General features: G+C 55.7%; 1 protein-coding gene across 2 annotated transcripts; it reads left to right on the top strand.

Moving 5' to 3' along the window:
- The first annotated feature begins 6537 nt into the window (after positions 1–6537).
- Positions 6538–112960, top strand: GRM4 (glutamate metabotropic receptor 4). 2 transcript variants are annotated; one of them, XM_047735023.1, is made up of 10 exons: positions 6538–7427; positions 49282–49498; positions 76338–76473; positions 79263–79417; positions 81533–81673; positions 94731–94931; positions 95140–95276; positions 98294–99229; positions 105764–105899; positions 111983–112960. In XM_047735023.1, exons 1-10 carry the CDS (start codon positions 6909–6911, stop codon positions 112030–112032), a joined length of 2628 nt encoding a protein of 875 aa, XP_047590979.1. In that variant the 5' UTR covers positions 6538–6908; the 3' UTR covers positions 112033–112960. The 2 variants fall into 2 exon arrangements, with proteins under 2 accessions (XP_047590979.1, XP_047590978.1); XM_047735022.1 differs by having other exon boundaries at positions 105653–105899.
- The last annotated feature ends 12129 nt before the right edge of the window (positions 112961–125089 follow it).

Below are 125089 nucleotides of genomic sequence, written 5' to 3'. Positions count from 1 at the left end.
TGGAAACAAGACTGGGGACTTGACCTGGATTCTTAGGTTTTGAGTGAGTGATTACTTCTCAGGTGTCACCGTGCCTTCTCCCTGCCTGGCTTCAGTGTGGCCTAGGGATGGGAGTGTCACCCACAGCCACAGTCATGTTTGTGGCTGTGCCAGACAGTGGAGTCTGGGCTTTGACATGCTGAGCTGGTCTGGGCCCTAGCCTTCCAAGGCAGTGCCGGATTTGGGGAAGCTCTGATTTAAGGAAGGGGGGACAGGAAGAAGGAGGAGAGAGGAAGAAACCACATTAGCCAGGAAGCCCACGATAGCACCAGCTGCAAACAAAGATACTTGGCCACTTGGATTGTGCCAGAACACTGGGGAGGGTGGTGGTAGGTGGGGGTGGGGCGAGTTGGGGCAGGAAGGAGAGGCCTGGGGGTCTGCATGGGAGTGGGGGCTGGTAGGTGGAGGAGATTTGGGCTCTGGCTCTTGGGGAGGGGGAGGATCAGTGTTGGGCCTTTTGTGGGCTGAACTGGCGGGGGTGGGGAGTGCCCAGAGCTGATGAGATGGGCTTGCTTTGCCTTCCAGTGTCTGTGAGCTGCTGTGGCTTTAGCAGGTGGCGGCTCTTGGAGTTTGTCATGAATCCTTGCCTGTCACTGTACTCCAAGCCCCCCAGTGGGCCCCCATTTCTCCAGCCACAGAGGTCTTGTTAGATCTTGTACTCGATGCCCTCTCTGACCTCTCCTCTCTCTCACCCTTTGCACTGCCCTCCAGATGCCCTGGCTTCCTTGCTGGTCCTAGAACAATGAATGCCTAGCACAGTTAGGGACTTTGCACTTGTTTGCCTCTCCCTGGGACACTTCTCCCCAGAAAAGGCTCACACCTTCCCTGTGTTTTGTTGTTCCTTTTATGCCACCTCCTCAGAGAAGCCATCCCTATCTTTTTCTGAAAAAGTACCAGGGTCTTGACCTCTCTCCTTCCCTGCCTTAGGTTTCTTCCTAACCCCTTGATTCCCCAAAGCGCCGCACATCTTTGTGTGGTCTGTTTATCGCCTGTCCTGTGCCACCTCCCAGATTGACCCCACAGGGCAGGAGCTGGTGTCCATTGCTCCTAACTTCTAGTTTCCCAGTGCCCAGAGCACAGCCGGCACACAGCAGGTGCTCACCACACATTCCAATGACACAGGTCAACAACCAGATTGCCGTGGCAGACGAGATTGTATTCTATGCCTGACCACACAGGGGGGTTGTAAGAATTTGGTGCGGGGTCCGAGACCTACTCTGCGGATGGGGAATGCTGCTGCAGACCCTGCCCTGGGATCCCCCGTGGCTGCCGGCTGGCTCTGGGCACGGACCTGCCTGTGTCTTGTTGTTTATTGAGAATTTTCTGTGTTCTGAGCCTTGGGCTAGGCACAGGGGATACAGAGATGAGAGTGGTCCACGCAGGCCCTTAAAATCTTCCAGGCTCATCCTTGCCAAATAACAACAGAGAGAGAGAGAGACGTGCAAGTGTGAGAGGAAACAGGAACTGGGATAATCCAGGCAGGCTTCTTGGAGAAGGAAGAGTCTCAGTGGCTACCTGAAGGGTGAGAGTCACAGGGAGGAGGCTGTAGGGAATCATAGAATGGGGAAAGCACAAGCGATGGATCTGAAGTTTTCTTTTTAGTTTCTATGGGCATTAAGCTGAGGAATGATATCCTCATCTCTCCTCTGGCCATTTTCCTTCTGTCCACGTACATGGCAGTGTCCACCTCATGCCCAGCACAGAACCAGTCACTTCGGAATCGGGCCCTTGCTGTTCCGGGGAATGGGGAAGTGATGACTTGAGAACGAGATCTTCTCAAGAGATCTGGGATTTCTGCCCTTGGGAGGGTTCCTGATGCAGACTGGAGAGCTGGAGCTGTTTGGAGCTGGGAAGAGAAGGGGATACAGAGCCCAGACCCCCACTGAGGCTTCTTCCTGCTTTTCAGGCCTGGCCTGGCTAGCCTGGGGAGTGCCTCAGGCCTGGAACTGGGGTGCTGTTCCTGTTACATTAATGCCCTGAGAGAGGGTGGGAAGAGCTCAGAATCTTTCATAACATCACATCATTCATTCATGTCCACAGTCCCTGGCACTGTGCCAGGCTAGGAAGCAGACAGCAAGTGGAGTACGACATGATCCCCCAACTTGGGCTGCTGGGGTTTGTGGGAGCTAATTGGCCACCCCCGCATGGACTTGGAGTCACACTGGTGGAGATCAAACTATGGGCCTTGTTGCTGGTGGAGCAAGGTAGGGTGCTGCTCCCTGGGTCTACCCCTGTCCATCTGGGAGGAGACTATCCAGCAGAGCACACCAGTGTGGGGTCCCACGGTGGGTAGGAGAGCAGGGGCCGCAGAGGTGGCATACAGGCCCCCGTGTCTCAGGTCCCCATGGGCTCCTGTGGACACAGGAGACCTCCAGTTCTCTCTCGATATTCCCATTGGGGAGTGAAGCTGCCAGCCCCGCTTGGGGAAGTGTGAGATGTGGGCGATGAGGCATCTAAACAGCTCGGGAGATTCCAAACAGACTCCACTCATCCATCCGTGATGCCCAGCTTTTCTGAGCACCAGGGCTGGGCCACATGAGAGGCAAAGGTGAAGAGGGAGGATTCAAGTGGAAAAGTTGAGGGGAGGGAGGAGGCCTGGCTCAAGGGAGGCAGTGGCTGGGGTCGGGGGGAGTGCTGGGGGGTGGGGCAGGGCGGGTGGAATTGCCCAGAACTTGAGAGGCTGAGAGCAGGAGCCAGCAGCTCTGCCAGCAGCCCCCAGCCCCAGCCCCCATCCCAGGGAGTGGAGAGCAGGGTCATTCCCTCTCTCTCTGGTCTTGACTTTGGGCTTGGGGAGAATTCTCATTCCTTAGCTTTGGGAGAATCAAAAGCAGCTTAGTGGAAAGTAAGTCAGACCTTAGGAAATCACAGTGGCTCTCTGTGGATCGGGTTGTTGTTCTGTGGTTTGTGGTTCCTCCTGGCTCAGGCCCTGGTTGTGGAGGAAAGGGTTTAGGTTAGATGTGAGGAAGTGCAGGATCCAGCTCGTTAGGGCTTGGAAGGGGTCACTGAGACAGGTTGGGGGAGTTCCTCCCTGCGGGCCTGCAGATATCAGGGATGCCCTCAGATAGTGCGGTGCCTGGGCTGTGGGGGGAGGGTAGATGGCAGCCATCGCCTTCTCACATCCCCTTTCACTGAAGAGGATGTTCTGAGAAATGCTGTTGTATGTGGAGATGACCATGTGCTCCTCCCTCTTCTCCTCGTCCTGCCCTGCTTGTCTGGAGCCGAAGATCTGGCCCGGGGTAGAGGGAAGGGGAATATAGGGGTTGGGAGAGGTGGGGATGGAGAGGGAAAGGACAGAATGAGAGGCCCCTGGAGGTGGGTGGTGAGCACCCGTTTAGACCCCCTACCTTCCCGGTGACTTCATCTGGGGAGGGATATGTCCCCCTCCACCAACCCCCCCGAGCGTCTGAGGTGTCTGAGGTTGGAGGGCTGTCTGAGAACTCCGTCCCCCTTCCCTAAGATGGAGACAGCCCTGTGGCATCTGGAAGCATGGCCTCGGCTCCCCCTGCCCCACCCCCAGCCTCTGCTCTTGGTGGCTCATTTCAGTCCGAGTATTTTTACTTTTCCCTTGTTCCTGCTACAGGATCAAAGGAAGGAGGGGAGGCTAAAAGAGGCGGTGGTTTGCCCAAGCTCTTTGGAGATGGTCAGAAAAGGCAGGCCTGGCAGGACTGAGGGATGGAGTGGGGCCCAGGGCTGCTGGGGGGAAGCCTGTGAGTGGGCTGTGCAGCCTGGCGCCGGGCCTGGGGCCTTGAGGTCTTGATTCTAATCCTGCAAGTGTTTGCTTTTCTTCTTACTGAGGCCTCCTTACTCTGTGTAGCCTCTGCCTCTCTCCATTGTGTGTGTGTGTGTGTGTGTGTGGTGCATGTATCTTGTATAGTAGGTGTGGGATATGTGTGTGCATATGGTGTGTGTGGTGTGTATATGTTTCTGTATGGTGTGTGGTGTGTGTGTGTGGTATGTGTGTATGGGCGTGTGTGTGTGTGTGTGTGTGTGTGTGTGGTGTGTGTACTTGTGCCTCCGTGCGCACGTTGCTTGGCCTGGGGGGGGGGGGCTCAAGCTTCTAGGAGAAGCCGGTTTCGAGCCCTCACGAAGCGTCTGGAAGCCCGACGAGAACAGACTGTCAGAAGCGGCTGTCTGTCAGTCTCCCAGCCTGCCTCTGCCCTGCTGTGGCCTCAGCACACGGCCTGTCATGATGCCGACCATCCCAGCAGTTTTAATCCAGGCCACCCAAGCCTGGACCTGCAGGGGACTCGAGGAGGCCTCTGGGCTGGCATGGTGGGGCGTGGGGGCTGCGGGGGGTCTGCGCGGTGCGTATGCCTGGGGCGGAGGTCACTGTGTGAGCGTGGGCTCATCTGTGCGGGAGGGATGACAACGCCAGCCAGCTCCTAACAACATAAACCAAGCACTTAGTCTGGGGCCCAGCACAGCACACGACCTTGTCATTGCTCCACAGGCCCTCCAGCCTTTGGACAGGACAGCACTGCATTGTGCAGGCTGACCCACCCATGGTACTCCTTCCCTCCCCTGTGACAGCTGAGAATGCACCCCTGCAGGGGCAGTATGCCCCCCCAGACCGCCTCCTCCAGCCCTTCCGTCTCAGAGATTTGGGACCCAAAGCCTCTCCAGGGGACGGCAGAGCGGGCACAGGACTGGGGGAGTTGTCCAAGGCTCCTCCTATCTGAATTACGGGGCCCTGGCATCATTGGCGAGTCCCTCAGAGCCCCTCACTCCCTACAGCCCCTGGGGGAAGCGATCTGATAAACTCATGCACAGGGAGGTGGGGTTGGAGATGACTGTTCCATCCAGGGGTCTCGCCCCCTCCCAACATCTTAAGGGCTCTTCCTCTCAGCCTTCTCCCTAGCACTTCCCCCAGTGCTGGGTCATTGGTTCCCGGTTTCATGAGCTAACGTGGTATTAGGAAGCTTTCCTGCAGGCTGCCCCAGGTCTCTCCCGAAGTCTTGCCCCATCTTGACTTGCTCTGTGCCTTTGGGAGGGATATGGGAGGGCTCTGGACTTCTGGTTCCCCTGCAAAATGGGCTGCAGGGGAATTAGTAGCTGTGTTCTTGGCCTCTGAGGAGCTAACAGGTGAGGGGAGCATTTTGATAAGGGGTCAGAGACGAGGTAAGGTTTGAGAAGGTGTTTGCCAGAGAAGCCCGGGAGTTGAGGCCTCTCCTTTCCCCAGAACTGCAGTAGTCAGGGCCTCTGGGGGGTGGATTACAAGTTGGGGACCAGTGGCTCTGAGACCCCTGCTTGGCTGGATGCAGGGACCACATCTCTAGGAACCCCATCCCCCAATCCAAATGCAAACCTTTCTTCTAAATAGTTCGGGAAACTGAGGAATAGAATGTGCACATGACTTGCTGGTCTTCCTTTGACAAGCCCATTGGGAGGGGAGCCTGGGAGTCAGCACCCCAGCAAGTCCCTGACTCAGCTTCTAGCTTTTCTCCTTGTGGCCTCCTAAGTTGAGGGGAGGGAGGTTGCTGGCTTTGAGCGAGAGGCTGGGGCAAGGGAAGGAACCCCGGGGGAAATTAGCCCAAATTAGCAGTGAGAATGAGGAAGAGCTGGTGTTCTCTCCTCTCTACCCTTGCAGATAAATATTTAATCATAACAACAATAATAATGACAATGATCCTAATAATGTACAGTAGCTTGGGCTGTAACCTGAGCCCCACTCTCAGAGGGAGGAAGTAGGGGAGAGAGGAGGAGCAGTGGAGAAATTGAGAGATAAATACTTTGAGAAAGATGGTGGGGAGGGAGGCCAAGCAAATGAAAAGGAGGCTTGTCTTCTTGGGCTTGGAGCCCCCTGGGGTTACCCTCCTCGCCCTGGGGTGGCTGGGCAGCTGGGGTGGAAATGTGAAATTTGCATTGCCGGATTGAGGAGGAGGATTCTGAACCCGGACAGCCCCAGCTAGTACCTGGCCTTCCGAGTGAGCAGCTGCCAGCCTGGTTTCTTATGTGCAGGCTTTGTTTATCCCTGAGTCCCCAAGGAACCTAAGAATCTCTGGTCCCAGAGCTGGCAGCTGGGGAACTGGGTTCTGCATGATGTTTTGCTTCTCACTACCTGTGTGACTCGGGCAAAATGCTCCCCTGCTCTGGGCCTCAGTTTCCTCATCTCTAAAATGGGGTCTGATACTGTGGAACTGGTTTCTTGCTCCTCCATCATGTAGCGAGAAGTGTTGAGGAAGGTGAGGAAGACCCTTCTTCCTCCCAAGTCAGTTCCAGGCTGTTCCCGGGGTGTGTGCTCTCTGATGGCCGTGGGTACAGACCTTGTGAAATCTTCAAACATGACCTAATTTCTGCCTCAGGCTCTCCCACTTGAACCAAAGTTGAGCAGCAGCTGGGAGAAAACCAAGTTCAGATTTGTGGAGCCTGTAGCCATAACCTCCGGCATCTCCTTCTCTCAGGCTCCTGAGGAGAGATCAGAATAGCTAATGTCTTCTTTGGGCTTCTGTTTGATTCTCTCTCTCTCTCTTTCTCTCTCTCTCTCCCTTCTAAGGTTGGTAGGAGGAGAGCATTGGAGCTGTTTTCTTCTTGATGCCAAGATACGTCAAGCTAGGAGCACTCTCTTTTCACACTCATCCGTCAAGAACAGGCCTGCAGGACGTGGGGACCAAGACTAGAGCTTTGCTGCTCCCTGGCCACTCCTGGCTGCCTGGGGGCATGGCCTCTGTCGGCAACTGAGCACTGCCTGAGTGGCAAGGAGCACCAGCATGGGTTACCTGGTTGGCCGCCCTCAGCACCCCCGCTGCTGAAGCTGCCCCGGAGAGACTTGTGGGGGCTGCCCCACCCATGCTGACCCAGGCTGTGGGGCCAGGGGCCTGCCAAGGCTAGGAGTGGGGCCTGCCGTTCATGGGTCTCTAGGGATTTCCGAGATGCCTGGGAAGACAGGCTGGGGCTGGTGGTGGGCCCGGCTGCCTCTTTGCCTGCTCCTTAGCCTTTATGGCCCCTGGGTGCCTTCCTCCCTGGGGAAGCCCAAGGGCCACCCCCACATGAATTCCATCCGCATAGATGGGGACATCACACTGGGAGGCCTGTTCCCGGTACACGGCCGGGGCTCGGAGGGCAAGGCCTGCGGGGAACTTAAGAAGGAGAAAGGCATCCACCGACTGGAGGCCATGCTCTTTGCCCTGGATCGCATCAACAATGACCCGGACCTGCTGCCCAACATCACGCTGGGCGCCCGCATTCTGGACACCTGCTCGAGGGACACCCATGCCCTCGAGCAGTCACTGACCTTTGTGCAGGCGCTCATCGAGAAGGATGGCACAGAGGTCCGCTGTGGCAGTGGTGGCCCACCCATCATCACCAAACCTGAACGTGTGGTGGGCGTCATCGGTGCTTCTGGGAGCTCAGTCTCCATCATGGTGGCCAACATCCTTCGCCTCTTCAAGGTTAGTGCCTGGCTGGTTGGCCCCAGAGCTGGTCTTCCACTGACAGCGCAAGTCCTCCTCACCCAGGGTGTGGGGCCTGGCTGATTTCTTTCTCCTCTTTCCTCCTGGACTCTGAGGAAAAGAGTTACTGATTTTTTCCTCCCTTGGGAGCGGTATCTGAGAATCTGTGGCCAGAGCTTGAAGGTGTCGGGGAGGGACTCAGCTCTATGGTGCTGACCGTGGTGCTGAAACGCTGCCTGGACCTCCTTGATCAACTCAGCTCCTCTATGGGGAATTCTGAACCAAGAGAGGAAAAGGAAGTGCTGGTGAACAACAGAAGGGAGGAGGAGATAGGTGGACAGACAAATAAAAAGAGACAGACAGATGGATACGTAGAAAGACGGGTAGACAGAAAGGGAAACAGGGTCAAAGAGATAAATAGGCTGAAACGAAATACGAATGTTGGAGATTGCCAGAAATATAAGGCAAGACTTTTGTTTTGATGTTGTTTTCAAATAATTGCGATTCCCAAGAAAGATATGTTTTTCTTCTAGTAGTTGAGAAAGCCCAGTGTGGCCCTCCCACTCCATCCCAAGATTATGGTTATAAAATGTGTCTTGATTTTTTGGAGGGAGCATTGGGCTATGGCACCTGCAGAGGATGGACGAGGACAGGGAAAGGGCCTGGCAGGGGCAGGCAGTCTCTGGTTCTCTTCTTGCTCCCCGCACGGAGCCAAGCTTCCCTTGCTCATTTCCTTCCTTCTGCCCTTCTTTATTGCACACCTTTCTCCCTTTCCTTCTGGAATCCTTCCCTGCCCCCTTCCTGCTACCTCCCTTCCTCTCTTCCTGGGGCAAGAGCTGCTGATTTGCAATTCAATTGGAGCCAAGTGCTTCGCTAAGCTGCTAAAACAACCGAAAGCTACCGGGTAGAGAGAAAAACATTACAAGCATTTTACCAATAATTATGAGCCGCTCTTCTCTTGGAGCCTGCCTTGTTTGCTCTGTGTGTTTGTGTGTGCATGTGCTCGTGTGCGTGTGTGTGTTTAAGGGGTGGGGGAGAGAGAGAGAGAGAGAGAGGAGGAGAATATGTTGGAGGAGGAGGAAGGAATGCACTGAGGGAGCCACTGCGTCCCTCCTTCTCCCTGGTGTCTGGTTCTCAACCTCTGGAGATGTCCCCTTCCCTCCTCAAAGTCTCCCGAGTTAGGCTCAGGGGGCTGAGAGAGGCTGTCTGGGCCCATGCTGAGTGGGAAGTATTACGGCTGGGACTCTCCCACCTGCAGCCTTTCTGGAGGCTGTTTGTCCAGTCCCATGATATGTAGTATTTGGCGGGCCTTTCTAGGGGCCTCGGTAGAAGCGGGGATGCATGGTGTAGAAGGCCGCCATGTTGTGCAGGGGGTAGAAGTGGATGGGAAAGAAAGGGGGCTAGAGTTGTCCTATCACCGTGTGGGGTGGGGGGCTGGGACTTTGCGGGGGGTCATGTGCCCTGTGGTCCTCACTTATGTGCCTTCTTCCTGGAGTGTAGGTTTTAGATGGAAACATTATTTTAATTTTCAGGCAAATGGATGCATTATGAAGAATGCCAAATTAAGACAAAACAGAAAGCTTGAAGGAAACCTTGCCCTTGCCACAGACAATTGGAACATCCCCTAGGGGGCTGGGCTGCCAGAGGTCATTCCTCCTAGCTTGTTTGGGAATAGGTAGCCTGGTCCGGTTCTCCCACCTGCCCTGATTTGGACCAAGGAGTAGAGACCCAGAGGGGAGGAGGAAGCAGGGCTCAGCTGCCCTGGCCAGGGCCTGGCGGTGGCTTGGGCTAGCTGAGTCATACATTGCTCCAGCCCGTCTGTCCCAGGCCTGAGAGGAGAGGCCACCTGGGGCCATCAGCATGAGCCCCAGACTCCTTGTCAGGCTGTTTAGGTGGGGCCTAGACCCCAGCCTTGGAGAAGGCCAAGACTCCAGGTAGGGCTGCTGTAGTTTCCTTAGTGGAGCTTTTTATGAAACCCTTTTGGTGACTCTGGGTGTTTCAGAAGACAGCCTGATGGGGTTCTCGTGGCTGTGACCTCAGTGAGTGCTCCCCTGCCATCATCTCCCAGGGGAGAGGCAGTGCCCACTTCATAGGGAGGTGGGGAGGCTCAGAGGAGTGGAGAGGTGTTACGACACAGGGTAGAGGCTCCAAGCAGGGTATCTATGAGTGTTAGGGCATGAAGCATGTTCTTGGAAACATGGATATTTTGGGGTGAGTGACCCCACATGGGAGTGCAGTGTGATTTCTGAGCTAGTACCTCTCTGGCTGGGGAAAGGTCTATGGGGGTGAGGGTGTCTCACCAGCCTAGGGGTCCCCAGACGTTCCTTTTTCTCTGCGCATCTGGTCACCTAGGAACATGGCCGAGGCCTCGGTTTCATCTGTGCCTCTTTGGACTGCAGAGAATTGAGTGGGTTAGGGCCGAGGGTCAAGAGTCTCCACACAGAAAGCCAGATGGGCCTGGGACGCTGAGGCCTGGGGAGGAGAGAAGGGATGGGGGGCAGGGGGGACATGTTGGAGAGGGAGGGGCCGGGCAGGGGAGTTGTGGAGAGAGAGCCAGAGGGAGACAGTCATCTGTGGTCTGTATTCCCTGGGTTCCTTTTAACAGCATTTATGTTCCAGGCTGGCGACAAGACGGCTTCTTAATCATTAAACTGATAGAAATGAGAGGCTGGGTGAGAAACTTGAAAGCCATTTATAGAGGCAAAAATGTTGAACTTTGGTGGTAGGGGTTGGGAGCTGGGGCCCCTGGCTGGAGAGTGTGAACGAGGGAGGGGTGCCACAGCTGGGGTAGCTGCTGGGTCAGGTGTCTCCTTCAAAGGGGACCTCTGCAGCCCCAGCCCGGCTCTGCCATGGCCAGTGAGTGGGGCCTGCTGACAACTTCCACCAGAGGCTCTGATTATAGCTCCCCTTCCTCCAAGAGGTCAACTTCCTGGGCGCGGCTCCGAGAGGAGCTCTGGGCTTGGGGCCACTAGACGAGATTTCCTCCAGGGCGAAAGCTAACAGGGTGCTGTTGGGGTCAGGGTATGAGCAAGACACAAAACTAGCAGCGCTGGGAGGGGCCAGCTCCCCACCGTGCCAATGTGGGATCTGAGCCCTGATTAAGTGACAGGGCAGGGCTGGAAGTCTGGTCCCCAGCTCCCAGGTCTGACTCCTTCTGGAAGGCCTGTCCAATAAGCTGGGTTGGAAGTGAGACCCAGGCCTTCATGGGGACCAGAAGCCCTGACTCTGGGAAGTTGTGAGTCTGACTTGACAGCTTCTATCCCTTACTTCCTATTCCTGTTCTCTTCCTTCATCCTCATTTTGGCTCTCTCTTCCCAGGATGGGGAATATTCATGGGTGGAAAGAATACCTTTTGGAAGAGATCCTAAAGCCAAGGCTGTGATGGGCGCAATGCTATGTTGGGACAGCCCAGGTTCGGTCTGGGTTTAAATCTTCTTTCCACCAGAGTTCCCTCACTTCTGTTCACCCTATAGGTCATGTACACCATAGTGTGAATGAGCCAATAAGATCTTTTCCTGAGAGCAGCCTTTGTTGGGGAGAGAAAGAATATATCAAGTGCCTTGGAAGGAAGCAGTTTTCAAATCCCAGACTTGTAAGAGCTAGGACAATCCAGAAATCACTGCATTGAGTCCCTCATTCCCTTGCAACAGACAGAAAAGCTGCGACTTGAAGAAGGGGGGTGTCTCTCCAGCATGGTGGTTAAGAATCTGGATGCTGGGACCAGATAGTCTTTGCCACCTCGGCTTATGGTTTCTCCTGATTGTGCCTCTGTTTCCTCATGTGTAAAATAGGGATGGGAATGGTCTCATAGGCCAGGGGAGAGAATTAAGAGTTAATGTCCACAGCGGGAACTAGCACGGTGCCTGGCACACAGTCAGCCCGCAGGAAATGTTACTGCACAGCTTGTCGCCAGGCCTGAGATCAGCATGAGACACTCCACTGATGTGGAAGAGGCTGGAGCTGGTGGGCAGTGACAGACGGTGACCTTTGAGACTGATCCTGGAGCGGCCCCACCATCTGCTGGGCCTCTCGTGTCCTCCTGCAGACCGAGCAGCCAACCTAACTTTTAGATACGGAGCTATGTCTTGCTGTCACACAGTGGGGCATGGGAGGAAGGGCAGTGGAGGGAGGGCAGGAGTGGGCAGGCAGGAGAAGGGGGCGGAGGGGACACCAGTGAGCGGGGGGAAGGGGGAGGGTGGAGATGAGCAGGTGCCCCAGTTTCCTAGAGGAGAGGCTGGGCCAGGGGTGCTGGTGAGCCATGTTACCCCTTCCGTGCACCCCGCCCCCACCAGCCTGGTGATGCTCTTGACCCATGCGGAGCTGTGAGAGCTATAAAGGTTTGTGGCTTGCTTTTGGAAAAAGCAGCCTGTCTGGTGCTTGGCTCGTTCTGCTCCTCAGTGCCGGGCCCAGGACTCCGGGGGAAACTTTGTGGCTTAGATAACACGAGATATTCTGTTGAGGATGTGGCTTTGGGTCTTGGAAGTGTTTTCACTGCACAACCAGGAGGAACTTTCGAGAGAGTCTCTCCCGCAGCTAGCCCCTCCCACAGCTAGCCCCTCTCCCTTGAAGACCCCTTCCTCCTTCCAGCGCCCAGGCCAACAAACTTGGTGACAGTTTTGACCACCCTTTTTCTACTGTAAGCAAACCTTACAGGCTTTTTTTCTCAGAATGTGTCCTGGATGTGGCACCCCTCACCCTTTCCACCCCTGGGGCCTCTCCCCCAGACCATTGCAGAAAACTTCTCTTCTTCTCCCTGCTTCCAAATGGGCCTTATCACAGCCAAACCTTTGCTCAGAGGTCACAGCAATCTTTCTAAAAGCTGGATTAATTGTACTCACCCTTATTTAAACCTTTCATTGTTTTTAGCTTAAAATGCAAAATTCCACACCCCTGCCTGTCTCAGAGGCTCTGTGCTACCTGGCACCCCAACCACATCTTTTGTCTCTCCTAGATGTACTCTACACACTCATACGGTTTTCCTTATCCTCCTTGATGACACTGTTTACCCCACCACAGGGCGTTTATACCTGCTGTTCCGTCTATATGGAATCTCCCTTGACTTTATGAGGCTAGATCCTTTTCATCCAACCTTAAGCTTAAATGGACTCCCTTCAGAGAAGCCCCCACCTCTTCCAATTATTCTATCTTGTTTGCCCATTTCCCCCTTTATGGCACTCATCACAGTTTGTACTTCTGTCTGTATTTCCTTGTTTTCCTCTTTGCTGTTGGCTTCCCCCCCTTGCTAACTAGGAGTTAGCAAACTACAGCTCAAGAGCCAAATCTGGCCCACCACCCGTTTTTGTGTGACCCATGAGCTAAGAATAGCCTTGGTATTTGAAGTAGTTGAAGAAAAAAAATCAAAAGAATCATATGTCACGACACAGGAATATCACGTGGAATTCAAATTTCAATGCCCATAAATAAAGTTTTGTGGGTATACACCAGGCCCACGTTTAGGTATTATCTAGGGCTACTCTTTTTTTTTTCTTTAAAGATTTTATTTATTTTTAAAAATATTTTATTTATTTATTTGACAGACAGAAATCACAAGTAGACAGAGAAATAGGCAGAGAGAGAAGGGGAAGCAGGCTCCCCGATGAGCAGAGAGCCTGATGTGGGGCTTGATCCCAGGACCTTGGGATCATGACCTGAGCCAAAGGCAGAGGCTTTAATGCACTGAGCCATCCAGGAGCCCCTATTTATTTTATTTTTTAAAGATTTTATTTATTTATTTGACAGAGAGAGACACAGTGAGAGTGAGTGCACAAGCAGGGGGAGTGGGAGAGGGAGAAGCAGGCTCCTCGCTGAGCAGGGAGCCTGATGCGGGGATTGACCCCAGGAACCTGGGATCATGACCTGAGCTGAAGGCAGGCGCCCCAGAGATTTTACTTTTTAAGTGAACTCTACTTTTAAGTAATTTTAATGTGGGGCTGGAACTCACAGCCCCGAGATGGAGAGTCATGTGTTCGACCAATGGAGCCAGCCTGGTGTCAGGCTGTGGAGCTGACACCTGGGAACTGAGTCGGTGAGGCCAAGGACAGCAGCCGACCCTGCTAGGCTTTCAGCAGCACCCACAGCACCCCTGGTTGGTGCCAAGCCCATAGCGGACTCTCAGGAATCTCAGCCAAATGAAGTCATGGAGAGTGAGGCATCTCCTGTCCCCATGTCCCCTCCAAACTCTGGGACATCAGCAGGGTCGCCATGGTCCGCAGAGTCCTGTGTAAGTCCCTGGTTGTGGGGATGTGTGCAGCCTGGCCGGTCTTACCATTGGGTCAAGCCAGTGCCCACTAGTGCCCACCCGCGCCCCCAACTTTGGTGACCCCAAGGCCCCTTGGGTGTATTTCCACCCCCCTAACAGCTCCAGCTCCTCCCCCACCTACAGAATTCCTAAAGCTTTGTTCCCTGCTGGAGGGTATGTAACCCTGTGCCACTTGAGGCTGTTGTTAGAGATTTGTCCCAACAGAGCTTCCTCAATAAATATTTGGGGGTGAAGGAGCGACCCTCCCAAGGAGGGGTGTGAGTTGGAGTCATCACAACTTTTCCATAACCCATATCCTGTGCCAGGGCTCATCTTGATCCTCATAGTAACCCCGAGGTACAGCTGTTATCCCCGTTGTTCAGATGGAGAACTGAGGCTCAGAGAAGCTAAGCAACTTGCCCCAGCTCACACAGCTGGAATACTTACCCAGGCTGTGTGGCCCTGAATCGAGCCATGTTGCCAGCTTGCACTCCTATCTCTTGGCATTCTGATAGACTTGGGTTTGAGACCTGGCCTGATACTCACTGTGTGGCCTTTCTGAGCCTCTATTTACTCACGCCACGCTGGGATCCACTTGGCAGAGGTGCTGATGTGTACAAAGACCGGAGTAGGGGCTTAGGGGACACTGGTGTTCTGACGGATGTTTGTGCCTGTCGGGTGCTGGGCCCCTGGAGGGCTGGGGAAGGAGTGGAGAGGTGTGGGCAGGGGTCTTGCTGAGTGTGACAGAGCCTGTTGTCCTCCGGTGAGGAGCACATAGCCCTTGCTTTTACAGCCTCCCTCTTGCCCCCAAGCACTGGGTGTCCCTCTGTGGGGAGAGGCCGGGAAGGGAGACCTCAAGACGTAAGGATCAGGCTGGAGTCTGCACAGAGAACAGAGACCGGTGCAGGGGGGGACACGTGGCACCGGGAAGAAGCTGCAGCCCCCCCACATCCCCCCAACCCCCAACTACTCCTCTGCCTGTTCTCTCTGTGCCCTCAGAGCTCTGTCCAAGCCACCTGGACATTGCCGTGGTGGAGGGGTAGCCCCGGCATACAGTCAGATACCGGAGAGACAGAGGTGGCCGAGGGCCGGTGGGTAGGGCTGCTGGGGGAGAGGCTGTGTGGCTTTAGTGGTTCTCAAGCCCCGCTGCTCATCACAGTTACCCGGGCAATTTATGAGCAAATCTGATTCCTCAGCCCCCAGGGGGTTGATGAGACCTGAAGGCCCGTCCTGTGTATGTGCACCTGCCTGGGGCTCCGCTGGCCATCAGATCAGGTGCTCTGAGCTGGCCGAGTATTCCCCCACCCACCTGGCTTCCCCAGGGGGCACCCCACCCACCCTGCAGTCCTCTCCAGCCTGCTGCTTCCCAGGTGTCCCCCACCCCCACTCTGGGGCTTGCAGACTGGCTCTGAATACGGGAGATTTGGGGGTGGAAGGCGAGATTCGGCTCTGGCAACTGGACTGGCAAAGAGGCATCTTATTGTGAAACTAGAAGAAGGGAGTGGGGCCTCTGGGGTGACTTCCTAGAAATGCTCGAGGAAGGGAGGCTTGGTGGGCTCCTGGAGTCAAGGAGGAGCTGACGGGGCCCCTGGGTGAGGTATGGGGCTTTGCAGAGGGGCTGAGGTGGGACTGAACTTGGGGAGACTCAAGTTCACGACTGCTATCATCTGGCTCTTTCTCCTGCCTGGACCTTGGCTTTTCCACCTGTAAAAATTAATTCACTCACTCTCATTCACTCCCTGACTCCGTATTGGACAGTTCCTCTGTGCCCAGCACCGTCAGAACAGTTTTCTCCATCTGGCCAGACATTAGAATCACCTGGGGAGTTTTAAAAAAACCCTAGGACCTGCGCCCCACCCCTGGAATTCAGATAATTGGTCTGAGATGGGGCTTGGGGTCCCCAGGTGATACCCACGCAGCCCAGGTGAAGAACTACCACTCCAAGCATCTTTATAAAGCTGGACACAAAATAGTGGGCTTCTGTGTTTGAGGGGGGAAGGCAGGCAGTGAACAGGTAAATCATATAAATATCTCCTGGGGAGAGGCAGTTCCTTACAGAACGAAGCAGAGAAGTCACTAGAGAGGTGAGGGAGAGGGGGGCCAATTTAGATGGGATGGTTGAGGGTGGCTTTCCTGAAGAGGGGACATTTGTGCATAAGCTCGAATAGAGTAAGGGGGAATTGCTCTGTGGATATTTGGAGGAAGAGTGTTCTAGGTAGAAGGAACAGCAAGTACAAAGGCCCTGGGGCAGGACTTTCCCTCGTTATTGATCTAGGAACTCAAGACAGAGGACCAAGACAGCCCTGGGAACAGGGAGAGGGGGACCAAGGGGATTACAAAACCCACATCCTGATCCTTATTACTGCAAAAGATGTTGTGGGAGGGGGGTCAGCAGGAATCTGATGACCTTGGGCATCACTGGGCCTCTTAGGACCTCAGTTTCCCTACCTGTAAAATAGGCAAGTGGTCGCTGCACGGTACTGTAGAGCCACAGAATCGATGGGGGAGGACCTATCAGGGTGGAGCCTGCTGGCTTCCTCCCACCCATGCCCTCACTGTCCCTTTTCCATCCCACCCCCTACCCAGGCCTGAGGAAGGAGAGCTGGAGACAGGAGCAAGGCAGGGCCAGCCAGACAGGGAGCCCCAGGAGGCAGTAGGGTGTAGTGGTGAAGACATGGGCTCCGGGGCCAGATGGTCTGGTTTCAAACCCCTGCTCTGCCATTTATCACCTGGGGGCACCACTCTGTGCCTCAGTTTCCTTGTCTGCGAAGTGCCAGAAACCCACATCACAGGGCACTGGGAAGATGGCATGAATGCATGGCAAGTGCTTGGGGTGGCACAGAGTAGGTAGGCTATAGGTGGCAGCTGCATGCCTGGGTGTGGCTGGCAGCCTGGAGCACTCCCTGGCCTTGGAGGCAGCCACACCATAGGTAGGTCAGATCTTGGCCCCAGGTCACTCCACCTCTCTGGACCTGACTCATCTCATCTGTGAGATGGGCAGAATCGCATGTACCTTCAGGGTCAGGATGTGGGATAATGCAGTGAGGAGCTGGTGCTGTGGTGGGGGCTCAGTAGGGCTCAGGAGTGTTCGTCCTCATCTGCTGACAGCTTCCAAGAGGGGTTGGGGGCGGGGCATGGTCTGAGCCATGTCAACTGGGGAGCTGGGCAATGCCGAGGGGTGGATCGCTGGCTTCTGGCAGGGGGGTGACTGGTGAGTGTACCTGAGTGTTCCCAGTGAGATGGTCCTGGGGCTCTCCTGATCCTCACTGTGAGGTGGGGGGGTGCTGGGGTGATCTCTGGCTTCCCACTCTGGGGAGGGCTGTGGGTCCTCTTACCACTGAGGCCTCCCATTGGCCAGGGACATGCGTTCTGGGTCTGGTTCTGCTGCCACCTCACTGTGTGACCTTGGGTGGAATGAGGGCATTGAATCCGCGGGATGACCCCACTCCTCAACCCCCCGGGGCCTCTCCTGCAGAAGGAGCGCTGAGCTTACTCCACTGTGGTTGGGTCGCCACCAGATTGTCGTGGCCCCCATGGCCTTTCTGGTTGTCTCTCCAGGGTACACCCTCGACCCTGCATGTTCTCTGAGCCTGTGCTGTGCTTTCCAAAACCTGCCTCGGGGATTTTCCTGGGCGTGAGCTCCTCCTGGAATCCCCTTTCCATGTTTGATGGGCAGAGTCAGACTCCTTCAAACTCTGACTCAAATCCAAGACTTTCCTGAGCCTTCAGGGGTGGAGGTGATCCTGGGGCATGTGGGGTCCTTTGTGTGGCTCTTGTGGGTCTCCCTGAAGTCTGTGGGTTTGTCAAGGGCAGGATCGGGCTGGACCCTTCATGGTCTTCCTCTTCCCCCCCAGTGCCAGGCTCTGTGTGTCAGCCTTGGGACCAGGTGTGGAACCGGTGAGGGAGCTGCACCTGCAGCAAGGGTGGGGCCCATGCTGTCTGAGGGGTTGTCTGAGGGGTTACACTCTTCGTACCTCCCCCTGCCGAACCCTGAATGAGCTGTGTGCTTTTTTGGTTTCCTCCCAATTTATTAAACTAGCATTTTTATGACCCAGACATGCTGGAAATGAGAAGAAAGCAAATTCTACTTCATATTCCAGTTGACCTTTACGCTTGCCACTTAGCTCAGGGGCCCCTGGCTGGGGTGAGGTGATGAGATGCAGGCTCCAGCCTCCGGGCTCTGGGGCTGCGGGGGAGAGTTGTCCCCTGGAGCTGTGCTGGGAGCAGGGAAGCAGGACCATCCCAGGTCCCCAGCCCCTGCCTCATTCTGTGGGACTCTGTGGCTTTCTCTGCTTCCCTCTCCTACTCTCCCCACATCACTCTCCTTCTTGGCCCCTATGCCTTCTCTGGCTCTGCCTGGGCCTCTCTCTGTATCATTTGGGGGCTTCATCCATGGTTAAGGCCAAGAGGTTGGAGTGGCCCCCAAGCTCACCTGGCCCTGGACAGTGTGCCCCAGCCTCACGGCCATTCTGGCCGTCTGCCTGCCTCACCCCTTGATTATGGCCATTAGGGTCTCAGGACTGAGCACACCCTGGTGGGCACCCAACCCCTCCAGGCCCCCCTTCCTGACTCAGATTGTCCCCCCACCTCAACATAGCTCCAGAAATTTGCCCTTGATTGAAAATGGGGCCTGGCTGTGGGCAGCTGCTGCTCTGGGCTCTGCTCTCCTTGTCTGTAAGGTGACTGTGGGCTGGCTCTGTACAGGGCCCGGGGTGGTGGGAAGGTCGAGTAGTTGCAGGGATGTGATGCTGTTTCAAAAAGGGCAAATTGTGGGACACTGGGTGGCTCAGTTGGTTAAGCGTCTGCCTTCAGCTCAGGTCCTGGGATCGAACCCTGCATCAGGCTCCCTGCTCTGTGGGGAGTCTGCTTCTCCCTCTCCCTCTCTCTCTCTGCCCCTCATCCCTGTTCATTCTCTCTCTCTCTCTCTCTCAAATAAATAAAATCTTAAAAAAAAAAAAAAAAGAAAAACCAAAGAACAAAAGAGGCAAATCCTGGCTTTGCCACTCCTGGCTTGTGACCTTGGGCAGGTCCCGTAACCTTTCTGAGCCCATTTCCAGATCTTTATTTTTATTTTTATTTTATTTTTATTTTTTTTAAGATTTTTATTTATTTATTTGACAGAGAGAGAGATCCCAAGTAGACAGAGAGGCAGGCAGAGAGAGAGAGAGGGAAGCAGGTTCCCTGCTGAGCAGAGAGCCCAACACGGGACTCGATCCCAGGATCCTGAGATCATGACCTGAGCCGAAGGCAGCGGCTTAACCCACTGAGCCACCCAGGCGCCCCCATTTCCAGATCTTTAAAATGAGGAGGACAGTTGTGAGCTTGAAATGAGAAAAGGCAAAGTGACTAGCACAGTGTCTAGTGTGCAGTAGGCGCTCAGGAAACTGACTGTGGGGAAGTGTGCTCATGCGTGAGAGGGAGGCTGGATTCTTCTCCCTGTCCCCCATCTTTCATTCCCTCCGCTGCCACCTCCCCCCACCGTGTTCTCCCCAGGCTTTAGTTTTTCCTGGGGTCCACTGAGAGGTGTCCCTGGATGACGCAGGAGGTGTCCCCAGGAGGATGTGAAGGTGCGGTGAAGATGGGACCAGGCCTGCTCTCTAGCCATCCCTAGGGGCCTAGGAGGAATTTAAAACTCCTTATGACTGAAATACGCTGGAGGAGCCCGCTGAGCCCCACCCCCACGCTGGGCAGGAGCACCAAGGGGCCCTAATGGTCCTCTGGTGTCTCTGGCCAGGGCTGCGGGGTAGAGAGACAGCACTTACCTCATTCTCCAATCTCCGCCCCCCCCCCCCCCGGGGGGGGGGTGTGTGTGGCTGTGGTTTCTGGGAGAGGCCCTGCAGCATTAACCTCTGTCAGGGTCTGAATGGTGGGTGTTTGTGTTCAATGTAGCTGCCTCCTGCCCTCTGAATTCAGGTCCTGAGAACTGTCAGGAGATCCGCTTGGGGCAACACCGCCGCGCAATCTCCCCCCCCCCCCCCCCCCCCCCCCCCCCCCCCCCCCCCGTGCCAGAGCAGCAGGGAGAGGGCAAGGCTGGACCTTTAGGAAGGAATTTGGGTGGAAGGCACCCCTCCCCCCATTCAGGCGAGACATTTGAGGGTTAGGACTGGCCCCCCACCACCCCGCCGTGGGTGTGAGGGGCGTGGCTTCCAAGATCAGGTCTGTTCTGAGAGGAGGTGGGGGAAGTGGGGTGCACGTGGGTTTCACAAAGGAGCCTTTTATCTCCCATGAGTGGCATCTCCCACGTGGGCCTGATAGGAAAGAGGTTGCCTCTCTCAAGGCTTCATGAATTGTGTTACCCCCAAATTTCAAGCATATGGAGAATTATAGAGCCTAATAAATTGCCCTGTGTCTACCACCTGGCTTGGGCAAATGATGTTTTGCCCTAATAGCATCAACACTGCCCTGTCCTGCATGGATTATTTCTCATTTATTTATTTATTATTTTTTAAGATTTTATTTATTTGTCAGAGAGCACAAGGAGGAGGAGCGGCCTGCAGAGGGAGAAGTAGGCTCCCCTCTGAGCAAGGAGCCTGATGCTGGGGCTCTGTCCCAGGACCCTAGGATCATGACCTGAGCCCAAGGTGGGCAGACGCTTAACCTACTGAACACCTCACGTGTCCCCTGTGTGGATTGTTTCTAAGTCTTTTAATGACCGTGCACTTAAAGTAGTTTTGTTTTGCATATTTTACGCCTGCTGAAAATGGGATCGTCTTGTATGTCCTGTGGCTTGCTGTGTTTGCATGGTATCACGTTGCTCCTTAGTGGCCTGGTTCCTTCTCTTGGCCATGTAGTTCCATGCTGGAACAGTGCCCCGTGCATTTACTTGTTCATCTGCTGTGGGCACGTGGTAAGTTCCCTGATGATCTTCCTGGTTTCAGCAATGGTGCTGCACCACCGTCCTTGCCAGTGTGACTTTGTGTTCTTGGGAGAGTTTCTTGTGGGTCTCACCCAGGAGCGGAATTGCAGACTCACGGGGGAATGCGCCTCCTGAACTTTCCCAGCGGCTGCCGGGCAGGCCGCTGTCTACATTGTATGCAAGGGTGCTGGTTTCCAAATCTGCCTCTCCATTGGAACCTCCTGGGGCTTGTTAAAACACAAGTTTTCACTAGATGCCTGGGTCTACATTGCCTTGCTAAGGGGACTCTCAGGGTGGGAAGTCCTATTTCACCAAGCTCCTGGGGGCTTGGTGGACCTGCATTTGGAGGTGTCTTGCTTGGGTCTCCCACTCACTCGCTGTGCAACTTTGGGTGAGTTGCTGGAACTCTCTGAGCCTGGGTGTTCTCCTTTATAGAATGGAGATAATGATAAATGGTGGGGACTCAGTCAGGGTTTGCCCTTGTCTCCCTTGGGGTCAGCTTGATGCTTTTGAGGACTGTAATGTGCCCAGGGTTGCCATGGCCTGACTAGGCTCTCGTGTCCTCCAGGGAAGGGTCATACCTTCTTGATTCCGTCTGTGAAGTCAGGCTTGGATTCACTGTTTCAGTCAACAAACATGCAGAGCAGGCATATGGGTCAAGGCCCCTGACTTCAGGAGTCAGGTGATCAGTGATTTAATGACAGTGAGATGAGGGCTTTCATGGAGGTAAATGAGGTGCCCTTCACCAGCCTGGTAGGACATGTCAGGAAAGGCTTCCTGGAGGAGGGCAGGATGGCCAGGATACAGTGAGCTGGGTGGGGGGTGTGCTGGCCAGCAGGGGAGGGTCTTCCAGGAGGAGGGACCCAGGATCCCGAAGGCCTGGTGGTGAGAGGGAGAGCCTGGTGCTTGTGTGGGGGTTGGCTGCCTCACTTTGGGCACCACCGAGTCTTGGGGTGACACTGTAGGGCCCTGGGCCTGACACAGGTGCCGACATCCTGGCAGTGGTCGCTCCTGACTGAGGCCTCGGGCTGCAGCTGGAAGGGGGTTTATGGGAAGCCTGAAGTGTGAGGAAATGTTAAGTGCCTTCTAAGTACTTTGATTATTTTAAATTGCTTAAGTGGTTTCTAAGATGGTCCTAAGTATCCTGGGGACACAGACACAAAATCAATTAGGAAAGTACAACAAGCCTCAGTAAAGGGAGAATAGCCCCCTCTCCTGCCTGCCCTCCCCCATGCCACCTAGGCCTGACTCCGGCCCTGGCCAGTCAGCCTGGACCAGGACCCCTCCTCTCACCTCCAGCATCAGGCCAGGGAGCCCCCAGCCTCTGTGCTCAGCTCTCCTGGCCTTGAGTCCTGGCTTCTCAAGCATTTTGAGAGGTGGGGAGGGGCGGGAGGGGGAGGAAGGGGTGTGTGGAGGGGAAGGGGTAGGGAGCAGACAGAGGGTTTGTATGTGGAGGGGGTCTCCTTTAAAGATGCTTCTCTCTCTCCTGAATGTGCCTTTTACCCAGGGGCTCTGGAGCCTATAATATTAGAGTAATATTATTATTATTATTATTTTTAAAGATTTTATTTATTTATTTGACAGAGACACAGCAAGAGAGGGAACACAAGCAGGTGAGCAGCAGAGGAAGAGGGAGAAGCAGGCTTCCTGCCAAGCAGGGAGCCAGATGCGGGGTTTGAGCCCAGGACCCTGGGATCATGACCTGAGCCGAAGGCAGATGCTGGCCACCCAGCGACCCTAGAGTATTATTTTTGAAGCACATGATACATTCCCATGGGCATTTGAAGGTACCAAAGGACGTAACCCAGCCCCACCACGGAGGCAGCCACTGCTTCCTTCCAAAGAGGGCTTGGGTCTGGACTCAGGGCTGTTGTGTTGCACAGTTGGGGGACACCATTCATGAGTGTATCAGGGGAATGCGTGTGCACCTGTGTTCTCCCCCATTTTCACATGACTGCAGCACCTGCTTGGTGAACTTGGGGATTGTTTAGCGGCAAGTAAGGAGCTTGTCCTCTGCATGGCCACACAGTCCTCCCTACTTCTGCTCTCGTGAGGGACACGAGGTAGTTCCCAGCCTTGCTTGTTTGGGAACAGAGCGGACACCGCCGCCTTTGGGTGCATCAATCCCTTTGCACGTCTGTGTAGGGTGAATTCCTACAGAGCGCCGGGTCCAAGGGCCAGTGTAGTTGTAATCTCTTGGCCTCCTGCCAGCCAGGGAAGAGGCCTGGACTCCCTTGTCTGGGCTGGGTCAGAGGATCGCCAGGAGGAGGCCCTGAGGCTGATGCTAAACTTGGCCTCTGTAAGGCCTTGTGTAACAGTTCATGGGGAGCAGGGACCCCAGTCCTTAGCTCAGGAGCTGTCCAGAGGAGTGAGTGGGTTCCCCTTAACAGTGAGTGTGTGTGTGCTTAGGGGGTGGGGACAGGGGCTGCTCCAGGCCTCTGTGCAGGTCTGGCAGGAGCAGGAGGCCCTGGGCCCCTGGCCTCCATCCCACACATGCTCTGGGAAGGTGCTGAGAACTGGTTGGGGGTGGGGGTGACCATCTCTGGACTGGCTCCACTGTCTGCCTACCCATCGCCCTACCCCCCCCATCATTCAGGTGCGATGACTCCTAGCAAAACCGCTTTCATGCCCATACTCTGCTGCATTTGGACTCCACGGCTGCCGTATGTATCCCTGTAACAGGTGCAGCTTGGAGGGGTGGTGACTCCTTGGGTCCCGCAGTAGCTCAGGGCTAGAGATCGGCTGGTCCTTTGCTTCGCTGGTTCCTCAAGGACAGCTCCTAGCCCAGGCCCGCTGTTCTTCTCATCTCTCCACCTGCACCTTGGTTTAGACACTTCTCTCTGCTGCGAGGGCCCGCCTTCTGTTCTAACCAGCCTTGGGCCCTTGACAAAATCACTCAGACTCTCCGGGCTCCCATCTGCACAGTGCATCCAGACCCAGTTTCACTGAAGAACTTCCTGAGGGTGGCAAGGCAGGAGCTTTCCCCCTTCTTCCCGGAGGGCCTCAAAACGCTCCTTTCCAGGGGGCTTGAAACAGTTCTTGTTTTCTATGCAAATTTTCCAGGTAATACTTCCTCTGAAGCGTCAAGGAATCTGCTCTCTTCTTTCTGCCACCCCAAGGTACACAGTGAGATTCAAGGAAAGCCTTGTCACCTGGAGCACATTGTACATATTTATTATATTAATTTTGCATAATTCACCAAACTCTCTTTGAAAGAGATGTGGCTTCCCTTACTGAAAGCCCTCTTTATTCTTCCCCATTCTTCACATCTAGCTTCAAACCTCCTCCTCCCCTAGGACCCTTCCCGCCCACACCGGTCCTCACCTGGATGGGCTCCAACTCCCCTTAGTCCCTGCTGGCCCCTGGGGTTTCCTTCCCTGTAGGCTCCCTGCTGAGAGAGACCCTGAGGTTAGGGACTGTGTCACCAAATCCTTTTGTGGGTCCTCACAGAAGCTAGAGGGATGAGTCGAAAAATCTATTTTTTAAAGATTTTATCTTATGTATTATATCTTATGTATTTGACAGAGAGAGAGAAAGAGTGAGTGCACAAGCGGGGGGAGTGGCAGGCAGAGAGAGAAGCAGACTCCCCGTGGAGCAGAAAGCCCAATATGGGACTCCATCCCAGGACTCTGGGATTATGACCTGAGCCCAAGGCAATTGCTTAATGGACCAAGCCACCCAGGTGTCCCGAGTTGAAAAATATTTATTTTTAAAAGATTTTATTTATTTATTTGATAGAGAGCACAAGCAGGCAGAGAGGCAGGCAGAGTGGGAGGGAGAGGCAGGCTCCCCGCCAAGCAGAGAGCCTGATGTGGGGCTCCATCCCAGGGCCCTGAGATCATGACCTGAGCCGAAGGAAGGGGCTTAACCCACTGAGCCATTCAGGTGCCCCTTGAGTTGAAAAATATTTTTAACAGAATGATGTCAATGTGAAAAAAGAAAATTTCTGTTCCTAAAAGAAATCAGACACAGAGCTGGCCGGAACTGAGACAGGTCCTTGCTTTGACAATGAACTTTTCCCTATTTCCTGAGCGATCAGACGAGCGGGTTTTGCTCCAGTTTGTACAGTGGTCTTTGGCAATGTTGAAGGATGAAGTGGCTTCTTCCTTAGCTTTTGTTGGGTTTCCAGTTTAATGAAAAATACATACGTCTTCTGGGCCACTTGAGATTCAGCACACGACTATGACCCATGATTTTGGGAACTTTCAGTCACCTACTGTTGGCAGCTTCCGAGCATTTCTCAGAAACTGTGTGTAGGACCTTGGGGCCCGGAGAAAAATGGGAACTGGGGAGACAGGAGTCACTCGCGACCACTGACAGTTGCGATCTTTCACACTTACTTCTGGGTCATTCCACATGACCGACGGTCCTACAAAGTGGTCAGGACAGATGTCCTACCTAACACGAAGAAACTGAGGCCCCTAGAAGTTAATGTGTTGGGGGGGGGCCCTAGCTAGTCAGAATCAGAGCTGGCCTTAGGACCGTGGTCCTGCATTCCCAGCCCCACGCTTGCCCCCTGCACACTCCTGAATGTCATGGGCAGGTCCTGAGGCCACCCGCTCTTAGTGCAGGAGCTGCACTGAGGCAGCTGGTGCCGAAAGGGGTTTGTGGGTTGACATTGTGTCAGTCTTCCCTCGTCCCCGTGGAGCACAGGACAGCCAGCCCCGGGTCCCTCTGTGTGATTGTGACCCAATGGCCCCTGAGTCCTTCCTGTTGGTGCTGTTCTAAAAGCCAACACGTCCATTGCAGATTTGGAAGAAAACAGCAGAGCATAAAGAAGCAAATGAAAATTGCCCACTCATCCCCCCATCCAGAGTGACAAACTTGAAACGTTTGTGTATTTCCTTCTAGCCTTTCTTGTGTATAATTTATGAAGTCACGACCATAACATCTCTGTGGTTCTGTTGTCGGCTCTTGTCCACCTGACTACAGTTGGGAGCATTTTCCACTATCCTTAAGTAGTCTTTGAAACATGGTGTGTAATGGCTACGTAATGCCCCATCGGGGGATCCTATCGTGTTTTATGTGCCACGTCTCACTGGTGGCTGGCGGGGCGTGGGTTCCAGGCTGCTCCCTGGGCCGTGTCTGTGCTTTTCCAGTGGGCTCTCTCTCCATGGGGTGATGGGACGGTGAAGGCTTGGGTGCTGGGTGGTGGGAAGCAGGAGGTGGGAGGGTCCTACCTAATTGGACCAGTTATCCTGGGAGAGACAGGTGCTCAAGGTGAGCTCCCTGAGAGGGCGGGTGGAGCGTGGGAGGAGAGCCAGGTGTCCTCAGTGTTGCCGTGGGCGTGGGACAGGGAGGCCTGGAGAGACCTGCTCAGCTCAACTACAGGCATGGGGCTGAGAGGTTGTGGCTCCCGCTTTATTTCCGCTCAGGATGAAAGCTCCCCGAAGCCCCAGAAATGAAGGTCAGGGCTTCCAATCCAGAGTGGTGGTTGAGGGAGTGGGCGGGCAGGGGCCAGGCTGGCAGGGAGGGAAAATGACCTCACGGTTTTCGTGGACAGGTGGGACGCGTGACAGGTGATGCTTGGAGAAGGACGTAGAGGCCTCTGGGGGCCCAGGTTGGCTTTGCCTCCGTGGCCCATCTGGCCGCCCTCCACCCCAGTCCTTCCTCTGGTCCCTGGGAATTCTGCTCCGGTTCCCCCGCATCGCTCCCTAAACCTCCCAAGGTCCGATCTGCTGGCTCTGCTTCTGCTGTTCCCTCAGTCCCTAAGAATGCTCTGGCCACTTTGTCTTTCTTCTAAATTAAAAAAAATTGAAGTCTAACTTACATGTAAGAAAGTACCACCTGATGGGCTTTTATAAATGCATATACCTGCATGAACATCAAGACAGAGAACATCTTCAGATGTTCCTAGAACGTTCCCTCGAGCCTCTCCTAGTCAATAGCCTTCCTTCCCCAAGGCTAATCACTAGCCTGACTTCTAACAGCATAAATTATTTGCATCTGGCTTTGAGCTTCATAGAAACAGAATCACACAGTAAGTCTTTACTCATATTGTCTGGGAAATTCTTCTGTGTGGTTGGTGTTATTCTCCTTCCTTGCTCCGTACTATCCCATCGTGTGAATGTTTGCCTCGTTTTTAATTTTTTTACCCATTCTGCTTCTGCTGGACGTCTGGGCTGAATCCAGTGATTGGCTATTACGAATAAAGCTACTCTGCTATTTGTATGCATGTGTTTTAGTGGACATAAGCACTCATTTCCCACACATGTATGAACGTGCACACACACAGAATTGCTACATGAATGATGAGCTTAAGAAGGCACTGCCCAGAGGCCCCTGGGTGGCTCAGTCAGTTACGCATCTGCCCTCAACTCAGGTTATGATCCCAGAGTCCTGGGATCGAGTCCTGCATTGGGCTTCCTGCTTAGTGGGGAGCCTGCTTCTCCCTCTCCCTTTCCCTTGCTCATGCTCTCTCTCTCTCACTCTTTCTCAAATAAATAAAATCTTAAAAAAAAAAAAAAAAAGAAGGCACCGCCATACATTTCCCTGAAAGGATTATACCTTCTTGCCACTTTTTTTTTTTTTTTTTTTTTTTGCTTTGGAAATTCCACCTGTACTTCAAGGCCTATCTGAAACGCTGTAACCTTGATCTCCCATCACCTTGATGGATGGCAAAACTAGTCATTTGGATGTCAGCTCTACAAGTCAGGGCCGTCTCTGTCTTCCTCAGCACTCTCCCTCCTGGTCGGGAACGTAGTAGGTGCTTACTAACACCAGCGGTTGAATTTATGTACCTGGCCCCGAGTCAGAGATTCACAAAGGTTGCCGAATGTAAGTGACCAGCTGGGAGCTCCTACAGGTGAGGACGGGCTTGTCCAGGAAGCGGCGGAGGCCTGCAACAGCGCTTGTCCCCGAAGCCTGCGCTCATTCCACTGTTCTTGGCGGCATGTGTTTGCAATTTCTTGCTCTTTTTCAGCTCGCCCACTTTGATTTCACTCGGCCTCATATTCCAGTCCGGGGGTTGTTGAATTAAATCTCGTGGGTGACCTAGTTAGCTTGTGACCCAGCCAGCTCCTGAAGGAGCTGCCAGCTTCTTCTTCGTCGTGTGTCTGTGCTCCAGAATCGGGGATTTTCAGGTTGGGGTATGGGTGGTAAGGCTGTGGAAACCCACTCTTAGGAAACGAAAGCCCTCAGCTAGCATGGCCCACATTTGTACCTCACTTTAGCTTTTCCAAGTCCCTCTCCATTGATTGTCACACTCCCTGGGCATCGTCATTTGCATTTTCCGACTGAGGAAGGCAGAGCCCAGGGAGGTGGTGTGATGTGCCCAGAGTTCTTTGTGGGGGGTGGAGAAGAGGTGGGGGTGCGCCTTGAACTCCTGCTTTCCAGCCATGGGCTACAAAGGGTTTCAGAGAGTGCTGGGGTTGGTAGAGGAGCAGAGTAAGGCTCAAACCCAGCCCGGCTTGTTCCAGGGCTGCTCTGGGCAGCTGGGAAGGCTCTTTTAGGTCACTGATTTACTAAATGGTTTTTTTGAGCTCTGAAGGTTTTGCCACGTGTCTCAGGGGCAGCCTGTGGGTTAAAGTTCAGCGCCCCAGCTGAGGGGGCATTGTCCGCGGTCCTGAAACAGGACTTGGCTGTGGGGAGGCAAGGTAGGGCAGCCCTGTTGGTCTTGGGGGTGCTTAAGCTTCCCAGGGGTTGCTATCCTGCCAGTTTTGGTGGGAGCTGGGCATGTGGCCGGGCAGACGGTGCGGGTGCCTTGATATTTTAATTGAAGCCTGGAGACGACGGTTGCTCTCTCTACTGCGCTAACAATGTATGAGATAAATAATTCAGCAGTGGCTGTGTTGTGCCTGCTGTCCTCACCCATGGGGGTGGCTGCATTTGTGCTCATACACGCAGGCTGCCTGGTGAGCCAGGAGCTGCTATTATGGGCTGGGCCAGAGGCAGTGCATTGCCATTTTCATGGGGCCCTGGCCATCTCTCAGCCCTGGTGAATCGGTTTTCTCGCAGGCATCCCCCAAGGAGAGGTTAGTGGAATGTGGGGCCAGATGCTCCCATGTGCTGCAATTAAGTGGCACTTAAAGGTCCGTTTGTCCTCAGACCAGCCTGAAATGCCAGCAAACTGGAGGAAAGGCCCCTCTTAATGGGCACCCTCCTGAACTGCCTTTGAACGGGTTCCATTTGATTCAGCAAATATTTATGGAGTTCCAAGTTTGTGCAAGATACCGGAGCAGGTGGTAGGGATGGGAGAGATTGCCAGAGTGAATAAATCTGGGTCCTTCCTGGATGGGGAGGGGTGACATGTGATTTGTCATAGCTCAAGTTGGGGTGTGGGAGGGCTGTGGTGGAGGGGCAGGTGAGAGCCTGTGAGGCCTCAGAGGAGGTGGAAGTCGCTTCTGACAGGGTGTGTATGGTGGGGGGGGGGGCTGCCTGGAGGAGGTGGTCAGTGTTCTGCAGGTAGAGAGGGAGTCATGACAGTGCTCTGAAGGGCAGGGGGTAGCTGGAACTTCAGGTATGTCTGGTTGGATGCAGTAAGGTTTCTGGCATTGGGGTGTGGGAGTTGGGTGGTGGGTAAGTGGAGAGGGGGGCTGGGGTAGATTGGGGACTTAGGCCTATAGAACAGTACCCTGCTCAGATTTGGGGGTTAGAAATATTCCTTTGGATGTGGAGTGGAGGGTTGGTTGGAGGCTGAGGCCTGAGTCTGAGAGAGGGCTCGGGAGGCCAGTGGAAGAGTCCCAACTAGAGGTGATGGAGGCCTGAATGAGGGCCTTGGGCCTTCATTCTTTCATTCATTCACCAGTCAAATAATGAGTCTGATGCTGGGGGTTCAGTTAGGAATACATCGGTGAAGGAAAACACATACATACAGTCCTTGCCCACATGGAGCTTACCTTCTAGAGGGGAAGAAAGATAGTAAACAAGATAAGCAATAATTCAGGTGCTGACAGGCACTGTGGGGGAACATTGCATAGGGTCAGGGGTTTTGAGAGAGATGAGGAGGGGAAAGGGTCTTTTACTTTATTTTATTTTATATTTTTGAAGATTTATTTATTTGGCAGAGAGTGAGTCAGTGAGAGAGGGAACACAAGCAGGGGGATTGGGAGAGGCAGAAGCAGGCTTCCCGCTGAGTAGGGAGCCTGACGTGGGGCTCGATCCTAGGACCCTGGGATCATGACCTAAGCTGAAGGCACGCTTAATGACTGAGACATCCAGGCACCCTGGAAGGGCTCTTTTAAACAGGGTGCTCAGGGCAGGGTGTTTGAATATAGACCCCGGCAAGTAAGGAAGGGGGGAGGTGGCTGGATGGTGTTTGGGTGGAGGGCACAGCCAGTGCAAGGGCTCGGAGGCAGGAACACTTATTTATCTGAGGAACAACAAGCACGCTGTCCAGACAGGAGGGGAAGGGGTTGGCAGGGGTGGATCCCCAAGAACTTCTGGGTCCCAGGACAGAGTTAGGCTATCCCCTCCAGTTGTTGTGGGCGGCCTTTGGAGGATTTGAAGCAGAGAGTGTTGGGATCAGATAAATGCTTTAAAAGGTGCTCACTGGCTGTCCTGTGTAGACTAGATTTGCTGCATTGTCAGGGGCAGCTGACAGGGAGGAGTTTCTTGGTAATAAGTCTTCAACCTTCTCCATCCCTCTTTCTTCCATTTTTGCCTCCCCTCTTTCCTCTCCTCTCCTCCTCCCAGGGGGGCAGTCAACCTCCAGTCCTCCACAGAAAGCCCCCCTCCCTAGAGGCTTCCCAGGGGCCTGGGGATTCTGAAGAACCCCACCCTGTGCCCCACCCAGGCCCCCTGGTCCCCTCGCACCTCCGCCCACCCAGGCCTTGCCCACCAACCTCTCTGAGCCCCAGTGTCCCCCGCTCCCCCAAAGTGAGCATCAGTGACAAATACCTCCCTCCCCTGGTTGATGTGAGGGTTAAATGGGAGAAAGTATGTGAAAACTCTAAATGGCAGGCGATTACTCTTAAAATTTTCAAAGCCAGAGGGAAAACCGAAGAGAGTGGTGGTGGTGGTCGGGACCCTAAGAGTAATTATTTAGGGACCTGTGACTCTAAGAGGTGGCCCAGCAGAAGCAGAAGTGGATTTAAAGTCTGCGAGGAAGAGAAATTCGGGGAGGCAGCTGCCCCACAAGCCGCCAGAGGAAGTCGGGGGGTATGGGGCCTCGTTCTTGGCCTGAGGTACGTTCTATGACCTATGTGCTTGGTGCCCTGAGCTGGGGAGACTGAGTCCTGTCCTCGCAGAAAGTCCTTCCTCATCCTCTGTGCTCTGCACCCCTTCCAGTGCCTTCCTACCAAGAGGTTGGGACCAGAAGGGTGTTTCTAGCAGGAACTGTAGGCATCAGAGTGTCCTCATTGCGATGGGGGGCGGTGCTGATGCTCCCCGCCATCCACACCCAGGCCCTTCTCTTCCCTGCAGGAAACCTGGTGAGTCCTGCATCCGATCATAGGAAACTCCCTTTGTCCCATCTCCGGAGGGTAGTTGAGTTAACTGCCATTCATATTTTCGGCAGAGAGCTGGCAGTGAGACCTTATCTGGGAGTACGCTAATTGAGGGGCTTCTTCTGGGGAACCCCCTGTGATTGGCATCCGGGAATCACGGCTCAGCTGTGGTCTTCCCGGCGGTGGCGGCGGCCTGGCTTATAGAGCTGTAAGCAGGAGACACCGTCTCCCTGGGGCGGGAGAGAGGACCAAAAGAAAAGGCCTGTTTAATTTAATTCCATGTTTTATTGCTCGTTGGATAAATAACCTTCATTAAAATGGAAGGTGGGGGGATGGACAGGGAGAAGTTTGATTAATTTCGAGCTGGTTTCTCGTTTGTTAATTTTCTCCCAGTTCAGCAGGATTATTAAAACAAATTACAGACACTGCTCTCTCCTCCCTAGGCTGGAGCAGGGCTTGGCTCGCAGGGAGTGTTCCTGACCCCCGCTTTCCACTATGGCTATTTGGGTGTGACTTGGGGTGAGGGAGGAAGCCTCCCACCTGCAGGGTCTCTGGGCAAGGCCCTCCTATTTCTTGATGGGGTTACTGCGTCCCTACAGCCTCCTGGAAGATCTGGACAGCCAGGAACAGGAGCATGGGGTGGGGGAGGCTTTCCAGCACATCTTCCTCCCAGCAGTGCCAGTGAACTGGGCAGCTGGTGTCTGGGGCAGGGGGCAGGCCTGCCAACCCCAGCCTCCACCCCCCGGTATCCACAGGAGCAGGCCAGGAGGGAAAGCAGAGCAGGTGAGGACATAGTCTCTGGGCTGCCCCAAGCTGGTGCCCCAGTCCCTCTGTCCTCCTCCACCCTGAGAGCCCATGGCCACTGCCTGGTCTGGCCCTTTCCGGGCCCATCAGCTCTTGCCCACCTTGAACTCTGCTTCTGCTGGGCTTGCTCTCCCACTGGCTCATCCTGCTACCTGCCTGGTGTGAATGGGGAATAGCATGTAGGCACTTTTCCTCCTCACTCGTGGGCAGTTAGGAGTTACAGCGGCTTGATGGGCACCTGGGCCAGGTAGTGACTTTTGGGGGGTTATGAATGCTCTATTCTGTTCCCCAAATATACTGTGAATGATGATGTTACCTGTTTTGACCGTTCCAGAGTGGGGGGGTGTGTGTTTGCACACACGCACATGTGTGAACCTTTCTGAGATATCTGTGTGACACGTGCATGTGTGCCAGTGCTTCGATTTGGGTGGACTGATTCTAAGTCTGCGGGGCCTGGCAGGGCTGCGTTCTAGCTTGTCTGTCTGTCTGTCTGTGTGTGTTTCCTTCTTGCTGTCCCCTGCCATGATCAGCTGATGCTCTGGAGCTGTCCACCTGGCCATGGCAGCCCCCCAGGGGGACCAGGGAGAAGCCCGTCTCTCCTTGGCTCCTTGCAGCCCATGGGGCATTCCCTTGGAGAGGGGCCATTTCCTATGGGCTCCCCATCCTCAGCCCTTCCTGGAGGGCCTTCCCACTGTCTTCCCTATCTCCAGGCGGGCGCCTGAGGAACGGTCCGGTGAAGGACAGATGGCCCTTGCAGCCAGGGACAGGGAGGGGTGGAACGACATCCCGATCTCCAGTGCCTGGGGGCTTTGGCCCCTGTGGCTTTCAGGCTGTTGGGGCTGCCAATCCTGTGAAGCAGAGTCAAAGGACTGAGCTAGACACTTATTCAAAGAGACACATGTTATATAAAGTTGGGGTGAGGTGGGCCGTGGGTAAGGGGACAGGGTGTGGGGTGGGCTGCTTGAGAGGAGCTATTCAGCGACAATGTCTCTGGCAGGTGCCACTTGATCCGAGGTGAGGATGGAGTGGAAGAGAATGCTTTGCGTCTATGTGGGGAAGAGCCACCTAGGCAGAGGGCTCTGCAAGTGCAAAGGCCCTGAGGCCAGAGACGCTCGGATGCTCAGGAACCATTTCAGGAGGGAAGTGAGGGGTTGGTCAGAGCTTGAGGTCAGCAAGACAGCAGGGCCCACAGAGAGCTTGGGATTTCCTTCCAAGCACGGGGGTGGGTGTGTGGGTGGGGTGGGTGTTGGGCTGGGGGAGGGTGTTGGGGCAGAGAGGGATGTGGCCTGACTCATGTTTTAAGTGGTGGTCCTGCCTGGGAGTGTCCTTTCTGTGTCCCCTGCATGTCCATGTGGGCCCACATGTGGACCTAGACCCCCAAATGGAAGAGAACAGGCCAGATGCCCAAGCAGGGCTGCAGATGATGGTGTAAATACAGTAGAGTTGAGGAGCCCTGGGGTGGCCTTCCAGCTGGGGGCACAGGCTGGGTCTCTGCAGCTCCAGAGAGCCCCATAAAACACAGGAAAGTGACAGAGAGGCAGATTTCAATTCAGAGTCCCAAAAAGCCTGGCAGGTATTGGAGCTGGGGTGGGCTTCCTCGTGAAGTGGTGAGCTGCCTGTCCTAGGAGGTGAGTAAGCCCAGGTCCTTGTCAGGGGCACTGTAGCAGGACAGTCCCACTGTCCTCATCTAAGAGTCTATGGTTAAAGGCTCCCTCTTCCAGGTAACATGGGTGGGTTCAAAAGAATTCACTTTGGTCCCAGTGATGGGGATTCTGGCCCCTGTAGGTGTTGGGAAATGCTTGGGGGACTTGAGCCATGCTTTATGCTCCTCTTAATTTACCCTGTAGAGGCCTGCTGTCTGCTGGCATGAAGGGAGGGCCGGTGTTTCCAGCTACGAGGGTGCCCAGACCCTTCTCCAGGCTCTGCTACCCGAGGCTGCCCCCAGTGGGACCTGTGGAGGCCTGGGTTAATGGGCAGAGCTTTGTCTACCCCGGAGATCCTGGGGTAGGGGCCTGAGTGGATGAGACAGGGTGGAAGGGGCCAAGATCCAGTCAGGGGTTCCCTCCAGAGAGTGGTGTCAGCTCAGATTACCAGTTGCTGGAAACTGGACACATTGAGCTGGGACAGGCAGAGCCTGTGGGCATCTCCAACCTGTCCCCTCATTGTCTGGACAGGACCCAGACGCGCTGGTGGTTCCTGCTGTGGGCTCTGTCTGATGGGCCTGGGTTTTAATCAGTAGCTGAGTGATTGAGGGAGGACGACTTCTCTCCCTGTCCCCAAGTTTTGCCTACAAAATGCAGATAGTAACATCTCCACAGAAGGGTTTTGTTACAAGTAAATTAAATGAGGTAATGGTAGGAAACACTGTCTGGGGCCAGACCCCTGGAGGTGACCTCAGGATGTACCAGAGACGGAGGAGAAGGGAAGGGGCCAGTACAGGTGTCTTAAAGAGTGGGTTTGCTCAGTGCGGGTCCAGGGCCCATGCCACTGGGGACTGCTGGGATGGGGCGTAGAGCAGGTCCTTGGTACTGGGCAGGGACTGTGCTCTGCCCCACCATGTCCGAATATCTGGTCCATTGTGGGCAGGTGGAATCTGGTCGCTGAACTGGATGGAACATCTGGAGGTTTCTGGAGAAAGTAGAGAGAAGTAGAAGGGTCTGGGGAGAGATCCACAGCCATGCATACCTGTCATCCTTCCGGAGATGCGGGTCCTTCCAGGCTGGAGGCTGGATCTCTGGGCTCAGAGTCACAGGAGGCAGCCACAACCGTTAGGAGGGTTCCAGAGGGGGATTCAATCTAATCCTTATTTTGGTGGTGGCGAGGCGGGGGGCAGTACAGCCCAGCTGCAAGGGGTCAAGTCCCTGTGTGGCCAGATGCCAGATGCCTATCTTTGGGCAAGTAGTTTGGCTTCCCTGGGCCTCGGTTCCCTCACCCGTGAAATGGGCGAATGCCGGTACTCTGCCTGGGGCGGGATTCTGGGGAGGAGTAAATAAATTAATGCTGTGAGCTGAGTCTGCCATATGGGAAGCGCCGGTGTAGTTGTTAAGACCCTTAGACAAGAATGCTGGAGCCCTGGATGGGGGAGGGTCTAGTTCCAGGCCATGCGGTGAGTCGGTGACAGCCTGGAATTCAGGTTCTTTCCATCGTGGCAAGCTCATGGGGCTGTAGAGGGTGATGGCAGTGGAGGTGAGAGGCAGGGCTGATCTTTTCCTGCTCTGGGCCTACTCTCTGACTGCCTCCTCACCCTGCCTGTCTCTGGGGCAGCTGGAGAACCTCTAGGCGCCTACTTATCTTGAAGGAACGGGCTTGGCTCAGAGGAGAAGCCGGCATCCGGAGAGCCTGTTTGCCTGTCTTCTGACTCCAGGCCTTTCTTTTAGTTTTGGTGATCTTGGAGTTTAGCAAAGGGCTCACAAAGTGGGAGTGTCACAAAGAGACGCTTCGAAGCTGGAGGGCTTTTGGGAGGGCATACTTCTATCCATCTCCACAGATACTCCCTGGCCCTCCGCCCTCCTTTCTTACCTGGACTAGTACAGGGGCACTCCTGCTGCTCTCCTGTGTCCCCATCTTGTTCCCACATCTGTTTTCTGTACAGATGCATGTCATGCTCTCTTCTTCCATCCTCTTTGTGTTCTTGCTTTTCTTTGAAACTGCCACGGGCTCTTGGCCACAGGGCCTTTGCACTCACTATCTTTTCTGTCCAGGATGCTCCTCCCTTCTCTCTTCACCTGGGTATTGCCTATCCATCCTTCAGGTGTCAGTTTACTGTCTATCCTCAGGAAGCCTCCTTGGGTGCCCTGACCAGATCAGGCTCTTACTCCAGGTTCTCACAGGCCCCTTGTCTCTTCTTCCCAGCATATCTCAGAGGCTGTGAATATGTCTGTGTTGGTGTGCATATCTGGTTAGAGATCTTTTCTCCCACTGGACTCAGCTCCATGAAGACAGATATTTGCTTTTGCCTACCCTGGCGTGCCTGGTGCTTATCATGGTGCCAGACACATAGTGAGTACTCAGTAAACATATTTTGAATGAATGCATGATGGGTGGGAAGTCCTTATCCCTTCTACCTTTGCCAGGGGTCAGAAGCCCTTGTTTTGCAGGCTGATATGGGGCTTCCACAACAAACATCCCTGAGGAGGGACCCCTGGGGTGGGACACCACCAGGAGTATGCCACATGTGGGTCCCTTCCTGATGGTGCTGAAGAAAATTGGTGGTTCAGGGAGAGGGGCTGCTGGTGCCTGGACAGCGGTGGGGGCAGCCGGGGAGCAGAGAAGCCCCGGGGGGGGGGGGGTTGGTGACGCCCCCTACAGTCTGGGCGCTCAGCAGCTTTCTCACCCCAGGACCCAGATGGGAGGGACCCACTGGAGGCAATGCTGGGTCAGAGGAGAGGGCAGTAGAGAGCTGAGCTAGGCTGGCCAGCCGCTGGCAGCCCACCCTGTGATCTTGGCTAAATTGTTGCCACTTGGACTCTCCACTCCTGGGTTTCATCATCTGGACCAGGCCAGTGTTTTGCAAATTCTTTCTCTAGAAGAAGATACATGTCACCAACAGAATCAGGTAGAGAAACTCATTTGTGAGAATCAGGTAAAAGTGGACTGCTGCTTTAGTTCATCTGCTCATTCGTCGAACATTCATATTTATTTACAGGATCTGCAAAATAAGGGTTTGGGTGCTAGGCACTATCCTAAGTCCTGGGGCTATGGCAGTGAGCAAGGCAGACAAAAACTCCCGTCCCTGTGGGACTGACATTCTAGTGGGGAGGTAGATGATCAAGAGGACACATGAATGGAATGTATAGTATCAACAGGCGGTGACGAGGGCACAGCCAGTGCCAAGGTCCTGAGGCAGGTTCCTGCCTGATGTGTTGGGAAGGACATCATGAGGCCCCTGAGGGGCTGGAACAGAGCAAGTGAGGGAAAGAGGGGTGGGTGGTGAGGGCAGGAGGCTAAGGGGCGGCACGCATAGGGCCTGGTGAGCTCTGGCTGAGATGGGAGCCTCTTGAAGAGAGGAGGGACATGACCTAAATTGGGTTTTACATGGGCGCCAGCTGGGGAAGGGGCAGTGGGATGGGATGGGTGGTATGGGAGGTGGGGGACCAGTGAGAGGATGGTGGGATAGTCCAGGCCATAAATGCTGGAGCTGTGGCCCAGGGTGATAATGGCACCATGGCTAAGCTGTGCTTGGATTCTGGATTTATTTTCAAGGTAGAGCTACCAGTATTCGCTGATAAATCAGGTTTGGATCGTGAGAGAAAGAGGAATCAAGGACTTGTCTGATCCTGTAGACTGAGCAGCAGTTACCTGGCTAGGAAGGACTTTGGGAGGGTCTGGGGGTCCCAGTAGATGGCCAAGGGGAGCAGGCAGTGGGTGGGAGCCTGGAGTTTGGGGGTAGGTCATCAGGCTATAGGTGGCCTGGGAATGAGTGAGTCTGGAAATGACTGAGTCCCGGGGTTGCCAGCACTCCTGACCAGCCAAGGAGGCTGAGGAGGTGCTGTCTTAGAGGAAAGAGGGCACCAGGGCAGCAAGCAGGCGGCAGGGGATGGGCGGGCAAGTGGAGGGACTGCATGGTCAGATGTTGCTGTGGGGTCAAGTGCCATGAGGACTGGTTGTAGGGATCAGACCAAGAGCCCACAAACCACTGCTTGACACCCTGGCGGGGGTATCACCTGGCCTTGCCTGCTTTGTGGCAGGTCCCTTTTGCTCTGGTCTTGGCTCCCCTCCCCCGCCCAGGGCTCAGGCGCCCTCCCCCTCCTCCCCTTCCCTGAGGGAGCCCCAGAGCTCCAGTGAGGCCTCCCCTCCCCCGCCAGCCTGGCTCGGGCCCAGGCTGTGATATAAATTACACGGAGTGACGGTGATGTGACTTTTATCGGCTCATGTGTTCAATAATGTTAATACATCCCATTATATCATATTATATTAATACAGAGCTGTATATTACACACGGCGCTGCACATTAACTGGCGGGAGCGCTGGGGCAGCCGCTCTGGTTAATTTCCCCTCCGCCGCGGCCGCGCCCCCTCCGCTGGTGCTCAGCCTGCAAGAGCCCAGCAGCAGGGGCGCAGGGCACAGGCATAGTTCCGGACCTCTCAGGGGCTCCCCATTTGCTGAGCTTGTCCCAGCCTTGCCTGCACTTCCAATGGCTTACAGTTGTGGGCAGATGTCACTCCCCGGTTGTGGAGGCCCCTCCCTCTGTCCTGACCTTGTAAGTCCAGCCAGCAGGGGTCATTAACCACGCCCCCTCTTGAACAGATGTGGAAACTGAGGCTCAGAGAGGCGAAGCAATGTGCTAGGGGATGTGCTGGGGAGAGACCTGGGGCACGGACTCTTGACTCCCCATCCTGGCTGCCCCCTCCCCCGCGGCGTGGGGATGGTGTGGACAAAGGGCAGCAGCCGGCAATGAAAGCAGAGGGCATGGGAGGTGTGGTGAAGGGCTGTGTGCGAGCACCCAGGGGCTGGAGTCAAGATAGCCGTGGGTTCAGGTCCTGCTTTGCCACTTGCTCTAATTTTATATCCGTGTTTGTCTGGGCCTCCGTTTTCCCTTCTGAAAAACGAAGGTAATCAATAGCGTTTGCTTCATGGGGGTATCTTGTGAGGATTAAATGAGATAATCCCTGTGAAGTGCTCCACATGGACTAGGTGCTCATTAAGGCACAACAACCACCAACACCTGAGCATCCTCTTACCTGCTGCCCCTCCCTCCATGTCCAGCACCTGCTCAGCAATGCCTGTTGGCCCCCTGGGGTGCCATGACCACTCTGGACTGGTCCTGAGCCCTCACCCCTCAGGAACTCATGTGTGGCTCAGTGCCGCCTAGCTCCATGGCTCGTGGGCAGTGTTGTGGCACAGAGAAAGCCCAGCTTTGGCATCAGATGGGCCTGGGTGACTCCGGGCCTGCTCCCCAGCCCCCTGAGCCTCCTGTAAATGGGGCTAAGGCTTCCTGTTTTGGGGCTGTGGTGAGAATCAACAAAGGGAGAGTCCGTATCAGCTAACTGCACCCAATGTACTTGCAAGACGTGTCATCATGACTCCTAGCGTCTTGGACAGCTGCTCCCTTTCTAAGATTTAACATCTGTCCTCCCAAATGAGCCTCAAAGTAAGGCTTAACAGAACCCAGACTCTCACTGCTGTGGCCGTTTGACAGATGAGAAGATGGAGGCTCGTAGGGGAGGCGACTAGCCCACGGTCACACAGCGAGGGGGTGGGTGGATGGTGTGGCAGCCAGTTTCCTCGCCTCTGATAACTTGGGCTTTGAGCCCTTCTTGGGAAAAGGGGTGCAGGTGCTGCGGCCCCAGGGGCTCCACCAGACTCCTGGCCCTTCCTCTCTAGGCCTCTGGGCTCCTCCGTTCCCTGGCCTCCCCCAATGTGTATTACTCTTGACAAGGTGAAGGAATTAGCATGTAAAACCTGCAAAAGTGAATGTAATTTATTGATCTACATTTTGCTTATGAAATAGGACAAGTGCTGATTTGAGGATTGTATTTGCTCTGGCCCTTGTGCCGCCCGCTCCTTGCGCCCCCCGCCCACCTCCTCCAGCCTGTGCTCTTATCTGCGGTAATTCCTCCAAGCCTGCCTCTGAACGGCTCCTTTGTTAGCCCGCCCAGACCCTCCGCTTGGGGCCCTCTGTTCTTCACCAGCCTCAGTGCCTTATCGGGACCCCATTTTTTCTTGGGCTCCTAAGAAAGCATATGATGTTTAAAAGGGTGAGACAAGGGACTGAATAAAGCACTTTCTGGGGAAATGTTTGTTCAAAGGCCTGTTGCCTGCCTCTCTCTGGTTCTCTCCTGGAAAACATAATTCAGAACAGTCCTGGAAATTAATCCAAGTGTTCGCGTGCTCTCCCGGTAAGAGGCCGGGTGGGCCCCAGGGATGGGGAGACCGAGGTGGGTGTGGGCCAGCCCCACATGATTACCTTCTGGGGTGCTGCTGGGAAATCGGGGGAGTCCAGAGGGGTGGGAACAGGGCTCAGCAGACCCCAGGAGGTGAGGGACACCCTGGCTGAGTCCTGGGGAGGGAGGAAGGAGACCTCTGAGAACCATCTGTGTGTGCCAGGCACCATCTTGGCGGGGGGGCACTTACCCCGGCAAAGGTAACATTTGAGCAGTCTTCTCTGGAAGGGAAGGATGTGAGGGAGCGAGCCTCACTGCATCTGCTGGAAGATCATTAGGGCCGAGGGAACAGCCAGCACAGATGCCCCGAGGCAGAGCGTGCCTGGTGTTTCAGGGTTCAGCAAGGAGATGGCTATAACTGGGGTCCCCTCAATGTGAGGAAGGCCAGGATGGAAGTGGCTGGAGATGAGGTCAGAGGTAATGTGATGGAAATGCTTTGTTAAAAGGCCAAGTACTGTTGATAATTTTGACAGACTGCCCTGAGCTGAGCTATAAGGGCCGTTTTATTAGCACCTGGCAGGGGCTCCAATAGGGAGGCTGCTATGTGAATTTTGCATGAAAAGGGGAGCTCTGTTATTTCTCCTGTCTCCTCGCATTCAACACCCCAGTCCTTCTTGCTGCAAGGTGGTATGCGTTCTCACCAGGCTGTTTCCCCCATTATGATTCCAGGAGGGAAGAGGCCACTTGTGACTGTGGGGTCGTGTCACCCCATGTGGGGTGGGAGATGGATAATGGTCCTGGTGAGGGGCCCTGTCCTGGCCAGGGGGGGTCCCCAGTGACCGTGGAGCCGCCCACACATCCTGGCTCTGCCCGGGCCCTCAGGAAGGGAAGCTGGGGTCGGGAGCCCAATTTCTGGCAGCCTTGGGTGGGGTTGGTGATCCTAATTAAAAGCTTGGATCCGAAAGGCTTGATGATGGAATTTCTAATTAAATCAATTTCATCTCGTCTGGGAGACAGAGGTTTGCATATGATAACCATGAAATTAATAATTAATGTTTAGAAATTAGTTGTTGCTCAAAGCAGAGCCATTTACACAACCCTCTGGGGCCCCTGGCCCCCACCCCTGCCTGATCTTTTGTGTTGGAGACAGATGGGCCACTTCAGCCCAGCCTGTGACAGCCAGGAGTGATTGGGGAGCTGAGCGCTCAGAGGAAGTAGGGCTAGCCCTTGGATTCTGTGTGTGCGTGTGGCTGGGCATGTGTGTGTGTGTGAGTGTGCGTGTGTGCATGCACATTTATGTGCGGGCCTACTTTTGCAAGGTGAAGGCTGGGGTTCTACCCGACAGTAACCTGGGCTCTGGAGGATGTCCCCCTGGGTTCAAATCCTGCCTCGGCCACTTGCTAGCCGTGTAACCTTAGACAAGTTTCTTAACCTTTCTGTACCTCAGTTTTGGGAAAATGGGAAGATAAGAGGGTCTGGTTTATATAGTTATTGTGAGATCAAAGGGGCGAAGGCATTTATAACCACTTAGGACAGTTCCTCGTATGTAGTAAGCACCCAATAAATGCTAGTTTTCTTTTCTTTCTTTCTTTCTTTCTTTTTTTTAAAGATCTTATTTATTTGAGAGAGAGAGAGAGCGTGAGTGGGGCGAGGGGCAGAGCCACAGGGAGAAGCAGACTCTCTGCTGATCAGGGAACCCAATGCGGGGCTCAATCCCAGGACCCCAGGATCATGACCTGAGCCGAAGGCAGATGCTTAACCGACTGAGCCACCCAGGTGCCCCTGTATGCTATTTTGCTAGTTTTCATGGTGTTGATGACTGTATGCTTGTGTGTGTGTGTGTGTGTGTGTGTGTGTGTGAATGTAATTCGTTTCAGTCCAAATCAGTGTGTGCTGAATGTGAACCCAGCATCTCCAGGCTAGTGAGGTGGAGATAAGGAAGACTTGTTTCCAGGCGTCCTGTAGCCAGAGCACGAGGCTTCTGCTGCTTCGTTAGCATCGGTGAGGCTGTGCTGGGAACAAACCTCCTTCACGTCTCTGGGCTTCAAATACATACACTAGATACTCATCACCTCACACGTCTGTGTGGCTCGGCTGAGGGCTCTGCTCTCTCCCTCTGCGGGGACCCGGGCTGGTCTGGATCGTTGCTGGTCTTGGTAGCCGAGGGAATGTGTACCCTGTAGGGTCTTACGACTGCAGGGAAATGCTAAGGCCCCCAAGGAATGGCATTTTCTGTTCCGGCCTTGTTAGCCAGAACGTGTCACATGGCCTCAGCCAACCACAGGGGTTCGGGAGTTGAAGTTCACCGCGGTGCCGGCAGTTCTAAGGACAACGTTAATGTGTGTGTATTTATTTATCCCTCCCACTAGAATGTCTGTTCCATGAAGGCAGGGATTTGTCTCTGTGTGTTCTCCCCTGGGGCCGCAGAGTGTGTGAGGGCTGTGTAAACCGTTATTGAGTGGGCGAATGAATAAATGAACGGATCCCTGGAGTTTCTGAGGAGTGCGGGTGGGCCGGGAGAGTGTAGGAGGGGAAGGCTGGTGGCCCCAGGGGCAGCCGGGGTGTAGGGACTGCAGGGGCCTTGTGGATGAATTTTGCTGTCTTTTAAGATAGCATTTGGCTCCTGGGAAAGTCTGATGTCCCCTTCTCAGTCACAGTGAAGAAATGTGGCAGGCCACAGTGTGAGAGTAAGGAGGTCTTCAGGCCCGGGGGTGGCAAAGCTAAGGGAGGCTGAGTGCCCCAGGTGCCGAGATGGAGACAGTGACTGGAGACCATGGGCATGGCCCCCTGCAGGGGCTGAGTGACTGACTGGACAACTGGGGCTGGGATTTGGTGGCAGGTCTGTGTCTGCAGAGCAGAGTAATGAGATCTGATTAATGAGGGTGACACGGATCCCCAGAGGATCTGTGGGGAAGTGGCCAGTGGCCCCCAGTGTGGGGGCCCTTAGTATGCGTGTGGGGAACGGCCCCTGGCTTGTGGGCTGAGAGGAAGCCCTGGGCCAGGCCTATCCAGGTCTATCCTAGTCCTCCCAAAGACCACCCAGATGCCAGCTCAGCCCCATGCCCAGGGTGCCCCTCCCCACTGCCCCGACTTCCCAGGCCTTGGAAGTCCACTTCTCTGTTCTTTGGGGGGGCATCTCCGTGGGGTATGTGTGTGTGAGGCTTTGTGGCTGTTTTAAGTAGTAGGGTCACTCTTCTGCTTTTAAACCCTAGGGTCCTTGTCTGAGGTGGGCTTGGTCAGGGCTGAGGGTGAGGGGGCTATCCACACCCCTCCATGTGCTGGTCCACACCCCCCTTTAAGTTTCCCCACACCCCTCAGGCATATCCCTAGTCTCTCACTGTGAAGGCCCTGCCCAGCTGCTTTGATGGTTCCCCCTTGACCATTGTCCCCTCTTTGTACCTCTTCAGCCTCTCCAAGCCCTCGTCCTACACTGCCAGCCTTTTCTGTCCCTACAGTTCCGCTGGAAAGCCCCCAGTGAATCTCTTGTTGTCCCAGAGCTGGCATGTCAGCCTGGAGGCATGTCTGAGGACCCCCTTTTCTAGCCCACACCAGGCTAGTTCTTGTTGGTGACCCCGTGAGACTGTGGGCCCAGCTCTGAGGGAGACACACTCTTCCCCTGCCCCTCCCAAGGCCCCGTAGAGGGAGAAAGGGGTGGCCAGCGGCATCTCCCGCTCCTCTGGGCACTGTGTGTCTGACACAGAAGCCCCATGGGAGACGGTGCGTGGCTCCGGTGGGTGAGGGGGGCTGGGGCTGGGGGACTGTGTCCCTCAGCCCTGACCGTGCAGGCCAGGCCTTTGCAAGCTGGCTTTCCCTCCTCTCACTGGCTCTCTGAACTCCAGTTCCTGCTCGTGCAGCTTTCATGTACCTAAAAGCCTGGCTGCCTTTCATCTGGGAGGAAGAGAGTGGATGCTGAGAGCCGGGCAGTCAAACCCTCGAGCAGCCGGGATCAGAAGGGCGAGGAGCAGGAAGCCATCCCAGGGTCTGCCTGGCCGGGTGCAGGGTCTCCCTGCTTCCCTGGTGAGTGGGGCCACAGCCAGCCAGGTGGGGGTCCCAAAGTCTGTGTGGGCCTTGGCTGGGGTTGGTGGCCGGAGGTGGTGGCAGGGTCTGGCTTCAATCTGCGGTCTCCTGGCCTGGCTGGTAGGTGGATCAGAAGGATCAGAGTCAGCTGGGAGGGTGGGCAGGGTCCCAGGCCCCATTCAGGGATGGTGAACAGAGAGGCAGAGTAGTTCAGTCTCTGCCTTATTTCTGGTATCTCCTGGCTGTGATACTCAGAGGGCACTTTTCATCTCTCTGAGCCTCTGTTTTCTCATCTGCAAAATGGGCACAATGGTCCTAGCCTTGCCTCCCTCTCTCCTGTCAATAGCTAGTGTTTGCTGAGGGCCCACGTGTTTCGAACACTGCATGCACATGCTAGTGCAGTCTTCTCTTATTTATGTGGGAAGAAATTGAGGCCCAGAGAGGCTGCTTGCTTGCCTAAGGTCACAAAGCTGGATAACAAGGCTGGGTCACTGCAGAGCCCCAGGCAGGCTGGCTGCAGGGTGCGCTGAGAGCTTCTGTGCTGTGCAAAGCATTAGGGAAGAGAACAGAAGGGAACGTGCTTTTCAACACTAGAGCTCATAGCAAAAGGGTTGGTGTTACTGTGGGGGGTGGCTTTGGGGTGTCCATGGTGATGGTCATGGACACCCAGCTGTGTGTCTTGGGTTGTTGTGGACCTTGTGGAGGTCAAGGTAGAGGTTTGATCCCTGGCTGTTCTAAACAGCCTTGAATGAAATACTGGCTTTTGGGGAACTGGGCCCTGGGTGGCTCTGGGGTGCTGGGCAAGGTGCCTCACTGCCAGCTTGCTTCTCCTCTGCTGGGTGGTGCAGGACATGGAGTAGCCCCTCTTGGGGGGGGGAACCCTTGATTCTGCTATCTGGGAGCCAGTGAGCCAGAGCCTGAGCTGGGGACATCCTGGGGCCCGCCAGTGTTGCCATACCTAGTGGGAGATGTGGGGCTGCTGGCCAGGCCTGGGATAGCCTGAGAACAGATTCAGGTTCTAAACACACACGTGTGCACCTGGACACACAGGCATGTAACATTTACACACGCACGTATATGCATGGGTCTTTGCACGGGCTGTTCCCTCTGCCTGAAATGCCCTCCCTCGAATACCCACATGGCTCCCTCCTTCATTGGCTTGAGGTCTTGACTCAGATGTAGCCTGGTCAGAGAGACATCCCCTGGGCCCCTCTAATGGTCTCCTGCTCTGTTCTTCCTTTTTCTCCTGGACCCTTCTTCCCATCTAACAGCTCGGGATCACCTGTCCACGGCCTGCCTCTGTGGAGATTGGGAGCCCCACGAGGACAGAGCGTCCCCCTGTCCATCGCCAGCACTCAGAACTATGCCTGGCAGGCTGTCCTGTCGGTACTCGGGGACTTACTGGTAGGAGGAGTAAATGAATGAATGGGCCGGGCGCTCACGCGCTTAGAGCATGTGCTCCAGCACGTGCATGCACACACGCACAACACACACACACAGATGCACTTGGCATTCATCTTCATTGCTGCTCAAGCCCGGAAGCAGCTTTTGTCTTTCCCCACGTGGCATGGACCTCCTTGTCACTCCAGAAGCCTGAAAGGGAGAGAGGGGGAGAGAGAGGGAGAGAGAGAGAGAAAGAGAGCGGCGAGAACGCATGGTGGGGAGGGAGAGTGCGCACGGGGGTGGGGAGAGATTTCCTCACTCCTCCCTCTCCCCTACCTCCGTCACTTGGGTGAAGTTCTGCTGGGTGCCAGCTCCAGACACAGTGTCTCACTCTGGGATGCCCCTTCTGGGGATGCAGTCGGTGTTTCTTTGCATCCCCACAAGTGGCCTTGTCTAGCACGATTGGGACACCTCAGAATGCCTGCTGACTTGGCAGAGAGGCCAGACTTCCTCATACCAGGATGACATGCCTTGTGCCCCTGGAACGGCCCCACTCGGTGCTGTGGAGGGTCTGAGCAGACTCTCTGGAGCTCAGGGAGGGCTACCTGGAGGAGGTGATGTGGGCTCTGTGGGCAGAGGAAGCCAGGCAGCTAGACCGAGGAGAGTAGGCCAGCTGTGATTGGTCAGGTGCCGCTGGAATCTGGGTTCTGGCTGATGCTGCATGGGCATTGGCATGGGTGTGGCTGTCCCCTCCTCTGTCACGCGGCTATCGGCTATCGTCAGAGGAGAGGACTTCTCTGAGGAGAATGTTAATCAAGCACCCCTCCCGCTCCAGCTGGGCTGCAAAGAGATTGCTGAGGAGACCTCAGAGGCCCATGGGGTCGGCTTGTCCCAGTCACCCTGTCCAGGGCATCCCAGGGTAGGCCCTGTCCTCCCCTACCCCTGCAGGCCTGGGTGGCGCCAGGAGGGAGGAGGGCCTTGAAGGGCCTGCTGGGCCAGCATTCCAGAAGGAGGAGAGAGCTGTCAGAGGGGCTGGGAGGTTGGGGACAGGGGGCTAAGGGAGGTGTGGCGGGAGGGATTATAACTCACCTCTGAGCTAACCTTTCAAGGGCTTACTCCCTGCCAGCAGTTCATGAAAATTCCCTCATATGACCCTCACAACTGTATGAGAAAGGGATTGTGATTATTCCCATTTTGCAGCTGAGAAAACTGAGGTCTGGAGAGGAGAAGTAACTTGCTGGAGGCTTCTCAGCTGATGCGTGGCTGAGCCGGGGTTTGAACCTGAGCAGTTGAGCTCCCACATCACTGCTCCAGAAACAACCATTCTGGGAAGCTCGGAGGGCCCGAAGCTGAGAAGGAGCCTTCGAGGGGCCCAGGGAGGTGGGACCAGGAGGGGTGCCGGCTTTAGGGGGTTGTTTCCTCCCTCTCAGCCACCTCAGGGTTGGGTCCCTGCTCCAGGGTCTCGGGAATTATTGGGGGTAGAGCAAGGGGCCCTTCTGGGCTCCTGAAAGCCGAGGCGGGGGCACCCCTGCAGACTGACTTGCTTACCCTGCAGGAACCCCATGCTTGGCCCTCCCGCCCTTTGTGGGAATGGGGGCAGGCAGTGGGGCGGGGGACTGGGTCCTAATATCTGGACATCTGTGTGTCCGTGTGCTGTCCCAGTCCATGCTGAGTGCCTGAACTGGAGGAGAGGGGGGCGGTGGCTTGGAGGGAAGAATGAGGGGTGATGAGTGAGAAGTCTCCTGCTTGAGGGGCCCTGAGACTTCCCTGGGCTTCCTGTCCCTTCTGTTGGACGCAGTCCCTTTTGACTCCAGTGCCCTATTGGGAGAAAACATCAGAAGTAGGAGACAAGCTTCTTCTAATTAGGAAAAGTGCGGTCCCCCGGCATGCGGTGAGTGCTCCTTGCTGAAGACCAGACACAGAGGGCAGCCAACAAACCGGACCTGCTGGGAAGGCAGGCTGGAAGGGCCGGTCCTGGCCCCGCCCTCCACCACCTGCTCTCTCTCCAGCTCCAGCTCCAAATCCAGGGCTCTTCTGTTGAGAGGCATACCCCGGGGGTGCTGTCAATTTTGTTTGGTTTTATTGTTTAAAATGTGTTAAATCGGGACCTTTTAGGCGTGTGCGAAACAAAGGGGGTGGTGAGCCCCCAAGCACGCAGGACTCAGAGCTGTCCGCTCTTGGCCATCGTCATTTCCTCTGTGCCCTCCCGCTGTGATGCTTTTGAAGCGAACCCCAGACCTCATCATAGCACCACCCCATTCCGTGTTTCAGTACCGATCCAAAGCAGCAGGTCTCCACTGGGGATGGTTCTGCACCCTGGGGGGTCCTTGGCAATGTCTGGAGACATTTTTGATTGTCATGACTGGGGGAGGGGTGTGCTCTCGGCATCTAGTGGGTAGGGGGATGGGGTGCTGCTAAGCATCCTTCAGTGCCCAGAACAGAATCAGACCCCCAAAGCGTTAATAGTGGCCAGGCAGAGAGATGTTGCTCTGAATGACAGACCCGTAAACACCAACCAACCCCTACAACCCTGATACCCCTTGGCAGACCCTGGAAATAGCGATTCTCCTGAAATTAACCTGAAGCTGTTCTAGAGGGCACTGTGTTCATGCTCAGCGCTCCCCACGGCAGAGGGCTGGCTGGTTTTGGGGGGCCATTGACGCAGGTAGGAGGGGGGACAGAAGCAGGTGCTCGGGAAGACTATGGTGTGATTTATTTCCTGAGCAGGTGGTATGTTTGCCTGATTCTGCATGCAAGAACACACAAAGGGTGTCAGGGGAAGGGTCTCCCTGTTCCTGCCTCCTAGCCACCTGGTTCCCTCTCCAGAGGCTGTTCCGTTTCAGAGGGGGGAAAAGCCCGTCCCGCCCCCTCCCACAATAGGCTTTGTTTCTGCTGTGGATCTTGGAGAACTGTCTAGAGCCAGGCATGGAAACCTCCAGGATCTTTTTTCACGGCTGAATAGTATTCCTTGAGGGGCTGTGGTTTCTTTTACTGGATTATTTCCAAAGGTTTGCTCTTACAGACAGCGCCATGGTGGTTATATACCAGCTTAGAAGGACCACGAGAGTTACAATGAGAGGGTTTGGGGGTTCCCTGCAGTTGCTCAGCCAATCCGGACAAGCTATCATCTGTTTTCCCCCATCCTTCCCTTTGCCTGAGTAAGTTCAGTGAGGGGAAGCAGTGAGGGGCCTACTGGGGCCCACCTTGGGGGTCATCATGGGGGGGCCAAGCTCATGGGCATCTTTGTTGGAAGGTGGACCCCTGCTGTCCCTGGGAATGGGGCCAGGTGGGCAACCACTTGTTCAGGGTGCACCCCAAATCCTGTTGCCCCCCCAAACATTTCCCACCCTCAGTGGTCACAGACTGGCCAGGAGGTTTTCATCCTTCGGTTGGATGTTGGCCACAGGAAGAAGGACAGCTTAAGGGCTCTGCATCTCACCTTTGCATGGAGAGGGCCCAGGGGATGTCTGTGGGGGCACAAAGGTGCTCCGTGGCTGGGAGAGCTGGGCCTGGGGGACAGAGGACCTGGAGTCTGCCATGGAGGCCTGTCTGGACCCTGGGTCCCAGGCTCTGGACAGAGGGACTTCCCAAGGGCCCTGCCTGCTCTGTCCTCCTGTGATTCCATCCTCTGGGTGGCCAGGGCCATGGGATAATGGCGGGGACCTGGTCTCCTGGGCTGGGCAGGACGATGGAGCTGTGGGGACAGGGTCTGCTGGGTGGTGACGTGAGGGGCTCCCTGGGAGAGGGTGATGGGCCGAATGACCTCTCAGTGCCCCTCTTGACACCCTCATGCCCACCCCAGCCCTGGGATAAATTATGTTGTCTACCTAGGGATTTTCCCTTGCTGGGATCTTCTAGCTCTTTGTGTGAATGGAGGCACCCAGAGGCTCTGATGTGTGTGTGTGTGTGTGTGTTTTGAGGACCACCAGCCACAGGATCCAGGTGAGGCTGGTTGGGATATTTTTCTGGAAGATGAGGGCTTGAGGGCAGATGCGTCAGTCACTTCTCATCCTGATGCCAGTCTTACTCTGGGTGGGGATGGGGAGGACACGGGGAGGCTGGGCGGTGGGGGGAGCTGAGAGGAGGTGGGAGGCCTTGGGACTCTGAGCTGGAGCCAGGGGAGGGCAACCTAGCCAGATGCTTACACTCTCTGAGCCTCAGTTTCTTCCCCTGTCAGGTGGGCTAGGACCCACCCAGCCCACACCCCAGGGTCTCCCCTAGGATAAGAAGGGCTGGGGCAGTCTCGAGGCTGTGGGGATGGGAAGGAGATTGGTGCGCAGTGGTGTGGTGCTGGCTGAGCACGGTGGGGGTACCAGCCGCCCCCATCAGCGGCCCCTCTCGCCCCCAGATCCCCCAGATCAGCTACGCCTCCACAGCCCCTGACCTGAGTGACAACAGCCGCTACGACTTCTTCTCCCGTGTGGTGCCCTCGGACACGTACCAGGCCCAGGCCATGGTGGACATCGTCCGCGCCCTCAAGTGGAACTACGTGTCCACGCTGGCCTCGGAGGGCAGCTATGGCGAGAGCGGCGTGGAGGCCTTCATCCAGAAGTCCCGGGAGGATGGTGAGTCATGCTTGGGAACGGGGGATGGCAGGGCACAGTGGCCCAGTGCTGCCTGAGAGGTCCTCTGAGTCCTGCTGTGGGCTCTGTCTGCCCTGGGCCATTCCCCTCGTGGACCTCCGACTGTCCCCTGGGCCCTGGGGAGCCGTCCGTGGTCTTGCCAGCCAGCTAGGGAACCCCTAGGGCTAGGGTAGTGGATGATGGACTATTGATTTTCCTGGCATGGGATACAGCGGAAAGGCTGCTGTTTTCAGGCAGAGGGAGGATGGGATGGGATGGAGGTGGTCTTGTTTAGGGAGGGTCTCAGGGACCCAGGAGATGGGGGCTCAGCCAGCAGGTTCTTGGAGCCAGGGTTGTATGAGGGGTGGAGCTGTGTGGCTGGAGTGAGAGACTGGGGCGGGCTGGGCTGTGCCGGTTCCTTGTGGCTTCGGGGAATTGGTGTCGGTGCATGGGATGCGAGAAGCTGGGACACAGGCTCTTGCCACAAGCCACCTTTCCCCCTTAAGCTCCCTGCATTCCCTTAATTGTCCTCAAAAACTCCAGGGATAAAGCTTTTAGATAACAGCAAGCAAGAGGCTGGCAAAACATGGGTTAAACCTTTGGGCATCCTGAAGCCTGGCCCCCTGAGAGGGTCAGTTCTGTGGCCTGTCCATGTTGAGGAGGGCGGCCTGCAGGGGACCCTGGCCATGGGCGTCCAGTGCAGCAGTTAGGCCCTGGGTCTGGGGCTCCACCTGGGTCCGGGTGCACCTTGCCAAGCAGGCCAGCTCCTTGAGGGTGGAGTGTTGAGTGGGGGGAAGCAGACAGCCTCTTCCCCTCCTGACAGGCCCAGCTCCTGGCAGAGGGGCCCAGGCCTCTCCCAAGGCTCAGTCTCTAAAGAGCTCACCGTGGCGCCCTCGACCGCGGAGGACGGCATCTGTATATTTATACCCGCAGAACCCCGGGACTCTAATTGCTTTTCCTAAGGACCACAGAGCATCCAGAGCCTGGCGTTGGTAACACCCTGTGGGCATAATCCCGCTATAAATCTCAGATAAGCCCCTTTAATTGTAGAGCTAGAGCAGCTCAGGGGCCGGCAACCTGGTGGAGAGGACGGAAGTGGGGCGGCGCTGACCATTGGCTGGGCTCCAGGCCACTCCCCATGTCGGCAGCTGGCCAGGCAGAGGGGAGCGTGGGCTGGATGGGTCCCCACTCCCGCCTCCAGGTAGGTGGGCCGCGCTGCAGCTTCCCGGGGTCCCCTGGCCGTGTCAGACCCCCAGGGACACAGCCCGCTGGCTGCCCACGTGTCCTTTACTGCTTTGCTCTGAAAGGACATGGGGACCTCTTTCTGGGCTGGCCCCACCCACCCTGCCCTGCCGGTACCCATCCTCCATGGCTGGCATCCTTTGCCAAACAAGCCCACTGCCTTTCGGTTTCAGGTGCAATCTTTACAGGATTTGCGGACAAAGGTGCTAGAGGGAGGGACAGAAAGTCTAGAACTGTAGTGTTCAGTGGTATTCAGTCCCGGCCACAAGGGACCTAGAAGCCCCTCCCAGTGCTTATGTAGCTCTCCCTAGGTGCCTTGTACCGACTGAGCGCACGTTTGACACTTGTTGTCCTGGGTAACCCTCCCTACCCAGTGAGGTAGACTTCCCCGTTTTACAGGGGAAGAAGCTGAAGCACAGAGAGGCCAATAATAACCAGCCCCAGGTCATATAAGTAAAGAGGTAGAGAAGGGATTTGAACCCAGGCTGTCTGGCTTCAGGACTAGAGGTCATAACAGCTTTTATAGTCATCAGTCCATCTTCTGCCCCCATTTCCCACAGATGGGGGCATGACAGACAGACAGACAGACAGACAGACACACATAGCCCGGAGGGACACTTGCTGATGTGTTAAGAGCAGGAGAGATATGGGATTGGGGTGAGGTCTAGGTATTGCATTTTAAAAAAATTTTATTTATTTGTTAGAGAGAGGGCGGGGCACAAGTTGGGGGAGGAGCAGAGGCAGAGGAAGAGGGAGAAGCAGGCTCCCCACTGAGCAGGTTGCCTGACATGGGGCTCGATCCCAGAACCCTGGGATCATGACCTGAGCTGAAGGCAGACGCTTAGCCACCTGAGCCATGCAGGCATCCCTAGGTACTGCATTTTGGCCAAAACCCAGACTATTGTTTGAATTTTCTACAAGCATCTAGAAGGTATTTGGTGGTCAGAAAATATATCGTCTACTCAAGACTTTTAAAAAAAGGAATTCTAGAAAAAGAAAACTAGCTTTGCTGCCAGGGCCCGTGGCTCAGGGACACCCTTGGCCCGGCACCGGTGTCCCTTCCAGTGCCTCCTGCCCACTGCGCCCCATCCCATTGCCCAGGGCCTAACCTCCCATGTCTTTAGAACCTCCTCCTGGCTCCCCTCGCAGCCCCAAGACCCTGGCTGGGCCTGCCCTCGTGTAAGGGCCGCTAGGTCTCCCTACCCACCTGCTAAATGAAATTTGATTTGGAGGAACGTCTTCACGTGGGTGAAAAGAAAAGGAGAGAGAAAGCGGTGCTCCAGATGGCCAAATTGAAATCAGAATTGAGCGGCCTGTAGAAAGAGGGTGCTGTACCTTGTAGCGTAATCCCTGTGAAAGATTAAAGATGTCTTTGGCCGTATATGGTATTGATTCGTCCTCTGAAGTATAAATCATCTGTGAGTTGCCCAGAGGAGTGCCAGGCAGCGGAGTGGAGGGGAAGGCGTGCTTGCCAGACTGAGGATGTACATCAGAGCCGAGGGGAGAGCTTGGCCAGCGAGTCCTGCGTGCCTGCCTGCTCGGTGAGCTTGGGGTCCTGCAGGGGAGTACCACTGTGTCCATTTTATGGATGAAGAAACTGAGGCCAGAGACAGTAGGTGACTTCCCCAAGGGCATATAAGCAGGATATGGAGGACCTCTGTCCTCTGGGTGGGGAGTTCTTGCCTAGCACCCAGTGTGGGTTGGGCCGTTGGCACAGGGCTTAAAGGAAGCCCCGGCCCCGCATTTCCCAGCCCCCATCAGTACCATGCTCTCCCACCCTAATCATTCAGTCATGTGGCTCATTCCCCAGGCCGTCCTGTGGTCCTTAACCGAGCCCTGCCCTGTGCCAGGCACCCTCCTTGCGCTATTGTGAATCCTAGAAACAACGCTATAGGTCCGGTGTGTCTGTTCCCATTTCACAGAGGGGAACACTGAGGCTTCAGGGGGTGAGGTGGCTTGCCCAGGTTTACACAGCGAGGTGTTGTGGCAGAACTTGGAGCCAGGTTCTGTGTCTCCCCACTGCCCAAATCACAGAGGTGGCAGTGTGTGGTTAACAGGCCACTTCTGGAAGACAGATCTGGGCTCTGGCTCGGCGGCCTCTTGGCTGTGAGAGCCTAGGACAGTCACTCCGCTGCTCAGGTTTGGTTTGCTCACCGGTGAAATGAGGATAAACCTGGTTGCTGCCAGAACAGAATGTGCTTCTGGCCCATGGCTGTGGGAGCTCAGGAACACACACCAGAGGGTTCTTATCAGGGATTGGGGTGCACGGGTTCCAGCTCTCCCCGTCCCCATTGCCTGGCCACTCCTAGGAAGAACGCGGGGAGAGCTGGAGATCAGGCTGGGTGCTAATGGAAGCTGTAGGTCATGTTCAGGGACTAGGCTAGGGACAAAGCCTCAGGAGTCCAGGGCCAGCCTGGTTCTCACAGGACACTTGGTCCTGCGGCATCAGGGCGGTGAGGTGAGCTCCAAAGGCAGTGAGTGCGGGACCCACGTGGGGGTGAGGGGTGCACGTATGTGATTTTCTGGACACATGACCGGCGGGTCTGCCTGGGTAGCGGCGTCTGTGGACAGGCCTGTGTGCGCATGCGTGCTCGCGTGAGGCGTCTGGTGCCTTTCCCGTCTTTGAGCGCCAGGACTCCCTCCTCCTTGCCAGGCAGCTGGGATTAGGCATGCAGAGCAGGCCCTGCCTGGGCTCGGGAGATAATGCGAGTGAGTCACCCCAGGAGGGAGGAACAGGCCTGAGGCGGTGGTACTCATGTAGCCCTGTCCTCAATGCCTCCCTCCACCATCCTGAGCCCCTCAGGGTTGGGGTCTGGGGTATATAAACTTCTGCACCCCCACAGCCTCTCTCTGCCCCTGGGGCCCCACGTGAGCTTCAGTTTACTTCCCATAGTGCTCCATTTTACGGATAAGGAAAACAAAGGCTCAGGGAAGTTAAGGGATCTGCTGAAGGTCAAACAAAAGTGCTGAGTAGCAGCCTGGGCCTCCTGTGCGGGTGAGGGAAGAATGGACGATATTAGTAGGTAATACTGATGGAGTCCTTCCATGGACCAGCTCTTGTTTTATGTACCTCATACATGTTAACTCATTTAGCCTTCAAGACAGCCCCATTCTATGGATGGCAATACTGAGGATCAGAGACGTTAGGCAACTCCCCTGAGGTCACACAGCTGGAAAAGAGCAAGAGTGGAATTTGAATCCAGTAGATGGTTCCTTCACCTCTGGTGCATGTGACAGGAAGGACACAGGCCAGCTCCTGGCAGGCGCCTCTCCAGGGGTTCACCTGGGGGCTTTGGCTCTGGTCCTCTCTGGTGAGTGATTCCAGCACCCTGGGCATATCTGGGCCTGTGCTGCTAGGGTGGGAACAAGATGGCCTGCCCTGCGTGGTGACAGGGCAGGAAGGGGCAGGGGTGGATGGGTCAGGTCTGTTCCTTGGAGGACGTCCTGTCCCTTGCACAGTGAGAAGTTCCAGAGCCTCATCTCCCCGCTGTGTCCCTGTGTCCCCTATTGATATTCCGGAGACACTGGTGAGTCAAGCTGTTGCTGGTCTGACCTCCAGCTCCAGCTCCTGGGGCGGAGCGTCAGACCTGCATTTAGATGGCTCCTTTCAGCAAGGGTGGCGACTAGAGGGGCTGCCTCAAGGCTGGGGTGCTTCCTCATCCCACTGCTGTGACATCTTTGGACTCATCTTCTCCGGGTGTAAAGGGGACACTCACTTCCTGGAGGCTCCAAGGGGATGGGAGAAGAGCTTGGCCAGCTGGAAAGATTTGTGACCCCGGGGCTGGAAGTGTTGGCACTGCTCATGTAGCTGGGAAACCAGAAAGGACAGGTTTACCCCAGCGTGCCCTCAGGATCCAGAGACCCCTTATGGGTGGACAGAATGCCTGCTTCCCTTCCCGCTGCCCTTGGCCTTTTCTCCTCCTTCTCCCCTCCATCTCTCTACCTGCCTCCTCACTGCTCCTCTAACACTCTGGGCATCAGCCCACCTCTGGGCCTTTGCACTTACTGGTCCCGCGGCCTGGAATTGTCTTTCCCTGAATATCTATGTAGCCTACATGCTCAGTACATTCAGGTGTCTTCCCAGCTGTCCCAGCTGTCTTCAGAGGCCTTTCCAGGACCACCGTATTGAAGACAGCCCCTCCTCTGGCCTGTTACTCTCCTTTCCCTGTTGCTGGCTCTGTCTTTCTTGTAGCACTTGACAAGTAAATTCAGATTTGTTTATGGTGCATGAGGGCAGAGGGTTTTTTGCCCATTTTGCTCTCAGCTGCGTCACTAACACTGTCCCTGGCTCATAGTAGCTGCCTAGTAAACGTCTGGGGAATGGCTGACCGATAACAAAACCCAGCTCCCGGCTACTTACTTCTTTCGCCTTTCTCCCAGGGCGCCTGAGGTTGTTCTCCCTGCCTGCAGAAGGGCAGACTGAGGCTGACAGAGCAGAGGCACCCGGGGTTAGGTCGGGTGGCCCTGGGACCCTGGCTCCCTCCCCCACTGAGCTCCCTGGCTGGCCCTGGCCTGCTCCTGACTCTCTGAGGACAGAATTCTTTCCTGGAGGCGGAAGCAGGGATATGAGAGCTCAAGGCCGCTCTGCAGCTGCGTCAGGCTGAGATGCAGGGCTCCGCTTCCTCTCATTTCTTGCTGCAGTGCTTAGTGCCTGTCTTGGGGTTCTTCACCCCGGGGGGCTGCCGGCCCCGGAGGCCAGGAAGGGGAAGAGGCTTAGCCTTCCAGACCTGCTTGAGTTTCCCAGCTGGCCCGGGCTACGCAGCCTCCATGTAGGCAGCCCCATGTGAGGAGAGGAGAGACACCAGGGGGCACCGCCGGCTCTCTTGGTGGGCACGGTGGGTGGGGGTGGGGGAGCGGTAAAAACCACCAGAACCTACGCCCTGCCCTGCATGCAGTGAGGGCTTGTGGAGTTTGCCTGAGTAAGTGAATGGAGGGATGTAATGATGCATCTGTTAAAGTATGAGCTAGGCTGCAGGGCTGCATGGGGCCTGGCGCAGTGAGACAGGCTTAGACAAGTGAAGAGGAAGGGAAGGGCACGCCAGCTGGGGGAACAGCAGGAACAAGAGGCTGGAGATAGGAGTGAGTCAGGCAGAGGGGCCACTGCTGAGGGGCCTGGCCTGGTCCTAGTGGTCACAGGACAGGAACCAATGCGAGATGGAGCTGAGCCAGAGTTTTTTCAAGCCAATCCTGTATTTTAAATTTTTTTGGCAGCTGGGGTCATGTCTGCTGATCCGAGGGAGCGTATTAGCACACACCGTCTCTACCTGCTGTGTCCCACTTGCTCAGGGCCCTGTGGGGGGTCCTCTTTGCCCTTTAGGCTCAGGCCAAGGCCCTGCCTCCCTACAGTCTTCCCTCATCTGCTCTCTCCCGGGCAGAGATGCTTACCGGGAGGGAGGCTGACGGTCCCCAGGTCTCACCACATGGGAAGCCTCAAGTTCCCCCACCCCGGTGCCTACTGAACTTTCCCTGGGCTTCTTCCATAAGGCTCTGGGCCCCCCTGAGGCTGGGGAAGGACAGGGCTTGCTTTTTCTCTGTGCTCTTCATCCCCCCTTGCACACAGCGGGGCCTTAATAGATGTTTGTACAATGAACATATGAGCCAACGGATGACCAGCCCTGTGTCCGTGAGTCCGTCACTGCCCTTCTGGGGCCTCCTTCTTACCTCTGTTAACAGGTGCAGGAGATTCAGCTCAGCTCCAGCGTCTAGCTCTGCTCCCTACAGGCGGCGTCCCCACAGTCTATGGCCCTGGGCTCCAGGCATTTTTCTCTGTAAGGAAAGGCTTTCCAAGAAGTGCTGGAAAAGAAGACAACCCTCAGGACCTAAAGGAATGGGTGTTAAACGGGGATGCTTCCGAGTTTGGTCTTTGGGTTCAGGGATGATTGGGGCCAATTGCACAGGGACAGAAGCTGGATCATGCAATCTTCTCGCTCCCAATCAGATGGGATGTGGTTGGCCCCAAGGGACCAGGGACCCGGAAGCAGGGAGGGGTCCTGCTGCTGGCTTTAGCTTGGTGTGTATGAGCTTGTAGCATCTTCTCATGGGGAGACCTGTGGACTCTCCCCTTGCTGCTTCCTGGAGTCACAGCACTGGGACCAGCAGCCAGGGCCCAGGATGCCCTACTCGCTGGCCACGCATCCTCCAAGGATGCAGAGGGGAAGTGGAACCCGTCTTGCAGCTGGTCGCCATCATTCTAGCTTAGCAACCAGGCCGCCCTGAACTTGAGACGCGTCCTGTCTTCCACCGCCTTGGTCTGCAACCCGTCACTCTACCGTAGGTAGAAATTAAGTGGACCTGGCATGGGCACCCCCTGCCGAGCCAGAGGCCTACCACGCGCCAGCTGGGTCTCCTGGCTGGCGCTTGGAGATTGGCAAGATGCTGGCATCAATGTGACTGCTTGGTGATTGCCAGGTCAATCTTCGTACTGCCGTGAAGGTGAACCCTGAGCTTGCCCAGCCCGCCTTGGGGACTTGGCCTGTCCACTCTGATTTCTCTGCCACTCTGGCCTTTGGCAGGGTGCTGACACCTCTTGATTCTGTGTGTCCCCTGGGTTGAGTGTCATTGGGTCACTTTTCCTGCTCTCTCTGGTGTGCCTCTGATGTGTCCACCCTGGCCTATCACGGCGGGGCTGCGCTCCGTTCTGGGTTTGCCTCCAAGCTGGACGGGAGTGACGGGAAAGAAGACATTAGCCACCCAGCCCTTGTTGCCCTGAATTTGCATGCCTGCCCTCTTGGACAGGAAGCAGCATTTTCTCTCACCAGCTTCCTTTGTGGAACACGTTTGAAGATTTCTTTGAGGTTTTAAAAAAAAAAAAAAAAACAAACCCTTCCCTTTGTTGGTGGCAGCCCCATTGTGGCTTTGACCTTCTGGACCCTGTCCTCTGGACACCACGGTAGGGCGGAGTGGTTGAGAGCCCAGAGGCTGGCTCTGCCCACCAGGAGTTGTACTGTGGTGAGCGGTCCCTTAAGGGTCTCTGGGCTTCAGTTTCCCCCTGGTGAAAGGGGGATTCAATGGCACCTGCCTTTTTGGTTGCAGGGAACGTGAATTAAGTGAATCAGTGTAAGGCCTTCTGCATAGTCTGGGCCCTGCACGAAACACCAGGCTGCCAAAGGTGTCAGTTGTCGCCATGACTAATCAGAATGGGGGGCGGTGGGGAGCCAGTCTAGTGCTGCCTCTGTCTCTGGGTGGTTGTGTAACCCTGGGCTGTTCACTTTCCCTTGTGGAGTGTCAGCTTGATGACCCACATGAAGGTGATGGGTTGGGGACCTCTGAGGTCCTTCAGTGTGCATCACAGCATGCTTCGTTCACCTCTCTTGGCTTTTTTTTTTTTGGAGATTTCATTTATTTATTTGAGAGAGAGAGCATGAGCCAGGGGAGGGGCAGAGAAGCAGACTCCCCGTGGAGCATGGAGCCCAACATGGGGCTCGATCCCAGACAACGGGGGATCACGATCTGAGCTGAAGGCAGATGCCCAACTGACTGCGGCACCAAGGTGCCCCTCCCTTGGCTTTTCTATCTGTCCTCGCCACGTGGAAGTCCAGGTATCATAGGCCTCCAGCTTCCGGTGTGTCTCTTGTTTCTGGGCCCCAACCTGAGCCCACAGAGGAGCCCTGTGCACACTAACCGGATCCATGCTGAGCTCTTTCCCTTTGTTAAAGAGTGAAGCAGTGAAGGCCAGTGACCTTCCCCTGCTCGGATTTGGGAGTTCACCTCCAGGGACCCTCTTCACCTGTTGGCTGACTGTTCGACTTCAGCCTGCTTGCCTATCTGAGGTGGGGTTCCCTGGATCCCCACTCTAAGCTCCTTGGAGATGTAGCTGAAGCAAGCCTCGTGCTGTTCTTTCCCAGCAGCTGGGGAAGGACCCTGGGAGCTCACTGCTTGCTTTCCTCACCGCTTGAGACTTCCTGCTTCAGGCCCATTTGGGGCTGCTGAGTGTCCTGGGCGAGGTCTCAGACTCACCCTCTACACCTGTGTGACCTCAGGCAAGCCCCTATCCTTTCCTGAGCCTCCAGATCTTCATCAGTAAGACTGGGAAGGGGCTGGGTGCCTTCTTCAATGGGCTTGTGCACGTGAACACACTGAGGGACACTCGTAGCCATTTTTGCTTGTTATTCCGGGTCCTCCAGCCCTCTTCCTAGAGTCTTTGAGCCCCGACAAGCTCGGACTCCAGCACTGGCCCCTCAGCAGGACTTGCCTGGGTGAAGACCCCTAAATCACCTTTTTTTTTTTTTTTTAAAGATTTTGTTTATTTGTCAGAGAGCGAGAGAGAGCACAAGCAGGGGGAGCAGCAGGCAGAGGGAGAAGCAGGCTCCCTATTGAGCAAGGAACCCAATGTGGGACTTGATCCCAGGACCCCAGGATCATGACCTGGGCTGAAGGCAGATGCTTAACAGACTGAGCCACCCAGGTGTCCCTCTTCTTGTGTTTTAATATACATATTTCTTGGGGACATCTCATTAACTGTCCTCACAGAAGCTGCCAGACCCTAGCCCCACTGTCAGCCCCTACACAGCCACTCTGAGAAATGTCCTCCCCCCCCTTTTAAATAGAGATGAGTGTGGCTCAGAATGCCCACAGGTTCACTTGGGCCCCCACTGCTTGTCAGTGGCAGAGCTGGGATTGGTGCTTAGGTTTGTGTGACTCTGGAGCCCGAGAAAGGAAAGGTGGAGCCTTCTTTCAATGAAGTATTTGTTTCCTTTCTCCCTGGCTTTCTCCAGGGAAACACTGGTGGGTCAGCTGTGGGGAGAGACCTAGGAGGACTGCCCCCAACAAAAGCCAGGGGTTCTGCTCAGAGAAGGAGGGGGTGGAGGGGCTCCTTTGATGGGGAGTGTGTGTGGGGGGGGTGGGGGGATGGGTCAGAAGTCACCAAGTCATGGTGGCTGTGTATGAGCTTATGAGAGGTCCTGTCTAACAGGCCCCAGAGATAGGGAGGGACACATCCCTTGGTGGTCACTTATTCTGGGCTGGTTCCCCTCATGTTCCTGGGGTTTTCAAGGACTCAGAAAGTTGGATTCCAGGCCTCTAAATCACATAGAGCCAGCTCTGTGGGATGTCGCTGGTGAGGAGGAGAGTAGGGCATTTCTTCCCCTCTTCAGTTCCTTCATCCCTCACTTCTGAATGGTAATTCATTCATTTGCTGGATAAATATTTATTGAGCACCTATTGTGTGGGTACCAGGACACTGGGCTTATGGCAGTGAACCAAACAGAAGAAGATCCCTGGCCTTGTGAGCTCCCATTTGGGGAGAGGGCCAGAGGAACTTACAGCAAACAAATAAATGCATCATTATATAATACAGTTTCAGATAGGAACTGATGGCATGCTATGGAGAAGAATAAAACACCATAGGTGGCAGAGAGGACTAGGTAAGGGAGATTATCTCATATAAGGTCAGGGGAGGCCTTTCTGCAGAGAAGACATTTGGGCAGAGCCCCAAATGCAGTAAGAGAGTGAGCTTTGTGATCTCCAGGAAGAGTGCCTCAGGCAGAGGAACCAGCAAGTGCAAAGGCCCTGAGGTAGGGAGACTGCTGGCATTTGGGGAAGAACCAGGAGGCAGGAGCAGAGTGAGTGAGGTAGAGGGAAGTAGAAGAAGAGACGCAGATCGTGTGGGGCCTTGTGGACAACTGGGAGGACCTTAGCTTTTGTTCTGAATGAGACGGGAACTATTGGAGGGTTGTGAGCTGGGAGGAATGTTAACAGACTTAGGTTTATTATAATCTCTCTTGCTGTTGTGTAGGGAATAGACTGGGGGAGGGGTGGGGCAGCTGAGGCAGGAATGCCAGTGAGGAGGCCAGTCCTCCTCCACAGGTGAGAAGTGCTGATGGATTAGACTGGGGGTGGGGGTGATGAGAAGGAACAGATTTTGGGTGTATTTTGAAGCTCAAGCCTGAAGGACTTGCTCTTAGATTGCACGTGGAGCAGAGGTCGCCCATGCGCTCTTGGGTTTCAGCACCATGGACAGCGGAGAAAACCCAGGCGGACTCTGGTCCCAACAAACTACCGTTTCTTGGCCAGTCTGTGGCTGCTGAGCAAAGCCTCGTCTGTAAAATGCAGGTTCCTTCCCCTCGATTCTGTTATCAAATTCTTTTTCCAAGTATATCTCTGGGCGCTGCTGGGAATTCTCTTTGGGACGAGGCAGGTCTGAATGCAGTTACAGTTGATCCTTGCACAGCACGGGGGCTAAGGGTGCCAACGCTGCATGGTCGAAAAGCTGCATCTGAGTTTTGACTCCTTGAAAACTTAACTATCAGTAACCTCCTGGTGACCGGAAGCGTTACTGGTAACAAACAGTGGATTAACACGTATTTTGTCTGTTATGTGTATATACCGTGCTATTCTAATAAAGCAAGTTGGAAAAGAGAAAATGTTATCCAGAAAAATCATAAGGAGAAGAAAATGTAAATACAGTACTGTGTCATATCGAGAAAAATCCACAGGCGAGTGGACCTGCACTTGTTCAGAGGGCCAGCTGTGTATGGCTGGAAGAAGAGGTTGGGACACCTTTGTCTCCAAAAATCTCTGCATCTGCTAAACAGTGGTTTTGGGGAGGGAGCGCTTCCTTGAGGAGGGGGTGATGGAAGGAGAGTTAAAGAAAAGGTGGGCCTGTCTCAGAGGAGCCGGAGGGTGTTCTGGGTGGGAGAACTGCATGAGTGGTGTGGCTTTTGACGACATTTTCCTCCTGAGAGTGAGGACGGGCAGGCTTCCTGGGAGAGCAGCAGGCCTATGTGGGTTGGGAGAGCCTGGTCCCGTGGTAGAGAGTGCTGCCCCCCCAGGACTGCCATAGACTTACTGTGTGTCTTTGGACAGGCCACTGTTCCTCTTTGGCTCTCAGTTTATTCATCTGTAAAATGGGAATAATTGCAGTCCCTACTTTGCTGGTTATTGTAAGAATGACAAAATCAAGTAATTAGCCATCAGAAAGGCCAAGAAAGGGCCTGAGGGGGGCTGGCTTTGAGGCCTGAGACCCCAGTGGTGAGCACTTGACCTCTTCCTGATTGGGGTTCTCCCCCGTCCTCCTGTGAGTGTCCTCCCCTTCCTCCCCAACTTGCATGGAGGCTTCCATCCATGTCCCATTTTGCTGTAGACAGAATGATCATGTGGACATTCTATGCAAATTCTCATTTTTAATGAGCCAGAAGGAAAGCTAACGACCATTTTACAGATATCTTGGGACCCAAGGGAGGCCCTGGGATTGGGGAGGAAGCAAGACAAAGTGACAAACAAGAGGAGAGGGGAGGGAGGGAGGAGAATGAAGATGGAGAGGGGCACAGTTCGGGCTGCCGAGGGGGCAGCCTGTCAGTCACCCCAGAAAGTGGGAGAAAGATGGAAAGGTGGAGGAGAGGGGGAAGATAGGCCAGAGACAGGGAAGGTGGAGGCAGCCAGGATGAGGCTCTGGCATTTCTGGGCCTTGGTTTCTTTATCTGTAAAATGGTCACCTAAGTTGTGGGCTGATTGGGAGGAATTAATGAGAGAAAGTGTGAGCTCTGCATGAACACGAGAGGCTGTGGAATAATGGGGGACTGTGTGTATGTCTGTGTGTGTGAGAGAGAGAGAGAGAGAGAGAGAACGAGAGAAAAGACAGGATGGGGTGGGGGAGGACAGAGGAGGAAAACAGAGGGACAGGAGCTGGAGATGAAGCCAAGCAACTTTCTGGACAGTAGAACAACTTTTTTAAAAAATAGATTTTATTTATTTATTCGACAGAAAGAGAGAGAGAACAGCAGGGGGAGAAGCCGGCAGAAGGAGAGGGAGAAGCAGGCAGAGGGAGAGGGAGAAGCAGGCTTTCCACTGAGCAGAGAGGCTGATGTGGGGCTCCATCCCACGACCCTGGGATTATGACCTGAGTCGAAGGCAGATGCTTCACCTACTGAGCCACCCAGGCACCTGTAGACCAACTCTTAATAAATTAATTAGTTCATTCCTCAGCATCTGTTGTCTGCTTCACAAATGACTACCAGGTCCATGAGGGTAGGATTCTGGATTATTCTATTACTAACTGTACCCATAGTGTCTAGCACAGTGCCTGGTGCTTACGACTTACGTTGTTGCTCATTCAGTGAATGCGCTGAGCCCCGCAGAGGCCATGCCCCCTAATTTTCATTCACTGTGTTAGGTTCAGTGATTGAGATGTTGGGATTGCTATGGGTGCCCAAGGGAGAAGGAGCCTGGGGAGACCCACGAAGGCTTCCTGGAGGGGTGGGCCATGCACTGAATCCTCAAGAATGGACAGGTGCTGACTTGAGGAAGGAGGGGTCTGGGAAGGGGAATTGGGCACAAAGGTGGAGAGGAGAGTCTGAGCAAAGGCAGGAAGATAGGGGTACCATGTGTATCAGAAACTGTAGGAGCTGTTGGAGGTGTGGAGAGATGCGTGACAAGAGTGCAGGGCCTCAGGTGGAACTGGGGTGAGGAATTTGGACTTTGCATTGAGGGAGGTGAGAGCCACTGAGGCGTGGGAGTAGTGGAATGGGACTGGAGTTTTGGTGGAGAGGCCAGGGGCCACGCTGGGCAGGCTGAGTTTTGTGTAGAGGTGTGGGGCTCTGGTCTGGTAAGATGGTGTTGACAGGAGTGGGGGTGTGCAATGGGTTATGGCTGAGGGATGAGGCTGGACCTGCCCAGGAGTGCCAAGCCAGCCTGGAGAGGGGCCCAGGCAGTGTGGTGTGTGGACTGCCTTAGGCTGATCACGGCCCCTCTCTGGGTGCTGGTTTCAATAAAAAAGGAGCACTCCCTCCCTCAACTCTGCTCTGTGGGGTGAGGGTCGGCTGAGCATCTGTCCCCCAGCTCCCCTGCTCCTGGATGCCCTCCTGAGACCCACTCAAGGCTATTCCCTGGATCTAGGCCTGGAGCCCCTGTCCAGGTCCCTGTCTTTCTGCTCCAAGCTGTGGTCTTACAGTGTTGGGAGAGCCCGGGACAGTTTTTTGGGGTGAGGTGGATACTGCAGCTCAGGGCCCACATCAGGGTCTCAGCCCCAGACCTTTATCCATCAGCCTCTACTAACCTGAGTCCTGGGCGGCCCAGACCTCAAGAAAGGCTCTCATGGCATGCTGGGTCAGGCTGGTGTCCGCTGGTGTCCTTACTGCTGTCCTTCCGCCGTCCTTTGCCAAAGCCAGTTAATGAAGCACGCGCACATCTGCTGTCTGGGTCCTCCCTCCCAGACCTGGCTCAGCGGCCCCATTTTCTGGCTGAGGAAGCTGAGGCCCGGTGGGGCGATGGGATTGCTGGGATAGGTCAATGCCACAGCTGGACCCAGGCCCCCCCAGGTTCGCTGCACGACCTCCTGTTCTGCCACGCCTCCTGCTGGCCTGGCTTAAAGTGGAGGGGGCGAGGACTGGTGTGGGAGAGGGTCCGGGAGGACTTCATTACCCAGTGCCTGCTTGTGGCAGGTGAGGGGGGGCGGTGCTGAGCCCACTGCCGGCGGGGAGACATGCTTGGCCTGCCTGGGTAATTACATCTCAACATTTCATTTTGCTTGTCAGTTTCCACTTCCTGCGGATGTGGGCTCCTAAATATTTTATCCCGGCCTGCAGCCGTCCATTCCTCCCCCGCCATACCGCAGGCCCGGCAGCAGGCCCCTGGCTCTGGCCCCTCCCTGCCCAGCTGAGACTCCGTCCCTGCGGTTGGGGTGGAGCTGGCCAGAGGTCATCTTCTTCACACCCCTGCCCCACGCAGGGGTCCCTGCCACCAGCCCCTCACTGGCTCCTCTTCTCAAGGCTCTGGTGTGAGGAGGCCAGGCACACAACATTGTGGGAAACGAGGCTCTGTTCAACCAATGCAGATTAGTGCCTACTGTGTGCTTGGCACTCTGCTGGAAATGGGGAAGTTAGACAGGAGAGACGCAGCCTCCCCTTAAAGGGGCTTAGGGACTGTTAGGGGAAACCGACAATAATATCACAGTAGCAAACACTTACTGAGTGCATATGCACCTGGCAGTGTTCAGAGAACCTTAACCTGCACCCACATATTCTTCAACTATAGTATAGGGAGATGAGACCCAGAGAGGTGAGTAACTTAAGGTCACCCAGCTAAGACATGGCGGAGGTGGGAGGCCTTCTGCCCTGAAGCAGGGCAGTTACAGAAGGGGCCCAGCCTAGGCAGAGGAGCCTAAGTTGGCCTGATGAGTTCTGGCTGGGGCAGAGATCTGGCATGTTTCCAGGGGCAAGAGGAGGAGGGAAGGGTATTTCTGGCAGAGGAACTGAGGGTGGGAACATCCTAGCTGACTTGGAGAAAGAGGTCCTGATGCGGTAGAGTATGGAGTTTGAGGCCGAGGAAGCAGGGGCGTCCCTGGAGCTGGCGGTCTTGTTCTGTGATGGGCTGCTCGGCAGAGGACTCAGAGCTAACACCCAGTAGTCCTGGGTCTGGCTGACCACTGACTTGCTGCGTGAGCCTTGGGCAGACTCTTCCCACTCTGAGTCAAATCTGAGAGGTGGATAGGATTCCTTCAATCAAAGGATGCCAAGTCCTGGCCACTGAGAGTCTGGGGAAAGGTGCGGGCTGGGGTGGGGAGAGGGTGGGGGTGCTGGTTCGGGGCAGGGAGTCTCCTGGGGGGCGGGGAGTGCATTGGGTGGGGGCAGGTAGGAAACAGCCTCTTGCCACCACCTGCCTCCAAACCTCTTTGCTTCCTTTTCTATTTTTTTTTTCTGCCGTTCTCGCTTCAAAGGTGTTTTGCCTAAATGGGTTTGTGTTAAGATATTAGGTCGATCACTCAGCAAATTTCCCTCTGCTCAGAGCTGAGCGCCATGAATAATGCAGCTCCGAAGAAGGCTGCCACTGCCCAATGGCCTCCTGGGGAGGGGACAGCAGCGCTCAGCTCAGAGGCACTGCTGAGTCTCCCCAAACCTGCACCCTCCCCGTCCCCCAGATATCCCCTGGGGGTGGACCTTCCATCCTCACAATAGCCCTGTGCATCAGGGGGTGGGGGGGTAACGCCATCCAGTGTTACAGACGCAGAAATGGCAGAAATGGACATTTGGAGAGGTTGGGCAAAGGAGCTTTTATCACGAAGCAAGTAAGTGGTTGAAGTGGGACATGGGCCCCGCTGTGCCCCAGCTCTCTGACGCTTGTGTCCCCTGCACCCCCAGAGCCGGCCCCGTTCTCCACAGGGGCACGGCTGGGCGGGAGTGGAGGCAGAGGGAGAGGGTTTCAGCAGGAAGACAGGACTTACCTCGACCGAGGGGTCACCGAAGCAACTTGGTAAAGGGTTGTTGGATGATTGGGGTGCTGGACCCCGTTGTCAGTCACTAATCCACCCCCCATGGTGCTCCCGAGCCAGGCCCCACTCTGAACCATAGCAAAGGGGAGGCATGATTCGTGCCCAGGTGTGGTCCGGCCGGCCTGGCGGCTTCAAGGAGGTGCGGACACAATGGCTCGCATGCCGGCATGCCCAGCTCTGTGGCTGTGTGACCGTGGGGGGCCAGGTGCTGCGAGTGGTCGTGTGAGGCTGTGCAGTTGTTGTGGGAGCTTGTGTGGCTGTGCGGGATTGTGCGAGTGGGACTGTATGTGGCCAGGTGTGGGTCCTGGTGGCCGTGAGGCTGCACGTGGCTGTCATCAGGTTGTGTGAGATTGTGATACGGGATGTGAGAGTGTTTGTGTTGTCGTGTGCACACACGCACGCGCGCACGTGTGTGTGTGTTGGGAGGGCACGGCTGGGAGTGGTGGGAGGTGCTGCGACTGTTCAGGAAGGGAAATTGCATGTTCTGCCCTTCTTCCCAGGAGAGTCCCTGGGCCTCCCCGCTTTGACCCTGGCTTCCGCCCAGCACCCTGTCTCTGGGGACAGTTCCTGGGTTAGCACAGTGCCCTTGGTCCCTAGAACGTACCTCACCGGGGCACTGGGTCCTGGCCTGGGCCGAGCAAAGAAGTCTCTATCTTCCCGACTCCTGCCCTCCTGTGCGAGCAGCTCCTGCCCCTGCTGGCCTCACCTGTTCCGCAGAGGCCGTGGCTCCAGGAGGCAGACCCAGGCCTTCACAGACTCCACCACTCTTGACCCTCCCTGCAATTCCACCACACATGGCTTCTTTAAGTCCTTTTCCATTTTGTGGTTGGAAAGTCTGATGCTCAGAGAGGCTAAGGGACTTGTCCAAAGTCACACAGTGAGTGAGCCATGGAGCCAGTATGCTCTGGGTCAAGGCGGAGGGGTGGAGGGAGCTGAATGCAGGTGTGGTATTCATGTTTTGCACACACCTTCTGTGGAATTTGATAGGGAGGCATCTCCAGGTGGGAAATCAGGGGACTGTCTTCTCCTCATTGTCCCTCGGTACCTGGATCTTCCTGGCTCCAGTCACCTCTCCCACAGTGGGCTTACTACCTCCGTGGGGCTGGAGTCAGCAGGGAGGGTGAATATTCTAGTTCATGTTCTTCTCTGTTGGCCCTGGCAACTTTAGACTCTGAGGACCTGCCAGTTTGCATGGCTGTTTGTTTATTTGTTTGTTTGTTTATTTATTTGACAGAGAGAGAGAGAGAGTGAGAGATCACAAGCAGGCAGGCAGAGAGAGGGGGGAAGCAGGCTCTCGCCTGAGCAGAGAGTCCCCTGCAGGGCTCGATCCCAGGACCCTGAGATCATGAACGGAGCTGAAGGCAGAGGCTCAACCCTCTGAGCCACCCAGGCACCCCTGCATGGCTGTTTTATACTTGTCTTCACTTATTTTTCTTCTTGGTTTTTCTAAAAATAAACTCTGCCCCCAACATGGGACTTGAACTCACAACCCCAAGATCAAGAGTCATGTGCTTTACCGGCTAAGTCCGCACCGGGCGCCCCTTCCCTTGTTCTTTTGCACATGTATTTCCAAAGCGCTCAGAGCAAGGAATTTGCATCTAGGTGGAGAAGTAGAATCTCAAGGCAGAGTGGGACCGAGAGATGTCCGGGTGTGTATGATGTCCACCCCACGCGTGTGCAGAGCTCACGAGTGTGTCCTGTAAGGGCAGGTGTGGTGAGTGGATTAGCTCTGTAGCCCAGAGCCTGGCATGAAGTTGGTGCCAGGTGCAAAGTGGGTGCCCAGTGCCTGTGTGTACAGAGGTCTGAGCCCTCAGCATGACCAGGGGATGGCTCTGGGGGGAGGTCACAGAGGGTTGCAGGGCTCAGGGAGTTCCTGGAGGAGGTAGAAGGGTTTGAGCCTTTGCAGGTACCCCCCTTGGACTCCCACTGAGTCTCTGTCTCTAGCCCCGAGCTAGCAGCTCCAACCTCTTCCATCCCCACCAGGTGGGTACTCAGTGGCTCGTTCATGCAGCAAGGATGAATCAGGGCCCGTGTCTCAAGCAGGTACGGCATGAGTGCTGGGCCCCCTGAGGGTCTGGGCAGAGATGCAGACACTAAGGAGATAACCAAGGCCCAGGGAGGGAAGGCAGCATCAGGCGGGTCCCTTCTGGCTGGGGGAGCAGCCTCTGCAAAGGCCCATGGAGGGGGCAGACGTGGTCAGATGGCCCATTCTCATAGGGACCTGGGGAAGGCTGGATGTTGCAGATGTGGAAGGAGTCCCTGTCCCTCTCTCTCTCTCTCACACACACACACACACACTGAACCACGGAAGGTTGCAGGCAGGGAGCTGTGTATCAGATGGAGGTTGGAGTGGAGACTGGATAGTGGGGAGTAGGTCCGGGAGCAGGAGCAGAAAGGGACAGTGGCCGTGAACCAGGCCTGAGCTGCTGCCTTCCCCCCACTCTCCCTTCTCCCCAGGCCTCGAGCTTCCTGTGGAGCCCCAGACCCAGCTGGAACCAGAGCTGGTTGGAGTCTGGGCCCGCTCTCACCCTGTCTCCCCCCAGCCTTTCTTACCCGACAAAAGCCACAGGTCAGGGGCATTCTCTCAGAGCCTGGCCTCGTCTCCCCACCCCAAAAACTCCTCCGGCTATAGCTCTGCTGCCTGAAAACAAAAGTGGTATTGGGTTAGTCACTGCCCCTCTGAGTAAGTCCCTTTCCTGAGAGCGGATTTGGGAAGAGGGCCTGGCTTTTGGATCAGGAGGGAAGGCAGGGAGGAAAGGAGGGCAGGGCCGCGCGCGCGCGCGCGTGTGTGTGTGTGCGCGCGTGTGCGTGTGTCCCATATGGTCCAGGGGAACTCCTAGCCTTCCCCTCACCTCCCTCTCTGCTGGGAACCTGTGGGAGCCTGGGGGCCCCCCTTGGCTCATCTAACTCTCCCCACCTTTCTCTCCGTGTTGCAATTTGCTGTCTTCACATTTTGCCATAAGGTAGATTTTTCCACTTGATTTCCCAGGATTTGTCTTTTGTTTCCCCCCTTTTTAAATTTAAAAGGACCAAAAAAAAAAAAAAAAAAAAAAAAAAGAAAAGAAGAGAAAAAGAAAGAGGAGAGGAGCCCGTATGTGCTAGGAGCCTATATGTATGTGCTTGGCCCCCCTCAGCTGCTGGCCTGCGCTGTGATGGGGACAGGCCTTCCCAAGCGACCTGCGCACTTCTGCCACAGGGAAATTCCTCCTTCCTGGTCTGGAGCCCAGCACCCGGGTTGCAGAATGCGATCCTGGGGCCCTGGGTGCTGGAAAGAAACCTGGTGGATGTAGGGACCTCCTGGGGAGCCACGGACACGGCGCCCTATCCTGGCCGCTCTGCCCCCCACCCTGCCCCACCTGTGTGCTGACTGCTTAGCTCCTTCCTCAGGGCCCGGCAAGGGTACATTCCTGGTGCGTGAGAGAATGAGGATAGGACTGGGAGACAGATGCCCAAGACTGGAGGGTGAGATCCCTGGGGAGGAGCCAGAGAGCCCAGGTCCCTTGACTGTCCCCTACGTGACGGGGGGCATGACTGAAAGCCAGCTGCTCTGGTGGGAGGCCTTCCCTCCCTGCCTGTCCTGGCTGCCAGGGTGGGCACAGCCTATAAGTGGAGGTGCTGCGAAGGCCAGGGATCTGGGGCTTGCTTGGAGGGGGGTGGCAGGATGGTGGGGAAGGCTTATTTAGACAGGTGGAGTGGGGAGAGCCATCTGGTGGGGGACAGGGAGGTGTGGGGAGGAGGAAGAGACTGAGTGTAGGTGCATGTGTGCAAACCCGAGTCCCCAGGGGCTTAGGGAGACCCTTCAAGGGGAGGGGGTTGACAGACCGACTCCCTCTGGGGGTCCCTTCACGCCTGTCGGTTTCCACATCCCCATCCTCAGACAGGCTCCCCCGATCATTCGGGCTCATGGAGGGAGCCAGGCACACACCCTCCCAGCCAGCGGAGGACAGAAAAACGAGGTCATTTCAGCAGCGGGCGCACACTTGAGGGTGGGACTTACAGGTCCAAAGTGTTTTCAATTCCTGGCTCTCGGGCAAGGCGGCAGCTCCTGGGGAAAAGTCAGAGCCGAGTCCAAAGCTGCCTTTGCCTCTCAAGCTGCAGGCCTGACCTGAGCCTGCATGTCCTCTAGGACACAAGGGGTGGAACGAGAGGCTACAGCCCCCTCCTCCCGCCCTCACGTCACCCTGCTGCTTTCCTCCTCTGCCCTGCCTCTAGTAGGTTGTCTGGGGGTAGGGGTCTGGCCTCCTCACAGTTTGATCTTAGCATCTGGAACTTTCCAGGCACCTAAAGAGCTCAGTAAACCTCTGTTGACTCCATGAAGGGAAATCGGTTGTGGCACGTAGGCAGGGTGTGTTGATGGGTGTGTGGGGAAGCACGGAGAAGCAGGCAGTGGGCCCGGCACCTGAGGGGCCATCCCCTGCCACTGTATGCGCCTGCTATCTAGGAGGCTGCCCCCTTGCCTTCCTCCTCTGGCGGATCGCTCTCTTTTCTGGTCTTGCCTTTCCCAATAGCGCATGAGCTCCAAGGCAGGGATCTTCCTTGTTAACATTTCTCAGCATCTGATTGTGCCAGGAACTGAGCAGGGCACGTCTCAAATGAACGCGTGCCCGAGTGAATGAATGTGCAAATGTACAGACCTGGCCTTGCCCTTGGGGAGTGCAGTTGGAGGCAGACACAGGAGCACTGGCTAGACCTGGAGAACACCGGGAAAGGTCATCAGACCGCAAATGGAAAGGGCTCAGAGACCACAAAATACAACAGGAAACCAGGATCAAGTTTTGCTAGTGAAGTCTATATGTCACATTCAAGTCAAGGCAGGGGCCTGAGGGGAAGATAGGATTTCAGGAGCCAGAAGGATGGCGGGCACCTCACTCCCTTCCACTCCAGCGCACTGTGGAGGCCACTGGGCTGGGAGCGGCTGAAGGGCTCCATTTCACAGACGGAAAAGGAGACTGGGGTGTGTCCATGTGTGTTCTCCATCAGGCAACACACATGAAGACTAGAACACCATCACTGCTGCTTCTGTCTGAAAGTTTTGTCTGGTTTGGGTTCTGGGGTCCATGTTTACTAAGCATTCACATTTTGCTGTATTTGCTTCTGATTATTGTTTGAAGAAATATAATGTGGATCGTCTGGAAGCCAACCTCCACGCTGCCCTTCATGGAGGGCATGGAGCTCCTCCATTGAGCCCTTCTCGGTCTGATTCTTTTGCTTCCTTTTGCTTTCTTTTGCTTCCATGACTGAAGGTGGTTCAGAGGATTCCTCTCTTGGCCTTGCTTAGTCATTCAGCGCGCATTTATTGAGCACCGACTGTATGCCAGGCACTGTTCTAGGCACTGGGGAAGTTGCAGTGAGTGCGACAGACAGAAGGTCCTGCTTTCGCATAGCTTTTGCTCCTAAAGATGTGCGTCTTCGTGTATGCCGAGTCTTATCACATGTGGTCTTTGATTTCCTTATAAACGGGATGGATCACGTGGCAATTTGCCTTTTCGATCAACTTCCAGTCCTCCGGATGTTATTGTGCCAATACGTGAGAGCTGTTTTCTTTCCATTGTACAAACACCACAGTTTATCTGTTCTTCTGTTGTACGATATTTAGATCCTTTCCGCATGTTTGCTGTTTCAGACAGTGCTGCAGGGCCCGTCTGCGTGGGGCTCCTGGGTCCCAGTGTGCGTTCCTGTGGGAGGAGTGCTGAACGGGATGTGGTGGCATACCCCACTTTGTTAGATGTTACCATGTGGTCTCCAAAGTGTTCAGTGGCTGCTTCCCCCTGACTTGTCCAGCTTTCTGGGAGCAGTTGCAGGGCCTTGAGGGACCGAGGGTCTGTTTTGACCAATGGGAGGGGAAGGTGTGGAGAGAGGGTGGGGCTCTGGGTCTCTAACTCTGGGGGTGGCCTGGACACCCACTGCAGGGCTGGGGGAGGGAGGGGGAAGGGAGGTGGGGCCCAGGGAGGTGAGAGGACCGCCCCAGCATTCCATGCTGGTTTAGTCGTGCTGACTCTGCTGATGCAGTGACAAAAGCAGGCAGGAAACCACAGAGGGCTGGCCAGGATTTGAAACCTCAGCAGGAGGTGGGCTCGCACCCCAGCAGCCGCAAGCCCCTGGACAGAGTGCTGCTCCTCTCTGGCCTCCTTCTCCTCGCTCTCTGCCTAGCTTGGGCCCAGAGGTCTCTGAGGTCCCTATGCCTCCATGTGCTCAGATGGGCTTGGCAAGTGCTTGTGGCTTTGTGCCCATGGCCCTGCGAGTGGACGCAGTGACTGGTGGACAGCAGAGCTGTCGTACGTAGCTGGCAGCTGGGTGCTCACCGGGGAGGGCTGGGAGGCTGGAGTGTGGAGTGAGGGGCTTGCTAAGGGGGGATTTGGGGGAACCCCGGTCTCTTCCATGCCCCCTGCCTTCTTAAGATCCTGTGCCTGGAGTTTGGGAGAGGTAGAAGGTTCGAGCTTCTGAGCAGAGATAGGGAGTGGGCTCGTTTCTTGTTGCTTGGGTTTAATTTAATTCTGTTTATTGTCTGTATGGACTCATGGGTTTATATTTTATTCAAAGAGAGAGGCCGGGGGCAGGCGGAAGGAGTAGGGGTGGGGAGAAGGGCGCTAGCCATGGTACAGAGATTTGAAGAAGGAATCCCAGGGGAGCGTTAGCGGGAAGGGGGGTAGGGGGCATGGTGATGGTCAGGGATCTGCATTTGGGGGGATGGCAGGCAAGAAGGCTGGGGGCTTGGCGTGTGCTTGGGGTCTTTTGGTGGGGAAGGGCTGCAGGAAGTCAGGGTCTGCAGGGACCCTGTGACCCAGGCCTTTTCTTTCTCTGCCTGAGAGAGGGTCTGGACACAGAGACTACAGTCCCACTTACAGGCTGTTTGACTTCTGTTAGGGTACCCAGCGCGTCTGAGCCTCAGCGCTCGTCTGTAAGATGGGGCTATTAGCAGCTGCCTTAAGGGGTGTGAGGACTCCTTGGGTCCCTCTGGAGCTCCTCCGGTCTTCTCTGGCTCCAGTGAGGGGCCAGGAGGGCAGCTGAAGGAGATGTTGTACCACTCACAGCTGGGAGCTCGTGTCATGCTGGCAGAGCCCCTGGTGGGCCAGTTGCTTATCCCCAGTTCTGGGGTCCCTGGAGCAGCCAGGCTGACATCTGGGCCACACAAGGACCCTATAGGACCTTGGTTTCTCACCTCAGGGTGGTGACACCAGTGGGCACTTCCTCCAGAGCAGGCCCAGACGTGTCCCTGTCTACGGGCTGCAGGTGTTCCTCTGACCTTGGCCCCCAACCCTTTCCCCATGTGGCCTGAGACGTGACACAATGGACTGGCTGTGGGGGTGGTTGCGGGAGCCAGGTGGCCTGTGTTTAAACCCCCACCCTACCCCTGGCTGTCTCTGTGACCTTGGGAAGCCCCTTAACCTCTCTGTGCCTCAGTTTCTTCATCTAGAAATTAGAGATGTGCCGATGACACCCCAGTAGAATGAAGCCATGTAAAATTTGCAGAATAAGCTTCAACACACATTAGACGCTTCCTGAATATTCGCTGGTATTTTCGATCTCTGCAGAAATCCCCAAACTCCTCTCCCGTTTCCCCCATCTCTTGTGGTTGTAAGGGTGTCCTGCTCAGACCATACTCCTGTCTGAAGTACCTTGAGGCTCACTCACATTCTAGATGATGGTGCTGTGGTCATTTAGTTCTTCTTCCCCCAGAGCAACGAAGCGTGCAAGATCTGCCCTGGGCTGGGGGCGCTGGGGTGGCTTAGTCATTAAGCATCTGCCTTTGGCTCGGGTCATGATCCCAGGGTCCTGGGATCAAGCCCTGCGTCGGGCTCCCTACTCAGCGGGAAGCCTGTTTCTCCCTCTCCCACTCCCCCTGCTTCTGTTCCCTCTCTCGGTGTGTCTTTCTCTCTCTCTGTCAAATAAATAATTAAAATCTTTAAAAAAAAAAAAAAAGATCTGCCCTGTGCTGTCAGATGGGACCATCCTGCAGATCCTCCTGGGGGGGGGCATGGCCCAGAAAGAACACTTAATCTGCAAGTTTCTGCCCTTTTGAGGACACTTGACTCCCATTCCCTGCTTCCCTCCTTTCTACCCCTGCTTCCCTCCTGTCCTGGAGCCAGGTGGCTTGCCCTCACCCCCTGTCCAGCCGCCTCCCCTTGTCCATCTGTCTCTCCAGATGGGGGGAAATGTCACAATTGGCCCACTTTCTAACTGGAAAGGAACCATATGGAGGGTTTAGCCAGGAGCTGAATGTCTGCCCAGCCACCATGAGAGCAAGGCCAGAGCTGTGGGAAGCGGACTGTCTCCCCTTGGCTCTCTCTGTGGGACCCAGTCTGGAGAGGCCAGTCCTGTGAAGGATCCTCCCTCCTTCTCTCCCTTCCCTTGGTCTTCTCTAGGGCTTGGGACTTCTTCGGTGCCTTAGGAGAGAGCCAAGGAACTTGGTCAACCTGCAAAAGGCAGAAAGTAAGGGAGGTGGGTTCTGGTCAGGGGCTGGGCCAGAGGGCCACAGCTGCTTAGCCAGCTATGGAGAACCAAGGGGTCTGCTTCCTGGGGACAGGGCTGTGAGTGTGTGGTGTCGTGTCACCCTAGGCCTCGCAGGTCCTGGCACAGAACAACCTCCCTTCTAGGGGGTTTATCTTACTTCTCCCCAGAATAACCTCCATCTGGCTGCATATGCCTCTGCCCTCAGACTCAGCTCAGGGTCACTGCCTTTGGGCAGCCTTCCCTGGTTGCCACCTCCCCTCCCAAGGGTAGAGGCTCCTTCTTGAGTGAGGCTGGGTGTTGCATTTCTCCTGGTGGGGCTGGGGGAAGGTGTGGACCCCCCACTGACACACATGGAGTCTGTATAGGGGCATCAGGTGACCCCAGCATGGGCGGAGGCCATTCGGAGGCCCAGGGGCAGGAGCCAGGTACCCAACCCAGGTAGATGGTTTGAGGCATTGCTTGGTTCCTATTTGGGGTGGAGCTGGGCGGAGACCCTTGGGAAGGCCCAGAGGAGATGGACAGTCTTAGATAAAGGATCAGCTTCATTAAGAGTAATCCCCCCTGCTTTTTTATCAGCTGAGTCCTGACTCTGCCACCTGGGGCGCTGGGGTTCTTAATCCTGGGAGGCTCCCTGCTCTGTGTCACAGTAGGGGCAGGGGACTGTGTGGTTTTGGGCAAGCTCCTTCTCTCTAGTGTCCTCGTCTATCCAAGGCTGTTGATAACAGCAACAGTGGTCCCCAAGTGCTTTTGTACCAGGAAGTCGGGTGGCATTTCAGCGCACGGATGACACCTGTCTCCCGCCAGCAGTGGACACATGCCTAAAGCCGGGAACTGGCTGGGTGAAGTCTGAGGTGCTCCCAGGGTTTCTGTGAGCCACACAGTCCGGGTGTGAATCTGGCCCTCAAGGTATTGACTCTGTGTTCTGGATGCTTCCGCAGGCATGGGGGCTGGGCTACTCGTAGGGGAATGAGCTCAAGAGATAGGCCCCTGGCCCCTCCTCCAGGAGCCAGCCAGGTGGCAGTGGGCCAGAGGAGGAGAGACAGGAAGGTTCTCCAGGACCCCCTGACCCCTTCAGAGCTCCTCAGGTCACTCCTCTTGAAGCACCTCGTTAGAATGGCTTTCCTGGGAGCTCTTGAACTGGGACTGGGGGGAGAGGCGTCAGGGCATCCTGTGGGAGCTGGGGAGCCTACAAACTGAAGAGCTGGGAAAGGAGAGCCTAGGACGCTCTGGAGGGATGGGCCTGAGATGGACGGGTGTGAGTCAGTGGCAGTGCACAGAGCTCTTGTCCAGGGGTCTGTTGATGAGCACATGACCTGAGGACAAGAGCCCTGGGAGGTACGTGTGGTTGTGGGTGCATGGCGTACTAATAGCCAGGGTGGGCAACTTGCTCTCTTCTCAGATTTACTCTTCGAAAAAACCCTTAGTTTCAGTGAAAATAACCATCATTTACTAAGTACTCCCTGTGTGTTTGATATTCTTGTGTTTGTGAGCAGTAACTCACTTAGCTTTGTAACGATCCTGTGAAGTAAGTAGGATTATCTTCACTTTATAGATGATGTACATGAGGCACAGAGAGGTTCAGTAACTGCCTTGAGGTCACACAGCAGTAAGTAGCAGAGCTGAGATTCAAACCCAGGCTATCTAGCTCCTAAACACAATGCCGTATCGCCTCTTGTTAGAGCCTCTGTTTTATATATGGGGGGACTGAGGCACATAGAACTGAAGTGACATGCCCAGCGTCATCCAGCTGGTGAGAGGTGGAATCCAAAGTTGTCTGACCGCATAGCCTGTGCCTGGAGATCTGGACCTGGGATCTAGGAGTCCGGCTGCAGGGCTGTGGGCAGCCCTTGGCTTCCGTCTCCTGGAGGGGAGCGTGTGTGGGAGGGCGTGGAGTGAAGTGGGGAGAGACTAAGGCCACTCTGGGGCTGAGTGACACCCTTCCCACAGGGGGCGTGTGCATCGCGCAGTCAGTGAAGATACCCCGGGAGCCCAAGCCTGGGGAGTTCGATAAGATCGTCCGGCGCCTCCTGGAGACCTCAAATGCCAGGGCGGTCATCATCTTTGCCAATGAGGATGACATCAGGTGAGAGTGGATTGCAGCTGGGTGGGGGTTGGGAGCCGGTCATGGGGAGAGTCAGCGGTCCTGCTGGAGACCTTCCTAGCGAGCCTGACCAGACCGCAGGCTCCAGAGAGGTGGGGTGCAGCATTCCTCAGGCTGGGACACAGGCAGCTGCTGATGGGCCCCCCTTCCCCTGCCTCCCTGTTCCCTGCATCCATTCTGCCAACTGCTAAGGCCCTGGGTTTTTAGCCAAAGCACCTCGGTTCTAATCCTGCTCTCCTTCCTCCTAGCTGTGTGACCTGAGGCAAGTGTCTCAACCTCTCTGTGCTTCTTTTCTGCTTTAAAAAAAAAAAAAAAAAAAAAGGCTGGGGGAGCTAGAGATGCCGGCCTGATAATGTTATTTGAGACCTGAACACAGAAAGCAGAGTCTGGCACACAACAGGGGCCCAGGGCCTGCGGAGCCCCTGTCAGCCCCTGCCTCCTGTCTTTGGCAAAGCTTGGAGTGGTGGGAAGACGCCTGGGCTATGGGTCTAGTCCTGGCCTGGGTACACGCTCATGGTGGGCGGTATCGTCCCCTCCCTGGGCTTCAGTCTCTGCCTCTGCACAGGAAATGGATGGACTTCTGGGTGCCAGGACCGTGCAGTGCCAATCCTGCCCTCTCCGCACGTCTGCTTCTGTCCCCCAGGCAGAAGTTCGGGTGCACTGAAAAGCCCCATCTTAACCCACTTCCCTTCCTCCTCCTTTTCCCCTGCTGCTGCCTCTCAGGCTGATGTCAGGGCCAAGATGGGGCAGGCCTCTGTGATTGCCCTGTTCGAGGGGGAGAGAAACACCAGCTCTGAGCTCGGAGCCTCAGTCTGGAGGGAGACACAGCCCTGCCCTCAGGGAACCCCAGTCTGAGGGAGGAGACAGGAGACACAGCCCTGCCCTCAGGGAGCTCCAGTCTGAGCAGAGGAGACACAGCTGCTACACTTGCAGAGTAAGACAGTAGATGTCCTCCCCATACCTCCTCCCTCAGTTAGCTGGCCTGAGGTGTCCTAGCCTGCTGTGCCCACAGGCCTCCCCTGCCCTCCAGCCCAGCCAAAGCTGCCTGTCTGCCCCTGCCCCCGCCCCCATGTGCCTCCCTCCCTGTCGCTAACCAGTGTCCATCCGGGTCCCATTCTTTCCAGCACTTTCCCCACTTGGTAAAGACCCCATCCTGGACCCGAGCTGCAGCAAAACAGATTTCCCCTGGGAGACATTGCCAGGTCCCTGCAGGGATGGAGAGGGAAGTTCTGGAAGATCATTAAGGCCCCAAAAGCCAGCTCTAAGGATGGTGTCTCAGGCAGCGAAAGGCTAGGAAGGGGAAGTCAGAGGCTGCTGAGCCCAGGGTCTGCTCCTGATCCCCTCAAGCCTTATAGTCCCCCTAAGTTCTCCTTCGGGACATTCCTGTTGCCCGCAGGTCTGCCATCTCCTGGAGCAGGAGGGTCCCTTAAGAAGTCCTTTCCCTCACTTAAATCACTGGTCCCTGCACAGCTATCCCCACCACCACCCCAAAGCCCAGCACTCAAATCCCACCCCCCGCTCAGAGGTGCACCCTGCTCCAGGCTCCTGCTTAGCTCAGATGGACCCATATGCTGGGAGGGGAGGATGAAGGCACTGGGCCCTGTGTCCTAGACAAGAGGCAACTAGGGAAGAGACTGACTCCGGAGGGAACTGGCAGCAGGAAGTTGAGGGGGGAGCAGAGGCATTTCTGGAAATCCACATGCATTTTCAGAAGCAAACAGAAGTAAAAATAAACCCAGGTGACTTTGCCTGGGAGCTCTGGTCATGTCTGGCTGGCCAGATGCAAGTGGGTATTGATAGGGCTGTGGGCATGGCTTCTGGGAACAGCCCCACCCCAGATTCTGGTGGGTGAGGGGCAGCTGCAATAGGTTTGGGGGTCTAGGACCGTGGAGAGTCAGAAGCTGTTGGAGGAGGGAAGGGGTGGGCTCTGGGGCCTGGAAACCTATTTCTCCCTGGCATCCCCAAGCTGTCCTGGGCTCAGCAGCCACTCCTAAGCTCTGGTGGCCGTGTCCCAGTTTCTAGTATCACAGCCTCTTGCTTGCTGTGTGATCCTGAGCAAGGTGCTCGCCTCCTCTGTGTTCCACTCTCCCCACCCCACTATGGGAGAGGCTGGGTTGGGGGAATTTTGCACAGTCCTGGTTTACTTCTCCCTGAGTGTCTCCTTTGGCCACTGCCCTGTGCTGGGCTCTAGGGTCCCCGACCTGATGACAGCCGCTGTCACAGTAGGACAGTGGAAGGGGTGAGCACCTGCCTCGTGCCCTTTCATCCATCCAGGAGGGTGTGAGAAGCAGTTCTTCAGAGGCCCTATGCTTTTGGCACAGAAAGAGTGGGGCAGAGAGGGCTCTGCCGGCAGGGAGTGGTGAGTGCAGAGGGGTAACCATGTGGGTAGGTGTGTGTGCTCGTGCACACATATAAATGTGAGAAGGAGACGAGATGTGGCTGTGGAATCAGGACCAGGGGCATGAACCTGAGGATACAGACAGGGCAGGTGTAGTCCCGGGGCCTGATTCAGCTCAGGGGTGTGCATGCACCTAGGGAAACAGGGATGGTCTTTGCGAGGACAGCTGTGGCCCTGGGTGTAGGATCGATTGGGGGTGGAACACCTTGGACCTAGAGGCAAGCATGGGCCAGGGGCAGGGGGACCATGGGCTATTTGGGGGACATGTGTGTGCCGGGGGGTGGTCAGCCAAGGGCCCCTGCGAGCAGGGGTGCCTGGGGGGTCAGTTGCAGGGGCAGACACGGCTGGGCTGGGCTGGTGTGTGTTCCCACAGGCGTGTGCTGGAGGCCGCGCGGAAGGCCAACCAGACAGGCCACTTCTTCTGGATGGGCTCCGACAGCTGGGGCTCCAAGAGCGCCCCCGTGCTGCACCTGGAGGAGGTGGCCGAGGGCGCTGTCACTATCCTCCCCAAGAGGATGTCAGTGCGAGGTAGGCCCCGCAGCCCCCGACTGCGCCCCCACCTCACTCTCACCTGCCCCCACTGTTGGTGTGCTCCCCAGCTGTTCCTTATTATTGTCCCCCCACTCCATTCCTTACCCACTCCTCATCTTCCCACATTCTGTCTTTCCTCTTCCTTGGCCCACACCCTCTTTGTGCTCATGCTTGAGGCTGGATGGACTTTCTAGCTGCATTTGACCCAGCAGGATTCAAATCCAGATTCAGGAGCTTTCTTCTCCCTTCTCAGATATTTTTGGGTGCGGGAGATGGGTGGTCCATACAGGAAGCTTCTTTTTCAAGGTCTTTCCTTCATCCCCACACCCCACCATCCCTTCTCCCATCTGCAACAGAGAGCCAAGGCCTTCACTCTGCCTGGGGCATGTCCTCTGTCAGAAGTTCCTGGGAGCCACCAGCTGGAGACAAGAAGGTGCTGTGCTGGAGGGGACACGTTCTCCCTGCAGGCCCTGCCCTGGTCTGGCCGGCCCTCGGTGGTGGTGGTGTCAGTGTTGGGTCTATATTGTCCAGCATCCCTTCCTCTTGGGACAGAACCCACAGTCACCCAGGACAGGAATGGTCTGCTCTGGCTGGAACCTCACTGTGAGTGAGGCGTGAAGTTCCCATTAGTGGCCCAGTTTGGCAGGGACCTCACTGTCCTCACCACGGGGGAGGCAGGCTCCCAGGGCCTTCTCCCCTGCTCCTGCTCGTTAAATAGAAGCCAGCATGGATATTGCTGGGAAGGCCTGCAGACATCTGTCGCTATAGAACTTTCCAAAAGACCAAGGCCCTAGCATGGGGGGCACCTGCTGAAGGTCACAAGGCACTGTGACCTCTACCCTGAGGCAGAGGGCGCTGAAGTTCCCACATTACCCTTCTCAGCCTCCAGCCACAGTAGGCACAAAACAGTAGTGACTGTGGCTACTGGGAGAAATCTCATTTAGTCTTTCCTGCGACCCCACAAGACACTTTTTTCTACATTTAGTAAATGAATGCATTAAGGCTTAGAGAATCAAAGCGACATATAGTGGCTATTAAGTGGCAGAGCTGGGATTGAAACCCAGAACCTGTCTGACAAGTCCCTTTTCTCTCTGAGATATTAGAGAAGACTGAACCATGGTTCTCATCCAGGGGGCGATGTGACTCTCAAAGGACATCTGGCAAAGTCTGGAGACATTTTTGGTTGTCCCACCTAGGGAGTGAAGCTATTCTACGTCCTGCTCCCTACAATTCGTAATGATCTGGCCCTAAGTGTCAGTAGTGCCAAGGCTGGCAAACCCCACCCTTGCCCAGTCCCTCACCAATGTCAGCATTCTCCTACAGCTCTGATAGTCGCTTGACTTGAACCCTGCCCTAGTGTGGACCCTACTGAACTTTCAGGCCTCCTGGCCCATGCCTGGCAGATCGGTCAACGATGCAACGGTACTGGGAACATCATCCATGCAGGAGGGGCACTGAGGAGAGAGAGCAGGCGCTCTTCACTCGCCAGCCCACCTGCTGTGGGGTGGGGTTTTTCCCTGGGCTTAGAGCAGAGGCGGTGAGTTCCCTTTGGAACATCTGGAGGAGGAAGTCGTGTCTGCCAGTGATGGGGGAGTTCTGGACTTGAAGACAGAAGATCCAGGCCCTGGTCTTGCTGTATGACTTGGGTCATCCCCTGCCCTCTCTTGTCCCGTCTCCTCTTTCTAACCAGAGATCTCGGGTGCTCCCAGCTTTGGTCAGCCCTCCCACCTGCCTCTCTGTTCCAATCTCAGGACCCCCAGGGGGTTGCTTCTCAAAAAGTTCCCCTGTTAGCATTTGGGTGGTTAGAAGGTGAAGCGGGAAGCACCCTCAATCACCTCTTCTCTTCCATAGACAGCGGTTGTAAGATTACACATGCTCCCCCTGGGACTTAGTACAGCTCTTTTCATTTTGAATGAAATGAAATGCTCCACGTTTTGTTTTTTTCCGGCTGGGCCTTGGATCAGAGGCTCTGCTCTAACATTCCTCCCTCCCTCTGCCTGGGCCATCTCTAAAGCTGGGGCGGAGTGGGGGGGGGGGTGGAAGCGGGAAGGGCTGGGGACAGGAGGGGAATAGGTGCACAAGGCCCTGACTGACATCCTGGTTCCCTGCCAGGCTTCGACCGCTACTTCTCCAGCCGCACGCTGGACAACAACCGGCGCAACATCTGGTTTGCTGAGTTCTGGGAGGACAACTTCCATTGCAAGCTGAGCCGCCACGCGCTCAAGAAGGGCAGTCACGTCAAGAAGTGCACCAGTGAGCACGCGCGGGGCGGGGCCAGGATGGGCCCTGGGCGAGGGGCGTGGGCCTACCGCCTGAGCGGGGCGGGGAGGTGGGCTGGCGCCTGGGCACCGTGCTGGGGGCCCACGGGGTGGAGTCTGAGGGGGAGGGGGAGGGGGCGGGGCCTTTCGGACCGCAGGGCGGGGGTGGGAGGGCTTAGGATCTTAGAAACCGCGGCGCTCTCAGCAGTCCGTGATGCTCCTGGGGGGAAAGGGGTTCTGTCCGGCCTGTGGTCACCTTGGGGTTCATCTGAAATGTCCCTAGGATGAATCCACAGAAGTGACCCCGTGGGGGAGCCCCGATGCTCGCTGGTCTGAGCATTTTGGAGAAATCATCTCTAACCCTTCCCGGTTTTCTCAGTCATTCAGCAAACACCAGTCTGACTCCCAGGGTGTGCCCTGCCCTGTACTAAGCACTGTGGATATGGCACTGAATGAGAGAGTCAAAAATCTCTTGGAATTTTCATCCTAATAGGAAAATATTTAAACAAGATAAATAAGTAAGCTATAGAGTATGTCAGAAAGCAAATGTGCGGTAGAAACAACTAAAACAAACAGATGGCTTTCGCGTAAAGGTAACATTTGAGCCAAGTCCTTAAAAGGATAGGGAATGGGTTACAGGAGGATGGGACAATGGGTCCATTCTACAGATTGGAAAACAGAGGCTCGGGTAGGTAAAGGGACCTGGGTTCCCGTAGAAGAAAGGTGCTAGAGCCTGATTTGAACCTAGGTCTGAGCTCCAGGCCCTCAGTCTCCTGGGGCAGCCATCACGGTGTGTCCACATTTAGACACATTCAGATGTGGGTCCCTCTGTACTCTTAGTCTGAGCAGCTCTGCCACAGGACCTTGCCTCTGACTTTGAGGGAGCTCTGGGTACTTTCAACATGAGTGGTACCTGGTGAACTCCCTCCTGTATCCTCCTGGACTGATCGGTGTAGCTTGGGCGGAGGGCCAGATGAGCAAGGGCCCACTGCAAGGGTGCAGGGACGCGCTGCATGGAATCTTAGGGGGCAGGGAGATCCCCAGGGCCAAGGGAGGAGGAAGGTGGATGACGTTGCTGGGCGGGTGGGGAGGATGCTGCCCTCTGGTGGCCAGGGCCCTATGGGACTCAGGAATATTGGCCGTTTAGGACCTTGGGTATCCCTCCACCCTTCCCCAGGGCCCGGCAGGCATGCTCATGTGTGGTTGTACTGTACGTGGTAGTGTATGTGTGCACACATGGGTGTATGTGACTATGTGTACATGAGTCAATACGTCTAAGGGAGAAGGGGTATGTGTGTGTTTGTCTGATGTGGGGGCTTATGTTTCTGGGCAAGATAATAACCATAAATACCACTATTTTTTGTACATCTGCTGTGATCCAGACACTTTAAAGACATTATCTCATTTCCCTCTTACAAAAGCTGTAGGGGTTTTTGTGATCCCCATGTTTTAGAGCAGGATATGGAGAGTCAGAGAGACCAAGCTACTTGCCAAAGGCTGCACAGCAAATGCCTTCATCAGGCAGTGATCACAGCAGGGTTTTAAGAAGTGCAAACATGACAGCCTTTGTGGGTAGGGTGACCATGTGTCTTGGTGACTCCTTTTCTCCTGGCATAATTTTAGAAACTATCTCTTTTATTATTACTTTTTAAGGTTTATTTATTTTAATTAATTGATTAAGATTTTATTTATTTGACACTGAGAGAGGGAACACAAACAGGGCAAGTGGGAAAGGGAGAAGCAGGCTCCCTGCTGAGCAAGGAGCCCAGTGTGGGGCTCTATCCCAGGACCCCAGGATCATGACTTGAGCCCAAGGTGGATGCTTAACGACTGAACCACCCAACGCCCCAGATTTATTTACTTTATTTTATTTTATTTTATTCAGATTTATTTATTTTAGAGAGAAAGAGCATGAGTGGGTGGGACAGAGGGAGAGGGAGAGAGGTCTCAAATGGATTCCGCATTGAGCATGGAGCCTGATGGGAGATTCAGTCTCACAATCCTGAGATCATGACCTATGCCAAAACAAAGAATTGGACCCTTAACCAAATGCGCCACCCAGGTGTCCCTAAAAACATCCCTTTTATTCTTAAAAGGATCCCACTTAGGTGGAATGGAAAATTGTATGTTCACCCTGATTATAGGTCACGAGACCTGACTTAAAGATGGGGATAGGAGAGCCTGGAACTGGGGTCAGGATGTGTAGCCGGGGCCTCCTGTGTCTAGCCTGCCAAGGGCGAGGGGATTTCTGGAGTGACCTCTTGGCCTGGGAGGGGGAGGAGTGGGGAGGACCTTTGTCAGCCCCTGTAGGCTCTACCCAGACTCCTAGTCCATGGGTCAAGATTGGCAAATATCTCCCACCTGGTTGGTGAGGCGGGGAGAGGGGCGCCTGTCTGCAGCCCTAAGGGAGGACATTTGGGCTGTCCAAGCCCGCGGAGGAAGGAGGATGAGAACACAATTCAGAAGAGTGTAGAGCTTCACTGGGAGTCTACGGCCAGCTCTGTGCCCTCTCTGGCCTCTGTGTTCTTATCTGAGAAAGGGGATTGGGTGAGCCAGCCCAGAGGTGTCTTGGGTTGGAAATGAGAAGGTATATGGAGGCACTTTGTAAACTGGAAAATGGTGGCTCTCAGGCCTGGCCATGCATTAGAATCACCTGGAATCTTTGAAAATATAGCAGCCCTCTACCTCCAGATCCATTCAGTCAGAACCTCAGGAGCGGGGTCTGGGCTGTGGGTTTCATGAAAGCTCCCTGGGTGATTTAGGGCTGGGAAGTCCCCAAGCCTGGTTTGCAGTGAATCTCCCAGGGAGTTTTTTTAGAGCTACTGATGCCTGACCCCAGACGTTCTCAGTGAGTGGGTCCCGGGTGCAAGCTGGGCATTGGGATTTTTTCTGAAGTGCCCCAGGCCATTCTCCTGTGCAACAAAGTGTGGGAGTCCCTGGGTCGAAGGGAGAGATAGTGATGGGAGGGAAGATGGCATGCACCCCAGGCAGGGGGAAGGCGTGAACAAAGCAGCAGAAACTGGAATGAGGAGGGGGTATGCATCACATGGAGGGGTGGAAGGACAGCGCCTTATAGCTGACCTTGATCCTTCTTCGTGCATCTAAAGCCCCAGCCAAGGCTGGTTAGCGTCCTGGAGTGGCCCCCAAGTCAGGAGCGGCGAGCCCGTCCGTCTCAGGGTAACTGGAACCTGGGACCTGGGAACCACTCTAGGTGAGAGTGAAGCAGCTCTGACTTCCCATGGCCCTGCCTGGGTTTGAGCCTAGCTGCTCCCTTGGGAGAATGTCTTAGGCCGGGAGGGCTGGGGTGACCCCCATGGAGGGCTGGCTCTGCAATGGGTGCCTGGTGGGTGGCAGAGGAAGGACTTACCCCCGGATCTGGATCCAACTCTATCCTCCCTGCTGTGTGACCTTGGCTGAGTCATTTAACCTCTCCGTGAGTCTCCGAGAAGACAGGGAGGTCGCTGTCCATCTCAGTGAGTTACCTCGAGGGTTAGAGATGAAGCAAGGGCATGAGGAGGTTGGCTAAAAGACCACATGCACGATGGGTGCTGGTAAAACTGTGGTTGATACAGAGAGGGAGTGGGAGCAATGGCATTCCCAGGTCTGTTGGTACCAGGACCCTCTGTCAGCTGTAGGATCCCCGGTGAGAGAGGACTGCTCGTATAGCTTGTCAGAGGGACAGCACCCAGTCTACGGAAGAGGCTCCTGAGGCCGTTTGAGAACATAACAGCCCTAAAGAATAGGCAGAACTGGCTTTATACCCAGGCAGCCTTGCCCTAGCGCCAGTACCTTGCCCAGTCTCCCCCGTTTCCTGCCCTCTGTCTCCTCCAGACCCCCTCGCTCTTGCCCCCAGCCAGCCCAGGCATGCTCTGTGTCTCCTATTCCTACTCTGTCTCCAGAGGCTGCCTTCCCATTCACTTCTTCCTGGATGCCTGCCTGTTGACCCTGGTGGCCTTACCTTGGCCCTCTGTGGTGCCCTTGATGCCAGTGGATGCCGTGGTTGGCCTCTGCCTGTTTCCATCCCTCAGGCTGCTCCTGGAGGGCTCTTGGCTGGGCAGAGAGCTGCCGTGACTGCAGAGAGTCTCAGAAGAGCGGCAGAGGCTGGCAGTTGGAGATGGGGCTGGTGTGTCCCAAAGTGGTAAGAGAGAGAGGGTATCACACGTTCTTTCTTGAACGTACAGCTAGGAGGGTCCTGCAGACCTGTGTGACCTCAGCATGTTACCTCTCTAGGCCTCAGTTTTCTCATCTGTGAAATGGGAGTCCTGTTACTCATGCCCATCCTCCCAGAGCCCCATCCCCAGCAGAGCTGCCATGCTCACCTTTTCCCAAAGAAGGAATCGGACATGATCTGCAGGAAACATCTGCAGATTGCCCTGGGACTGCCCCACACCTGAGCCAGGGAGGGTCCACCGAGTTGGGTGGGTCTTTGCAGCCATCAAGCCCAGGGGAGGGCTGTACCTGCCTTCCTCTCAGTCCCCCGGGTCCCCCCCTGGGAACATGCGGAGAGGATTTGCGAATGAAAGCCATAAACAGGCAGATACGGCATCCATCTTTTTGACAACACTGCCAGCCAGGTGATGGCTGAGTGGAGGAAGGCCCGGTTTATGAGGAAACAGGAGAAATTTACTGCCTGCTGTTCCCAGGGGCTGGGAGCTCTGGCAGGGAGGGTGGCTGCATGGCAGCTGGGGACCTGTGAGACTCCTGTCTCCCGGTCTGCTCCAGCAGCCACAACACCACCACCAGAAATAATCACAGCTAATAGTTATACAGAATTTGTCACTTGTCAAGCCCTGTTCTAGTGCTTGGCATTTAACCTTCACAGCAACCTATTTCGCAGATGGGGAAATTGAGGTCCAGAGGGGCTAAAGGCTTGCCCAAGGTCACAAGATCATAAGTAACAGAGCTGGGATTTGAAACTGGGCCATCTAGCTCCAGAAATGTCCTGCCTCAGAGCAGCTGATGTCCTAGCCCTGGGGCCCTCCTGGCTATTCCAACCTGACTTTGAAGGTTCTGCTGATCTACACATTCCCAAAGGGACCCGAGAAAGCGTCCTTCCCCGGGGAAAGCCAGGGGGACCAACATTTGGAACTGCCTGTTATCTCCGGTGGGTGCCACCCATTAGAGGAACTCACCTTTATTCAAACCATGAGCCACAGGGTGGCTGGAGGGATCCCAGGTCCACCATCTCCATGCTGCTTCTCCTTTGTTCTAGAAGCTTTCACTAAGAGGCTGATTATGTGCCCAGCTCTGTACTGCCCTCTGTGAGGGCAACCGACCTCCCCAGGCAGCTCCTGCTGCCGCTGGGAGACAGTTCATCTCTCTAGACAAGGAGGTGAGTGGTGGGCTAGCTCTGGCGGTCAGTGCCTTGGGTCTCCAGGGAGGGCCCAACCATGAAACCAGAGAGAGAGTAGGAGCCCCTTGGAAGGAAATGGAGAGTTCTGGGAGACTAGGGAAGTTGCACTTTTGAATCCGGAGGTCAGAAGTTCTCACCGAGAAGATGATGCTGGAGCAAAGACCCGAAGCTAGTAAGACAGCCAGGCATGTGGAGGCCTGGGGACGAGCATGCCAGGCAGAGGGCTCGGCCTATGCAAAGGTCTGGAGGCAGGCTCATACCTGGCAGGTCGGGAGAGCAGTGAGGAGGCCCATGTGGTTGAAGCAGAGTGGGTAACAGGAAGGAGATGAGGTCAGAGAGGAAGGGCAGGCCAGCCAATGCTGGGGGGGCCTTGTAGGCAATTTGTAGGGATTTAGTCTTTTTTCGACAAATGAGACAGAGCCATTGCAGGGTTTGAAAGAGGATTGATGTGATCCGATTTATGTTCTTTTTTTTTTTTTTTTAAAGATTTTATTTATTTGTCAGAGAGAGAGGAGAGTGAGCGAGCACAGGCAGACAGAATGGCAGGCAGAGGCAGAGGGAGAAGCAGGCTCCCCGCCAAGCAAGGAGCCCGATGTGGGACTCGATCCCAGGATACTGGGATCATGACCTGAGCCGAAGGCAGCTGCTTAACCAACTGAGCCACCCAGGCGTCCCCCGATTTATGTTCTAAGAGTTTCACTCTGTCCGCTGCCTGGAGAGGAGGTAGGGTTGAGGGCAGAATGGGAGACCGGGTTCAGAGGCTGGTGCTCTGGTCCCGGTGGGAGGTGATGGGGTCTGGAGCAGGTGGTGGCCTTGGAGGTGAGAACGGGTCAGGTTCTTTGCCAGTTTTGCCAAGTGGCCATGGAGTTGGCCGAAGGATCTGAGTTGAGAGAAAGGGGATGGACGATAAGTCAGGGATGGCCGCATGGTTCTTGACTATGCATGAGACATGTGGAAGAAGGCTGGGCCAGGAAGGAGAGTCAGGAGCTCGGTTCAGGCATGAGATGTCTTTCTGGTATGGGAGGGGGAGCTGGTGTTAGCTGGGAGGCCTGGCTGGCTTTGGTATTTGGGGAGTTGCCAGCATATGGGTGGGGCTGGTTGGGAACCCCAAGGGAGGGAATACGATTTGGGGTCTCAGGACTGAGTCCTGGATACTGGGAGGTCAAAAAGGTTGGGGAGAGGAGCCAGTAGGGAGGCAGGAGGGACACCAGCGCTCAGGCCCATCACCTGCTGTCAGGCTAGAGGGTGGGGGCAGGGGGAGCAAGTGAGATGGGAGGAAGAATGGGTGAGGGGATTTGGCAGCCTGGAGACTCCTTGGAGAGATGGGCACAAAACTCTGGAGTTGGTCAGGAAAACAAGGGAGAAACTGATGATGGATGAGTAGGGACAGTGATTTCGAGAAGTTCCATTGTACACAGAGGAAAAAAAAAGCGGGATGCTAGTTGGGGGCAGAGGGCGTCAAGAGAGGGTTTTTGTTTATTTAAATGGGGGAAATGAAGACATATTTCCATGTTGAGGGAAAAGATGCTGAAAGGGGAAGGAGTGTGGCTGGGTGACTGGCGGGGCTGGTCAGTGGCCGGCCATCCAGAAGTGATCTCTGCTAATTTCAGAGACACAAACTTCTCTGCTACTATGAGCATTTGCAATCAGAATTCACAGTCATAGAGGGACTTCAACTTCCCATGTCTGTATTTTCACCCTGGGGTCATGTTCTTGAGGATCTGTAGGGGCCTGCAGTTGGTTCAAGGTTGAGTCGTGGGCTGTGCTACCACAGAGCCAGAGGGAATCCCTGAGAGTCAGGAGCCCCTCCCCCTGCTGGGCCAGTCACCTCCCCTCCTACCAGCTCAGGCGGTGGTCCCCTGGTGGGTCCCACCCCTCCCCCAACCCCTCCCCCTCTGCCCCAACCTATCATCCCTGGAGACACCTGATCTGGCTCCGAGTTCCCTGGGACAGTAGGTGGAGAGCTGAGGCTGGGTTTGGGGGCTTGGGAGTTTGGGGAAACATAGAGGGGGCCAGGCCGAGTTAGAGCTGCCTCAGACTGGAAAGCAGGTGTCTTTTTTTTTTTTTTTTAAAGATTTTATTTATTTATTTGACAGAGATGACAAGCAGGCAGAGAGGCAGGCAGAGAGAGAGCGGGGAAGCAGGCTCCCTGCTGAGCAGAGAGCCCGATGTGGGGCTTGATCCCAGGACCCTGGGATCATGACCCAAGCCGAAGGCAGAGGCTTTAACCCACTGAGCCACCCAGGCGCCCCTGGAAAGCAGGTGTCTTGATGGAGGGGAGGGCCCCGCAGAAACAATGAAAGAATGTGAACCTAGGAAAGGGAGAGCCAACCATGTGATTTGGGGACATGATGGGCAGAACAGGGGAGTGTGGAGCTTAACCCCAGGAGCAGAACTCCCAGGACCCTCAGAAAAACCTCTGGGTTTCAGGGAGGTGACGGGGAGAATGGTTCAACCGTGGGTGAGTCAGGAAAGAGGGAGAAGGGCCTGGAAGCAGTGTGGCAGCTTTGTCCCCCGCATCTGTATATCGGCGGGCAGGCTGACCTGGGCCCCTGTCTGAGTGGGGTGGGTACCCAGTGCTCGTCTCATCTTGAAGTGGGGGGAGCCCACATGAACCAGGCTTTATGCAGGTTGGAGGGGGAAGCCTGGGATGGGGGATCTTTCCCAGTGGAGGCATACCTGCGCGGAGAGGAAACAGATTAATGTACATAAGGTAGGATGTTATATGTGTTCTGCCTCTTCCTCCTTAATCCTCCCAGAGGCCCCGAAAGGTCAGTATCATTACCCTGAATTTACTTCGGAGGAACCGACATTGTATTTGACCTGGGTCATCTAGCCAGTCCACGGTGGAGCCGGGAGCCAGGCCCATCTGTGTTGGCTAGACTTCAGCTCCTGGGGGGGAGGTGGGGGATCTTTTATCCTACTCCCTGGAAGTTTGCCCGAGGGCTGAAAACTGGTGTGCACGTTTGCATATTTGTACGTGAACACAGGCTTCTGCGTGCAGCTGTGTGTGGTGTGTTCGAGCACCTGGGCTGGATTGCACCTGTGGGCCTCTACCTGTGAACAGAGACCGCCGGCACCCTGGTCCCCTCAGTGCTCACCAGCCCCATCTTTGTTAATGGAGTCAGTGCCCCCAGGAGCAGAACTTGGCTTAACATTGAGGGGGGGCCGAGTGTTTGTCCCCTCTGATGGGCAACCACGAGGCACCCTCCACATCGTCTCCTGGAGGGCTCCAGCGGGATAGAGCCCCACTGATGCATCCATTATCATCTCCCAGAGGAAACACCTGTGGGCCTCTCAGCCCGACCATGGGGGAATCTGGAGGACAGGATGCTTGGATGCATGCCGAACTGGGCGAGCAGCCGTGTCTGTGTTACTTGTGTTTATATGCGTTTAGACATGAGTGTGAGTATGGCCGTGTGTCTCAGTGCCTGCCGGGTTGTGGGTAGCCACCTTGGACGTGTGGCTTTGGAAATACGTGCATGTGTGCGTAATTGATTTTGTCTTCTTTTATGCGAGGAAGCCTCTTCAAGAACCGTGCGTGCATGCGCTCGTGCGTGCGTGTGACCGCAGTGGCTCAGGAGGGTTGTGGTTGGGCGGGGTGAGTTGTGGTGAGGTGATGGGGGAGACAAGAGGAACTCTGATTATTTCAACCTTGAAAACTCATTTCAATTACAATTTACAACCTGCAGACAAAGGCTGCAGTCACCGTAGTAACCGTAGCTGCGGGGTTTGGATGGAGAAAATCCTCTCCCAATGGTTTCTCCGGCTGGCTGTCACCCGTGGCAGAGCCAAATGCATCTCCGGCTCACGGTACCCCGGGACACAATTAGGACATCTTCAAACTGTTGCTGCTGTCATTGCCACCATGTGTCTGGGATTTATCTCCTCCAGTAGCGCTCAGAAATGTGCGTCCTGCTTCCTCCCAGAACTGCTTGGGCCTGGAGCTCCTGCCCACCCAGGAGGGGATTTTTCTGACCCCCCCCCACCCCTTTCTTTCCACGACCACCACCTGCTCTGGCCCTGCAGACAGGAATCCTGAACTCCTGATTAGGCCTGGGCCCCAGAGAAGGGGGAGGAGGCAGACCAGAGGCTGGTTGGAGGAAGAAGAAGGGGAGGGACAACCTGGGGTAGGATGGTGTGGGGTGGTTGAAATGGTTAAGGAGCCAGAGAGATCCAGGTTCAAATCCCAGCTCTGCCACTTCCCAATCAGGCCCATCCCCGGTGTGCACGAGCACATGCTGGGTGACAGGGTTCCTGTGGGATTCTGGGTACATCACTTGACCACTCACAAACCTCAGTTACCTCCTCTGTGAGGGGGCCAGTTCAGCTGACCTCCCCGAGCTCCGGGGAAGAGAAATTCCAGGCACGTGAAGGCTCTCGGTGTGGGGTCATTTGCTGAGGAGTCCAGAGTGTGCGGAGAGAGCCGTGTGGGTTATGGGCACAGCTTCGAACATTCGGGATGGAGCATCTCGTCTTTGTTTAACTTGTATTTATGATTCCTGCTCTCCAAAAGGAGGGGCCCTTGGGGGTTGAGGGGTGTCTGTAGAGGGCATGCTCGAGGCCTGGTGTCCCCTTGTTAAATAAAGGTGCTTTGCAGGTCACCTCACGGTGCATTTTCTCATCCATAATTGAGGCTGGACTCAAGACAAAAGTCAAGGATGTGAAAGTGTGTTGAGAAGTCTCTAGAAGTCCATGGCTGGCATTATGACAGCTCTGGGGTAGGGATTCTGGAGGGGCAGCCCTGATGGGATGACAGGACCCCAGAGCCCCTCTCGTGGGAGCGTCCCCCTGCAGAGGTGGATTCTCCTGGGTGAGGCTCATCCTCACTCTGGCCTCGGGGCAGACGGCTTGTGAACCCCTCCCTTGGTCCTGGACCAGAGTGGCCCAGAACGGCTACTTCAGTGAGACCCACTGAGGGAGGACCCCTGAAGGAGGAGAGAGGAGAGGCTGAGGGCAGCTCAGGTGGGGAGGTGTAATCAGATCCCATCAGCCCAGGGTGTCCTTGGCTTTTGGGAGGGAGCTGTCTGCTTTCTGCAGTGGCCATAGCCTCCCCTCCGTCCTGGTTAATGATTCAGTTTCTGACCCGTAGGAAATGAGGATGTGATGGGAGTGCAGGGTTGTTGAGTGGCGTTTTATGTTTTCCATTCTTCAGGCTGAGGGGAGCAGGACCTGGGGGCTGGGTGCGGTCCAGGGTGGGACTACAGCCTTCAACCTGTCCCAGCCCCCTCTGTTCCCCTCCCTCTGGGGACTGGGTTGTCCCTGGGCTTCTCTCCTCCTTCTCAGAACCTTGTCATCAGGAGCTCAGACAAGAGGGCGGGCTAGTTAAGCTGGAGGATTTGCCTTTCATGTTTATTCCCGTCTGTGCCTTGTCCTAGAAATTGTGTTGACTGATTAGCCAGGCTCTGCTGGCCCAGGAGCTCTGAGGCAGGGTCTGACTTACACCCATCTGTGCCGGCAGGTGTCTGGCCAACCTCTGTAGCACTTGGCAAGCACCACGCCTCTCTTTGGGTCTTGTGAATATTAACCCACTAATCCTCCTTAGGGACCCTAACCCGACCTTGTGAGGCAAGTACCATCATCATCCTCATTTTGTAGTGGAGGGAGCTAGAGTCTGAGGTCCAAGGTCACACAGCCAGAGTGGTTGGTGGAGCTGGGGTTCCAGCTCCCAGGTTCAAGTCCAGGCCCCCGCAAGTGTAGAGCAGGGACGATGGGTAGTGAGGGCCTTTGGTGACCAGGAGAGAGCCAGGGAGATGGCTCCCAAGCCTGCCCAGCCTCCAGCCCTGAGGCCACACTGTAGGAGCTGTGGGTCATCTTGACTGAATGGTACCACAACACAGGGTGTGTGTCCCCAACTGTCCAATCTGAGTGCTGGTGAGTCTTGATCTCTGACCCCGAGGTTGGGGTAACTGGGGTCAGGTTCTGCCCTCGGTCCCAGGGGCTTGGTGGCCGAGGCAGGCAGGCATATGAAATGCCCTCCCGGCTCTGTGGGAGCCCCGGGCAGGTGTCTGCCTCTGAGGTATCCAAGGGCAGAGATAGACGCAGTGACCTCTGGAGTTCCCAGGGCCTGGCACTCGCTCAGCCCAGCCCCCAACAGTAGACATGGGAGGCTCTGGCTGTGGGCCAGGGGGCTAGGCTGGGGTGCAGCCCCTCATCCTGCAGCCCCCTGGGGAATCACTTTTGCAAGGTGTGGCACTGGCCCCCTAACAGGGAGGCAGTGGGTGTACACGGCAGGGTGGGTGGTGGGGTGGGTGGTGGGGTTAATGTCTTTGTCCTGGTCTCCAGGGAGTTACAGGCTATGATGGGGGCAGGGCCTGCGGCCTCAGAAGGGGAAGCCTGGCTTCCCTAGCATTCTTCCCATCCTCTCCCTGCCTCCACTTTGCATCCTCCTGTCCCTTCCTCCTCTCCCCTCCCTGCATTCCTGTCCCCACCCCCAATCCCCCTCTTAGAATCCCTTAGGTGTAGAGTGGCACAAAGGCTGGGAGCCGGAGTACTGGGATTCAGGCTCAGCACTTCGTGGTTCTGGGACATCTCTGGGCTTTTCTGTGCCTCAGTTTCATCTCTGATGCGTGGATAATTACTCACCTCATGGCACCCTGGTGAGAATTCAATGGGTTTATATGGATAAAGGGCTTAGAAAGATGCTTAGCGTGGAGCAGGTGTTCACTAGACATTAGCAGCCCCTATTCTTCATGATAATTGTTATCGTGGGCCCGGGCTTGGGTAATGCCTCCTCCTCCAGAAAGCCTTCCTGGCCTGCTCTGGCCCAGAGACGTCTGTTGGTTGCCTCAGAACCAACCCCCGCCCCCCCCACCCACCTTCTGACCACTTAGCACAATAATCATGTGGATCAGTCACCTACTCAGTGCCAAGTGTTCTCAGTTAAATCTCTGGGGGCAGGATTATGATCCCTTTCTATTGAGAGGACACTGAAGCCGTAGGCAGCTGTGAAGCTTGGGCCCAGGGCCTAGGGGGTGAGGATGGGAAGCCAGAGCCCCAAGGCCATGGTGCCCTGGGGAAGCCACTGCTGTTTGCAGTGAGGTGAGGGAGGGGGGTTCCCCACTTGGCAGAACTCACTCACCCTGGCTAATGGGGAAGGAGTGGGTGGGGATGATGGTAACTTCTGGTGTTTGGGGCGATTGGAAGCCATCAAGGGCACCAGGTGGCTTGAGTCCTAAACTCTGAGGGATTTGCGGCCAGGCTCTCACCCTCCTGGGGCCTCAGTTTCCCCTTCCATACCCTGTGGCGGGGGCAATGTGCCCTGGTTGGCGTGGCTGCCCATCTGTGGGCTGCCAGAGTGTACCACTGAGCCACACAGCTCTTGTCCTGGCGATTTCCCAGTGGCTCCCGTGATCAGTCTAGGTCAGGCAGGGGGAAGGCGGGGAGGTTCCACAGCCGTAGGGAGACCCCCTGACCCACTGCCTTCTGAGGGACATGGGGGCCTGCCCTGGCTGTTCTGGGGCCTCAGGGCACAGAGATGGCTGCACAGTGGTGAGGGCAGTGGACCCTCCCTGTCCCTTTGTGGGATCATCCCCCATAAGACCATCCCGGGGGAGATAGAGCTGGCACTGGGCCAGGAGCCAGAAGGCCTAGGTGTGCAGAGATGGGCCGTGTCACCTCTCTTGGCTCTGGTGTCCAGCACGTGGTCAGTGAGGACGGTGGGCCTCACGTATGGCCCCCGTGCTGGGTTTCGTTGCAGACCGAGAACGCATTGGGCAGGACTCGGCGTATGAGCAGGAGGGGAAGGTACAGTTTGTGATTGACGCCGTGTATGCCATGGGCCACGCACTGCACGCCATGCACCGCGACCTGTGTCCTGGCCGTGTGGGGCTCTGCCCGCGCATGGACCCTGTGGATGGCACCCAGCTCCTCAAGTACATCCGCAACGTCAACTTCTCAGGTGGCTGTCCTGGGCTGTGCACCAGAAGGGGTCCCGGGGTGCCATTGGGGGAGGGGCTGGGGGCCTCTGGAAGGCGGGGGAACCTCCTAAAATGTTCCACGCAGGGGCCTCCCCAGAGGTGTCTCTGCTCTGGGCTCCTGATCCTCCCTGCTTCTTGGTGAGAGCTCAGCAAAGATACGGAATGTGTAACAGTCACCGGCCCCTACAGGCATTGCGGGGAACCCCGTGACCTTCAATGAGAACGGAGATGCCCCTGGCCGCTATGACATCTACCAGTACCAGCTGCGCAATGGCTCGGCTGAGTACAAGGTCATCGGCTCCTGGACGGACCACCTGCACCTCAGAGTAAGTATGTGGTGGGAGGGCAGGGGGGGGCCCCAGGAGGGATGGACAGAGTCACGTGTGCCACCCAACCCCTGGGAGGTAAGACCAAGGGGAGGCGGCCGCTGATGGCAAGGACCAGCCCTGACTCCCAGTTTGCTGCTACCAAGCCCAGGCTTCCTTCCAGGCCCTAGTCCAGGCCTCCAAGGGCCCTGAGTGCCACCCTTTCCAGAAATGGAGGGATAGGGCTGTGGGTTTTCTGCTGTATGCCCTTTTCCTTGGCCTGGGGCCTTCCTGCCTGCTGCCTCCTGGCAGAGGAAAATGCTGAATAATCTGGACAATTTACCCTGGACTGAAGGGCTCAGCAGGTGCAGGGAAGCAGGGAGTTTTGGGGGGATGGGAGTTTGGGGGTGGCAGGGGGAGTGCTGCATTGGGACAAAGGAGGACAATGTCTTAAGGCAAAGGGAACTGTCAGGTGGGGTTTCTGGTTGGGGGTAGAGGGCTGTTTGAGAGCATTTCCTAAAGCTGTCAAACTGCTTCTAGAAGGTCATCATTTTTCTGGGTATTATGGGCAGCTGGGGTGGGGGATGTCTTCTCCTGAATCCTCCTAGCTCCATTTTCCCGGCCCCTGATTGTCCCTGGGACATTGCAGCTCTCCCCCTCTGGCCTCAGTGTACCTAGCTGTGACTAGAGCATGTATTTGGAGAGAAAGGGCCTGTGGTTCATTCCCTAAGGAAACGCCAGTGCACTTGGCCCCTACCTTGCAAGGTGAAGGGGTGAGCCGTGCTTGGGGCAGGCACAATGTGACAGCCGGATGGATGGACCAGAGAGGCCAGAAGGCCCAGGCCCGTGTCTGGCCTCAGACTCCCTGTTGCCGATCCCGGGAGAGTTGCCTCATGTCCCTGCTGTCTCCTCTTATAGGAATCTCTTCCAGCGACAAGCCCCTCAAGCAACTCGAAACACTTTCTGCCCATGATCCCATTTGGCTCTGACAATCTTCTGAGTTAGAGGCAGTATTTCTGTGAGCCCAGCCTGAGGGATGTTCCAAAGGCCACATGGCAGGGCGGGAGTAGAGCCCATTCCCACGGTGATGTTCCTTGGGTTGCTGAAGAGAGATAGACAGACAGACAAAACAGGGCCGGTGGGAGCACTTGGCCAAGGGGATGATATCCCATATGGAGGCGTGTCTCTTTGGGGTCCTGTGAGGGGAGCAGTGGGGACCTGTGATTCAGTTCACCAGCAACATCGGTAGCTCAGCCTTACTGAGTGCCTGCTGTATACAGCAACTGTGGTAAGTGTGGGACCTTACTATGTGGACAGCAGCCCCGTGAGGCAGGCACTGTTCTACAGCTGTGGTAAGTGAAGGCAGGGCCTCGGTGTGGGGAGGGCAGCGGACACATCCCTGATGATACAAGGCCCCTCAGCCAGTGTGGAGTCGGGGCAGAGGGAAGGTCAGGGGGACGGAACTTCAACTGTCACATCCTCCCCGTTTTCTCCTGAGGGCTCAGTTTGGGCTGTGCTGTGGGGGTCACAGAGCAGGCCGGGCTGGGGTGGGGGCCTGAGGAAGAGACTGAAACTGAGATGGCCTCTCATGGCTGGTGCCTGGGCCTCACTTCCTCACTTCCTCTGTTATAGACAGAGAGTCCCAGGGTCCCCGGCATGCCAGCCCTGTGCTGGGGGCTAGACATGAGGCAGGGAACAGGCACAGAGCCCCGCGCCTCCTGGGGCTGAGCTTCTGGGGAAATACAATTTCTGTGATGACTTCCAAATGGAAGCCACAATAAGTAGCAAAGGGCAGACTGGCCTCTTTCTGGTGTCCTTGGATCAGGTCGGGAAACAAAAACTCAGAGAGGTTGAGGTGTTTGCTACAGGGCTCACAGCCAGCTGGCAACACACCTGTGATCCCAGGATTTACCTGCATTTATGGCTCTTTCTATGGGAGCCAGAGTTTTCTAGAACAGCCACCGTTGCCATTTGTTTCTCTACAGTCTCATAGCTCCGGTGGCCGGGGTTGTCCTGCTTCATTGTTCCTATAGGGATCGTGGCCCAGGTTGTTCCTGTGCTCTTTGGCTCTAGGGGACCACATGGCCCTGTCATGCCCAGAGCCACAGGACAAGCTGCTGTCCTGAGCTTTTCCTCCCCACTCCTGGGAGCCCATCTTTGGCTGCCCCTCCCCTTTTCCTCAGCTCTGAAACCATCCCCTTGCCCAAGCAGCTGCTTATTCCTTCTCTGGGAGCGAGGATCCAGCACAGAGGAGCACCTGTCTGGCCAGGCCCCCTGCTCGCCAAGTGTGAACTCCTAGCAGCCGCTCTATTTGGAACAGATGCCTTGAACACGGTTCCCAAGTGTAGCCCAGCTCCCTTTGCTCAGGGCCTGGAGCTCTTCTGCGCCTCTCGCTGACTTTCTAGGCTTTTTTGTAACACTGAATTTGGTAGGGGTGCCAACACGCCCCGTGGCTCCTTTGCTCGCAGCGACTGTGTCTTCGGAGACATATAACCATGACTATAGAGCTAATTTAGAGCAAGATGTAAAGAAATTCTAATCCCCGGGCACAGATTCTGTGTCCTCTGAGCAAATCTGTCATTGCTCTCTGCTGAGCACAGCTTCCTGTCCCACCCAGAGGAGACACTGTGGGCTGAGCCACGGGGAAGACAGCACATCTCCCAGCAAGCACACAAGTCACCTGCAGGGTCTGGTTAAGACTCAGATCCTGACACAGTAGGTTTGGGACAGGCCCAAAGCAAGCTCCTGGGTGATGCTGGGTGTGTCTGGAATCAGGGTTCCTGAGTTCCCTCTGCTTCCCTGTGGGACTCCTGGTTCTCCCTGCTGCTCTCTGGGCTCAGGGTCTCTGTACGGTCCTGGAGGGTCTGGGATTTGCTCAGGATGTCTCCTAGGTTAGCCAGGGCTGCATCACGCAGGTGGGCTTATTTAAGTCTAGCTGCTGGGTCCAGCGGGTTGTGGCCGGGATACCAGCTGGTGGGGTGGCCCCGGGCAGCGGGTGGCATAGCCTGAGGCCAGCTCCCCTGCGATGTCATTGCCAGATAGAGCGGATGCACTGGCCGGGGAGTGGGCCGCAGCCGCCCCGCTCCATCTGCAGCCTGCCTTGCCAGCCGGGTGAGCGGAAGAAGACCGTGAAGGGGATGCCGTGCTGTTGGCACTGTGAGCCGTGCACGGGGTACCAGTACCAGGTGGACCACTATACCTGTAAGACGTGCCCGTACGACATGCGGCCCACCGAGAACCGCACGGGCTGCCGGCCCATCCCCATCATCAAGCTGGAGTGGGACTCGCCCTGGGCCGTGCTGCCCCTCTTCCTGGCAGTAGTGGGCATCGCTGCCACGCTCTTCGTAGTGGTCACCTTCGTGCGCTACAACGACACACCCATCGTCAAGGCCTCAGGCCGAGAGCTGAGCTACGTGCTGCTGGCCGGCATCTTCCTGTGCTACGCCACTACCTTCCTCATGATCGCTGAGCCCGACCTGGGGACGTGCTCTCTGCGCCGTATCTTCCTGGGACTGGGCATGAGCATCAGCTACGCGGCCCTGCTCACCAAGACCAACCGCATCTACCGCATCTTCGAGCAGGGCAAGCGGTCGGTGAGCGCGCCGCGCTTCATCAGCCCTGCCTCGCAGCTGGCCATCACCTTCAGCCTCATCTCCCTGCAGCTCCTCGGCATCTGCGTGTGGTTTGTGGTGGACCCGTCCCACTCAGTGGTGGACTTCCAGGACCAGCGGACGCTCGACCCCCGCTTTGCCAGGGGCGTGCTCAAGTGCGACATCTCGGACCTGTCGCTCATCTGCCTGCTGGGGTACAGCATGCTGCTCATGGTCACGTGCACCGTATATGCCATCAAGACCCGCGGTGTGCCCGAGACCTTCAACGAGGCCAAGCCCATCGGCTTCACCATGTACACCACCTGTATCGTCTGGCTTGCTTTCATCCCCATCTTCTTTGGCACCTCGCAGTCAGCAGACAAGGTGAGTGGTGGGAGGAGAGTGAGGGCCCTGAGCTGCAGGCAGCCATGGGGGCTCGCTGGCCTTTCCTTCTGCTCTGGAGAGGACTTCTTCCATGCCTCACTGCTTCCTCTGCCTCCATCTGTTCTCTGGCTTCTGGGTTGTCCTTCTTCTCTCCCACCCTTTCTCTTTTCTGGCTTCCCCTTCCCACCTGTCTCAACTCTCTCCTTCTTCTTCCCTTCCCTCCCTGCCTCTACCTCCCATTGCCTCCCTCTCTCCTCTCTGTCAGCCTTCAATCTCTTCTAGACTCTTTCCCACCTCTCGCCCTGCTCAGCCCCATCTTCCATGCATCCACTCCTTTCTTCCTTGTCCCTGCCTGCCCCTCTTTCTGCCCTTGCAAGGTCCCCCTGGGTCCCTGGGTGGGGGATGGATCAGCACTCACTCCTTCTCTCCTGGTCACCAAGCCTCTGAAGCCTGGGAGCCTGGGGTGTCAGCTGAGGGTCCTTCCCTCCACCAGCCAGAGCTGCAGACAGGGTGCCTCCTGCTGGCTCTGTCAGGCCATCCTGTGGGCCTGGACAGACTCCAGGGCCCCGTGCACTCTGACCACATCCCAGCCCCTGAGCTGCCTGGCTCCTGCAGGGTTTTATCTTGAAGGATGGAGGGTCACTGAAGCCAGAGGTTAGAGATGGGCTAGGGGTTATTGGGACCAAGGACGCCAGCTCCTGGTCCGAGTTCTATGTTTGGGATCTTGGGCACAGCAGCTGGCTTCTCCGCCTCAGTTTCTCCATCAGTATGTTGGGGCCATGATCCTTCTCTTGCAGTCATTAAGGTGTTGTCACAATCACATGGCCTGATGGGTTTGAAAGCCATCTACCTCTCTGTGGGGTGGCTGGTGCTGAGGAACCCAGGGGAAGGTGATGGGGACTAGGCCAGAGAGATGACAGGGCAGATGGTGGAGGACTCAGAGGCTGTGGGAAGGATGTGGGCTTCTACCATCAGTGAGAAGGGAGCCACATCGGGGTTCTGAGCAGTGAGGGACATGACGTAGTGCGGGTTTAGAAGGATCTCTCTGGCTGCTGGGTGGAGCCCTGAGGAAGGTGGGCCGAGACCTGGATGGCCAATGCAGAGGTGACTGTAGCGAGCCCAGCAGGGGGCTTCTGGGGCCAGGGGTGATGGGAAGCAGGGGTTCTTGGATGTGTCTGCAGGTGAGGCGCCTGGATTTGGGACGGATTGCATGTGGGACAAGAAGGGCAGAGGAGAGTCAAGGATGACTCTGGGTTTTGGTGTGAGGATCGGGAGGAAGGAACGTCTGCACTCTCAGGTGGGGAAGAGCACAGAGGAGCCTGTTTGGGGACCGAGATCTGGTGGTCCTCTGGATGTGCTAAGTTTGGGGTGCCTGTTAAGAGGTCCATGTACTGCTGCTGAATACACAGGGCTGGGGTTAGCTGGAGCTGGTGTTGTCACCAGCCCATGGCTGGCATTTGAAGCTGGAACTTGCCCAGCTGTGAGCTACTCAGGATCCTTGGCTTTCAGTGAGGCTGCTGCCAAGGCCATGATGGATGGGGAGCTTGTCATGGGCCTGACACTCTACCTGATGGCCTGCATCCACAGTAGCAGGGTAAGGTGGATAGCACTATCCCTGTCTATAGACGAGACACAGAGGCACAGAGAGGCCAAGTGACTCATTTGAGATCACACAGCCCATAGGTGGCATGGTTGAACTTGACCCTGCTGTGCCTAACTCAGGAACCCCCCTCTGCAAACCCAGTCCACACTGCCCCCCTGCAGCCCTGGGACACCTTCCTGCCCTGCAGCCTCCTTGGTAAGGGCCACCTCTGCTCCAAGAATTCCTTGAGGGCAGGACCTCTGCCCTCCATGCTGAAACCCTGGGCCTGGCTGGGAGAGGCCTGTAGCTTGCCTTCTAAAGGTGGCCAGTGGGCTGAGGGGCTCTGAGAAGCAGACATTGGGGTTGGCAGTGAGGGCCCTGAGATCACGGACCAGGTTTGGCTCCAGGTCACCCCACAAACCTGAGCCAAAGCAGCCACCAGGCCTAGCTTGCCCTGTGAGCCAGGTCTCCTGCCTCCACAGGCCTGCGGGAAGCCCTCCCTGCTGAGGACAAGTACAGGCGGAGCCCCGTGGCCCGCAGTGCCCAGGGGGCCCACAGAGCCAGCAGGGGAAGCCACCCCACACTGTAGGAAGCTGATAGCTTGAGAAATTTTGGCAACACCAGGAGTCTCCTTCCCCTGCCTCCTCAGGGAGTAAAGGTGAACTGCTGGAAGGCAGACAACATGCTGGCTGAGCCCCTGATTCTGCCTTCCTAGTTTCCTCGGTGGGGGTCCTGCCTTCCCAGGGGGCCGTCAGACCCTCCCTCCTCTGGCTGCTGAGGCCCCGCCTCCTGCTCAGCCCCTACATCTCTCCAGGCTACCTGGACTGCCTCTAATTTCTTCCTTTTTAGGAGGCTCCCCTGAGTATAGATGTTGAAAAGGAGCCTCTGAAATGATCTCTCCTGAGGCCCAGAGAGGCGCAGAGGCCCTTACTTGCCTGGGGTCACACAGCAGGCTAGCCTCTCAGCCACAGGTGACCCTGCTCTGGTCCTGATAGTGGGGGACATGGGACATGACCTTCCCCTCTGTGCTTCGGCACAAGGAGGGGGCCGGGATATGAGGTCTTCTCCCACCCCATGCTGGGACCCAACTTCCTAGAGGTACAGGCCACCAGGAGCTGAATCTCTGAATCTCCACTGGGCTCTGCCAGCTGTGCAAACAGGTAGAGAGAGAGAGGGGTGGGGCCGCGGTGGGTAGTTGCGTGGTTACAGAGGTGTGTGTGCCTTCTTGTGCATGGTTGGTGGTGGGTAGGTGGTGTGTGTATCTGTGTGCAGGCGGCTGCATTCGCGTACACGGGGTGGGGGCGAGCAGGTGTGTACACTGAGAGCTTCACGGCTGGGATGCATGTGGGTGTGCAGACGAGTTGCATGTGCCTGGCCATGTATGTGCAGATGTGTGTGTGTGCACTTGTAGGCGCATATTCAGGTATGTGTGCAGATACGGGTGAATGCATCTGGGTGCATGCATGCGAGTGTACCTAGGTGCAGGAAGGGATTACGTGTGTGTGCGTGCACATGCCCCCCGGTATGAGTCTGAGTCATGTGTGAGCACACAGCTGTGAGGTCAGGGGTGTGTGTGTGTGAATGCAGAGGTGCATGTGTCTATGGGCGTGCGTGTCTGTGGGCATGTGGGCGTGCCCAGGCTGTGTGTGCACGTGTGTGCAGGGGCTCGGTGGCGCCCATTTCCCCAGCGTGCAGGTGGTGGCACGGAGCGAAGCAGTCTGTGCTGCTGGGCTGAGCAGGTGGATGGCTTTCCCCATGTTAGCCCCAGTCGCCAGGGGTTATTGTGGCCGCCGTGCAGCACTACCCAGAGCCGTGCACAGCGTGCTTTCTCCACCACGTGGGGTTCCCACTTAGCTGCCCTTGGGTGGGACCTAGCCACAGAGGCTGACCAGGTGGTGGGGAGGTTCATTTCTCTGGTTTGTACAGATTCTGAGGATCTCCGTGGCCACTAGGATCAGCCTGGGCCAAATTGTGGAGCAGGTAGATCTCCTCGGCATTCCCAGTGGGGCCCCTTGGACCCTCTGCCCAGCAGGCCTCACAGGGAAATGGGAGACTCCTCATCTCCCTTCACAGCAGCTCCTTTCTGCTCCCTTTGCCCCACCCGTGGTGACCTCTGTCCACGCCCATCAGACCTAGCTCTGACAACCTCTTCACTCTGGGGAGCAGCCACTTGTGAGGCAAAGGTAGGATTTCTTGCAGAGGACAGAGTGTAGCCAGGGCCTGACCAGAAAGGGGAGCAGGAATCCAGGCACCTCCATCTGAAAGACAGGTTGGCTGGGAAACAAGACGAAATCAGATCCTGGAGGTCACCTCTCAGGCCACCGACCTTGGAGGGCTGCATCTGTACCTGGGCCTCATCCCTGGGGGTTGGGGGTGTCTCCTGGGTTCTAGAGGTTTTAGAGGGCTGCTCCTTCTTTGATAGAATCAGCATGCTACCACCTCTTGGTGACAACGTGCACCTTCACACAGGGGGCTCTGGGACAACGTGTGAGCTGGTGGGAGGGTGGGAATTCCAGACCCCAGAGCATGGAGAGGGACTTGGGGTGTGCAGCCTTACTTGTGCTTGCACGGGGCCGGCTGCCCCTCAGCCTGGGACAGCTAGATGAGCCCCCGAGGCCCCTGCTGGAAGGGCAGGGCCCCAGCAGGTGGGGGCAGCTCGCTTAGGTTGGATTGGTTTATGTCCCATCTTGTATCTTTGCAAAAAGGCTCCTAGTCTGAAAAGCAAAAGAGAACACCAAGGATTGTACTGTTTTCCGTGTTCAGGGCTGGCTCTCTGGTTTTCAGGGCCTTATGCAGAAAGAAAGTGAAAGCCCCTTCCCTTGTTCAAAAATTATTCAGGATTTAAGATGATGACAGCAGGGCATGGAACCACATGTGTGTCCCCTGGGCTCTTCTGCCTGTGTTAGTGGAGGGGTCTAGCATCCCACAGTGGCTCAGGGCAGAGTGGAATCTTGCCCCCAACACAGGGCTCACTCTGTCCAGAGAGGGGGCCTCTATCCCTGGTCCACCAACTCCAAATGGGCCCGAATGCACGCCCCACCCCCCAATCAACAAGGTGTGGGCAGAGGGCCCAAGATGGATATCTGACTTGGAAACACAACCCCGACACCCAAGAACCCCCAGTGTGAGAGGGGAGACTGCCCTCAGGGAGGCCCTGGTCTAATGAGGGAGACGTACCCTCACCCAGGGAGTTCCCCGTCCAATGGTGAAGATCCAGAAAACAAGCATCATCTTGATTAGCCCAGACATTCATCATTTTCCCCAGTGGTGTGGAGCCTGTCCGTCCCCCCCACCCCTGCCATCAGCCCCATCTCAGGGGGCAGGAGAGGTAGCCAATACCCTCCTACTGGCCAGTCATGCTGGGAGGGAGCGCTGTTGCACAAGAGTGAGAATATGGCTTGCATGGGAGGACAGGAGATGACTGTGTCCAGAGAGGTGTGTGCTGCCTAGGGACCAGGCTCTCATTTCCCTGGGCTTGTGACAGTTTCTGAACAGTGACAAATAAAACCACTTCTCCACACTCCCAGCCTCCTTCCCCACGGTGCTGTGCAAGTTCACAGAGCTTCACAATCTGGGTTTGGCTCACCTCGTGGGTTGGGAGAGGTAGCAGCTCTCATCCCATTGCACTGATGAGTAAACTGAGGGCTAGAGAGGGCTTGAGACTCAGGGTCACATCCCTCTTTCCTTTCAGACCCCAGGGCTTCTCCAGCCTCTCTCTCAAAGGATAGCTAGAAAGACAGCCTTCAGATCCAGGTCATGAAGCATTTCTAGAGAAGGGCAGATGGGGCAGAGTATGAGAATGGGTGTCATAGGGGGTCGGATAGAGCTGGGGTTCAGGGAGAGCTTCCTAGAGGAGATGGCACATCAGCCAGGCCCCAAGGGAGGGGGCCCAGATCTAGAAATGGCAGATTTAGGAGGTAGAGCATTTCCTGCCTTCCCCATGCCCAGACCCGGCGGCTATAGCCTGGGTCTCCTCTGGCCCCACGGAGGTTGAGGGGGGCTTGCGGGACAACAGAGGCCTGGAGGACTGGGAAGGGTGATGGAGGAGGCAGGGAGGGGACCCCAGGGGGCAGTGGGAATTGTCAGGCCCTGCCTGGAAGGCCCTGCTATTGGAGAATGGATTATCCGACACCCAGATTAATGGACTTTCATTTTGCTAAACATCTGTCACCGTTAGTGCTGGCGAGCGAGCATGAAATGGGCTTTGACTGTGCCGCCATCGCCATATCTCACTGGGCGCCGTGGCTCCTGTGTCAGTGGCCTGCTCTGCACAGGGCAACAGTGCGGGTTGCAGTCACTGAATGGGGACCTGGTCGAGGGGCTGTGGCATGGCCCCTGGGAGTTACCCCGAGGCACCGACAGATGTTCATCTCACTCCCAGCCCTGTGTAGCGGGATGCTGCTGGGAGGGTCAGCTGTGGTTCCCTGAGGGCCCTTCTTTAGGGGTGCTCCCCCCACATGGCATGAAGCAGTGGGAAACACTTCCATGTACGTACGTACCATGGGCTGGGCGTTGTTGTATATATGTCACCATTTACCAAGGCATTTCATGCTCATGGCAGCCCTATGAGGTGAGTATTATAGCAGTATGCCCACGTGGGGAAACTGAGGCACAGGGTGGGACTTGTCCAAGATCACAGAGCTGGAAATGGTAGAGTCAGGATTTGAATCCAGAGAGTCTGATCTAAAGTCCCAGCTCAACACCACGACTCCCTTCTGCCCAAAGTCAGTGGGACATGGGGCAGGACTCCCAGGGTCTGTCCCCCTTGTGTCTGTTCCTGGGGTCGGGACCTTGAGGCTGGGGCAGAGCTTTTTCTGACGCCGCCCCTGGCCCACCTCCAGCTGTACATCCAGACGACGACGCTGACGGTCTCGGTGAGTCTGAGCGCCTCGGTGTCCCTGGGGATGCTCTACATGCCCAAGGTCTACATCATCCTCTTCCACCCGGAGCAGAATGTGCCCAAGCGCAAGCGCAGCCTCAAAGCCGTCGTCACCGCCGCCACCATGTCCAACAAGTTCACGCAGAAGGGCAGCTTCCGGCCCAATGGTGAGGCCAAGTCTGAGCTCTGCGAGAACCTCGAGACCCCTGGTGAGTGTCCGGGTCCTCCCCTCTCCCTCAGGGCCCCACCCAGCCTCGTCTCCTTCCTGGAGAAGGCCAGCCCCCATAACCGGGACCCTGGCCATGTCCCTCTCTAAGCCCATTTTCTGGGGTTCCTGGGAGAGACCCGAGGCCACAGGTGAGTGGGGATTCTGGGAGAACCTTGAGGCACCAGGTTAGTGCCCCTCTGCCCCGCCCCATCTTGGTAAACAGGAGAGAACCTCAAGGTCCCACCCCACCTAGCCTTAGCTGCATGCTTCCAGGGATCTGACTGCCAAGGGTGAGGCTGTGGGGGAACCTGGTTCACGCAGGGTGATGGGGGCTCTGGGATTTCTCTGCCCTGGGACCAAGATCTGGGCCTGTGCCCTCTCAGTCCCTCTGGGAGAATGGGTTGTCTGGAGGGCCTCTGCTTTCTGGCCCTTTAGTGACCTGGGCACAGAGGCTCTGGTGCCCGCCTGGCCACGCCCTAATAGGACTCTGAGAGATGGGGACCCAGGAGGTGGGTCCCTAGGATGGTAAGGGAAGAAGTAGGTTGGATGGAGGGTCTCCAGAGGCCTCAGTTCCCCGGAGGCTGGGTGTTCCCAAGGGATGGTCCAAGGAAACCTCTGCAGTAGAGGGTCATGCTTTAAGGGGGACCTCAGCATCTGAGGGGCAGGCCCAAGGTCTGGGCCTGGGCAGGAATGTACATGAGGGAGTGAGGCTGCCATCTTTACTAGCTTCTCTGGTCCCCCCTCACAGCCAGCCCTCTGTGAGAAGAGATGGAGGGGAGAGAGGGGCAGGGCATGTGAGGGACAGGGGTGCCTCGGGGGCACCAGTCGTGGTGGCAACCACTCCTTGAACCCCGATTGTGTGACACACAGCCATGCGACCTTAAAAGGCAAGTTATTTATCATCTGTGTAATACAGATGAGGAAAGGGAGGCTCAGCAAGGTTAGGGATTCATGTGGGTCACAAAGTCACCAGGTAGCTGGGCTGGACTTGACCTTCACGGTGATGTCCCTACTGCTTCCTTGGAGATGGAGGCCTCTGCCCTGGGGTGAGCCATGGGGTCTCCCACCTGTGGGGTGGGCCTCCATTCTAGCTGCTCCAGTGGTTGGCGGGGGCGAGATGAAAGGGTAGCCGTGGTCAACCCTGCTCACTGAGACCTTGGCTCCCTCCCTGGATATCATGCAAGTGTCCAAATAGTTTAAGTGGCAGCTTCTGCCTCCCCTGCTCTCTGAAAGTCCTGGGGGTGGAGATCCCACTGGTGGGGAAGGAGAAGAGCCCCTCCCTCTGGGGAGACTCTCAGTCCTGTTTGGGACCTGGGAGTTAGTACTCAGCTGCTTCCCTCTCGTCCTGGGGGAAAGGCCAGAAATGGACATTGTTGATGGCAGCAGGAGGAGTATGGGCTAGACTACAGGAGTGTCTGGAGTGCAGGTTCTAAGAGGAGGCCCTGTGTCACTGACAAGGAGGTCAGGAGACCAGGAGACCTAGCCTCCTTTGTGTGTTTTGGCTGGGGCAGCACCTCTCACAAGCTCCCCCACCTTGTGGCCCTGGGAAAGCATCTTCCCTCCCTTTCTCAGCACGGCTCCCACGTGTTGAGAGACCACCATCTGTGTAAAGAAGGGAAGTCTCTTCCTACATCCAGACAGGATTTTTCCCTCCCAAAGCCCTCTGCCCTGTTGAGTGATCTTCACAACAGTCCTGTAAGGCTGGGGTAGGGCTGGAGGTTTGATCCCCAGCTGAGGCCCAGAGAGGGTGAGTGACTCTCCTGAGGTCACACAGCAAGTCAGTGGCTCGCTGGCCCCAGTGTCTTTCCCTTGACCCCGACTTCACATGGTCTTCCTATCTCTGGGGCCCCCTTCTCTGTACGGAACAGTATAGGTGGCTTTTGACATGCCCCCTTCTTTGACATGCTGAAGACCATGTGTTAGCCCCCTGCCCCCATCTTCTGCCAGATGACCTCTGGTTCCAATCCTCCCAGAGCTCCCCTTGGACCTACAGCCCTAGGACTTCAGGGGCCCCCTGGGGCCTACACTCTGAGATGGGAAGGGGTCTTGTCCTTCCAGGATGCCCCACCTCTGGCCTTTTGTGTCTAGATTTGCAGAAACCCCAAATGCAGCCCCTCACCAGACCCTTCTGTCCTGAGCAGGGGCCCCTACTTGCTCTCCACCCCACACTCCTGCCTTCGGTTTTCCTCCTTCCCATGAAGACTTACCTGTCCCGGGTTCCACTCTCCAGGCCCTACTACCCTGGTGCAGGCAGGTGTGTCAAATGAGCTCTGCTCCAGGGCTCGTCTGAATGGGGCATGAGCCCTCCAGGGACCATGGGCGGCTAACTGGAGATAACACCCTAACCCCAAAGGGTGACCCTCATGGTGCTGTCACTGGCCAGAGGGAACCAGAGGGCAGGGCCTTCCCAGACAGGTCTGATGGCTCCTCACTGACATGGCTTCTTCTGTTTCTGTTGAGGTTGGTCCCATGGGGACAGGGTAGAATTCCCACCCCTTCCCACCCCACCCCCCATCAGACATGGAGGGGAATGGAGGCCCAGGGAAGGGAAGCGTCGCAGGGTTCCCAGCCCCGCTTCCTGCAAGGGAAGGACGAGAGCTGTTTGCTCCCTCTGCCCACCTGTGGGAGCCAGAGGCCAGGACCCTTTGCCACCACTGTCCCTTAGCTTGGCGATAGCAGGAGCTGTGGGGGTGCTGGGTGGGAGCCCGGTGATTAATTCTGGGGATGCCAGAGCGAGGGGGTATGAGCAGGGAGAGTGGGGAGATGTCACTCCTGTGGAGCAGGGCCATTTTTCACTCTGTCACTGGGAGGCCACGTATCTTTACACAAACAACAGAATAAATAATTCAGGGGCCTGATTGTGGGCAGATTGGGCACAGAGACACAGGGCGACAAATGGGGGCTGTCAGCTCTTGCTTGCCACTGCCCAGCTAATTGTTATCTGAGGTAGCAGGGACTGAAGAGCAGCAAGGGTCTGTCACAGGCAAGGCATGGGTTTGGGGCCCTTGGCTCTTGCTCTGTGTCCCTCCCTTCGGGTTGAGGATGCCTCTGGAGCATCACTGTCCTCATGCTGTCCCCTTTGCTGTAGTCATTTCAGCCCTGCCCCTTTGCCCACCACTTTGCAGAGTTCCCTCCACCTTGTGGCTGAGAGCCACCCATTGTACAGATGAGAAAATTGAGACACTGAGAGGTTCAGTTTGCCGGAAGGGCTGCTTGACAGGTGCTGCGACCCCCTGTACTGGGGAGGGCAGGACCGGACCCGAAGCTTCCTGACTCCCAGCCACAGTGGGAGAGTCTCACAGTTAGCTCCCCGCGGGTGGGGGGGGGGACCCGGGCAGACTCACTGCTCCCATTTTCCAGATGGTGAGACTGAAGCTGCGCTGAAGGACTCTGGGGCCCCTGGCTTGTAGCTGAGGGCTGAATGCACTTCCAGGTTCTGGAACCCAAGGACTGGATTTTCAATTGGAAACAGCTCTGTTCTTAGAGGGACAGCAGGGCCCACCTGTCCCTCACCTCCCTGCCATTTTCCTCCTCCTGCCTGTGTGGGTGCCCTTGGCCCCCGGTGCCTGTTTCCCTACAGCTGGTGGAGGTTTGGCTGCTCCTGCTGCTGTTTTCCTTCACCTCTGAGCCGCAGCTGCTGGCGGGTTTGCAGGTTTGGAGACTCAATTTTATCAGTTCACCCAGGGGGTGATGGAGCCCCGGGGAACTGATTCAGCGCTGTCTCTTTTTCTGACCGTGCTGGAGAGAGTGGGGTGGAGACGTGGGCTGGGGGAGGCCCGCAGGGAAAGAAGTCTGGGCCAAAGGGCCACTGAGCTCTTTTGTGTTACAGGTGGGGCCTAGGAGGTTGGGGGAGGAGCTGCTGGAGGTCACAGAGGGAGGGGGTCAGAGACTCCTGTCCCCAGAATGCTGATCTGCATAGCGCCCCTCCCCCGCTTTCAGCACCTCTGCCTTTGTGTCCGGGCTCCTTTGCCCAAGTCTGTCCGGCCCAGGACCCTCCTGGATGCTGTTCCCTCAAAACTCCCCTGTCCGTGGTCCTTCCCTTGTGGTCAGCCAGCACCCTGGAGGCACACGGTCATTTTAGAAATGAAGGTGGCAAGTCTAGGCATGCTTTGTAAGCCTCCTTCTGAAGTCATGGGCCCCGTTTCCTTCCTCCCACCTGTCCGGGGGGATCCTGAGACTTGCAGCTTCCTGACTGCGGCCCAGCCAAGTGATTGTCCATGTTCTGTTTGCGTATTTCAGCTGACAGGCAGCTGAACTACCGTATAAGGCCACCCTCTCCACTCAGGAGAAAGTTCTTCCTTTAGCTCCCCTGTGTTCCACCCCTCATGTTGCCCCGCTGGTCCTACGAGGTGCCCCTCTGCTTGACCCACCCCCCACAAGTTCGCTTCTGGTCACACTTGATGGACCCTCTGGGAGTGGGACCCAGAAATCCTGACTATGTCAGTGGGCTTCCGGCTATGCTGGTGTAGTGGGTGGGCAGGCCTGGGGACCTGGGTCTCTTCCAGCAGCTCCCAGAAGGTTGTGCTGAGGCTGGTCCCTCTCAGTGACTGCTCTGCCCCCGGAAGGCAGAAGAGGGGAAGTATGGGAGAAACAGTTTTAATCAAATGACATGCAAATCAAACGACACACAGCCCTTCCACTCGCACGTCATTAGCAGGAAGGTCATCCAGCAGGGAGTGTGGGAAGTGTGGTCTTAACTCAGCAGCTGTGGGCCCAGCGCATGGGGTAGAGGATCGGAGAGTCCAGCCACGCTGCTCCCCCTCCGTGTCCTCCGTTCCGGGCTGGATGCCCTGGCTGAGTCTGGCAGGGACAGTCCTTTTCTGGGTGGAGAGGCCCCTGATGGAGTGCCAGGCCAGCTCTGCGCACTAAGGCACCGTAACCGTCCCTTGTCCGGCCGCCTCCATGAAGCAGCACTTAGCTCCCACCCTACGCAGCAATTCTGACCTTGATGACTCTCCACTGAGCTGTCCCCGGCCATGCCGGGAGACCCTGGATCCTGACAGGACAAAACTAAGGGCCTGGCCGGGCTCCTCACCCAACTGGCCTCAGTGCCTCATTTGTCGCAGGAAGGTGGCCCTTATCTGGCTTTGTCACTAGGCTGCCATGAGGTTTGAACCCCAGCTGGGTGGAGGTAGGGGAGGCTCATGCCCAGAAGAGCTTGTCGCCCAGCTGGGTTGGGGGGGGCCCAAAGGGGGCTGAGACTGGGAAATGAGGGTACCCAGACACAGAGCCCAGGTCCTGGTGGTGGCTGGCCCTTGCTCAGGGTGCAGATAAGGGAGACTCAAGCCTGGGGTGAGACAGGGACGCCCAGAAATGGGAAGGGTAGCCACACAGAGGCCTGATGGGACCTGGAGATCTTCCGTCTTCCTTGAGTGAGGGACTGGGGCTGAGTCAGTCGGAGGGGCCTCCTGGTCAGTGTCTAGCCTCGCAGGGCCCGGCCACTGGTTCCATCATTCATTCACTCTGTCCCAGCTTGCCACTCCCATCCCCTAGGCTGCCAGGTTCTGTCTAATGTCTGTTTTTCGCATGTGCTCTTCCAGAATGTGTGCTGTGGACCTGAAACCCTTCTGTCGATAATACTTTAAGGCTATATATAATTAATATCACAAATAAAAATGATTCTCCTCAAGTGTGGTGGAGTTGGGAGGTGGTGGGGGCTTTGTTGGGAGCAGGGCGTCGGGGGACCCTCCCAGAGCAGTGGGGTGGGGAGGGAGGGCCCGTCAAAGGAGGGATCCTAACTAAAGCAACAGAGTGAGAAGGGCAGGGCCCTCCAGGGAAGCGGCCTAGCCCCAGCGAAGGTGTGGAGGTGGGAAGGATGATGGGTTCAGGGAGTGGGGGAATTTGGTGGGGGTGCGGTGGGGGGATGAGGCACTAGTTGCGGTGGGGGGGTAGTGCAGAGTAGGGGAAGGGAAGTGGGGAAGCAATGGGATGGGTGGGGTGGGGCCACCGTTCAGTCTGGGGGATGTCAACGGCTTGGTTCAGGGGTTTGGACCTAATGCTGTGGGCAGGGCAGTGACTGTGCAGAAGTGGGGTTTGAAAAAGCCTGCCCCTGATGTCTGGGTACCCTGGTCTCTCTCCTTCCAGCACTGGCCACCAAACAGACCTACGTCACCTACACCAACCATGCAATCTAGCTAGGCCACCAGAGCCGAACAAGAGGAGGAGGACCCGAGACCCTTGTGGCTGATGCGTCGGGCCAGGGCCACTCCCAGGGGCCCAGCTGATGTCTTGCCTGCCCGTGGGTGCCCACGGACGCGGCTTGGTGCTGAGGACAGCAGAGCCCCCGGCAGTCACTGCCGGGCAGCCTGGGCAAGCCGGGCAGGTGACAGGAGGAGGACAAGAGGCCGGGCCGGCTGCAGGCCACCCCAAGAGCCTGCATCTTGGACCATGGCCCCTCCTGGCCCCAAATGACAGGGGCTCAGGCTGCGTGGGCCCCAGAGCTGGTTTTCTCTCTCCCTTTGTCTCTGCTGTCGCACTGGTGACCGTCCCAGTCTGTTTCCATCCCTGTCTTTATTTTACCACTGCCTTTTCTGCGTCTGCACCTGTCTGTGTGCTCTGCTTTTCCCTAGCTGCTTTCTTTCTGCCTCTGCCCCCTCTTCCTCCTGCATCCTCCGTCTCCAGATCTTTCCAGTTTTTTCTCTTGTGCTCCCCTGGGTCTCCCATGCAGGTTTCTTTCCTGTCCTCAGCCCCCTCCTTACCTTCATTACATCCAGCCCTTGCTTTCTCCCTGCACCCCCATTCACCAAATCTTACGTGTCGCAAAAGAGAAAAAGAAAAAAAAATCCAAAACGCAAAAAAAGCCAAAACAAAATCCAATCTCAAGTGTGTTGCCAAGTGCCGCGTCTTCCCGGTGGCCTCTGTGTGTGTCCCTGCGGCCCGCAGCCTGCCCGCCTGCCCCCTGCCCGTCTGCCGTGTGTCTTGCCCCCGCCTGCCCCCCGCCTGCCCCTCCTGCCGATGACACGGAGTTCAGTGCCTGGGTGTTTGGTGATGGTTATTGATGACAATGTGTAGCGCATGACTGTTTTTATACCGAGAACATTTCTAATAAAAATAAACACATGGTTTTGCACCCTGCCTCCACAGCTGCTGAGGGTCCTGCAGGGGGACCCCTGTCTCAACCTGCAGCGGGAGAGCCTGGAATTGGAAGCAAGGAGAAAGTGGGCGATGATGGAGACCGAGGGCTCTAGGGTAGTTAGAAGCTGTCTCTGGGGTTGGCATGGAGTGGGAGCACAGGGCAGCCCTGGGCAGGGAGGGACCAGGACTTCACAGCAGATTCCAGAAATCAGCCCCTAGTGGTCCCCTAAGGAAGAAGCATGTTCTATTCCTGTCTCCTGCCCTGCAGCCCCTAAAGTGGTACTGTTTCTGCCTTGCCTCTCCCCTGCCTCACATTCCTCACACCTGGGACTCTGACCCCCACCCCGGACCCCGAACCTCTCCTCCTCTTTCCAGCCTGGAACCTCTCTTGAGAAACTGGCTTCCAGGGCTCCCAGGCCCCACAGCCCTCCCCTCCTGCCTGTCCTGTCTCCAGGTTACAGGTGCTAGGATGCTGTGTGTCTGTCCTGAAGACTATCTGCTTAGACCCAAGCTGGGGGTGGGACACAGAGCACCCACTTCGTGAGGATGCCTGCCACTGGCCAGCGGCAGGTGTGCAAGTGTGTGTTCTCAGCAGCTGGTTTCCTCTGCGGGTTGGGAGGTGGGGAGCGGGAAGCATTTGAGGGGCTGGGCCCTGCCAGGGGTAAATTACAGAGCTGGTGACACAATGAGGCCAGAGGCAGCAGCTGAAGCCCAGGCTTCCTGGGCCACCCCTTCCTGGGCCGCCCCCTGGACCCCAAGCCCCCTCCCTTCCTGGCCAGCTGACTGAAGTGCGGGGCTGGGAGGCCAAGGGTCTGGGAGGGCCCTGGGTGGGGGAGAGCCAGGCTGGGACTGGGTGTGGGGGGTGTGGGTGGAGATGAGGCTGGTGCATAGAAATGTGTCACAGGTAGGATCCCATGGGTGAGCCCATCTTACTCCTGGGAGACGATGGGTGTCACCCACACCTCTGTTCAGGAAATCAGGTCCCCTGGAGGGTCTGTGAGACTGTGCACAGGTGGAGAACATCTACCCTACGCTCCTAAGTGTTCGTAAGGGAAGGAGGGGGAAAAGGGAGTTTCTCACTCATTGTCTTGCTTTTGCAGGACAGTCCCTAAGACTGCACCCCAGAAGAGAGCACCCCAGTGCTCTAGCCTAATCAGACAAAACTAGGTTGTCAGACCAAGAGTGTTTGCCAGAAGCTCCCAGGCCATGTGTGTGAGCACGTGTGTGTGTGTGTGTGTGCCCGCGCGTGCGCGCGTGTGTGTGCACACGCCCACGTGTGGTGGGGGTGGTTTGGATGGAGAAGGGGAGTGTGGCATCTCCAGCATGGGAACCTTGTCCCCTCTCTGGTTTGTTTCCCTCTCCAGGTGATTGTCGTGCTGAGGCCCAAGGCTAGGTGGAGGGCCTGATGCTCAGCCCAGGACTTTCCCAGGCCCCTCCCTACATCTGTGGAACCCCTCTTCTACGTTCCAGTGGGGAGAATCACCTTCTTTCCAAGGGGCATACTGCCCCCTCCACTCCCCTTAGCCCCCAGAGTCAGGGGAGGCTCCTTAGACCCATCAGACATTCCTGAGGCTTGGTGTGGTCCAGCCTGCCCCGGACTCTAAGAAGGGGCAGGTGGGAAGGAGGCACCCAGGCCCTGCCTTCACAGGGGTACCAGTCAGATGGAGACACAGCCCCACCTTTAGGGACTGCCCTTTCTGAGAGAAGAATCACAGCCTCCCCCTCAGGGAGCTTCCAGTCCGATGGGGGAGACACAGCCCCAGCATATTTCTATAGCCTAGAAATGCTGGATATCCCAAAGTAACATCCTTATAAGAATAGGGTGGGTTAAGTGGGGAAGCCTCGGGTGCGGTGTGAATTCCAAGCAGCTACACTGCAGGGAAGGGAGGAGAGGTGTGTAGGCTCTGTGGGTGTGAGGTAAAGGGGAGGGACCAGTTTCCCCAGGACTTCTGGGAGTCAGACCAATTGCAGCAGCGTGGGAGGGCAGGTGCTACCCCTTCACCTAGAAGCCTGGGCTGGGATCCCGCAGCCAGGCGAGCCTGGGTAGGACCTGCGCATGAGTGGGGAAGCATGAGTGGGGAAGACCCATGGCTGCTCCCCGTTGCTCCCTAGACCCATGGCTGCTCCCCGTTGCTCCCTATGCCATGGTATTAACTTCCCAGGCTCATAGGGGACACTCCAGAGAGTGGAACAGATGAGTCATACCTTCAGAATTTTACACTTCAATAAGATGGTTGGTGGGTTTGCAGTGTACCTGGTTCACTGGAGAGAGGGCTGGTGGGCCCCAGAGACCTTTGCTCTATAAGAGGGGTGATGGGGTCTCCCCAAGCTCCCAGGGAGAGGCCTAGAGGTACCAGGAGTGGTGGTCCCCAGGGCTGCAGTCTCCTCTTCTGTAAGGGGAGGTGTCAGTGAGAAGACATTTTTACCAGCTCCCCAGGTACAAGCTATGCAGCGCAGTGGGCCAGGGACATCAGTGGTTTTCAAGCTGTTCCAGCACCACAACTGTTCCTTTAAATCAGCATCAGCATCCCTGGGAACTTGCTAGAAAAGCAAATTATGGGCCCCACCTCAGACCTACTGAACCAGAAGCTCTGTGGGCAGTGTCCAGAAGTCTGCTCTGTAGGCCTTCCAGGTCCCTGCAATGCAAGGCTAAGTTGGAGAACCACTGCCTAAAACTAACCGTGTGTGGAAAAGCCAACAGGTGTGGTTGCAATGTGTCAGGGGTGGAGAGCAGTGAGTGGGAGGAGGTGGTGTTCAGGCCTAGGGGTATTGGGACTGGGGTTTTGGGGTTGGGTGGCAGAGTTCCTGGGATGTCAGACCTTCAGTGCTAAAACCAAGAAAGTCCTGGAAAAACTAGACAGATTGGCCAGCCCGTCAGACCCGTTCTTAACCATGTATATCCAATAGGTGTTAAGTACCTACTATGGGCCAGGCCCCAGGTGCACAGTAATGCATGAGACCAATGTGGTGTTGGACCTTGGGGTTTCTGTAGCCAAGAGGGGATGTCTGCCACTCAAGAGCTTTTGGGGCTCAAAGCCAAGATTGGGTTGCTACCAGCCCTGGGCAGGAGGCCACAAAGCTATCCAGCCAGTGGGGCACACAGGTCACCTCTGTGAAACTCCCAGGTCCCTGGGAACTCAGCCTGAGAGGCAGGATACAAGCTTGGGTCTCTTCCAGCTCTGCTGGGGAGTTCCAATGTCTCAACATCTGCTTTTCCATCCTGCCTTCTCAGGCCCCAGAGGCAGAGGCAGAGGGGACCAGAAAGTGGCCTGTCAGCACTGTGCCAGGTGTCCCCTGGCCCCTGCCCCCTGTCATCTTGGCCTCCAGGTCCAGGGAGGGGCCCTTGGGAGCCCACAGAAAGATGCTGAGCCTCCGGAAAGCTGTGGCTCCTCTCTAGCCAGAGGACAGGCCATGGGCCCTTGCTTTTAGATGCTCTCACTGAGGCATGAGGCTTCCTCCTCTCAGCCTGGGGTTTCCATCTCCCCACTCAATGTCCAGGGGAGACTGGGATGCTCTCCCTGGCATCTAGAGCTTCTCTCTGCCCCCACTACCTGCCCTGCACTGCCCTGGTTGCCCAGCCGGGCTTGGCCCTGGCACTCTGAGCGTCCCAGGGCTCGGACCTCCCTGCAGACAGCCTGGCACGGAATGGCACATGGTGCCCAGATCTCACTTTGGTTGGCAAAAGCAGCAATTAGCATTTAATGAGGCTTCTTGCTTTATTTTTAGGTAACCTCCAAGGCCCTGCCTGTGTAATTCAGCCCACCATTGCTCGGCAGATAATTAAAGCATGTCACCATAATTTGCCTTTTTTTTTTTTTTTATAAAGCCCGTAATTATGTTTTTATTGCGAGTGAGTGGGGAGAAAGAGGAGGGAAAGAAAACAAAGAGGTGAAACTGGGGCAGGAAATGGGGCTTGGCTCCCTCCACCAGGGTCCTCTACCCCATTGGCAGAACCAGAACCCCCCCATTCTGGGTGCAGCAACCCCTCAGCCTCCTGGGCTTAAGGATCCACCTGGGGTACTCCCTGCTCAAGACCCAAGCCTCCTTGTTGGCTTGCCTCGCTGGCACTTCTGCAATCCTTCTCTTCCAGGTTTGGTGGAGAGGGCCTTCAAGCTCATCCCCTTTCCTTATAAAACCAGCCCCACTTCCCTTTGGAGCATTCCAGTGGGGAGGAAGGGGGTGTGGCTAAAACCAGAGATAGCCATGAGTTGGTTTCCTGATGCACACAGGCACCTGGAGTGCTTTATGCTACGCTTCTGTTGTATGTTTGAAGATTTCCACAGGAAGTGAAATAAAACTTCCCTCTCAGGAAGGGTCTGCTAACAGAGCCTGGCATCTGGAATCGGCTTTCAGGGGTGTTTGTGACTTGTTGCTCTTTCTCACTATGAGGTGAAGGGCTATCTTTCTGCACCAGGAACTACACAGCAGTCAGTATTTTGATGCTGGCAAGTGGTGGCAGGCCATCTTTCCAGGGCCTCTGAAATCAGATTCTCTGAGCCTGTAGGCCATACTAGGAATGGGAAAGGCAGCTGCTCACATCAGGGAGCCCACTGCCCCCAAGCATTTTCCCACCTGCCACCCATGCCACTGAAAATTCTACCGGTAAAGCCTCAGACTCATGGGCCAAGGGGTGTTCACCCAAAACACATCAACTGGTTGGCAATCTTACTGGACAGGTATCAGACACCAGGTGGCCTGGGAGTGTGGAACAGGGGACAGGTAAGTTGTGAAAGAACATGCAGATTACCCTAACTCAAGTAGCAAGTGGTCCCTCCACCATTTTCTGAACACCACACCACATTTGTGTGGTTTGTTCATCGTCTTCAATCTCCCACAAGAGTGCCAGCCCCACTGGGGCAGGGATTTTTGAAACAGTTTGATCACAGCAGAACGCCCAGAGCCTAGAACAGTACCTGGCACACAGCAGGCATATAATGAATATTTGTGGAATGAATGAATTGGGCGGGAATAGCTGGGCTGGAGACCCAGGGGGAAATCTTATTAGTTGTATCCCCACCTCCACAATCCCCAGTGCTTGCCTCTATCTCTGAGTCTCTGCCCCAAGTCCAGTGGTCATTTCTTCATTGTATTGCCCAAGGTTTTCCCTAGAGGCCCGAGGTGAGCGAGGACGTAGCACGCAGCACGCTGGTGACTGGGTAGGGAGGTGGCCACCCCCACGACCTACTCAGGGTGACAGGCACCTTGGAGCTGGAATGGGGAGACCTGGATTCTGGGTAAGGCTCTGCTGCTAACTCACACTGTGCCCTTGGGCAAGTTGCTTCCCCTCTCTGGGCCTCAGTTTCTTCATCCATAAAATGAGGGATTTAGCTCTGAGCCCTCCCAGCCTGGGTAGGGAGCCAGCATTCCAGCAGTACAGGAAGGGGAGGTGACTGCAAAGAAGAGTCTTTTGGGGCATGTTGCTATGGCAACTGTGCACACACCAAGGGGTGGGGGAGGGGCTTGCTATGCAAATCAGGCCCTTGCTTTGGCGTCCCTAGTCTTGGTTGTCTGTGAGTGATCTGAGGAGGCATTGTTAAGCTTGCTGGGCAGGGGAAGAGGATGGAGAAGTGGTGGAGGTTGTTTGGGAAGCAGGTCAAGTGCGGGGAGGGGCGCTCCCAGCCCTGCACTCTACCACAGTGTGGTGTGCTTACCTGTGAAACAACACAGCAGCAGAGGAAGAAACTGAAGCCCAGAGGGTCAAGAAGTTCATCCTGATTTGAGAGGCCCCGGACAGCCCCTCCTCACTGACATCTTGGTCAACCTAGGACATTAGGGAGGCACGATTTTCAGAGGGTCCCGGTAAACCCCTCCCTGGTAAACACCCTTCTGCGGATGCACTTGGGAAAGTAGGGAGCAGAGTTGGGAGCGAACCACCCCAGCTTTGATCTAGGCCAAGTCCTGACTCAGGCGCCTGAGACACTCAGCCCTCTGACCCTGGGTCTCTGCATCTGTGAAACATAGGTAATAGCATCTACTGAAGACTATCTCCAGCCTCCAAAAGGTCATACAGCAGGTCAGGAGAGGCCTCGCGCCTGCCCTGCAGCCTTGGCTGCCTTAGCCTCCAAGACCCCGCTAGCCCTCCTCTCCGGTTTAGGACTTTTCTTCTCCCCATTCCTCAAATGCTGGGGTTCCCTCCGGGGCTCCAGTCCCCCGTCCACGCATTCTTCTCTTCTCCTACCTCAAAAGTCCTGTGGTCTCTCCCATCTAACCTCACGGCCTCAGTGCTTACACAATATTCCGTATCCTCCCCCTACATTTCCCTGCTTCCCTTGCAGGTGGGCTGGGGTCATGTGACAGTTCTGACCAATGAGCTGTGGGGAGCGACCACACCCATCCCTCCTGGGCGCGGGCGCAGGCGCAGGTGTTCCTGGGCAGGCATCTCTTGCTGTGGCGGCTGCGGACATCGCTGTTTGAGATGATGGCATATAAGATGGAGGGCCCCTGGATCTCCGAATTTCTGGTCAGAGCATTTCCTCTGCCGACCGGCTGTGAACTTCGTATGAAGAAGAAATAAGCTTTTTTGTTAAGATGCTGAGATTTCAGGATTTATTTGTTTGTAAGTTCTAGCTTTTCCTGTTCTGACTAATGTATCATCAGGCAACTGCCAAATTTATATCTCTCTCTCAGCCACCAAACCTCCTTCTGTGCTCCCTGCTCGTTACTCAGAATCATCCATGGTGGAAGCCGTAGCCTCTCCTAAATGTGTTCCCCTCCCACGTCCCCCATTTTGGTGATCAGCAGCCTCCAGAGCCAAAAACCCCGCCCCTCGCCCTGCACCTCGCTTCGCACCTCAGGTCGGTGGCTCAGTCTCCACCATTCTCCCTGCAGCATCTGGACTTCATGCCCTCACCACCTGTTGCCCTGGATGGTGGGCACAGGCCCCAGAGCTCCCCCCGCTTCCAGCCTTCATCTTGGTTCCTTAAGCATGTTGTTCTCTGCCTTCTGGCTCATGTCCTTCCTGGGAGAAATATGCCATCATCCCGATCTTTGTCCTTTCGTATATAGAGTCACTTTCCCCTGGCTGCTTTGAAGGTTTTATCACTGGTTTTAAGCAATTTGATCATGACCTGGCTTGGTATGGGATTTCTTCATGTTCCTTGTGCTTGGGTTTTGAGGAGCTTCTGGGAACTGTGGGTTTTTACCGTTTTCATATTTGGGAAGTTGTTGGCCATTATTTCTTCAAAACTGTTTCTGTCCTGTCCTCTATCTTCTCTCCTTTGGGGACTTCTATACACATGTATTAGGTGTCAAAGTTGTCCAGTAATTTAGTGATGCCCTATTCTTTCATTTTGGGTCTTTTTTCTCTTTGTGTTTCATTTTGTATGTTATTACTTTGTCTTCAAGTTCACTAACCATTTTTTTCCTGCGGTATCCAGCTGCTGTTAATTGTTTCTCGTGCATTTTTTTATCTCAGTACGTAGCTTTCATCTCTAGAGGTCTGAGTGGGTCTTTTTCATACCTTCAGTGTCTCTAGTTAAATGGTCATTTTCCTCTGGCTTCTTGAACATGTGGAATACAGTAAAAATAACTGGATATCCTTGTCTACTGATGCCATGTCATTTATGGGTTGGTTTCAATTGATTGATTGATGTTCTCATTATGGGCCGCATATTCTTCCTTCTTTGTGTACCTGATCATCCTTTTTAAGAAGATTTATTTATTTATTTTAGAGAGCAAGAGAGTGAACGTGGGGAGGGGCAGAGGGAAAAGGAGAGAGAGAATCCTCAAGCAGACTTCCTACTGAGTGTGGAGCTCAGTCCCAGGACCCTGAGATTATGACCTGAGCCGAAATCAAGAGTTGTCGGCTTGATCAACTGAGCCACTCAGGACTTCCATATCGGATGCCAGGTATTATGAATTTTATCTCATAGGGTGCTGGTTATTTTTGTATACATATAAATATTCTTGAGCTTTGTCCGGAAAGGTGGTTAAGTGACTTGGAAGTGGTGCAATTCTTTTAGGTCTTGCTTTCAACCTGTGTTAGGGAGGACCAGAGTGGCCGTTAGGGTTCTTTCTGCCCCACTAAGGGGAAAACCTCTAGGCTTCCTGCTCTGGCTGGTGGAGTATGCATAATCCTGGGATCGTTCCCTCTAAGCAGCTTCAGTGTGGTTCCTGCTGGAACCTCATTTCTCTGCAGCTGACCTCTGGAGGGAGGATTCTTTGGGATTCTCTCTATGTAGCCATTTCCTCTCTGACTTGTGAACTGTACCCACCTCGGCCTCTCTGTCTCCCCAAACATAGGAAACTCCAGGCTCTGCCTGGGTCCTCTCTCCTCAGGCCAGAGCCTGGAAGCTCTCTCTGGACTTTTGGGGGACAATTGCTGGGCTCTCCTCGTTTGTTCTCACTTCTCAGGGACCACTGTTATTTGTTGCTTGATGTCCAATGTTTGAGAAACAGGGTTTCATGTATTTCGTGCATTTTATTGCTGTTCCAGACAGGAGGGTAAATCTGGGCACTGCCACTTCATTTTGGTTGGAAGTGAAAATTTCCTCCCGTCGTCCTAAGATGCAGACAGGCCCAGGCTGTTTCCTGCTCATTTTTGTCAGAGGTTCCTGGGTGATGTTGGCTTAATACAGGAAGGGCTAATTCAGTCCCAGGCTGAGTAAACATGCATCAGGTTGTTTTAGTCTTTGCAACGACTGTGTGAGGAGAGCTCTCGTTTTGTTGCCACTTTACAGATGGAGACACTGAGGTTCAGAGAGGTTAAATAACTTGCTCAGGGGCACATAGCCAGGAGGTGGTGGAGCTGGGATTGGAACCCAGGTGGCCCAGCTCTGGTGCTTGCCCTTAGCCTCCAATCTGTACTGCTTCTCTAAAAACCTGATGTTCTGTTCTCCCTTCAGTTTTTTCTTGAGAACTACCACATGCCCACGTTCGCTGCTAGTTACCAGAGATGTGGAGCAACTAGCTGGAAGAAATAGTTATGAACCAAGGGGGAAATGAAGGGGAGGTCTATGCCCAGAGCTCAGGGGCTCTGAGTCCATTTCCTGAAGGAGTAGCCCCTGAGCCTGTCCCAGAAGGATGAGAGGTCTGTAAGCTGGAAACAGGAAAGACTGTTCCAGGGATGAGCAAAGGGATAGAGGTGATAAATAACATGATATTTCGGAGGAGGAGCCGAGTGGGGACATTGGGAAGATGGGGATGAGCACTGTAAGGGTGAGATGAATCTGGAGAAGTGGGGAAGGGTCAGGGGAGGAGGCCTTGTAGGGCCTGGCAAATGGCCTGGACTTTCTTCTGAAGAGGGAGTGACCTGTTCAGAACTGCAGAGTGGGATGGTCATTCTATGGATGATGCTTTAGAAGGGCCTGGCCTGGAGGCTGGGAGACCTGTGTGGAGGCCACTGCCTTGTGCCTGGTGAGGGGTGAGCACCTGGAGAAAAGTGAGTAGCTGGAGCGGAAAGATTTGGTTGGATGCAGAGGGTAGGTGAGGGGAAACAGTAGTGGCTGAGGCTGGCTTGGATGACTGCATGGTGGAACTGCTGGAAGGGAAGAGTGACAACTTGTGTTTCTCAGTTATATCACTATAAGAAGCAGGCATGCATGCCACTTACCACTTTCCCCTTCCCTCTGGCTGGGATGCAGATGTGATGGCAGGAGCTGGAGGAGCCATCTTGAACTCAGAGACTAGAGCCAAGGTCAAGGAATGGCAGGGCCACATTACAGCCTAGGAGCCCCCCAGCTCTGGACTGTTTGTGTGGGAGAACCCAACTTCTGCCTTCAAGCCATTATATTTTACAGTCTCTGTAACAGCAGCTTAGCTTGTTCTTGAACTAATGTACCTATATTCTGCCAATTCTCCATCATGCTGTTTTGACTTTCCTACCCTTGTCTTAACCTTTCCCTATATTGGTCCCAGTACCAGGGATGCCATTCCTTCTGCCATCTCCACCTGCACTTGCTCGGACAATGGGCACCATCAAGTCAAGATTCTACCTTGGTATTTCTTTATCTGGGACAAGTCTTTTCTTGACTACTTCTGTATCCAGGACCACAAGCTTCTCAGGGGCTGGCCATGTCTTATTCCTCTTTGTGTGGCCAGTGCCCCCTTCTAGGGGAAACTATATCAATGCATGGTGGCAGAATGGTTCTGAGAAGTGAGTGTGGAGAGCACATCATGGGGCTGTTAGGAAATTCAATGAGCCCACTGTGATAGTCAAGTAGGCTAGGTTCTGCTGTGTAACAAACAACTGCAAATTCTTAGGGGCTTAAAACCACAAAGATTTTGTGCCTTGCTTGTAGGTCACGGGGAGAGGGTGCTGCTTCTATCACAGTTACTCAGGGACCACAGATGCTGGAGGCTCACTCCTCATCTGCATACAGGCTTTCTTAGCAGGAAAAGAGCACGTGCAAAATGTGCATACCAGCTCTTAGATGCTTCCACCTGAAAGTGATGCAATCCTTTCTGCTCATAGGGCATCAGCCAGAGAAGGTTCCAGAACCCTATATTACTCCAAGGGGATGAGGATTTATAATCCTCTGTACCCAGTAGGAGAAGAGAACTGGACACATTGGTTAGCAGTGGTGATGTCTGCCACAGTCGGTTATGTAACAGGTCTGATACAATATTGAGAACATAGTACAGTGATCAACCAGAGTGTGATTTTGCTCCCTAGCCATTCATTGTTCAACACATATTTCACTGTATAGCATGGTGAAAGACAGATAATATTCCTTGTCTCATGGAGCTCATGGTCAAGTGGGGGAAGAGGGGCAGACATTTCTCAAATCACACTCATATATAAGTAATTACAGTTTGTAGTAAGTCCTCTGAAAGCAAAGAACAGGGTCCCATGGAAGAGAATAATGGTGTGTGTGTGTGTGTGTGTGTGTGTGTGCGCACGCCTTTATTAGAATGGAGAGTCAGGTAAGTCCTCTCTGAGGTGGCTGCCTTTTAGAGGAGACTCAAGAGAAAGGAAGTGAGGGGACAAGGGTGTGGGAAGAACTTTCTGGGCAAAGGGAACAGCATGTGCAAAGGCACTGAGGTGGGAAGTGGGTGTGGCGAGGAGGCTGAGTCTGGTGCAGAGTGACTTGGGAGGATTATGAAGGAAGTGAGGCTAGAGAGGCCCAGGACCTGGTAGCATGCAGCCAGAAGGCTTCTGGAAAGATTTAACCAGGATGGGGCCTGACATGCACCTTCGATGACTTCTGAAATGTTTGCAAATCCAGGGCTTAGGCCACAGCTTCCTTTGCTTCTCTAACTGACCCTCCCCGCCCCCCCAACCTCCCTGCCAGTGACTCTCATCAGGTCCTGTGGCTTTGACTTCCTGATTTGCATTTTTAGCTCTGTTCTTGCACCTGAACTCTACCCATGTGGCCCCCTGCCTACTCCTCAGCTCTGCCAGTGTAAAGGAGGGAAAAGTTTTCCTCCACACTCTTACGGTCCCTGGCTGGGTCTGAAAATTAAAACAAAGATATATTAACAGAAGAAAAGTATGCAGACTTATTTAATACAAGTTTTATATGATGCAGGAGTCTTCGTAAAGAAATGAAGTCCTGGGTGCCTGGGTGGCTCAGTCGATTAAGTGTCTGCCTTCAGCTCAGGTCATGATCCCAGTGTCCTGGGATTGAGCCCTGCATCAGGCTCCCTGCTCAGCAGGGAGTCTGCTTCTCCCTCTTCCTCTTCTTCTGTGTTCGCCTTCCCTCCCTCTCTGTTTCTCAAATACATAAATGAAATCTTAAAAAAGGAAATGAAGACCCAAAGAGAAGTCAGACCTGAGTATTTTTATGCTAGGTTTGATGAAGAGTGGGCAGTCCTGTAGAGATAGGATGGGTTAGAGTGTGTGAGGGAAGTGTAGCAAACAATGGGAACATAACATGCCTGTTTGTTGGGATTCTTCTCTCACTCCTTTGTCTTCACAGATAAGGAAGCTCCTTTCCTCCAGGTGTAGGGAAGCTGCCTCTTAGCTGAAGCTTTTATGACCTGTTCACGGGAGAAAGCTGTTTCCTCAAACCCATTCAGTTTAAAACCTCCAAGAGGCCAGGGTGCCTTATTTTAGGATACTGTGGCCTGAACCCCCTTACCAGACACCTCCACCTTAGTGTGGGTGGATCCAGACTTTTGAACACCCATCAACCTGCTCCTCCCTCCTCTGCCCTCTCAATAAAAGACCCCACCATC

This window comes from Lutra lutra, chromosome 6, assembly GCF_902655055.1.
Source record: "Lutra lutra chromosome 6, mLutLut1.2, whole genome shotgun sequence".
Lineage (NCBI taxonomy): Eukaryota > Metazoa > Chordata > Mammalia > Carnivora > Mustelidae > Lutra > Lutra lutra.
Note: the sequence above shows the minus strand (reverse complement) of the source record. Positions and strands in the feature narration are given on the sequence as shown.

What these genes read in the sequence shown, in the direction of transcription:
- GRM4 (XM_047735022.1), top strand. Translation starts at nt 6,909, where the DNA reads ATGCCTGGGAAGACAGGCTGGGGCTGGTGGTGGGCCCGGCTGCCTCTT. An exon ending in GCCAATGAGGATGACATCAG is followed by an intron (nt 76,474 to 79,262) that starts GTGAGAGTGGAT and finishes GTGTTCCCACAG; the next exon opens with GCGTGTGCTGGAGGCCGCGC. An exon ending in CGAGAACCTCGAGACCCCTG is followed by an intron (nt 105,900 to 111,982) that starts GTGAGTGTCCGG and finishes CTCTCCTTCCAG; the next exon opens with CACTGGCCACCAAACAGACC.